Below are 144,179 nucleotides of genomic sequence, written 5' to 3'. Positions count from 1 at the left end.
GTAAGGATTTTTTCTCTGCAAAACTACCCGCTTCCTTCACACTGAATCATCGGAAAGAAGAGCCGGCTGTGTCTCTAAGTTCATCCCTTATTTTAATTAACCCAAAGATGACACGGAGGGCTTGGAGACCTCCAAGTACAGTGCTGTGTGTGTTCAGCAGTAAATATCCACCCATTGAAGTCAGGAGCCAGCATCTTCATCATCCTTTCTTGTTAGAGCAAGCTTGTCCAACCCATGGCCTACGGGCCACATGTGGCCCAGGATGGCTTTGAATGTGGCCCAACACAAATTTGTAAACTTTTTTAAAACATTAGGATAATTTTTTGTGATATATATTTTTTAAGCTGATCAGCTATTGTTAGCGTATTTTATGTGTGGCTCAAGACCATTCTTCTTCCTCCAATTTGGTTCAGAGGAGCCAAAGGATCAGACACCCCTATGTTAGAACACCAACATCTATCACTCTGAAGTTGTTATCCTGGATTACCAATCAGAATTTGTGTTTCCATCATTACTAAGCCTGCTCTTTAATTCTCTCAATGATCTCTGTTCTAAGAGATAAAGAATGGCAGGACTTATTAAGAGTGAGAAGTTCTGAAAACCTGGTTGGTTTATTTTAGAGTTCTATGAAGTATTCATTTCCTCTTCACACCACCCCCCTTTGTTTACAAGTAAGTATCCCTCTGTTGCTCTCCTTCAGCGCAAATATTCAGATGAAAAACATCCACATATAAATGAGCGGTGTCTTTATCTGAAGAAATGTGCTGTGCATCGCATCAGTAGGAGCTCTAATTCCCCTATGGTTCAAGACACTCCAGTGACTCAAATGACCTTTCTGCCAAAGGATCTGCATCACTTCCTCTGTTCCTGTTCTGTACAATATGGAATTACAATAATGTGAATAATTATTCTTTTACAAAAAGCAACACAAAACACAGGAAATCTATCAAAAATAGTTTTGACAATTGGGAAAATCACATTTTAATCTGCTTAATTAAACACAGTAAAATTTCTTTTCTGCCAGCAAAGAATTTTACAAATTTTTCAAAATTGGACTAAAGTCAGTTTAGTAAGCATTCCAAGAACAAGTTTGTTAAACGGAGACAGAAACGTAGCATTTAATTGATAGCTAGATACTACAGGAGGAGGGAGAGAGACAGAAAATTAAGAGTGTGTGCGCCTCGGTAAGGCATCGTACCTCAAACTTCCTAAGAGGCTAAACCTAATAAATACTTTAAAATATAAAGGCACACATTGGTTCTAAGTCCAGTCAGTAAAATGGCCCACTAGCACAAGGCCAGTGACCAGGGATGGTTCCAACTCTGGGCAAAAGGAAGAAGACTCAGAATGGCAGCTGGCATCAGAGGCCCCACAGAAGGGGCCAGGCTGTGGGCACAGCCCAGCATAAGGCAGGCTGGTGTCTGGCCCAATGAATTACCAAGCAGATGTATTACAGGGCTGGCAGTACATGGCACCAACAGGCATAGCAGTATGTTTGAGAGATTCTCTCATACGAGGACTAGAGGTCAGCCTTGGGGTCTTTTGCAGGGAATCTAGGCAGGAAACCAAAAAAAGGGGTCAAGATGTAAACCTAGTTAATGGCACCAAGGCATTACCTGAGCATATGAAAGGAATAAGGGTCCTGTTGGGGCAGGACCATCAGCAGAATGATGAGGCTGACTAACAGACCTATTATTTCTTCTGCTAATAGTAAGAAGGGACCCTTTATTTCTTCTGCTAAAAGCCAGGCTGCTTCCAGGGCTTGGAAGAGGGCCAAGACAGCTAGAGAGAATGATGGATTTAAAGTGCTGACACACAGGAAATACGTGATAAACGATATTGCTGTTGTTGGTTGTGGGTGAAAGGATTAGCTGGGAGAAGGTGGGTAACACTGGAAGGGGCCTATGAACCTGAAAACTGCATGAAGCACAATGGAGACGCATTGTGTGGTGGATGAAAGTCCAAGCAGGTGGGGATGGATCTCTGGAAAGCATGGCAGCAGGAGCACGTGACAGATGAAGTTGGGAGATGAAGAGAGATGTGGTTGTACACTGGTCTCATCTAAAAGCCGATACTCAGGTATTTTGCAGATAAAGTCTCTTATTGACATTTTACAATTTTATGAGACAAGTTGTGTTTTTCCTTTAAGACACTTACTGGTATTTTTAATTACACACATATATTTAAGATTATTTATTTCATGTTTATCTCTCCAGTTAAACTACAGGCTCCATCAGAGCAGGCATCATACTTGTTTACTTTATATTTTGCATGTTGTAAGTACTCAACAATTGCCTGTTAAATAAATAGAAGGAGTAGTGTCACCCTTTCTTACAGATGACAAAACTGTATCAAAAGTTTTTTGGCCAAGTTCACCTTGCTAGTAAGTGGTAGGTCTGAGTCTCTGCGGGTGACTAAAGCTTTCTAAGAGTAGTCTCTTTCTATTAGGATCTCTCTCTAAGGTTGTCAGAGCTCAGTGTCAATGTTATTGTGCAAAGGACATTGGTCAAATCTAGTCAATCCGATATATCATCAAGAATAGGCTAGTTACCTCCAGTCCATATGTAATAACGTTACTATTACCATACGTACAATCCATCACTCATTGTAACATTACCACTGTAATCACTGTTGCATATAGCATTACAGTGTTCAGAAAACTTTGATCTTCAACATCCTTGGGAAGACAGCATAGAGATGTGTGTGTGTGTGTGTGTGTGTGTGTGTGTATGTATTGTTTTTTTTGAGACGTAATTTTGCTGTGTCGCCTAGGCTGGAGTGCAATGGTGCGATCTTGGCTCACTGCAACCTCCACTTCCCGGGTTCAAGTGAGTCTCCTGCCTCAGCCTCCTGAGCAGCTGGGATTACAGGTGCGCACCACCACACCCAGCTAATATTTGTATTTTTAGTAGAGATGGAATTTCACCATGTTGGTCAGGCTGCTCTCGAACTCCTGATCTCATGATCCGACCACCTCAGCCTCCCAAAGTGCTGGGATTACAGGTGTGAGCCACCATGCCCAGCAGAAGGCATAAAGATATTTTATAGGAAACTGAAACTTGTTAGTTGCCCAAGATGACGTAACTGAGAAGTGGAACTGGGACTCAATTCCAGGTGGAATTTCATCTGCAATGTAAGAGGAATTTTTAAAGTACTTAAAATGGAAAATATATTGAATGTGTAAAGATACTTAAAATGTGAATTCAAATCTAAATACCAATATATGACCAGTTCAAGATCAGATGATAAGCTTAGTGGCAGAAATATCTCTAAGTATTCATGCACTTAAAAGATCAGAAGTATGAAAAATTATAGAAAGCATAGTACCTTTTGACTCAGTTGAGTCTGATGACCTACTCCTAAAACCATGAGGTGGAGAGGAGGTCACTATCCACATAGGACCTACATGTAGAGTGGCACAGGTGCTGGGGAACTGGCCTGGCTGTCAGGTGAGGTTCAAGTGCATACCTCAATGGTCTTATCAACCTCCTGGAGTGTTTCAGGTGGAGTCAGCAAAGAGGTCCAAAACACAAGAGCCAAGAGTCCCAACTGCTGGACAGAATCTCAGTCTGGGCAGGCTACAGGCAGTCTGGCCATAGTCCAATGGACGGAGGTTTCCAGTTTCCAGGAAGAGAAGATAGCAAGAGAAAAGCACAGCCTCAATCCTTAGGGGCTTGAATAATAGCGCTTTGGAAAGGCAAAAAGCATATAAAGGCAGAAAGAGGAGGGATTGATCACTGATCAAAGAACGACTCTGTGCATGGTACTTCTTAGTACCTTACCTGTATTACTGCACGCAGTCATCATAACAAAGCTATAGGGTAGTCAAAACCACCCCAACATTATAGAAGATGAAAGTGGTGCTCTGCTTGCTCAAGGCCACACAGTTAAGATGCACTGGGACCACAATCTGAATGTATAGCTTTCCTCTGCCGGTCCTCAGGGCACATGGAAAGGAAGAGAAAGCCACCTCTCAACAAGCGCCCCAGGAGTCAAGCAGTCTCCCTCCCAAGTCAGCTTAGAGGCATGTGTCTCTAGACACCTGGGTGGAGTGAGAGGTATGCACACTAGAGGAGTGATGAAGGCTGAAGTACCTTGTGCTGGTTCTGTATCTCGAGAAATTGTGGGTCTGGGAGGTGGTGGGCAGTTCAGTGAGGAGCAGAGGAAAGCAGAAACAGTGGAAATGAGACTGGAGTCAATAGAATGGAAAAGGTACTAGGCTTTCATATGGCCATTTTAATAAGTGGTATGCTTTGTGAACACCTGCCATCCTGGGCTATAATACCACAACATTGTAATCTGGTTTACAAATGAGTGTACCACTTCTAAGTGTACAGAAATACTCTGTAGCATTAATGTAGGAGATATTTTTGATATTTGAAAACCCTGATTTACTGGGAAAAGCCTGAGACTTTCCACTTCCACTGTTTGCTTTCCTTCTCTTCTTTTCCAACTCCTGCATTTTGCTGCCTTTGGATGAGTGGCTTTATCTTCCTCCTAGGTAATGAAAAACCCAGTGCCCTGAGATCAAACTGCGCATTTGCTCAATGGGAGTCAAGTGCCTTTGACACATGCCAAAATTCTGTTGCTGCAAACAACAAAGAATGGCAGCAAAAGATAAAATGGCAGTATTTATTAAAGGTTTTTTTGGTCTCCTAGATAAGTAGATTTAAAACCTCTTGACAACAAAAACAACAACAAAAATAAATTAAAAAATAATCTCGATAATGACCCACAGTAAGAACTATACTTTATGTTGCAACCTACAGTATATGAGGGAACACGTATATGTGTATAAATGAAACAAAGATACATGAAACATTACCTGGCTAGATTATGGGTTGCGAATACACTGTTATTTTCTATTATATTCCAGTTCCTTTACAAACAAACAAACAAACAAAAACTGGAGTGACCTACTAGAGTAACTTTACGATCCACTTATGAGTTGAACTTAAAATCTGAATATCATCTTCTAGATCTAGAGTATAAGAACAAACTCATAGTGTTATAGGAATTCCCCTAAAAAGTAAGGTAAAGAAGAGTAGGGAAGTTCTAGGAACTGCATATACACATTCTACTCCATAGACAGCACCATAAAAGCCCATCCTAAAGGTGAAATCAAGACAACCAGTATGGAGGTGATCTCAGGCTGAAAGAGCCCAATAAAAAGGCACAATTCATTAAAACAAACCAAAAAGAACAAAAACTTTCTCCTGGCTAAAGGACCACTGAAATGATGTAACTCAAGAATCCCTGTAAACATTTTTGATGATCCACAATCCCACCAAGCATTATTCACAAGGAGGGCATTGTTAGAAAACTGATTTTATCCAAACCTGTGTGTGTGTTTTATAAAAACAGGCCAATGGATAGTAGCTGTTACATTTGCAGAATTTCCAGTCATTAGGTTGACCTCAGGGCAGGCGAGTGTTTCAGGGAGCGTGTTCTGAATCATAACTGAGCCCTCAGCTGTATTGAGGCCAACAAACTATATCTTGTGTTTTTCTCGGCATTTACTTTCAAGAAAATGTTTTAACTTAAATCTCTATTACTCCATCCACTCACCAAGAAACTTCCTTCTGAGGATTGGACAGTTTAGAAACAGTATTAATCCTCAGCTTTCCTGCAAACCACTCAGAGGCTTCAGTTATCCAGCTCAGTGCTCACAAAGAAAAATGCAGACATGGACATGATAACTGCACTCCCTATTTTTTTTCTTGTAATTACAGCTCCGGGTTTCACAATTCCAAGCCCTTTTCCTACAAACACACAATTTCTCCAGTCACAGCCATGTACCGTTTGCCTCTATCATTAATGTCTCTTATCAGAATCTTCAAAGTACTCTTTTGGGGGGCATAGAAGAGCATAGCATGTATAAGGGAATATATTCCACTCTTAGTACTAGGCTGCTCAGCTAGCAAAAAGGGGTCACTACTGAAAACTGGGTGCTCCATTTCCCTGCAATCACAGACTGACCCATTACTAAACATCTATATATACTTTGTCAGAATGAACCCCAATTTATATGCCAGTCCAGATGTCTCATACTTAATAGCACCATCACCAAGAAATATTGCTAAAATGGGTTACTTGGGGAAAAAAACTAAATTTTCTTTGGCATTCTTACATAAGGCAGGATTTCCGCTTATCTAGTGTTGCAGAAGTGTGAAGGAAAGAGGGAGATGCCAGTGATTTCCAAGATCTCTTTTAGGCCTTTAGCCAGTGATCTGAGAATGACATGAACATTATAATTACATTTTAGCACATTCTGTATGTGGATACTTGCTGGAGTTCTCTGAACCAAAATAAGTGTTCTGAGTTTCGGTCCCTACCTCAAGAGTATCTGTGGTCAAATCCTGATGTTGGACCCTGATGCCTCCCAGTGTCTGTGTAGGTCTCAGCCCCCACCTGGATGCTGCTGCTTCCTACTGGGTACAACCCCTGGCAAAGGATTCAGGAAATGCTACTGCCACCAAATCTCCCCCTCCCTGCCTCTGAAAAGTGCAAAAGATGCAAGTTTAGAAGGAAAACTATGCTTTCTTACCTTAATCAACATAACCTTTCCTTAACTGTGTTAAAACTTATCACCAAAGAAGAGGTAGAATCAGCTTCTAGCAAATGGTGAAGTTGATGATCTTCCTCCTCTTCACGTTCCCCAATCACATCTACCAGGCCATACAAAGCTACAGACTCAACACTAGTTTACTGAATGGACAGGGGTCCAAACAGTCATGAAACCATCACTGTAGGGAGTCAGCACAAGTGATAGGAAATCAAACATGACTTGATAGAAGGTAATACTGAGATTTTGGCCATGATTCCCAGGACCCAACTGGCCAACAGGCATGACCCTGCAGAATTTCTATAAAGAGGCTGAATGGCACAATCCTGCTGAAAGGATGTGCAGTGGATTTTTCACATTTATTTTTTACCATGACCTACTGTAAGAAATTCATTTACCTAATCAGTATACACAAACACAATGTGTAAAAATGAAACAAGTTTTATGAAACAATACTTACCTGGATGATGCTATGTTGCAGTAAACTCTGACATTTCCTACTGATTCTATTACAATAAAAATCAAAGATCTGGTCATGACCCACTAAATTGATTTCATGACCCACTAGTGCGTAGAGAGCAGCAACTGGGGGAAAAATGGTACAAAAGCCTTGTCTTGAAGCTGTGCTCTAGTCACAATTGGACTGTTTCTATATTTGGGGTGGTTTGGGGAGGCTGAGAGATTAGGGAGGCCTGAAGCCTTAATAACGTTTAGTTTGAAAGTAACAAAGGACAAAAATGAAAAAATTTAGTGACATTTTTGGTTAGGGCCCTTCTGCCTCCCAACTGTGTATTTTTCAGAGAAAATGGAGCTGGAAAACCAGGGTCCCTGATAGAGAACTAGGATGACATGCAGAAAGTTGGAAAATACCAAAAGCAAGATTTAAAAAATGGTTTGGGTATTTCAAAATAAAGTACTAGATCTAAATCCCTTCACATAAAACTGTTGATCTGGAAAATATGATTATATCATAAATGGCCTAAAATATGACCCAAAGCCAAACTGTAGTTATAATAATCTTTCTTCCTGAAATGATGGTTCCCTTATGACTCAAAAAATAATTAAAAGAATAAAATGGCTATGCTTTTCTAAGATTAATTCATTAATTTCAGCTTTTTAAATCATTTCAGGCTAGAAATGTTTAGGTTTACCATAAGTATATTTCCATATTAAAAAAAATAGCTACACCTATACCTTATTTGGCTAATACGTACACAGCTAACTATAGGAAGATTACTTTTTCATATGGGTATCTTTTTTTTTTTTTTGTCTTTCCTTAGAAAAATAACTTCATGTAGTTTTGGAAGCCAAAAGTTAAATATTAGAAAACTAACAATTCAGTATCAGGAATAGAAACCAGTATATATATAAGGAAGGTTTATAAGAAAGAATTACCATGGGCAAGTCAAGACTTAGTTATAACAGAAAACGCAACTTACAGCACGTACCTCGTCACCATTTGCTCTCCATCTCTTCAGGCCACTGGTTCACAACTACCACCCAAAAACCTCCAATGACAGACACTGAGGAAAGTGATGTGTGATGGCAGAAAATATGTGGGTGTAGGATCCTACACTATTTCAATGATTTTTATTTAAAGTCTTCTATAGAAAAAATTACTTATCAAATGAGCTATAAATGGTTGAGTAAGCAGAGCTTTTGAAATAGATTTAGCAAATTCAACTGCATCTCATAATGGATTATCATTAACAAGGCATGAGTTCATATGATTAGTTAATTAAGTAGAACAAGTATAATGTCTTCGGTTGAATAAAATCCAGTATTTTTTATTTATCAAACTCCAATCCCATTTCATAAATGTAAGTTATCATCAACTCCCCATCCACTTTCCCCTAACTTCTTATCTCTTTCTCACCCTATACTTTCTCCCCCCGGGCTCCAAAAAGAAAAAAAAAAATCCCTCAGCTATTTGATCTGAATATCACTGCAAAAATCAAAACCGTGTCTCCTGCCCCCAGGACAGTGAGTATTCCCCACCTGGCTGCCTCCTGCAGCTCATGCAAAATTCAATCCATAATTATAGATGCATTCTCAGTTTAGGCTGCACTTGAGATTCAATCGTGACTACAGTCAAAATCAAGAGATTTGATTAGTTTTGTCTTATTTGCCATTGACATGGGTAATGTACAGATGGCCCCTAATTTATAATGGTTCAACTTACAATATTTTGACTTTACAATGGCGCAAAAGTGATATAAATTCAGTAGAAACCATACTTTGAGTACTCATACAAGCATTTTGCTTTCACTTTCAGTACAGTATTCAATAAATTACATGAGATATTCAATACTTTATTTTAAAGTAGGCTTTGTGTTTATTTTGTCTAATGATAGGCTAATGTAAGTGTTCTGAGCATGTTTAAGGTAGTGCAGCCTGAGCTATAATGTTCTGCAGGTTACAGGTATTAAGTATATTGTCAATTTATGATATTTCCAACTTAAGATATGTTTATCATGATGTAATTCCATTATAAGTTGAGGAGTGTCTGTATATAACTACATACTACAGGATGACAGGTTTGCCTGATACACCCTAATGTGACAAATTATGGGCCAAGAGGGAAACTCCCCCAGCAAAGAATATACTGATAACTTATAGAACACCCCCCACCCCAGAATCTAAATGGCAAAAAAGTTACCAGAATCTAAATAACAACCTCAGGAAATCTTTCAGTTTCAGACTTAAAATAGAATTTTTTCAGATCCAGAGTGAGTTACATTGTTCCCAAACTGTGCTAGTCAGGAATACAAGAGGTGCCAGACCATTATGGAGCATGCGGGTGTAACAGTAAGAGGAAAGTACACTTAGAAATGAGGTATCCAAGGACTTCATGACAGGACTTCATGACCAAACCACCAAAAGCATCGGCAACACAAGCCAAAATAGACAAATGGGACCTAATCAAACTCCACAGCTTCTGCACGGCAAAAGAAACAATCATTAGAGTGAATCGGCAACCAACAGAATTGAAAAAAATTTTTGCAGTCTACCCATCTGACAAAGGGCTGATATCCAAAACCTACAAAGAACTAAAACAGATTTACAAGAAAAAAACAATCCCATTCTAAAGTGGGTGAAGGATATGAACAGACACTTTACAAAAGAAGACATACATGAAGAAATGCTCATCATCACTGGTCATTAGAGAAATGCAAATCTAAACTACATTGAGATACCATCTCACACCAGTTAGAAGGGCGATCATTAAAAAATCTGGAGACAACAGATGCTGGAGAGGATGTGGAGAAATAGGAACACTTTTACACTGTTGGTGGGAGTGTAAATTAGTTCAACCATTGTGGAAGACAGTGTGGTGATTCCTCAAGGACCTAGAAATAAAAATTCCATTTGACCCAGCAATCCCATTACTGGGTATATATCCAAAGGATTATAAATCGTTCTACTATAAGGACACATGCACATGAATGTTCATTGCAGCACTGTTTACAATAGCAAAGACCTGGAACCAACCCAAATGCCCATCGATGATAGACTGGACAGGGAAAATGTGGCACATATACATCATGGAATACTATGCAGCCATCAAAAATGATGAGTTCGTGTCCTTTGTAGGGACATGGAGGAACCTGGAAACCATCATTCTCAGCAAACTGACACAAGAACAGAAAATCAAACACCGCATGTTCTCACTCATACGTGGGTGTTGAACAATGAGAACACATGGACACAGGGAGGGGAGCATCACACACTGGGGTCTGTCAGGGGGAAATAGGGGAGGGACAGTGAGGGGTGGGGAATTGGGGAGAGAGAGCATGGGGAGAAATGCCAGATATAGGTGATGGGGAGGAAGGCAGCAAATCACGCTGCCATGTGTGTACCTATGCAACAATCTTGCATGTTCTTCACATGTACCCCAAAACCTAAAATGCAATTAAAAAAAAAAAAGAAATTGCCACAAATTGCGTGGCTTAAGAAAAATTATTCTCCCCCTTATAGAGGAAAATTAGAATTAGCCACTAATAATCTGAACTAAGAATGGCATGAAGGGAAAGAGGAAGATATATTCTTCCCAAAAAAAAAAAAAAATGAGGTATCCAAAGTGGCCATATCTCTCTATACCCAAACAAAGAAATACAGTTATGCACATGATTCTTTTGGTGAACTTGGGATTGGTTCTGAAATTTCAAAAGATCTGAGAGGGCACGGGTAGGCTTTTCTCAATTCTGTATCTTCTCAACATTAATAAAATTAATCTTTATTAGACTATTACCTCCATCCTATTTCATCGTGTTCTCTATATCTGGAAGGTTGCCCTTCTCTGCCTTCCCCTGGTTAATTCTCACTTGATAATCACTCCTTCTGGGAAGCCTTGGTGTGGGTGAGACACATCTCCTTGAGCTTCTGTGGGACTGGGCAGAGCTCTGCCATAGAATCTGCCCCCTGTTCTGCAAGTGTCTGTCACTGATCTGCCTCCCTCACTGGACTGTGAGGTCCTCGAGGGCAGTGGAAGTGTCCAGTTCATCTATATCTCCCCAGCACCAAATAGTCAGTCTAGAAGTAACAGACAGTTATTGAATGTACAAACAGATATGAGTAACACAACTATTATCCCTTTACTATCAAAAGCAGAGTCACTTTTCATGCAATCATGGCACTCAAACTTAATGCCACACAAAATATGGAAAACTTCAATATTTCTTAAACAAAATAATGATGAAATAATCAAGGCAAAAGGTCCTTTAATAAAGGCAAAGGTTTATTTACTCACACATAATCAAACAGAGGAAAATGCTTATGTACATATCTTCACTGAAATAACTTACCCCTATCATCCAGCTGCAAAAGCTGGATAATATAGTCCTTTTAATTTGCTAACCTAAACTAAGTCAGGTTCTTGTCCACACTGATTTGTTGGACTAAATTAAACCAACCCTGTATTAGTCTGTACTTTTCTTTGTACTTTGTCATGCTGATTCCTCTTTTCATAGTTGTTTGGATGATTTAGACATTTGGAAACAAAAGTCTAAAGTCTGGTGATTTATTCCTTTCTAAGTGATTCTACTGCTCCTTCAGCAGCATCAGCTTCAGGAAGATGATGTACATTATTAAATTATTTGACAATGACAAAGTGAACTAGATGGCATTACACACACACATTTTTAAATGGGATTTGTTGCTTGCGATTATGCCTGCTTGTCCATTCAGATGAAACGCCCCTGCTTGTGAAATGAGTCTGAGAAGTCTGACAGAGTTAATATCTAATATCAGTTAAGGAAACTGATGGAAGCTAACTCCAAAGGTCGGGTGAATATTTTGATAGAACTTCAGAGGATTCAGTTATGGTAGGTAAATATTTATGGACAACCCAAAATAAATACTGCACTGTGTTCTGTATAAGATATAAATGAAACTTTTTTCTTTTATTAAGGTTTTAGTCATTTTATCTTTAATTATGATACTCCCTTGATAAGGAGGAAGGAACACTACACATATTCAAATTTCTAGTCAAAAAATGAGGGTTTCTGAAATGGTTGCAGATTTTAATAGCAAAAGCCCATAAAATTAATAATAACCAGCACTCATGTTTAAAACATGTACCTCCAAATTTATATTGAGAATCATAAGATGCCACAAATAATTCACTTATGACACAAGGCAGAGGAAGGTAAATCTGTTCAAAAGTCATAAGTAGATTTTTCTGTTTTTGTGGTTTATATTAACAGATGGGTACCTACCATTATTATAATAAAAACTAATTTTGAAGAAATCTGAGCTTAATGAGAATTCAAATACATGCAAAAGCAATTTTCCAGCACATCTGAATTACAAGGGATCCAGTTCTTCCTTCTTAGTCTTATAATGGTTCTCTAATGAGTCTACGAATCTCTGCAGAAAGCTCATTTTCAGCTAATAGTATCTAATAGAAGTCACTCCCTCCTCATTTTGTTTCTTATTTTCAAGGCTTTCAAGATGAACTGTATAGGAGTAGACTATATTATTGGATGCATTCCAGTCTCTGGGACACATCAATTTCCAAACGTTACTGCCAAGGCCATGTAGAAGAGTCAAAAAAATTAAAAAGTCCTGAAAAAGAGCAGTTGTTTTAACTAGTTGGAGGTGATGATTTATCAAGAACTGTTAATCTGCTGCCATGTGAAGAGCTTCAGCACATTCACTTTCCATCTTGGTGAGTGTCAGAATAATTTCTAATTATGGTTTGGGGCAGTTTTCTCACTTGAAGCTAAACAGAAGTTTGAGGAAATGTGTGCATTTAAAAAAGTAATCATCCGCTCTGCTGGTAGATAAGATACAATTATGCACAAACTGTGCCTAGGCAATTTAGGGGGTCATATAAATGACTGAATTATTATTTTTAAACTAAAGTGAAGACAACATATTCTTATTTATGAGAGAAGGGAAGTATAATGATTCATTTAGTTTTCAAGTTAGATTGCATATCATTAATGTGTAAAATGGAATTTAGGTAGTTATTCTACATTGATTTAATGTTTTTTTGGGATTAACCACAACTGGAAAAAAGCACTTCATGCAAAAACAACCTTTAGACTTTCATAAAAACCTCATTTTTACAACTTATTACTGTGTGTAACTTTGGACAAGTTACTTAACCTCAGTTGAGCCTCAGTTTCCTTACTTTTGACTAGGGTTAATAATACCATCTTTTAGGAATCACACATACTCAAAACTTGGCATTTGTTATCTATAGCTATTAGACATTATCTTAATGTTCACTTGCCTTCAGGATGAACATATTTATGCTTTTTCCTAACTAGAGAATAAACCCAAACAAAATATGAAGGTTCTAATAAGCACCCTAATAAAAGGGGAACATCTATCCAAATTATATTGTCCATCCCTTCCATTTATGTCCCCATTCCCCCACATGATGCCTAATTCCACTTTTGGGATTTATTACCTTGTGCTAAGTACTGACTTCTTCCTGAAGAGGCCCCTAAAAATGCAAAAGCTCAAGGAAACAATAATAACTAAGCTCTTATCACTTTGTAAGAGTGAATTTGTGTGGTTTTCTCTGAGACAAATGATCCCACATACTAACACTTGGTACCTGGGAAAGGATAAAATTGCTGTTACAAAGAAGCAATCCTAGTCAACAGTGTAAATGACAAGTAAACTTAAAAAAAGTGGAGGGGCAAAAGGGCACAGGATATATTTCGCAATTTTGCTTAAGTAAGCTTTGTCAGTTAATCATTCATTAGATACTAAGAACCTTTGGAAAGAAACTCAGGAAAATGGCATTAGTAGTTGCCTCTAAGGAGGGGAACTGGTTAGGCAGGTGCAAGAGTGATAGTAGAAGGGCAAGACCCACTTTTACTGCATATCCTTTTGTACCTTTTGAATTTGGCACTGCAGGCATACATTATCTATACAAAAGTTTTAATTAAAAAATTCAATCCTCACAATCTGTCATTTGTCCTTCATCATCTTTTAGATTATTTGTTTACAGTATTTGACATTTAAACATTGACTTTTGGCTGGGCACAGTGGCTCATGCCTGTAATCCCAGCCCCTTGGGAGGCTAAAGAAGGAAGATCGATTGAGCCCAGAAGTTCAAGCCTGCAGTGAGCTATGATCATGCCATGGCACTTCTGTCTAGATGACAGAGTGAGACCGTGTCTCTAAAAACAAACAAACAGATAAGCTGCACTTTTTCCCTAAAATGTAAGTTGGAATCATGTAAAATCTGATAGGCCTCTAAAGGCTGATTTTCCTTAAAGTATTAAACATGAAAAATATTCAAAATCTAAAGATACAACATTATTAGACAATTAACATTATTTACTGACTTTCTGTATATACAGTTTCCTTCACTAAAACTTAAGCTTCCTGCACACAGGGCTTCTACTTTATTAATCTATGAGGCCCCATTGAGAGAAACACTGAACTTTCACAAGAATACTTTCTTGAATTTCAAGAAAGAAAAGTCATTAAATGAAACATGATGTTTTGATTAAGAAGGAACTTCTCAAGATTTTTATAAAAACAAACAAAACAACAATAACAACAGACAGAGGCAGGGACAGGGAAAAAGAGAAGGAGAAACAGCTATAAACCACCTATGCTCACAATAGAACTTTTAGGACCCTACTGATGGGGAATGCTTGTGAAACACCAAATATGTCATAAGAAGGGAGAATTAAGGCTGACCTAAAATCATGAGAACATTTGTTCAACAAAATATTTGCTACATGCCTATTGTGTGCAAGGCCTTGGTGATAAAATGTTGACCAATGCAGACATGATCCTAGCCCTCATAGGTTACATAATGGGAGACACAGAAAGGTAGACAGGCAATTATCATGTGGTATGATAAATATAAAAGGAAGCTGATAAGAGAGTTTTAGGAGCTTATAAAAGGAGAACCAATTCCATGTTTGGAAAAGTGATGTCTAATACCACAGTGGGTGGGACTAGAGCTTTGGAGTTCTCGAAACTCGAGTTCAAACCCTCGTTTTACAGGTTGCACTCTATAACCTTGGTCAATTTATTTACTCTCTCTAGGCCTCAGTTTCACCAACTTTAAAATAGGAATTATGATAGTATTGAGTTCAAAGAGTTGATTGCATGTCATAAATCTGGTATGGTGTGTTGCGAATGGCAAGTACCCAATAAATATTAGTGATAACAGTAAGCTGAGAACTTAAGGCAGGTAAAAGGGAAGAGAGGAGGAAGGAAGAGTACCCAGACAAAGGGAAAATCCACAAAAGCAACAGTCTCATCAGCTTCAGTGAAAGAACCTCACTTGATCCATGGGTCAGGGGGTGCTTGAGGTGGGATCAGAGGTGAAGCTAAAGCTGGAAAGGCAAGCAGAGACCAGGTCAATGGGTTTATCGAAGCTCAGTGGGGGCCCCTCAAGAAGTTTAGTCAGAGAAGGGACAGGATCAGATCTGATTTTTTAAAAGACCAGCTTGGCTACAGTGTGGGAATGGAATGGAAAATGACAAGACTAGAGGCAGAGATCAGTGATGATAATATTAGAATAATTCCTTGGTTATTGCAGATTTTCACAGTTGGGAAGGCAAACATCACAGGAAAAAATATATAGCAATCTAAAGAGGGTCTTGAAGTAACTATCTGCTTGTATTAGTATTTCATTCATTCATTCATTCATTCACTCACTCACTCACTCAACAAGCATTAACACCCACTAAGGCAGTGAGCTGGTGCTGTGAGAGATTTCTACAAGCACTGCCCTACAGGACCCTGCTCTTCAGAAGCATCCCATCCAACACTGACTGCCCATATTTCTCTCCCTGCCTGGGAGGCCTGTTACTCTGGTGACCCAGATCATGTGCAATGCAAAGGCAGGCACCAGCAGGGGATCCAAACCTGCAGGCAGTATCACAGAATAGAGAAATGTCACTGACTACATCAGTGTATAGCTGACTTCTTATTAAAGGAGTAAATCTTCCGTGACCTACTGATAAATGAATAATAATAGTCAACATTCATCAAATGTCCTGTTCTATGAATTTCAGGTAGATTAACAAATTTATTACAACAATTTTGTGAAATACGTATTATTATTACCACTTTATAGATGAGAAAACTGAGGCAAGAGACACTCCCTAAAGGTCACAGAATTAGAAAGCGGTGGAACTGAGACTCAGTCTAATGTTTTTATCCACTATATCATGTGACTTCTGGCAGTGCGCCACCAGGCTGATACCAGAATGAAATGAATTTAAAATGTATGCTTCAAAATCTGGGCAGGGGAAAAGATCACTGCTCACTTAAGTATCAGGGAGAAAAAAGCCTGGAATCTTTTATTATAGAAATAAAATAAAATGGATGAATAAATATGGTGACAGCCTCTTGAGAAGAAATTGGACTACTCTCATCAAAAGAGTGCATTATTGAAAGGGTTTTGAAATCGATTTTGCTCTTTTAAGTTCAAACTATAGCTCTGCTATTTGGCCTATAACACATTAGAAAGTATTCAAACGCGATTACATTCCTTATCAGTTTAAAAGAGTGGGACATCTCACAGACTCAGAGGAGGAGAGGTGTGGCAAAGAGATCAAAGGGCTAAGAGAGAGATCTGTTACTCTTTTGGTTTTCTGCTAATGGAGGGTGGAATAAAAGCTGATTATCTCAGTGAGAAATTAGTGGAATATGCTTATTTTCTCAGACCGTAAAGGATTTCATCAACCAAGTAGTGGAGACGTAAGGAATAAGCATATTTTAATCATAAGCTCTATGAGGCATTTCCAATGTGAAGTGAATAAAGACAAAATAGAAAAAAAAAAAACATTCTTAAATCTCCAGAAATGAAAGAAACCACCAGCTTCTTGCAACGCCACTGGATGCCAATAGCAACGGAGTCTTGAGGCTGGGTTCTTAACTGGCATTGAGAAGAATCCCAGGCCAGATGGCATTTTAAAATCCAATCTTACTCTATTTGTCTCTCCCCACTAACCTACATTGCACTTAAAGCCATCAGCCATTTCACAAGCTGCAGTATTTCAAAGTAGTCACAACCCTTGAGAACAGAAAAGCTCTCTTAATTGCTGTGAGTTTTAAAATATAGAGAATAAAAATTATGGAATTTGTGAAACAACCATCTCTAATTAAACACGCTCGGTAGCACACACACCCAACACAGCACAGAGGGTATAGCTTTTCAAACCTAACCCATTCATGCACGCATTTAGCACAGTTCACCAACACAACACTTTCCTTCCATTCATTCACTTACTAGTCTTGTTCTTTGGGACTTACTCGCCACCACTGAAAACTAACTCGAGAAGCCCCAGATCTATGGGCGCCGACACCCGGTTAATTCATCCAGCCTGCCTTGCTCCAGGCGCCAGGCAGGACTTGGGGGCTTCGGTGTCACAACTGGCGCTGCCCCCTGGAGGGACGCCCAGCCTCCACTCGCCCTCCTGGAGCGGCACCCCTCGCGGGCCCCCGCTCCCTGGGAAACACTCAGCGTTGCATTGTCGTTGCTGCCGTTTAATTTTCACAAATAAAAATGCCCCTGAGGCGGACTCCCCCGCCCACCCACCTGCCCGAGACCGAACCACCACACTGAATCCGACCCTACAGAAGGCTGCCGGAAGCCAGGAGGTGTGAACAATGAACTTCTCTCTGACTCTGACACACATATACACACACACTCGCTACCCGATGGGAAGTTGTGAGCTAGCCCGGGGGCCGCTGCCGCGACTCCACAGGAAACGCGGCTGCCGGCGGCGGGGGAGGGCCCGACGCGCGCCCCGGCCGCGCCCCTAGAGTCGCGGGGCGGGCAGTTACCTCCTTCCTCCGGCTCGGCGCCCCGGGTCGGGTGATGAGGGCCGTCTCCTCGCACACCACGGCCACGTCCTCCACGAACACGCAGTCCGGAAGGCTCTCGTCGGCCGGCAGCTCCACCACCTGCAGCCCCAGCTTGCTGCCCAGGACGCCCACGTACAGCTGGTGCTGCCGCTCCGCGCGGGCGACGTCCACCTCCTCGCCCTTGGCGCTCCTCAGCGCGTGCTGGCCGAGCGACTCGGGCAGCGCCCGCACCACGGCGTGGGTGGCCCGGCCGAAGGCGGCGGGGTGGCCGAGCCCGGCCATGGCTTCGGGAGGCTTAGGGGCGGCGGCGGCGGCGGCGGTGGCCGGGTTCTCCCGCGGGCAGCGCGCGCCGAGCCTGCGAGCGCCCGGCGGCTCCCCTTGGCAGCCGATGAATGTGGTGCAGGAGGAGCCCAGCTCGCGCCCGGAGCCCTGCCCGCGCGACTGAGCATGCCCAGAGCTCCGGGCGCCGGCCCGCGCGCAACCTGCGCGCCCACTCCGGCGCTCACAGGTCTCGCGCCAGCCCAGGCGGGAGTTGTAGCAGCGAGCGCCGCGCGAGGAGTGGGACTGGGAGACGCGGCCGGGGGCGCAGCGAGGGCGGGAGGTCTGCGCAGGCGGGGAGCTCGGCGAAAAGCCTCGCCTACTCGGACCTGGCGGTACCTGTATTCTGTCGCAGGTGCACGCCTCCCATCGTTCCCAGCGCGGACTTGGAGAGCGGGCCTCCGTCTGGACAGAGCGGCTGGAGGGCTTCGTGCTCTTTACTGGAACAGTTTAAACCTCACCTGCTTACAAAGTCTAGCCCACTTTTGAAGAGCTATAATGGCTTACAGATTCTTCATTTTGAGCTTAAATCCCACGAGTCCCAGTTCTGTTTTCTGGCCTTACCTAAAGTGCAAGGTTTTTGTTTTGTTGTTTTGTTTTGTGTATTTGCGTGTGTTTTTCACAAAACGGCATTCGCATATCTGAAAACAGTTCTGATTATCTGTGCTGCCTAACACCATCCTCTAGTCCCCACCCTAACCCCCTCCAGTCCTGGAGCCCAAACCACTGAAAAGTAACTAGTGATTTGGTTTCCAAGTCCCTTCAACATTCTGGTCAGCTTCCTTTTGATACACACCAATTTGCCTGTATCCTTTTAAAATCATAGTATCCGGAAAAGAAACAATTCTTCCTGTGTGGTCTGACCAGCACTGGCTACAGCAGCACCCTTGTTCCAGATGCTGGGCCTCTAAGAACACTGCCTAAGCCTGCCTTCACTTTTCTGGTGGTCTAGGGCCAAGGCCCAGGCTACATCCTTCTTGCCATAACTCTGATCCCAGCTTTTAGGAAATGCGGATTTCTAGGAGCAGGTCTATCTGAGCATCCTAGAATGGTTGCCCCAATTGAGCCCAGAGATATGATCTCCCTCTCTTCCCTTCCACAAGGGTGATGTGAATTTATAAATGAGTTTCAAAATTCTCAGCTTCAAATTTGAGTTTCGTTTTGTTATGTTTTGTTTTTGACGGAGTTTCACTCTTGTTGCCCAGATTGGAGTGCAATGGTGCGATCTCGGGTCACCACAACCTCCACCTCCCAGGTTCAAGCAATTCTACTGCCTCAGCCTCCTAAGTAGCTGGGATTACAGGCATGCGGCACCACACCTGGCTAATTTTGTGTTTTTAGTAGAGACCGGGTTTATCCATATTGGTTAGGCTGGTCTTGAACTCCTGAAATCAGGTGATATGCCCGCTTTAGCCTCCCAAAGTGCTGGGATTACAAGTGTGAGGCACCGTGCATGGCCTATTTATTCTTATTATTTATTGTTTATTTAGCTCCCAGGTTAAATTAAGTATAGGACTTCATTCCACCCTTTACCGCAGACTTTATCAGACATTAAGGCTCCATCTATCTCTAGCTGGCCACCATCTAGCAATCTTCAGTCATGCCTGTGCCTTGTTGGAGCCTGAATACTTCACCTACTGCTTCGTGCTCTGAGCCTAAATATGAACAGGGCTCTGTGTACCACTCTGGGCTCATGTCAGTCTAGCAGCCAATAAAAACCTGATGTTAGCCATGTCTTTCCATACTAAAATTGGGTAGCTGTTCTTTTAAGATCTAATTTTGTAGTTATCCCTATTAAATGTTATTTACTTCTTTCTAACTTGTCTAGTTTTGATTCTGTCATCTCGTGCATTATTTATTGCTTCTAATTTGTGCCATCTGAAATTTGATAAGCATGCCTTCTGTCTTCTCTAAGCAGTTGTCAAAAAGTGTTAGAATGTATGTATTAGTAAAAAAGAATAATAAACATACCAAATCCAGTAGATGATACTTTACAGGCCTTCACGCTTCAGCAATGAAGGACTGTTTTTAGAAAAATGGACTTTATTGAACTTAATACATTGATATGTTCATTTTTCCCATGAATATTTATGGAAAATTCCCAAGGCACACCACCATGTTATGCACTTCAGAGTCACACAAGAAGCAAGCACAAGGACATGATCCTTACCTTGAAGAGCTCACAATCTCACTAGGAAAACAAAACATCCAGAATTGGAGCGTGGTAAGTGCACATGAGAGGTATAGAGGTATATTACAAAGTGCTACAGGAAGATGAGGGAAAGACAGATCTCTATGGCAGGTGGGAGTGGAAGAAAGCTGCCTGAAGGTGACTGGACTTGGTTTAAGCCTTGAATAATTTTTGGATGTGAGTAATTGAAGGAGAGAATGAGAATTCCAAAGGAAAGGCATTTTCAAGGGACAGTAGGTAGATCAATTTACATATCTATAGCTGCTGTAACAAAACAACTCTAACACATATAATGGCACAAAGTTGATAGAAGCTTATCTCTTGTTCACTTAAAGTCTAACTCAGATGTTCCTGATTGGTTCTCTGCTCTTTTTTTCCAAGCAATATCCAGGGATCCAGGCTTCTTCTATTTTGTGGCTCCAACCCTTCAACATGTGGCATCCAAGTTTACTGTGCTCTCTGTGTTAGTCAGTTCTTATGCTGCTAATAAGGACATACCCAAGTTTGGGTAATTTATAAAGAAAAGAGGTTTAATGGACTCACAGTTCCACATGGCTGGGGAGGCCTCACAATCATGGCAGAAGATGAAGGAAGAGCAAAGAGACATCTTACATGGTGGCAGGCAAGACAGCTTGTGTAGAGGAACTCCCCTTTATTAAATCATCAGATCTCATGAGACTTATTCACTACCATGAGAATAGTACAGGAAAGACTTGCAACCATGATTCAATTACCTCCATCCTGGTCCCTTCTACAATACTTGGGAATTATAGGAGCTACAGTTCAAGGTAAGATTTGGGTAGGGACACAGCCAAACAATATCACTCTTCCTCCTCAAACTGAAAGAACAGGAAAGAACATATAGCACCACATGTGAAAGGCTTAATAGGTCAGCCCTGGAAGGGATGCATATAACCTCTGCTCCTATTCTTCTGGCTAAAATTCTGCCACCCAGCTACAATAACCATGAGAAAGGGCTGGAAAGTACAGTCTGCTGTAGGCCCAGAAAGAAAAGAAAACAAGAGGTTGGGAAAACAGCTAGCTGGTGTCTGCCCCCAGAGAAGTAGTGGGGAAAATGGAAAACAAAAGGGAGCCAAGCCTTCATCACATAAGCTGTGGAGAGGCATATTGTGTGGAAATTAAGAGCATAAGCTTCTGGAGCCAGACTGTGGCTCTACTATTTCCTTGTTGCATGATCTTAGGCATGTTACTTAAAATGTTACTTTGCCTCAATTTCATTGTCATCTATAAATGAGGAGTAATGAATGAATTATCATAGAGTTATTATAAACGTTAATATTGCAAAGTGCTTAAAACATGTCTAGAGTAGTAACAAGAGCCTAATAGATGCTCAGTAAATATTATGCATTGAGAGGTTTTGAACAGAAAGCTTTGCGCATGGTTTCCTACTGATGGCCACACCACACATGCACATTCATTGAATTACCAGAGTCATACAGCTACTTGAAGGTATGCTTTCCAATAGAACTAGTGGCCTTCCTAGGTTAACAGGCCAAATCTCATCCACAAGTGTGATCATAGATTCAATAAATATTTATCAAACCCTGGTTATATGCCAGGTATTGTGCTAGGCACTGGGGATGTAATTATGAATGATAATGTATGGCTATGGTCAAGTTGCTCCTTTTGCTCTTCTGGACATTTCAAGACCTTTATAATCAATTTCCTTTAAATTCCCTCTTTTCAACATACCTAAGCTATTTCTGTTCTGGTTGGATGTTGATTAACACAGGGGCAAGTTTCTATTCCATTTTTAATATTGCTGATACGTAGCTTTATTTGAAGTCAGTTTTAGACAGCGAGTATCTGAGGATTAACACCAGCATTCCTGTCTTGATCTTTTCTTCCTCCATTTTAGCAGAGACAAGATTTACTTTCATAGGAGTTAGGTGCTTTGAGGTGGAGGTGTGTATTAGCCTGTTTTCACACTGCTGATAAAGACATACAGAAGACCGAGTAATTTATAAGGAAAAAGAAGTTGAATGGACTCACATTTCCATGTGGCTGGGGAGGCCTTCCAATCATGGCGGAAGGAAAAAGGCACATCTTACGTGGCCACAAGGCAAAAAAGAAAATGAGAGTCAAGTGAAAGGGGTTTCCCCTCATAAAACCATCAGATCTTCTAAGACTTATTCAGTACCACGAGAACAGTAAGAGGGAAACTGCCCTGCATGGTTCAGTTATCTCCTACTGGGTCCCTCCCACAACATATGGGAATTATGGGAGCTACAATTGAAGATGAGATTTGGATGAGGTCACAGCCAAGCCATATCAGAGTGGGAATTCTCAAAGAGAATGAGGGCTCAAGGGTGTTCTTGTCCATCCTAAGTACTAGAAATATTGGATCAAGTAAGTACCATAAATCTGCAATTTGAACTAAGTCCTGAGTGTTTCAACATAATCATTAGATACATGTTTACTGTGAAAGAAACCCATTGCTGCAGATTGCCTTTTATATCCAAAGAGTGAGTGACGTTTGGTTGAATGAGCAGGCAGTGAGTTACAAACCAGGAGATGGTTCCATGGTAACCAGGACTGTTGTTCCTAAAGTCATGATACATAGCTTCCTAATCTCAGTTTCTCCAGCTTTCATTTGGGATTTCGTTCATTAAACAAATATTTACTAAGCATCTGCAGTATGTATGGTAGAGGAATACATCAAAGCAGTGGATAAGCCCCGGGTTTTCGATTCAGACAAACCTGAATTTGATTCCTGGCCCTCCTGCATCCTGGCTGTATCACCTTAGTGTACCCAAGATCTGTGTTTCACCATCTTCTGTCTTGCTTGAAGATGTAGAGGACTGATCTTCATGGACTTCATCACCTGGGATTCCATTTTTGTTGGTTTTGGCCAATGGAACACACCTACAGGAGATTGGAAGACAAGAGGAGACACAGATTGGGGTATTTATTTCTCTGGCTCCCTTCCTACTTTTTAATGGTTGTAGCAACAGTTCCATCCTTCTACAATACATAGCTTCTGCTGGTGGCCCCTCTTCCATGGTTCTAGCTGTCAGCTGGGTTCTGATAAGGCTGTTGCCTTCCACGATGCATAACTTCTGCTGGCGGCCCCTATTCCATGGTTCTAGTTGTCAGCTGGGTTCTGATAATGCTGGTGCTGTCCATTATTCCATCTAGGGGTGGCACTGGCTTCTCGTGTTTTCCTAGTCCTTGGGTGCCTCAGTGTTCCTTGCTGGTTCTCTTTACCATGCCTACACCTCTAAAAACTTTCCTTTTATTAAACATGCTCTTCAGAATTCTTTAAGTATGCCATTTTTTTTTTTTTTTACCAGGGCCCTCACTTAGAACTCACTTGTTATACATATATATGTGTGCACACACAATGTCTTGAATTAATGTGTAAAGTGGGAGTTATAATACCTTGTTCTCAGAGTTGTTGTGAGGCTGAAATGTGACTGCATATACAAAGGATCTGAGCATTGTCTCTAGGACACAGGAAGTACTCAATTATGATAGCCACTGATATTAACAGATACTATGCTCTTGTGCCAGGTATTGTATTCATTATGAAGTATCTGTCTGCCTTTGTATAAAATGCCCATTTTCTCCACTTAAAATACCCAAGTCCTTCAAATGAGATAACATAAAGTGCCCACCGCAATGACAGGCATGCTGCAAGCACTCAGTGCTTTCTGCTCTTCAAAGCTCAGCCCTCTCTGCTCCCCATCTCCTCCTGTGCAAGCAACACATTCCCTTTCTGAATTTCTGTAACTCTTTATTCCTCTGTTGGGGCTCAGAAAACAATGCCCCAAAATGAAGGCCTCAGAAGCAGCCTCAGATGTGTATGTTTGTTCTGTGACCTTCTCCTCTATTCCTGTCTCTCAGTCCCATGCCCTGCTGAGGCTAGCCTCGGAAACTAGAATCCTTCCCCAAGGCGGGTCATAGAAACCAAAATGCCTTTTTCCCCAAAGCCAGACATAAAACCTAAAAATATTACTCTAACTTTCTTTCTGCCCTGTTTCTGTGAAAACTTGCCATAAAGAAATTATCTGACATACCTTGTTTGTAGATCATAAGACCCCCATTCCAGAGAGGGTCCTGTCCTATCCCCAGAAGGAAGGAATGCTGCTCAGAGAGACCAAGAAGAATCTAGACAGACAGGCCTGGTTGGGCTTCTTCGTTCAGTTTATTAGCATTAGATCCTACCCTTTTGGTCCAATCATATTTCTACACAGCTGTCCAAACTTTCTTAAAACTAAGCATAAAAATGGACAATTTCTCCTGTGTCTTTGGGTCTTCATTCTGAAGGCTCCTATGTATACACACTAAATAAATTTATATGCATTTTCTTTTATTAATCTGCCTTTTGAGAGTTTCTTTTTCAGCGAAACTTCAAAGGGCCCTTGGTCTCCACACCACTCTTATGCTGCTTATTACTTTCTCCTAGCACAGTGTAATAACCCACTGATGCCAGAGTCATCTACTTCATTACAACCACATTAGGGGCTAATGAGATAATCAAAATATCCTGCAAAGTACAAAGTACTATATAAGTATGTTGAATTTTAACAAGTTTGTGATGCATTATGATAATAAGCAGAGGCGAATGTTGCCCCAAAGTTCTTTTTTTAGATTCAGCAGGTACATGTGCAGGTTTGTCACATGGATATGTTACATAATGCTGAGGTTTGGGCTTCTATTGAACCCATCATCCACATAGTGAACACAGTACCCAACAGCAAGTTTTTCAGCCCTTCCCACCTTCCCTCCTGCCTCTTTTTGGAGTCCCTAGTGTCTGTTGTTTTCATCTTTATATCCATGTGTATTCACTGTTTAGCTCTCACTTATAAGTGAGAACACGAAGTATTTGATTTTCTGTTTCTGCATTAATTCACTTGGGATAATGACTTCCAGCTGCATCCATGTTGTTGCAGAGGACATGATTTCATTATTTTTATGGCTGTGTAGTATTCCATGGTGTATTTCAGTATACACCAGTATTCCATATACACCGGTATTCCATGGTGTATATGTAACACATTTTCTTTATCTAATACAACACTGATGGGCACCCAGGTTGATTCCATTACTTTTCTGTTGTGAGTAGTGCTGTGATGAATATATGCATAGCAGTGTCTCTTTGGTAGAACGATTTCTTTTCCTTTGTGTAGAAGGGGATTGCTGGGTCAAATGGTAGTTCTCCATACTTTTATATCAGCTACCTTTTTTAGTTTTTCAGAGCTTTTGGCAACATTATTTTTCCAGAAGTATGTTTATGATCATTTGATATTCAATATATATTTATAAGGAAAGAAATAGTTTGAGGGGAAAGACCTTTCAAATTTTAGGAAATCTAAATGTAGAAGAAAAGAAAAACATTTCTCTAGTTAAAACTCTTATATCTGTACATGTATGTATGTGTACACACACACACACACACACACAAAACAGGGCTCTGATAACCCCCTTCATTTACTTGTGAAATGAAGTTGCTTCATTTTCTTATGAAGCACAAAGAAATTGAGTCAGTTTCACAATGCCAGGGAATCACTCCGTTTGCTTTTGTGGCACAATGGTTTTAACATAGCATTGGTATACACATGTCCAAAGAATCCTTTGCTTCAGTGATGCTTCTTTCTCATGGCTTCTTTTTTTCTGCTGGTCTTTCTCCTTCTGCTTCTACTCCATTGCTCTTCCTCATTCTTTCCTTTAAATGTTGGTATTTCCCAGAGTTCCCTAGCCTCCATCTCTCTTCTTCCAACTTTACATGCTCCCTCTTTTGGATGAGCAAATCTAGGCCCATGACTTCAAATATACCCCAGCGCCAACATGGCTCAAACCTTCATTTCTGGTCTTGTCCTGCCCAGCTTCAGAACTGCCTAAAAGTCAGTTTGGCTGCTCCACAGGTACTCCAAAGTCGACATCCCAAAGCACAGCTCATCCTGTCCTGCCCAGGATTGCTCCTTCCAATCCTGATTCCATTCATACTAGTAGTTGCTTAAGCCAGTCATCTGAGTGTTATCCGTTGCCTCACATTCTCCCTTACCTAGACATTACTCAGGCACCATGTTTTGACCAATCAATCCCCTTGAAATGATTCAAATCCACCCGTCTCTCCATCCACTCTGCTACCACTTAGTCCAGAAAATAATTATTGTTTTCTTCCTGCAACAGGCATCTTATCCAAAGCAGTCTTTCTAAACTGCAAATATAACTGTCACTCTCTTGTCTAAATCCTCCAGTAGCTTCCCAGTACCCTCAGAATGAGGTCCACATGTCTTACTATGGCCCACCAGATACTCCACCCCTGTGATGTGGCCTCTGCCTACTTGCATCCTCATTCTGATCTCTTCTCTATTCTCTCTTACTTGAGCTTCTGTGCATGGTTTCCTATTTCTTGGAATGTGTGTGGTCCCATCTCTGCTTGGGTAATTTCTTATCCTCTTTAGACCCATTAAAGCCATCACTCCATTCAAGAAGACTTCCCTGGGTCACCAGTTTGGATGAGATGCACCTGTATCCCTGTTTTGACTCCTAGGACAAAGCACTGTTTTACTCGCTAATCCAAGGAGCTCTTGGCAGACAGGCACATCTTGTTATTACTGGATCTTCAATTCAGGTGTACAGAGAATGGCTTAATTAAAGCAATAGATGGTATTCCTCTCTTCCTACTCTCATCAGCCCACCTTCATGAGAATGGGTTTCAGTTCCTATAAGAAGATTATTCTAGGCCCTCTACCAGCTCAAGAATCTATGATTCTGTTGTTCCCAATGCTTATAAATTACTATGTGAGGGTGGAGAGTTCATGGTCAGGGTTTGGACCCTGGCTTTGTCACAGCTGTGTGATCTTGTACAACTTGGTTGACCTTCTGAGTGTCAGACCCTCACTTGAAAAATGGGAATAGTAATATCGCTCTTACATAGTTATTATGAGGACTAAATGAAATTAACTTAGACAACATATGAAATATGTTCTTCCTCTCCCTTCTGCTGAGGGAGCCCTTTGTTCAAATGCTGGCTCCACTACTTACTATCTGTACAATCCTGGTCAATTAACTTCACATACAGAGCTTCAGTTTTTTTCATTTGTAAAATAAAGATTACACCTATATTATGATGTAATAAAGATTAATGAGATGATCCATGTAAAGCTTTGCAGCATGTATATATAGCAAGTGCTCAACAAATGTTAGCCACCTCTGTGATGATGGAGAGGAGAAGGGGTAGAGAAGGGAAGAAGAAGAAAATATGCAAAGCATAGCAGTAGTTGACTTTTGACAAAAGTTACTCCCTCTCCTCTTTCCTATTCCATTATTGGTTGGGGAAGGCTTCATTTATCATTCTAAGGTCAAATCCCATTACAATAAAATTGTTTCCCAACTTCCCCTGCTGAATGGGAACCTTCTTGTGTTAAATTTTGTTAAGAATTTCCTACATTTTAAATAATTCAGGTTACTTAATTCCATGTGTGACAATGTATAGGCATAACTCTTAGAAACATAGATCATATAAACACTGTCAGATTATTTCCCCACACTTTTTTTTCTTGCCAGCACCATTATAAAATTATAGAGGGGTTCCATATATTGGCACCTGCATCATGCATAAATGGTTGGAGCGGAGTGGGGTAGGGGTTCCAAATTTCTGGTGGTTTTATGGAGAAATCCTCACCATCCCTATTGCCTAAACTCTTACCTCTGAGGTGGTTGGGGGTTTGTTTGTTTTTGTTTTTGCTTTTTTTGGTTGTTTTTTTGAGACATGTTCTCACTCTATAACCCAGGCTGGAGTGCAGTGGCACAATCTCAGCTCACTGCAACCTCCACATCCCAGGCTCAAGCAATTCTCCCACCTTAGCCTCCTGAGTAGCTGGGACTAGAGGTGCACGCCACCACCCCCGGCTAAGTTTTGTTTTTGTTTTTGTTTTTTATAGAGACAAGGTTTCACTATATTGCCCAGTCTGGTCTCAAACTGCTGAACTCAAGCGATCTGCCTGCCTCAACCTCTCAAACTACTGGGATTACAGGTGTGAGCCACCATGTCCAGCCTCAAGGTAATTGTTACAAGTGTCTTTATTTTGCCCTTCACCTACTTTCTCCTCTGAATTCTCTTTCCTCAGCTCCTTCTTATCATGCATTTACTTTTCTTACTCGTTATTTCAGTTATTATTGATGCATAAAAAACTACCCTGAAACCTAGTGACTTAAAACAATCATTTTGTTTCGCCCATGATTTGTGGACTACGAACTGGGGAAAGACTTGTGTCTCTGATCCACATGGAGTCCACTGGGGCAGCTGAAGCTGGAAACCACTTTCCAGCTGATTTTCTCACTCACATCACTGGTGCCTCAGTGTTGCTCAGCCAGACCTTCCCACTCCCCACTCACCCCCTCTGCATAAATCTCTTCTTCCAGAGCTTCTTTATGTGGCTTAGGATTTTCACAGAATGGTGATCTTAGAATAGTCTCATTTCTTGGTGGTTGGCCTCCTACAGGTGAGAAGTGGAAGCTGCCATGCCCTTTAGGGGCTATGTACATAAGTGGCATGGTGTGATTTCTGCTATCCTGTACTGGTCGAAGCAGTCACAGGCCTGCCCATCAAAGGGAGGAGAACAGACACCTTCTCTTCATGGAAGGAGTGTCTATCATTAACCAGTCACACTCTTAGTTTCAAGTTCTGTTATTCTTCCAAGATAGTATTTCAATAATATTTTCAGAGAATTTTTCTTTCATCTTCTGAAGTTTTGCTAACTTTTTCCTAATTAAAATCAGGGTCCATACATAAAAGTTATTTACACAACTAGGAATAGTCACTGACTAGCAGTAGGTGCCAATACTGTCTAGCAGAGAGACAGCTATGAATCAAACCATCACTAAATACTCACAAACTAAATGCTGTAAAGGAAAAGGACTGGGTACCATGACCATGTATAATCATATAAATCCCATACGTCTGGGCAAATAAAGGAAGGTTTCCCTGCAGAGGTGACTTCTGAGCTGAGAAATGAAAGATGAGTACGTATTAATTAGGAATGGAGAGAAATTGCCAAACTGAGCCAAGCATATGAGCAAAGGCACAAGATGGGAAGGAATTTAGCATGTTGGAGGAAGGAGGAGAAAGATCTTTGTGCCACAGCTAGAATGTCAGTGATATTGTTAACCTTGTTTTAAAGCTGAGGGTCAGCTCCTGGCTGACAGTCCAGACACAGCTAAGGGCTCCACAAATATGCACTTCCCCACTGATAGGGAGCCTGTCAATGAAATGCAACCTGCCCTCAGGACACTTCTACAGTCTTTACAACAGAAGAGTGTCCCCTACAACCTCATCACATCTTACATGAGAACCATCCAGATTCAGAGAAGTCAGCATCGAAAACCACCCAAAGAAAACATTACTGAAAATAAAACACATCCTGATGGTTATTATAGTGTGGAGTTAAAATGTAAATCAAGATTAACTCATGCCAAGATTATCCTACTTTTTAGAGATGATATATTACTCATACTACTTTCTCTGCTATACTATATATAGTAGAGATAATATATGCATATACATATATATAGAAATATATATATATAGTATATTTTAATGTGAAAGCCAGAAGAAAATGGTAATTTGTGTTCATACAGGTCACATATGTAGCTACTTACTAAATTTTTCAGGGAATTTATTTAAACATCTCAACCATCAAATTAGCACGTGCATAAATAAAAAAATGCTGTGCAGATTGTCTATAATTTACTGTATAGGATATTTTATGCCTTTATCCCCTAGTATACAGGCTTCTATTCTCTGTTTAGTTATTATTATTTTAATATATCAACCATAATTGGAAAAAAAATGATCTATGCCATCTGCCAACTCAAAGCCTCCTAATCTCAGTTTCTCCAACTTTCTTTCTAAAAAAATTTTTAAGAAAAGCCTTTAAAGAAAGATTTTTTCAAAAATATAGGGAAAAAAGGAAAGGAAATTGCCTTGGAAAGCAAATTTTTCTTCTGTGAAAATGCTGACAGATAAACCATTTTGGAGAGATGTGGGCAAGAATATTATATAGAAAAATCAGAGTTTCACTTTTATGGAAAATATGAGTTCCCACTAAAGACCATATCATAGGATACATCTTTAAAAAGAAAAGAGAGGTTTCCACTCTAACTTGCTTTTTGCTAAGAACTCTTTCTGACATCTTAATTAATTTTAAGAATTACCTGTATTAGTCTGTTCTCACATTGCTAATGAAGATATACCTGAGATGGGTAATTTATAATGGAAAGAGGTTTAATGGACTCACAGTTCCACATGGCTGAGGAGGCCTCACAATCATGGCAGAAGGTGAAGGAAGAGCAAAGTCACGTCTTACATGGTGGCAGGTGAGAGGGCCTGTGTGGGGGAACTCCCATTTATGAAACCATCAGATCTCATGAGACTTATTCACTACCATGAGAAGAGAATAGGAAAAACCCACCCCCATGAATCAATAACTTCCCACCGGGTCCTTCTTACAACATGTGGAGATTATGGGAACTACAGTTCAAGATGAGATTTGGGTAGGGACACAGCCAAACCATATCATTATCCTTTCAGTTGTATCCTTCCTATCGTGACTTAATGTGTCTTGAACTTTACCATATTGTCTGCCTTGTTGCAATAGTGTTCAGATCCTCATTAGAACTGGTTATTGATGGGTAAGTTGGAGATCAGGGCATAGGTTTGGCATTGTCAGGGAAGACTAATGACTATCAATTGATAAAGAATGGGTTGTCAATATTATGGGGGATAGTCTACAGCATATTACCTATGTAATGCTGTATTCTATATAATTGCATATTACTTTACAATATTTATTCTAGAAATATGGTGAAACTAATAAATGCTTTAAAAGAAATTATACTTTTATTGCTTTTTGAAAGTTTAAATTTGATTTTTATTTTACTTTATTTTGCATTTTGCTTTTAAAAGATTCATGATTTGCTATAGCCCAACAGGTAGTAGGTGAAAAGCTTAAAGTAGTTAATAATCTGAGATTATTTTTTCTCCCGCCTGTTTTTTTTTATAAAGACACCAGAAGGAAATTAAATGCTTAATTAAATTAAACAAATTAGGCACTAATGTTACCACAATCAGGGTTTGCACCACTAATTGCTTATTAAGTGTTGCAACAGTGTTCACAGGGTCTGAAAGTAAAGTGGTTTTGGCCACATATCAAAACAGGTAGTGTTATAACAGTTCCAGGTGTTATAGTAACAGGCACTCTGGAGGTGAAGTCCATGTGAGCATTATCAGAACACCAGACAATTAAATATTGCTAGTTTAGTTTGCTGGGCCTTGTCTTGATCCCTTTAGGATGAAAATGGTGCTTCCAGCTTCCATCTGTTTGGCCCTGCTTGGGAGAGAGTCATATTGAGCCAGGCTAATCACATGTTCTGGAAGAGGTCACAAAATTCTGATTTGGGAATTTTTAGAAACCACTATGCCCATCTTACACATACTGAAATCTGAGAAGATAATATTTCCTTGTCACATTGTTCTGAAGCAGACGTTCAATTAAATTCAAAGAGCACATGTCTGCTCTCATAGGAACAACTATGAGCAATTAAAAGAGAAACAGAGCATGTGACAAAACAGCTCGTTCTTCAGAAGAGCGGGAGAACTAACCCACTGTGGATGGTTCAACACTTCTGTCAGAAGGCAAAATTGTGACAGAGTTAACATGCATCTTAGAAATTCTTCTATGTGCCCCTGCTCCATCCCACACACTGTGAACAGTTCTCTATCCCTCTCTTAGTACAGGCTTAAACTGCTCCCTTCCACACCAAAATGTATGTGCTCTGGAGTTCATTTTCTCAGATTCCTCTTAAGCTTCTAATAAAACCCAATAAGCCTATTTGGGCTAGGATCTCAGATAAAAATGACTTTTCAATTCAATACTTTTATATTAAGTGACTGAGTATACTAGATACTGTGGCTAACAATCTGATTAAGAAACTGTTTCTCTATTCATCATTTTAAAAATTAGGGATAGGCAGGTGGTAGTTCACACCTATAATCCCAGCACTTTAGGAGGCTGAAGCTGGGGAATCACCTAAGGATAGGAGTTAGAGGCCAGCCTGACCATCTCTACTAAAAATACAAAAAGTAGCTGGACGTGGTGGTGAGCACCTGTAATCCCAACTACTCATGGGACTAAGGCACGGGAATCACTTGAACCTGGGAGATAAAGGTTGCAGTGACCCAAGATCATGCCACCGCACTCCAACCTGGGCAGCAGAGCAAGACTCTGTCTCGAAATAAATAAATAAATACAATTTTAAAATAGAAAATTAGGAACAATTGGAAAGTCCTACAATAAAAGAGTAGTTAAATAAATCATAGTACATCCATGCCCATGGGAGATTTTGTAGCCATTAAAAATAATGCTTTTGAAAATAATGTTTTAGTATAATCACAGTTTTATTTTATTTTATCTTATTATTTTTTCTCTCAAGACTTGCCATCCAGTAACAACAATTTTATTTTAAAACATACATAGGAGAAAAGGATAAAATATAATAACTTTTGTTATCTTTAAGAAGTGGGATTATGTGTGATTTTTGTTTTCTTTAAAATTTTATGTATTTTCCAATTTTTCTTTAAGAATTATATACTTTATAAAATAATAAAAGTAATTTCTTGTGGTTTTTCTTGAGATGGAGTCTCACTCTGTCACCCAGTCTGCGTGCAGTGGAGTGATCTCTGCTCACTGCAGCCTCTGCCTCCCAGGTTGAAGTGATTCTCCTGCCTCAGCCTCCTGAGTAGCTGGGAAGACAGGTGTGCACCACCATACCCAGCTACTTTTTGTAGTTTTAGTAGAGATGGTTTCACCATGTTGGCCAGGCTGGTCTCAAACTCCTGGCCTCAGGCAATCTGCCCGCCTCGGCATCCCACAGTGTTGGGACTACAGATGTGAGACACCGACCCAGCCTAAAGACAGTTTCTCTATGTTTAGTCCAAATTAAAAGACTGAAAACAAATTATTAATACATTATGATTAGTGTTATAGTTACAGACAAGATGTTAGGAGAACAACTACCCGTATGGATGATATCACTTAATATGATACTACTACCAATGATTTCTCAAAAATATTTTTACACATTATAAACCAGCTAGTTTATTATTTTATAGTAAGATGTAGAACTTTTACCATGCAGACTGAAATACCCATGTCAATATGAACAGTACTTTTCTTCCTAGAGGCAGTTACATGGAAAACCAGGTTATTATCAGTTTATTATGAGTATGGAATTCCAACAAGAGGAGACTTAATTTTAAGACCTGTAACTCATCCATGAAGACTAGGGGCACACTTTCCCACATGGGAACACCTTAGCCTCCATAAAGCTCATTGACTGTTCCCTCCTTGTCTTGGTCTGGCTGAGCACTGCCACTGGTCAGTCACCTCCTGCAGCCATACAGTCCAGCCAGCTTGGCCTAAGAGCTGTGTCTCTGCTCACTGATTTGTGTTGTTACTGCTAGTGAAGGTTCTGAAGGGGGCATGTCAGTTGCTCCCTTCACAATAATCCTGTTTGTTTTCCCAAACCCACTCCACTCAAGTTTATCAGGTAACATGCTCTGTAAGGTTCTTTCCAACCCCATTAGCACACACAGAGATTACCTATAATTCACCTAATACAACCTACTTCCTACTGAGGATTGAGGTTTTAAAGTTTTGTTTTTCCACTTGATCAGTGATTCCCAACCATATAGGAGTTCATGAAACCAATTCTGCATCACCACTGCAACAAAGAGAGAGATACCAAGTGATATGTATTTTTCAAATCAACAGTATTTTGTTCTCTATAATGTAAAAAATGAGATGATGCAGTACTCAACTTAGTACTCAATACTAGGAAGAGTCAAGTTGTCAAAAAATGTCTTTCAATGGTAGAAAAGGTTGTTTTCCAATTAAAAAACAATGCATGTATTGCAATCATGTAATAATTACAAAATTACAGAAAAAAATATATTCATACTGATCCACAGCATGAATGATCACACCACACTAGAATTTTGGCTGCAACAAAACAGTGAATTTTATCCCAAAAAGTAGGTTAGGTCCATGCTGGCCAAAAACTTCAGTACCAGACCCAATTAATGAGAATGAAATACACAGTGCATGCTTAAAAGACATAGCATATACATCAACCATTCTTTAATGCCCCTCACTAGGGTTTTGAGGGATGGAGAGATAAAATGTGGATGTACATGTGCACTCACAAAGGCAGAATTTTATTCCAATTATAAAAAAATCATACATGTGACCCTTTACTATGTCTTGGGCAATAGCTAAGATTTTATCTGTGGGAATCTACCTTTGAAAATCACAACAAAAATCAATAGGACTTAATATAAAGTATATAAATTTCTTAGGATAAGGACTTTCACAGAAAAGGAAGAAGGGGACAACAATAAAAGTAAATTTTTGGCCAGGCATGGTGGCTCACGCCTGTAATCCCAGCACTTTGGGAGGCTGAGGTGGATGGATCATCTGAGGTCAGGAGTTTGAAGCCAGCCTGGCCAATGTGATGAAACTCTGTCTCTACTAAAATACAAAAATTAGCCAGGCATGGTGGCACATGCCTGTAATTCCAGCTACTCCGGAGGCTGAGGCAGGAGAATTGCTTGAACCTTGAAGGCAGAGATTACAGTGAGTGTAGCTCATACCACTGCACTCCAGGCTGGGTGACAGAGCAAGACTCTGTCTCAGAAAAAAAAAAAAAAAAAAGAATTTTCCTAAAAAATAACATTCCCAGGCCAGGCGTAGTGGCTCATGCCTATAATCCCAGCACTTTGAGAGGCCAAGGCAGGCAGATCATGAGGTCAGGAGTTAGAGACCAGCCTGGCCAACATGGTGAAGCCCCGTCTCTACTAAAAATACAAAAATTAGCTGGCATGGTGGTGTGCGCCTGTAATCCCAGCTACTCGGGAGGCTGAGGCAGAAGAATCACTTGACCCGGAAGGTAGAGGTTGTAGTGAGTGGAGATCACGCCACTGCACTCCAGCTTGGGCAACAGAGCGAGATTCTGTCTCAAGAAAAAACAAAACAAACAAACAAAAATTTCCCTTATTTTGTCCCCTTATTTTGACCAACACTCAAAAACAAATCTGTACAAAACTAGGAACACAGAAAAGGACCAGAGAGGATGTTACATAGTAAAGTCTTAGGACCTACCCTAAACTTCTGCCCTCATCAAGACCCTAATCTACAGAGCTGAGGGTTCCCAGGTCTACTGGAGAAAGTGAGTGGTCTCTGATCATCAGCTCTGCATCACCAAAGATGGCCCCGGGTCACTCACTGTCATACTTAATGAAATTGACCTGGACAGAGATTGAGCCTCCCTAATAGCTGCCACATTTATTGGTTTTCTCATACCAGAAGGATTTGCCTTTCATGAGCTTCAAAACCTGATTGGCTCTCTCTCTCCAGTCAAAAATCTTTAGTATTTTAAGGAAAGGTAAAGTTAATAATTCCTTATCCAAAATATTTGATGCCAGATATGAACTATTTTTAGATTTTAGGAAGATAATTTGGTGAGTATATCTGTTTGTGTAACACCCCAAGTGGGTCCTGGGCAGCAACCCATAATCAAACATATTAATATTTCCATTAAGTGAGGTGAATGGGGACTATAAGCCTTCACATCGATTTTGGCCACCAAATTTTGTTACCAAAACTCTTGCTTTTCATAGTCCTTTGGATTTCTGAATTGCAGATCATGGATCGCGAACCTGTGTGAGCAATGTGGGGGCTCAGTGCCACAGACTGTGAAAGATGCATCTTCTGCTATCTAGTCTCAACTCATTAAGCCCAACACTTGCTCTGATTGTAGAAGTCATAAAGCTAATTTCAATTCAGAATAGAGCATGTGGTCATATTTGATCACAAATACACACTCCAAGAGTGAAAATTCTCTAATGCCTTGTCTTAAAGACACAAGTGCCTAAGGGTTTGGGGTTGTTTTGAAGGAGGAAAAAATGTTAGAAACCCAGTTTACAAACATTTAAAGAATGTCAAGAAATATGTGGGTCATCTAGATAGAAGTAATATTAATAGAGCTGGCAAAAATGCACTTCTCAGTACATTTTAAAAGTTGTCTCTATGTCAAACATTTCTTAATCTCTCTTGGAAGGATACTGGTGGCAAGTGACCAAAAGGCTGTGGTTTCAGAACTTAACTGTAAAACTGCTGAGTTTATTGATACATAGCTGGTTCAGGAGAAATCTTATCTATTTACTTATTTATTTATGTTTAGTATATAATATATTTATATGTTTTATATATATATATATATTCAACTTTGCAGTATAATGAATTATGTGTAATATCTGAGCTAATATTACATACCACTGAGGACAAGTAGCAATTTCCACAAAGTGACAGATAAGCAGTTTTAGGTGGAAAAATGCTGCCAAGGATGACTCATTTGAAATCAACCCTGACAGTTTTCCTGCTGATGAAGCTGACAGAAGGAAGGACTAGAACAAAGGTTAAATTATTTACTTCTAGGAAACTGTGCTCTGTGCTTAAGGCTTCCTCCTCTGAGCTCTGCTAGTCCATCAAGACTAGCATGTGGATACAAGATCTATAGTCAGACTAACCATGTAGAACTTTTGATAGAAAAGGAAATTTCTTCACAGTTCTACAAAGAGTGCATTTGATAATGTATGTCGATTTACTGATGCAAACTGACCACCAAAATGTAAATTCCACATTAGTCCCTAAAAATAATGGTTTAATAATCATTATCAGCATCTCTCTCAGTAACCCCATCACCAGAACCACCAAAATGTAGAAGTTGGCTGATTTGACCTCCTGTATGCCTTTTCAGCCTCTTTCTGGAAACATAAAGGCTGAAATATGGCTCTAGAGCAAAAGCACATGAGCAATTTAAGGGACACATGTACTCTGAGTCATTGGAATCTGGCTATTTTGAACATTTCATTGACTGCTTTCACATAATACTAAACCCTTCTTAGGAAATAATACAGGTTACTGTGTACTATGAAAAGCACACCAGAGCTTCAGTAACTATTTTTTGATGTTAAATTCACATTTCGTCAGCATACTATAGATTCCTGTCTTCATCACACTAAAATAATTATTACCTGTTTAATATCATATAATGCTCTGTGGGTGTCACAGAAAATAAGGATACTCAGGTCTTGCCTTTTGGAACCTAACAATTTTCTACAGATAATGACAATGACAACACAGAGAGACACATAAGCCATATGATAAAAAATTGCATGAAGTAGGTAAAGCATCACATTAAGAACAAATAAGAGAGCTAGCTTAGGTAGCTTCTTAATGAGTGAAAAGGCAATTATAGAAGCAAATCACAGGAGAACCACTGGCTTTTAAAAGAGCTTAATTAATTATTTAATTAAGACAATGTTTCCTGGAGGAAGACAGATCCAGAAATTCTGAGGATTTGGTAACTGCAGAATAACTAAAATCCTAGAGTGGGAAAAATATTCCAGGGCCTCCTGTCATTTTTATCCCCAAATTTTACAAGAAATGGCATCAGAACTAAGTCCAGCAAATGTTGTTGGATTTATGTTTTGCCTTCAGCCACATGTCAGTAAGATCAATTGTGCTATTTATATTGAGATTAGGGCCAGGATTGTGCTCAAATGTATACTGAACTCAGGCTTGTGACTATGCTCATTACTACAGAAAATGAGCACTAACACATGAAATATATCAATGGTCACATTTAAACAGCATCCATAGGACAATTAAAGTTAATGGACTCTGAAAACCAACTATTATGAAGCCATATTTATGCAAGCATGTCTAAATAGGTGGGGTTCAAGCATTTATTTTGTCTGTTTTGTTCAGAGTGAACTGAATTAACAAAAGATGGGCCCATCTCTGAAATTTGTCTCTCTAGTGGCCTATTGACACAACTGAAGCCCACGAAAATCAGTCCTTTTAGCTTGGAAAATAAACTATTTTGGCTAGAAACTGTTATATTTTTCTGGAAATTTCACATTTTAAAAGAATATCTTTGAGAAAGACACATGAGAAAGACATCTAACTACAAAGTGGTTGAGTTTGCCCTGCTGTCACTCTTGCTCTCTGGCAAGCAAATGTGGATCTGAGGTTTGAGCTGGAGACTCGCTTTCGTGAGTTGATTTTGATAGATATGGAACTTAATACCACAATACCTAAGAAATGTGGTTTTCAGGAGATAAGGTTGAAAATCCACTGGATTGCAAGCTGTCATCTATGTTTTAGAATGTAAGAAGTAAAATGCTCTTAAACAGAGGAGAGTGTCAAAGAGCTACCTTAGTATGGGGATGCTCACCAGAGTTTTCAAATGACACACACAAATCTGCAAAATTGAAAGCCTTCCAAAAAATCAAAAGACTCAAGGAGAATTGTCCTGACAGCATTCAGCTCTTACAAGTCAATCTGAGGCTGAATTACACTCTTAAAATGCAGAGTTAGAATCCTCCTGCAAGGCACTTTTCCTAAGCCTTGGTTAGGATTTTATTATAGGGTACTACAATGTTCTGTCTTTAAAACTTCAGCCAGACTGTATATTTATTTATTCATTCAACCATCAAATGCTTACTGGATGCCAGCACTGGATATGCAAAACGAATCTGCTATGGCCCCTGAACTTCTGACAGAAAGGATAAGCACATAGAGAATCTCAACGGTGTGCAATAAATATAGGGTGATATAAGAAAAAGAACACTCACTTTAATTTGGAAAAGCATCATCAAAAGGAAGAAATAGAAGGGTAGTACAGGCAATGGAAATGGCATTTAAAAGGGTATGGAGGTCTGAGAAAGAAAAGCACTTTGGGGTCACGGCAAAACAGCTCAAAAGGAACATATGGAGTTAGACAGGCTGAAGTTGGATAACCAGAGTCTTTGAATATCATATTTTAAACTTTGGATTTTATCATGAAACTAATGGATAATAATTCTTTGATAGATATTAAACAGAAATAAAATGATCAGAAATACATAAGGACAATGCTGTAGGGTGTATAATATAGTGTCTGTAAAACAACTGGATGTTTAATTGGCCAAAATAGGTTTAAGAAAAGTTACATTTGTGTTCTTGGAAGAGACATCAACCTACTTCAAACCGATGACTGGATCCTTTTCTCAGCAGTTGCTATCCTTGTTTTTAGGACCTCCAACCAAGGGAAGTTGAAGGAGGTGTTACTCTCAGGCACCATCTGAGCATTTCTGAGAGAGTACTTGAGAACTTGTGGTCATCATTTTTCAATCGAATACATGTCATGTGGGAACTTCCAGCTCTGCTGGAAGTAGCCAATGCAGATCCAAGAAAAGGTCAGTAGGCAATAAGAACTGCCTACACTGTCATGGGGTTTATTAAAGAGCTGACTGAGAAAGCTACTTAATACAATGTGCTCCTATTCCTTCATCTTGCTCAAATTGTGCCTGCATCAAATGTGAACTTCTGCTTTAGTTACTCTGCTACTCAGCCATCTTCTTTCAATATAATCAGTATTTTTCTTCTTTGAATATAACCTTATTTTTCTAAATGCTTTTGTTATTAAATGTTTTTGTTTTATTACTCTAAAAGAGTAAATTTTATTTTTTTAATTTCTCGAACTGGTAGTACATTCACATAGTTCGAGCATCAAAAAACATAAAAAGATACACAGCAATGTCTTCTTTCCTCCCCTATTCTCTATCTGCCAAGTTTGTTACCCCACAAAACAGGTAACCAACATTATCAGTTTCTCATTTATACTTCCCAAGATTTAAAATATATATATACAAGCCAGTACAACTATATTTACTTTTTTTTTCCACTCCCATTGCAGTATACTTTGGCACCCTTTTCTCTCCCACTTAAAAATAAATCTTGAAGGCTGGATGCAGTGGCTTACACCTATAATACCAGCAGTTTGGGAGGCTGAGGCAGGAGGATCACTGGAGGTCAGGAGTTTGAGACCAGCTTGGCCAACATGGTGAAACCCCGTCTCTACTAAAAATACAAAACTTAGCCAGGTGTGGTGCCACACACCTGTAATCCCAGCTACTTAGGAGGTTGAGGCAGGAGAATCACTTGAACCTGGGAGGTAGAGGTTGCAGTGAGTTGATATCGATCACTGGACTCTAGCCTGGGTGACAGAGCAAGACTCCATCTCAAAATAATAATAATAATAAATCTTGGAGATTGTATTAGTCAGCACGGGCTGCCATTAAAATACTATAAATGGTTGGCTTAAACAATGGAAATTAATTTTCTTAAAGTTCTGGAGGATGAAAGTCCAAGATCAGGTTGACAGCATGGTCAGGTTCTGGTGAGGGCTCTCTTCCTGGTTTTCAGGTGGCTGTGTTCTCGCTATGTCCTCATATGGCAGATAGAGAACCAACAAGCTCTCTGACATCCAGTCTTATAAAGGCAGTAATCACATCACAAGAGTCCCACCCTCATAATGTCATCTAACCCCAATTACATACCAAGACCTCATCTCCAAATATCATCATCATATCGAGGGTTAGGACTTAAACACATCAGTTTTGAGAGAGACATGAACATTCAGTTCCCAATAGAGATCTTAGACACATAAAGAGCTTCCCTATTCTTTTTTACAACTGTGGCATCAAATATACTTAATGTCAAAACTGGGAAAACTGAAGCTGTCCTTAATCATGTTTTTGTTAATAGGATCTGTAGAAATAAAGTAAGAGAGCTAGAGTCCTAAAAACTGAAAGGTGATGTTTCTGATGAGGTGAGACATAAACTGGAATTATATTCTGATGACTGGTGAAAAAGTATTAAAACTCAGACAACATGTTCTGTGTATATTCATTAGCATGTCTTTAGATCCTCACAATTTCAGCTTTCTGAATCAAATACAGTTGAATTTGCTAATATGAAGATGCTGACTGTATTTGAAAATGCAAATTAATAAAGACATATAGCTATGAAATGTATTTTTGTCATGCCACTACTTATAAACAATAGTCAACTTGCACCCAGCTGTTACTTACCAGGCACGTTATACAGCCCATTCTGGCCATTCTAAATATGTTCAGTGGAAGTTCTGAGAAAGGTATTAGCATAGAAGATTTAACGCTCTTTGTGAATAAAGTTAAAATGGTTATTCAGCCCAGAAAAGGGAAAGAACTAAGGAATGAAGAAGAGAAAAAGAGTATGACCACAAAATGCATTTGGACAACCCCACTGAAAGCAAAAATAATAGTCTATGTGCTATTCCAGCAGCCTGAACTATCACTACCTGAAGGAAGAGAAGGCAGAGACAGAGTAAATGTCTGCAAAATATGGTTGAAATTAGATTCAGGGATAAGAGGGAGGGAAACATCAATCACGGAACTAGGGTCACCAACTTACCTAGGTGACTTGGTAAAAGAGTAACACTGCTGGCTGAGACATTTGGAATGGGATAAGAAGAATGATAGCGACCACTCACATTTAGAGGTAGAAAAGAAAAGTTGGGCATTGAAGGAAAAAGGAATGGTTAAAGGGAGAGGAGGCAAATCAAGGTAAGGAGGTTACAGAAACCAAGGAAGGAGGATGTAGTTAACTTTGTCAAATATTGGAAGATAAAGTTATGAACCCCCGAAATAGCATTTTAGAAGACAGTCAGATTTTAAGACATTAGGTAATGAGTTGAACAGTGATATAGTAAAATCAAAACTACTTTATATTAACGGTTTTTTGAAATGATCATGGAGGGAAGAAGAAAGACAGGATTATGATATTATTCCGTATTTATTTTCCACTTCAGAATAACAGAGCACTTTCCCATACATGATCTCATTTGATACTATTTCAATAGGTGGGCCTGTGGTGGATAAGTGAAGAAAGGTGCAATTAAGAAAGATAGTTGAAGATGCAGATAGAAGATGAAGTAATGAATGAAATTAGTTTTCTAAGGAGATGGAAGAGGGAAGAATTTAGAGCTGAAAAAGGCTAGGAATACCTCTAATTTTGAGAAACAAAAGAAGAAAAAGTGAATTCAGGAAAAGATAGGAACATTTTGAGGTAAAAATAGTTTAGAAAGATTCATGACTAAAAGGCATGAAAGTTATCAAGGTAACCTTGAATTGAGGGCTGAACTGACAGGAGAAATGTGAAATGAGTGGGAAATAATGGTGTTGGCATAAAAAGTCAAAACACTGACTCTTCACCCAGTCACAAGCTCTCCATATCTCTAATTCAGTATAGTAGTTCTCCCACTAATGTAATGATGAGTGGTCACTGAACCACTGGAGGCAAGGGCAAACAGTTCGATGTCTTAAATAAACCCAGCAAAGCCATTAAGAAAAGTTCATTCACTATACAATCCAATTTATAAGTCTGCTTTGAGTATCACTCCCCCAAGCCCGTGCTACAAGAAGGAAAAGCATTATCTGTTAGAAAAATGCTTTCTACCAGGACAAGACATCCTGTAATTTTTCAACCAACAGGGATGTTAGTCTGTGGTCTAGCCTCAAGTCACTTTCTTTAGAAAGTTTTGCTTTCTCTAAGATAATGCCCAAATGTTTATAACTTCCTTCTTTAAATAGTATGCATATTAAGAAATAAATTTAAGTCTGTAGTCTATGAGATAACACAATTGGGGGACAAAAGTATGACAGGCCTCCCTTCCTGGCTGGGCCATCCTGTGACATGTTCACTCAGGGCTCATGGCATCTCAGCCATACATTCTGAGATTCTGGCCTCTTGGCTCTTTGAACCATGTCTACCATTAAAATATTAATTTCTCACCGGGCATGGTGGCTCACACCTGTAATCCCAGCACTTTGGGAGGCTGAGGTGGGCAGATCACCTGAGGTTCAGAGTTTGAAACCAGCATGACAAATATGGTGAAACCCTGTGTCTAATAAATAGATAAATAAATAAAAAAAATATTAATTTCTCTATTATATCTCATTGAAGGTAAAGGTTATGATTTTTGCTTGCCCAATACACTTCCCTCTATTTTAATGACAATGGTAACATGTTCTTTCTTTCCTTTTTTTTTTTTTTTTTTGATAGCCGTGCTCTGTTGCCCAGGCTGGAGTGCAGTGGTGCAATCTCCACTCACTGCAACTTCTGCCTCCCAGGCTCAAGCAATCCTCCCACCTCAGCCTCCCAAGCAGCTGGGAGTACAGGTGTGTACTATCATGCCCAGCTAGTTTTTTGTGTATTTCTGTAGAGAAGAGGTTTCACCATGTTGCCCAGGCTAGTCTCAAACTCATAACATGTGGTGTGCTCTTAACTGGATCAATTCTATTACCCTGTCTTCCTGGCTTAGTGATTGGTTTAGGGAAGAGTATGTGACCCAAACTGATTCAATGCAAATGATTCTTAGGATTGTTTTCAAACTGTAGACAAAGACAAAGAAATCCTCTTTCTTTGCTGGTGGAACTGCTGTTAGGATGAGATGTGTGATTATAGTTGCTAGGAATCATGTTCCCCATGGCACAAAGAAAGCTCATCTGCAAAGAGAACTGGAAACATATTTCAGAAATAGAGAGGATAAGCCCTAAAACTATACTTGCTACTCAGTCCAGATATCCACAGGATCAGCTGTCCCCATTCTATGTTTGGGTGACATCAGCCAGCAAAGTCTCCTTTTTGTGTGATCACGTTGGAATTCTGTCATTTGCAAAGTAGCCCAACATGTGCACAGAATGTCTTATACTTTTAAGGTGCCCAATAAACATATATTGGTTATCTGGTTGGTTTGATGTCAGTGTTTTTTACTGTATCTTTTGCTTCAATACTTTGCACTCTATAACTTCATTCTCAATAAGGTTTGTTCAAAACAAAGTCTGCAGTTTGCCTGTAATAACTAGGTACCCTAACCCCCTATACTGGCATGATGAATATGTCTGTGTTTCAGTTTCCTAACTTATAAAATATGGCAAATAATAATAGCAGCTACTTATTTAGCATCTGCTAAATTCCAGGTGCTGGTCTAATACTTAACATACATTATCCTAATTCTTATGGCAACTTTATGAGACATGCATAATGATCCTCATTTTATGGTAGAGGAAGCTGAGAGGCAAATGAGGTTAAATGAAGTGACCAAAGTAATACAGCTTGATTGGCAGAATTCAGATTCATACCCAGGCTTGTTTGAGTCTGTGTTCTTTTGAATGTTCTATGTATGATGTCCTACTTCTTCAAAAAGCTTTTTTGTGTGTAATAAGATAATGCAGGTAAAATTGCTCTAAAAATAGAAAATGTTTAGAAATCATTCTCTAATTGACAACCAAAAAACACAAAAATGGGCTCAAATGTTAAGAAGGAGAGATTTAGGTTAAGGGGAACATTGTGACTACCCAAATTATGGCATTAGAAACAGTAATTGAAAAAAATAAATGCTGAATTTCATATAAATGTGAAATTTTATGAAGAGGGAAAGTGCAGCCAGGATTCTGTTGCGTTTCTTAAACCTTGAGAAAACTTGGAAGGACACAGGTAAGTCAGAATTGCTAAGCTAGGGAGAACCAGATCTCACTTCTCATTTTCCTCATTGGACCATTGATACCAGCATGTGGAATTCCTTTGTGGTCCTGTTGATGGACAGTACTTATAAAATAATGAACATTCTGACTTACAGATCTGGATGGCAATATCAGTAATGTTTAAAATGAACAAACATATGTACTTATGCTGTCCACATAGCATGAAAATATATATAAACCTAATTTTTGTGTAAGTTTAACTGAAAGAAACATAAGGCCAAATCAATGTGTTAAATGACATTTTGTAGTAAAATCCTTGTGTTTTTCAGCTTGTAATTACCATTTTAAACAATTTCAAGGGAACCAACCACAGTATGAACTGTCTGTTTTATGTCCATTTTCTTCATTAGACTGTGAGTGCTCTGGGTACAGAAACTGTGCCCCACATATCTTCTTACCCCTAGAATCTAGCACAGATAAAACTTGGCATATGTCATGCAGGGTTGTGCTATCACTTTTATGGGTCCTAGAAACTTTTGCCTTCATGGGCCCCTTCCTCCATTAAAAAATACTTAAAATTATATTTTATGATTATGCTGGTATGAAAATGAATATATTAGTATTATACATAAATACTTTCTTTGACTTTTTTCTTCTGATTTTAAAAGATTGTTTTCAGAGGCGTCTAAAGGTATTGTGGACCCCAGGTCCTGTGCCTACCTTACTTAGGGATAAGTCAGTCAAGTCCTACGTGTTAAACATATTTTTGTTGACTGAATGAAATGAATAAATGACTTAAAGTTAACTTGGTGGTAGTGATTCTTAGAGCTTCTATTTTGGAGTAACTTTCAGCTTAAAAAATGTTTCAAAAGCAACTAATTAATAAAATCACCACGACATACTAATATTCATTTAATCTGAAGCCAACTATGGAAATTCAGTACTGTAAACAAAATTAAAACCCAAGGGCAGTGTAGAAGAAGTCTGTCAAAGTGGCAAAATAAATATTTTAAAATAATAATCAGAGGTTGCTGCAATATTGAACAAACATAGCACACCTCTTAAATAGAGAAATTTAAATATTTTCTTTTTAAAATTCTGACATTCCAAAAGAGTCAGTTCAGAAGGTAGATACTTTAAAAAACATGGGTTTATACTTGGAACCACATAGTTATTGACCAGAATTTAGTTAAGCATGTGCCTGGAACGCTAGACCTGCTGCCTTGAACAACATTGCTTTTGGAACTCAGCATCTCTCCACTGTTGCTTCCAGAGACAGCTTTTTAAAATGGAAAATTGATTGATGAAATCTTAGACATGAATAAATGCTAATGTATCTAATAAATTAAAATACTGTCATTTTATAAGAAAGGTTTATTGGCTAACTGTGCTATTTCTTCTAGTAATTTAAAGTCTAGTGTTTAATTTACAGAATGAAATGCAGAAATCAATTACTTGGTCAGTAGTAAGGTGAAATTGATGTTCAAGAGTATGTTTTGGGACGCAACCAGGCTGACTTATCCACTGACTTAAAATGTAGAACGTCATATCTGAGCAGTTTTCCCCCCTGCTTCTGAATGTATTGAACAATGCTCAAAATATGAGGAAGCATCTTTGCATTGTCTGGATGGGGTTGTGCACAGATTAATATCTGGATAATAATTCAGATTTACCCTTCCAAAAAAAAATCACACATATAAAGTAGTGCTAGTATTTATAGGATGGGCATTTACCAGAACAGCTCTTAAAGGCTATATAATAAAATTGCATTAAGGCTGCCTAAATTAATTAACCATAGATACTGAAATGAATTCAGCTAATGGATTCTGCTTCCCCAAAGAGTATTCTCTTTTAATAATAATTTTAAAAGCAAAAACATGTTTTTCCTCCTCTTTTTCATGATATGTAGCCACCTGACCAAGAGTGGGACTGGGAGGGAGACTGTCCCTACCACCCAGGAGAAAGCTAGAGGGAGAGGTCATCTAGTGATCATGCTCCTGCTTCTCCTCTCCAAGGGCAAAAGGCTGCCTCAGCAGCTGTCACATCCTGCTGCCATTTGAAACAGAAAACCAGTCTAGAGTTTCACACTTATCTCCAGCTTTGCATTACCAAATTGGCAGTCTTGCTACACCCTAGTAAATGCCTTTCATAGATAAATGTGGTGAAGGCTCTAGGGAATGGTGAATGGGGAGGGCATTTGTGTTTAGGAAGGGGCAGTACCTGGCTCAGCTGTCTGCCATCCACCAGATGTTTATGGAGATGAAACAAGCACAGAGGAGGAAGAGAATATACAAGGTCACTTGATCCATCTCATGCAGGCAGGCAGAATTATATCTTTGTGCACAGTCAACCATAGAGTCTTGTGAGGAGGATGCTAGTTATGCAAAGGCACATCATGAAGGACTTCAAAGATCTCCATTGTGGACTCACAAATCACAGTTACTCAACTCCCCTTCTAGTCAGACCAGCCCTGGTTTTCCCATATTTCTCATACAATGTCCTGCTTTGGCCATCTTACTGCTCATTAGCAGTTCCAGCAGAGGGCAGGAGGGGTAAAGGAGAAGAGTCGTATATTATAGCCGAAGATCTCTTCTGATCGTGTTAAGGCAAATTTTCTGGATTACTTACAGCAACAGATGTCTTTCTGTCCATTTTTTTTTTTAACTATCTGTCTGTATAGGTATTTCTAGTTTTCAGAGTCTCCTCTCTCAAGGAATTTAAAATCTGGCTCAGGAAAGCAAAATGAGGACCTATGAAATAATGAGAAAGCCATGCTATAAAGCCACGCTATAAAGCCACCCCTGTTATCCCAAGCAAAGTCATGGGTTTCAAGAGGAGGAAGAGAAGTCTTCATGCACTGAAGTTGGTGATAGCATTTGTACATTAAAAATATAAATTGAAGTCAATAATTAGTGCAGAGAAGTGAGACTCAGCAAATGGGCAGATTGTAATTGTTAAAAATTCTCTAAGCAGGCTTGGGTAACTGTCCCATGGACAGGACTTGTAAGCACCCAGTGAGAATGTGGTTTTTGTAGGGCAAAGGTCTCACTGGATCTCAGTACCAAGACTTTGCGGTGATCAGCTGGAGTGAAGGGGCTGGGACACTGAGGATTGGTTGGCATTCCGGGAGGAAAAATATTTAGTATCTTTCCATATCATTCATTAAGGCCTGTGTGACGATGTCATGAGTAATTCATTACTGGGAGGTCTTCATCAGATAAACAGGGCTGCAAAATTCATGGCCAAGGAATGCGGGCTAGAGAGACACTCCCAGCTACAGCTGCTACCTGAACACCCAGAGCTGGCTGGGAACCAAGGAGACATGCTGAAACCAGGAGCCTCAGCGACCAGTGGCAGCGTTACAGCCGCTTAATCCTGAAATGAAAAGTAATTGCTTCTGGCTTAAAGAATAAAGGAAAAACAAGATCAGCCTGGCTGGATTACATTTTTTTCAAATACAACCATGCTAACAACCAGATTCTTGCTTGGTATTTGAAAATGTGAGGAAATGGATGTTTTCTGTCAATGTAATTTAAATGTATCCAGGAGTATTGACATATAAGAACACTTGAATACAAGTATATTTTGATTAATATAATTAAATAAAATATGTTTACTTTTACTGTAAAGGAGGACATCTAAAATTTAACTTACCTAATATAAATTTAAAAGATATTTCTTAAAAATAGCTCTTGCTTTGTATTTTGAAGCATTTTCTGCTGAAAAGTGTTGACCAAAGCTACCAGAGCTCCTTTTCTGTACAGATGAAACTGCGAATGGAGAAATATGGAAGAAAAGAGAGGGGAAAGGCATTTCAATACTTTTAATATATTTCTGTGATGAAATTGTCTTCTCTAGAGAAAAAAGAGTTCATAAAAATTCATTAAGGAAGAGCTGCAAATTTAAGTTATTGTTAAAATAATAGAAAGATAACTTTAACCCACAACTGAGTAAGCAATATTTGTGTTGTTACTCATTTACCTCTCAAGACCTACAGGATGGCAAATGTCAGGAGATGTTCTGTATATTGAGTCTGTATTTTCCTTGAAAGCAAGAGAGCAATGACACAGAGTAAAAGCAAAGTAGAATAAGAGGAAAACAAATCTTGTTTTTACACTTCCAATGTTTAAATTATATGTACTCATTTAAGATATTTGTAGCAGACTCACAATGATGTACAGAGAATTAATTGAATCATATCTTGTATTCTAGAACTGAAGCTGCTTTGTTTCCTGTTAGGTTGAGTCATATGAAATTGTCTACACAAATAGCAATTTCACATGGTTTAACCTAATACCATAAACCCTCACAGGAATTCTTCAACCAATAATGAGCAGTAAGAAATAAAACCTAGTTTGTTTTCCTGCCATCATTCTACATGAACACTAATATTATAAAACAAATATAACACATACTATCTTCTTGCAGGTGTTAACATTGAGAATATTCTGCATAAAAGAACAAAGCCTATTTACAGACATTGCTCACAGTTTGTGCTTCTGCTTCATTAACTCAAAACAGAAAAAAATAATTCTTATACCAGAAATTTTTTGGATACTACCAGGATGACTTAACCTAACAGAACAGCACCATGACTCTGACAATTGTGTCTGCTTCTTGTGAGCTCAGGCTGATGAACAGTTGGAAGGCCAGCCACAGACCAGATAACCTGACACGCAGTGATCACAAACATGAGGACTTATTTAAATAAAAGGTGTCATATGGCACATGAGGTAAAGAAACAGTCATGAATGGCTCTAAGAATGTAAAAAAATGGCCATGAGTTGTACTGTCTGTTGGTATATAATACACAGCTGGTGAACCAAAAAGCCATGGTATTTCCAAAGGCGAGGGACTATGGTACTTAGTAACACTTTGCAGATTCAAAATAAAAGAAAAGAAAGCAGTCCTTTTTCACACCAGTGCTCTATCAATCTCTGCCAAGAAAGGGCACTAAATGTTAAATTGGCCCTGATTCTCTTTTTCACATTGAACATGATTCAGATGTTAACAAGGTTTCCATTATCATTACAGAAAGGTTTTAGATAATCTTTCTGTTCTTGCAAAATATAATAATGTTCAAAGGAAATACAGATTTAAAGTATAATGTGAACATATATTTTAACTGAGATATACAATGATTGCAAATATTTAAATGATTAGGAAGTATATATTTATGGTATGTTGAATGCAATTTTAGCTCAATCTCTATGATACCTGCAGATTTAAGGCAATCTGTTTTCTACAGAAAAAATGATTATAAAATGTAATATAATTATACTAATGCAAATTCTCAAGTCATAAATAATTAAGTCATCAATGACACATTTTCTTTAAACACCAGATGACCTCAAGAGAAGCTAAGTTCTTTCTTCCCCCAGAGATTTCAAGTAAAGAGTCATCCTTTACTACCTGCATTTTGCTTTCTGGTGATGGAACTAGAATTACTGACAATTAAAATATAATTATCAGCATCTCCCTGGGTGAACTAACTCCCTAGTGTCTTAAAACTTGCCTTCCAAAAGGAAATACATCTCTTCAAATTATACTTCATTAAACGTAAAGCTTAATGAGCCTTTAAAATACAGTCTTAAAGTGGTTTCATTCTCCCCATCCCTTTGCCAGTATTTCCCTTCCTCTCTAAGCATCTTTCCCTTCTCCTTCTCCAGGGTGAATTTTGAAAAGATTCTTTTCAAAATTTCAAAGAAGGATAGCCAACAACACTATAGCGCTGACTTCCCTCAAGGATTTCTTCATCCAACCCAGCAGGTGGGGCCTATAAAAGACCTCACATACAACATTTGAAAAATACAGTAATCAGATTAAACCTACGAAGTTTTCCAGAATTGCTCTAATATCAACCTTTATTTCACTTCTTTTAAAGACAATTGATCATTTAAAGCAAATATAATACAACTTCTTGTGGAGCTTTTAACTTATGTGTAAGTATGACAATAGCACAAAGAACACATTGCAAGACAGAAAATTTGCTTTTGTGTATTTTATATACTACACATGCAGTATGTGATATCACAGTAGATTCTGCTAAGCTAAGAATGCATATTTCAGTCCCTAGGTCACCCAAAATAAAATAACCACATACAGTTTTCGAGCCAATAGAGGAAATATTTAAAAATTATTGAGCTCCCTGTGGTGGCTCACGCCTATAATCCCAGCATTTTCGGAGGCTGAGGTGGGCAGATCATTTGAGGTCAGGAGTTCGAGACCAGCCTGGACAACATGGTGAAACCGCATCTCTATCAAAAAATACAAAAATTAGCTGGGGTTGGTGGCATGTGCCTATAGTCCCAGATACTTGGGAAGCTGAGGTGGGAGAATCACTTGAACCCAGGAGGTGGAGGTTGCAGGGAACAGAGATTGGGCCACTGCCTTCCAGCCTGGGCGACAGAGTGAGACCTTATCTCAAAAAATAAATAAATAAATAAATCTCAAATCCAAAAGAAGGAAGAAAAGGAGAAACAAAGGAAACAAAGGAACAACAACAAAAAAGAGACAAAACAAACAGAGGGGAGAAAACAAATAGCAAAATACTAGATGTAGCTTCAACATCAAAAATTTTATTAAGTGTAAGCAAACAAAACATTCCAATTAACAGGCAGATATTATCAAACTGAATTAAAAAAAGAAGAACCAATGCTATAGAGTTTATAAGAGAGATGCTTTATGTATAAAGTATAAATATAAACAGCAAGTTAGAAGTAAAAGGGATAAAAAAGAATCTATTTTTATTTCATTGATCTACTTGTCTATCTTTTTACTATACCACAATAACTTTATTATTCTATCTTGAATTTAACAAGATTCCTAGGTAATTCATATATACATTAAATTTAAGAACTAATAAGTAGATACCCTTTTGAGGTATTCAGCAATGATAAAAATAAACTTCCTTTTACTTTCTGGTAATGGAACTAGAATTACTGACAATTCAAATATACCAATTATTGCCAATTAGAGAGGAATATCAAGTATTGATTAAGCCACTTACCTAAGGCTACAAAAGTGGACCAGATCCCAGATTTCCTGAGTCCCAGACTATTGCCATGTCTACCAAAAACTCAGCTTCATAATTAAGTTTTACTCATTCAATAATAGTCAAGGAAAAAAGTAATTTCTATTTACCCACATATTTACCACTTCTAGCACTAGTCGTCATTTTTTAAAATGTTGATCTGAGTTTCTATCTGGTGTCATTTCCTTTAGCCTGAAGAACTTCCTTTAATATTTCTTACAGTATATGTGTACCATGGATACATCCAGTTTTTGCTTGGCAGTGTTTTTCTTCCCCTTCTTCTTCCCCTTTCTTTCCTTCCCTCCCTCCCTTCCTTCCTCCCTCCCTCCCTTCCTTCCTCCCTCCCTCCCTTCCTGTCTTCCTTCCTCTCCTTCCTTTCCTTCCTTTTCCTTCCTGTCTCCCTTCTCCCCTCTCCTCCCCTCCTCTCTCCTTCCCTTCTCTTCCCATATTCTCTTTTTTCTTTCATTTTTAAGGGATCTTTATCTTTCACTAAGTTTCTCATTCCAGGTTGACAGGTTTTCTTTCTTTTAGCACCTTAAACGTGTTATTCAATTGTCTTTTGGTCTACTGATAAGTCAGCATTGTTGTTCCCCTGGATCTTGTGTAGAAAGGGTCTTTTTCTCATACTGCTATTAAGACTTTTCTCTTTGATCCTTGGCTTTCATAAATTTGGTTATAATGTGCCCAGGAGTGGTTTTCTTTTTTTTTTATCCTGCATGGGGTTTATTCAGATTCTTAGTTTATGGGTTAATATTTTTCACCAAATTGGGAATTTTTTCAGCTATCACTTCTTCAAATATATTTTCTGCCCCAATTTCTCTTTCATCTTTTTCTGGAACTCCAGTTTCACAAATGTTAGGCCACCTCATACTATTCCACAAGTGAGTGAAGCTCTGTTCATTTTTTTCAGTGCTTTTTTTACTATGTGCTTCAGCTCAGAGTTTATACTGCCCTGTCTTCAGTGTCACTATTTTTTTTTTTCTTCTATGGACTCCATTTTGCTGTGAAGCCCATTTTTTTTTTTTTTCATTTTAGGTATTACATTTTTCAATTCTACAATTTCTAGCTTCTTTTCTTTTATAATTTCCATTTTTCTGGTGAGAATTTCTCTCTATTGATTGGAGTCCATATTTTCTTTAAAATTTTAAACATATTTATAAGAACTGTTTTAAAGCCTTTGCTTGCTAATGTTAACAGATCTGCCATCTCTGAGTATGTTTCTTTTGACTTAAAAAAATCTACTGTTGTCATGCCTCTTCACATATCTAGTAATTTTTAAATTGTATGCTAGATATGAAATGCTACATTATCAGGTCTGGATTTAAAGAGTGTTTAGTTCTGTTATGTTAATTTACGAGTGGATACGCTTAATTTTTAGGAACCTGTTTTTAAGCTTTCTTTGGATGAATTTAGAATAGCCTTGAGTCCAGGGCTAGAGCAGCCCTGCTCCTCCTGCCTGGCCTTTCTGGGGTCTTCACTGAAAACCCGGGGAATCACTGAGAACATCTCCACTCAGAACATCTACATCTCCAGTTTTGTGCACCTTCTAGAATCTCCATCCAGCTTACAGCTCCCCAGTAGTTGTTTTCCACCAGACTTCGTAGAGTCTTACCCTGAAAGTGAGAAGCTTAGCATTCGACCAAAGACTTTACAGTACCCATATGCAGATTTCTGGACCTGTTTCTCTGTGCAGCTTTCTCTTCATTACCTTGACCTATAAATTTCAACCACCTCAGCAGCCCTGAACTGTGATCTCTGCGTCCTGAGAACAGTAAAGCAACTGTTATCAACTTGGGCTCCACTTTCCTGTGCCTCCAGAGAAAAAGACAATGTGACCAAGGGGTTCATTTCATGTACTTCCCTTTTCCCAGGGATCAAAGTTCAACAGTGCCTGAATTCCAATGTCTGAAAACAGTTGCTCCATATATTTTGTCCAGTTTTACAGCTATTTATGGAAAGAGGGCTGTTACTAGAAACTTCATCAAAGCCAGAAGTGGAAGTCCTTCACACTGGATACTTTTTTTTTTTTTTTTTTTTGGAGACAGAGTTTCACTCTTATTGCCCAGGCTGCAGTGCAATGGCACAATCCCGGCTCACTGCAACCTCCGTCTCCCGGGTTCAAGCAGTTCTCCTGCCTCAGCCTCCTGAGAAGCTGGAATTATAGGCACATGCCACCACGCCCAGCTAATTTTTGTATTTTTAGTAGAAACGGGCTTTCACCATGTTGACCAGGATGGTATCAATGTCTTGACTTTGTGATCCACCCGCCTCAGCCTCCCAAAGTGCTGGGATTACAGGCATGAGCTACCGTACCTGGCCCATACTCGACGCTTTTGATCATCATCTCCTGTTTGAAATTCTCCCTTATATTTACTACTCTAATCTTGGTTTTTCTCCTAAATTTCTTATTATTCCTTCACTATCTTCTCCTCCTCTTTACCCTGTACCCATGCTTCCCATGCTTAAATTATATCCATTCTTTAAGACCCAAGGTTTCTCCATAAAGCTTATCCAGCCCCCTATGCTGGAATTTATGCCACCTATATTCACATACTTAACACTTTATTGGCACTGCTTCAGATAGCACTTTGCACTTTGTGCCTTTTGAATGATCATGTCACTTCCATATTGTCAACTCTTTGAAGACATGGACAATGTCTAATTTATCAATGTTTCTTCCATAGAGCTTAACACAGCATTCGTCTATTTGGCTTAATTCTGATATGGTGGTACTGGTGCTTGCCCAATAACGAGAGGAAGCAACATTTGCTGACAACACCCACGCACTCTGCTAGATGCTTTGCACACATTATTTTGCTTAATTCTTGAGAATGATACTGAAAAGTAAATCAACCCAAATGACAACAAAGCCAATGGCTGTGACTGAGATCACACATTCTCAACTGCTGGAATCTCAGGCCTTTGAATCCCTTCCTGTCTCCTGGAAAAGTGTGAGACTTTCAAGGACCTCCTTGCTGCCCCTTACTTGTCTCTGGCATCATTGCCCTCTTCTCAGTTCCCTCTGGCTTGAGGCTGGTGGGAGGCTGCTTCCCATGTTAGTACCTCCCTGAGAAGTTGTTCCTGTGGCACAACTGCTGCTTCCACGTATCCCCGCCGCCACCACCACTGCCATCCTTTCTGCAGTGCTGTAGCCACTGGTACAGGCCTGCTCAAGGCCAGGCATTTTCTTGCCGCAGCCTGGCCTGCATTAAAAAGTCCTCTCTAGCTGCTTGTCTTCTGAGTACTCTAGAGATAGCCCTGCCTCTCCTGCCTCCTATCACCTCTCTCTGCAGAGCCATGGGGAAGCCTTGGAGGAGCCGCACTACCAGAACACTTGATGCTTCTGCCTGCCTTCGTTTCCTGGGGTCAAACCTGCTTCTCCTTCAGCCAGATTTTTTCGCTGTCCAAAGCTATCAGTAAGTGGATTGATTTCCCCCTGGTGGTGGATCTCATTGAACAAGGACTCAGTAAATTGTTAAGTGTTTGCTAAGAACTTTTTATGTATATGGAGTCCTATTAATTGCTAAAAAAGAAGTTAAAGAAAAAAAACCCAAATTAATAATTTAAAAACAAACATTTTGTTTGATAAGAGTTCCTTGCTTTAAAAAAGTTGAAATATATTAGACTATATGGATGTTCTTTATCTTTAAACTTCAATTATCAATTTGATAAATATGTACCAGGTCCATGAAGGTACCAGGTTCTGCTTCCAGTACTTGGAATACAAGATAGACAGGATGCCTGCTGTCATGGAGCTTCCAATAAACACATAAACTAATATCACCTACTGATAAGTGCAGTATTGGACAGTGGTAAGTGATGAGGAAAAAATGAACCAGGAAGATAGGATAGGAAGTAATGGCAGAAAACATGAGATTGGGAAGCGAGGGAAGATCTCTGAGGTGACATCTGGGCTAAGTGTTAGGTGATGATGGAGGGAAAGGACAGTCTAGGCAGGGAGGACTTCAGTGTTGCTGGAATGTAACAATCCAGGAGATGAATCACAAGGGATGAGGTCAGAAAGACAGACAGACTAGCCCAAATCAGGTAAGGCTTACAAGTCCACGGTAAAGAGTTTGGATTTTATTATAAATACAGGAGAAAGCAATGAAAGATTTCAAACAGGACTGGCGTGCTGTGATGATATTGCTCAAAGATCACTTTGGCTGCAGTGTAGAATGCATTGTAGGGAAGCAAGAGGATAAGACATCAAGACCTCAAGACCCATTAGGAGTGGTCCTAACCTAAGTAAGAGATGATGGCTCTATAACTCCATGAAATAAATGTGTGTTTTATTAGGTTGTGCCCTCTGTCGACAGCCCACTGTATAGGATACTGGATCTACTGTATAACAAAACTAGATGACAGGGTCACTGGACTCAAAGACCTTTCTATAGTTCAGTGGAGACGGCAGGTAGAATTAAAGAGAACAAAGGGTGATAACTTATTGAGGCAATAAAAAGTTGGGAGAGATGAGCAGGCTCTCAACAATAGTCTTTGGCTATGGTAAAATCTCCTGGGTCACTCTATCCTGAATCACTCTAGTGCTACACTCTAGAACCAAGGCAACCATCTTTCAGATTTTGAATCACAGTAACATAACCAAGCAAACTACAAGCAAAATATGAATATGATTGTCACATATTTGCTGAGCACTTAGAATGTTCCAGACATTCTAAGTGCTATGCTCTAAGTGAGTCATTTAGTCCCCAGAACAACACTGGGACAGTGATTATCATCCCCATCTTCTAGATGAAGAAAACACAGCTTAGGACGTGGTGACTTGCCCACTATTACATATGCTAAAAAGCATGAGAACCCATTCTCAAACCCTGGCTAGTCTGCTCCCAAACCCAAGCTTATAAGGATGATGGCAGTGTTTCCCAGGGTTGCCTGATGATAAGAACTATCTGTGACCCTCATTAAAAATTAAAATACCTATCCTCATTCTCTACCCCATGCCAGACCCACTGAATCAGAATTTCCAGGGAGGGGTCTGGGAAGCTATTTTTTTTAACAATTGGCCTCAAATGATTCTATTTTTTTTTTTTTTTTTTTTGAGAGGGGGTGGTGTTTCTCTTTTTTTGCCCGGGCTGGAGTGCAATGGCACAATCTCAGCTCACTGCAACCTCCGCCTCCTGGGTTCAAGCAATTCTCCTGCCTCAGCCTCCCAAATAGCTGAGATTACAGGCACATGCCACCATGCCTGGCTAATTTTTTTTATTTTTAATAGAGTCAGGGTTTCACCATGTTGGTCAGGCTTGTCTCGAGCTCCTGACCTCAGGTGATCCACTCGCCTCAGCTTCCCAAAGTCAAATTATCATAATTATTATATGTTCTACACCAGAGTAGGCCATACCTAACAAAAAAGGAACACAGATAAATGGAGAATATGTATCAGACACTTCTAGGAAGTAAGTTTTGAGCTGAATTGTGGAAGGAATGCTAAGAGGACGAAAGCGACACGAATGAGAGAATCAGGTACGTAGGGCACTGATAGAAATTGATGTCCCACGGAGAGAAGGTGATTTGACTCAGCGCACAAGCCACTGCTCAGTTCTTACATAGGTTCAAGCAGGTTTAGAGCATTTGTGCATTATTGAAGCTGTCTATATCCTTGGCCTGATCTTGACCAAGATTGTGCTAGAAGGGGAATCCTTGAAATGATACTCTATTAACATTCTCTGAGATTAAAGGGTCAGAAAGAATCCTGATTTGAGAATTTTTTGTTTTTTAAAACTAAATTATTTACCTGACTTCCTACAATAAACAAAAGGGAACCTTACTTGGGATGTTAGAATAATAGAAAATTCTCTTTAATTGATTTATAGACATTTTTAGTACGTTTTAAACTGGATGTCATATAAACCATGTCCTAAATTCTTCTATTGCATTACCTTTAACAGCCTGCAACTTAACCAACAGATGTTTGTTGAATACTGACTTTATACCAGATACTGTGAGCAGCTCAGGGGAGGCAAAGATGTAGAAAATGTGGCTATTAATCACAAGTATTCAGAATCCAGGAGGAGAAGACAGACAACCAGCTATGTAATTCCATGACAAGTTCCAGAAGGAAGGTTGTACAAATGAATGGCTGGGGTGCACTAAAGAGGGAGCCCTTCAGTCTGCCTGGACCTGACAGGGCCACATGAATGGCCTGGACTGCTGGGTTTTGAAGGATTCACCAGATTTCACTAGGAAAAGGAAGCAGAAAGTATTCCCACCATGGAGAGAGAAGGAAAAATGACAAAGAGGTCAGTGTGAAAGAGTGAGCATTCCGTCCCGTGGGTTATCACAGTCACACTCTACAGTTCAGTTTTTTCATTCTGCAGTTTTTTTTTTTAATTACCTATTAGCATTTAAAATAGGGTAGTATTAGTATTACAAATCTTTATTTCTGACTTAATGGAAACAAAAATTTCACAATACTTGGCCCACATCCTCTCACAGCATCACTCACCTGATCCCAAGTAATAGCTGCCCTAATCAGACAGGGCACCTGATCCCCGGTCCACCCTAGACCACACCCTCAACTCTTTTATTCCAAGCCCTCTATGTGGGCATTTGAGTGTGTGACCTGGGTAGAGTTTAGGCTATGAGGTGGTAGGAGAACACCTTGAAAAAGGGTGTGATGTGATGTCAGAGTAGCTTGAAGCAAAAGTGTGAATGGCCTTACTTGATAAGCTTACTCAGACTTTACCATGTGGGTGATGAAGGGAGTGACTACTGATAGAGTAAAGCAAGGTAGAGAAATGGTAACAACTGAACTGGAAAAAATCACCTTAAACTTCATATGGAACCAAAAGAGAGCCCACATAGCCAGGTCAATTCTAAGCAAACAGAACAAAGCTGGAGACATCACACTACCTGACTTCAAACTATACTACAAATAATATATACTACATATATATAGTATATGTAGTATATATTATTTGTAGTATAGTTTGAATAAATATATTACAAGTAATCAAAACAGCATGGTACTGGTACCAAAACAGAGATATAGACCAATGGAACAGAACAGAGGCCTTGGAGGCAATGCCACACATCTACAACCATCTGATCTTTGACAAACCTGACAAAAACAAGCAATGGGGAAAGGATTCCCTGTTTAATAAATGGTGTTGGGAAAACTGGCTAGCAGTGTGCAGAAAGCAGAAACTGGACCCCTTCCTGACACCTTACACTAAAATTAACTCCAGATGGATTAAAGACTTAAACATAAGACCTAACACCATAAAAACCCTAGAAGAAAACCTAAGCAAAACCATTCAGGACACAGGCATAGGCAAGGACTTCATGACCAAAACACCAAAAGCATTGACAACAAAAGCAAAAATAGACAAATGGGACCTAATTAAACTCCAGAGCTTCTGCACAGCAGAAGAAATAATCATTAGAGTGAATCGGCAACCAACAGAATGGGAAAAAATTGCAATCTACCCATCTGACAAAGGGCTGATATCCAGAATCTACAAAGAACTAAAACATTTACAGGGGAAAAAAAAAAAGCCCATTCTAAAGTGGGTGAAGGATATGAACAGACACTTTACAAAAGAAGTCATATACGAGGCCAACAAACATATGAAAAAATGCTCATCATCACTGGTCATTACAGAAATGCAAATCAAATCTACATTGAGATACCATCTCACACCAGTTAGAATAGCGATCATTAAAAAATCTGGAGACAACAGATGCTGGAGAGGATGTGGAGAAATAGGAACACTTTTACACTGTTGGTGGGAGTGTAAATTAGTTCAACCATTGTGGAAGACAGTGTGGCGATTCCTCAGGGACCTAGAAATAGAAATTCCATTTGACCCAGCAATCCCATTACTGGGTATATATCCAAAGGATTATAAATCATTCTACTATAAGGACACATGCACATGAATGTTCACTGCAGCACTGTTTACAATAGCAAAGACTTGGAACCAACCCAAATGCCCATCGATGATAGCCTGGACAGGGAAAATGTGGCACATATACACCATGGAATACTATGCAGCCATAAAAAATGATGAGTTTGTGTCTTTTGTAGGGACATGGATGAACCTGGAAACCATCATTCTCAGCAAACTGACACAAGAACAGAAAATCAAACACCAAATGTTCTCACTGATAGGCGGGTGTTGAACAATGAGAACACATGGACACAGGGAGGGGAGCATCACACACTGGGGTCTGTTGGGGAGAACTAGGGGTGGGACAGTGGGGGGTGGAGTGTTGGGGAGGGATAACATGGGGAGAAATGCCAGATATAGGTGATGGGAGAAAGGCAGCAAACCACATTGCCATGTATGTACCTATGCAACAATCTTGCATGTTCTTCACATGTACCCCAAAACGTAATAAAATATGTATATATTTTAAAATGGTAACAACTGATTTTTAGGAAGCTGCCTTCGGTAGATGGCTTGGAGGCATGTGGTCTGAAGACAGAAATACAGGAGGCCACCACAAAGGTTCAAGTAAGAGGTGATCAAGAGCAGTAGTTGGAGAGTGACCAGGAGGATAGAAAGGAGTGCCAGAGGCACAAAAGAAGAGTCATAAAATTTTTTTCTAAATTGTTTAATGTGAAACATGTAGAAAATTTGAAAGAACAGTAAAATAAATGTCTCTACCATCTCTTCAATGCATATTCAACAATTGTTACTATTTTGCCATATTTGCTTTATCTTTCCACACACGCACACAAATATATGTATGTGTGTGTATACATATTTTGAAAGTTGTTGAAATCATTACACCTCACACCTAAACATCAACATCTAAATATACATCGTCTATAGGCCAGAGGCAGTGGCACACGCTTGTAATCCCAGCACTTTAGGAGGCTGAGAGAGGCAGATTGCTTCAGCCCAGGAGTTTGAGACCAGTCTAGACAACATAGTGAAACCCTGTCTCTACAAACAAAAAACAAAAATTAGCCAGGTGTGTTGACATGCACCTGTAGTCCCAGCTAAAGTGGAAGGATTGCTTGAGCCCAAGAGATTGAGGCTGCAGTGGGCTGTGTTTGTGCCACTGTACTCCAGCCTGGGTGAAAAAGTAAGACCCTGCCTCACAATAAATAAATAAATATCGTCTCCTAAAAATAAGAATTTTCTTATATGTAACCACAATGTCATTATCATATCTAATAAAATTAATATTAACTCCTTAACATCATATAATATTCATATTATTTAATATATGGCTCATATTCAGATTTTCCCTAAGTGTTTCTTTAAAAAATTTTAGCTGTTTTTATCAAGCTAAGAGTCCTTTGAGGTTCATATATTTGGTTGTTATGGCCTTTTATTCTCTTTTAATGTGGGGCAGCTCCCCAAGTTCTTCTGCCCCCATGAAAATGACTTTTGGAGGAATAATAAAAAAGAACTTTGTTTTGTAGAGTATCTTAAATTCAGATTCTTCTGCAGCTTTCTTTGTAATTTGATTTTTTTTTAATTCCCTATAACTCCTATATATTTGAGTTTAAGCCTGCCTAAAAGCTTACTTGGATTCAGGTTAAGCACTTTTGGCAAGTATACTTTATAAATGATTTCATGAATTTCATCTGTACCCCATGAGGAGGAACATAATACAAACTTGTCCCATATCAGTGACTCTAAGGTTGATCACTTGGTTAAGGTGGTGACTGCCAGATCTCTCCTTTGCACTTTTTACAGTTAGGAAGTGACATGTTCTGTGATACTTTGTGTGAATAACCTGTTGTACAATAATCTTTTACTATTAAAGATCCTTGCCTGAATTATTTTATTGGGAGTTGCAAATTAGTAACTTTCAAATATTGTCACTCCTTTATTGGTATTCTTCTCTAAAGATGAGTTTTCCCTCACCACATAGATGATATAAAATTCCTTTTCAAAAGGCAAGGCAAATGTTTAGTTCTTTCCCTTTACTACCAATGTCAGAGTAAGCATTTATTGAATAATCACTGCCAATGATGGCAATTTTTTTTTTCTTTTTCTTTCACTTTTTTGGGTATTACTAGGGACTAATGAATTTTTATGTATTCAATGTTTTATAATCAATACAGTCATGTTCAAACTGTCCAAAATTTGGCTAGTGGGAGACCTTTCACGCTAGCCCCTGTGTCCTTGTATCATGCTCCCATAAATCACTGAGCACTTCCTTGATACAGCAAAATGTCCTAAACTTAACTTGTGGTTTCCATGCTCAACACCTGGAATCAGCTATTTCTCCAAAGATCTTTTCAGTAAGCAAAGATGAGTACAAACCAAGATCTGGGTTCTAGTTATTGCTCATTGCTAGAGGAATATCATTGCTTTTGTTTTCTTTCAGTGAACAGAACTAGAAAAACACATGCATATATATTTTTAAGTCATGAGTCCATATTATATTGCCAATTCAAATTTAATATGGTTTAAAATTACAAGTGTTGGCTGGGCATGGTGGCTCATGCCTGTAATCCCAGCACGTTGGGAGGCCAAGGCAGGCAGATTATGTGAGTTCAGGACTTCGAGACCAGCCTGGCCAACATGGTGAAATCCTGTCTCTAAAAACAAAAATTAAAAAATTATGTGTTTTTATTAGACATTTTTAAAGAAGCATGAACAGACTTTGAATAATGAGTTAAATGTACGAGGCAAGGACAAAGAAAGAATGAAGAATAAATCCCTGAGTTCCTAGTTTGAGAACCTGAACTTGGGTTGATGGTGCCGCTATTGCCATTTTACCCAAGGTGAGGGGTAAGAGAAAAAGAAAAATTCATAGGGCAGGGGTGGGGGATGAGAAGTCAGTTATACATAATTCAGTGCTTTGTTTTATTTGTTGCTTCACTATAAAATTAAATAATCTATTTGAGAACTGATACACACAGGTGAGCAATAAAAAAAGGAATTTATAGAGGTATAAAAATGTAAGCTATATCCAAAGTACCAGTCAAGATCCACCTTAAGGATTGGACATTCTTCGAATACTGTTAAAATTTGCGGAACCTCCAGTATGTGGATGAAGTCACTGAGTATGACTTCTTAGGGTATAGAAATATAGCTCAAGCAAAGAAGAAAAGAAAAACAAATTTAAAATTAAGGTGAGAAACTTCTGGAAAATAAAGAGAAACTTAAAAAAACAAAAACCACCCTGGATTTAAAACATGGCAGACGAGTTTGCTAGGGCTGCCATAACAAAGTACCACAGGCTAGGTAGTTTAAACAACAGAAATATATTTTCTCACAGTGCTAGAGAATAGAAGGCTAAGATCAAGGTGATGTTGATAGGTTTGTTTTCTTCTGAGATCTTCCTTCTTGACTTGCGGATGTCTCCTTCTTGCTGTGTCCTCATATAGTTGCCCTTTGGTCTCTGTGTTGTTTGTGTCCTAGTCCTCTTTTCTTCTAAGGGCACCAGTCATAGTGAATTAGGGACCATCTGTATGGCCTCATTCTACCTTAATTACCTCTTTACTGAAACAGTTCTGAGATGCTAGGGCTTAGAACTTCAACATATAAATTTGTTGGGGAGAATACAGTTCAGCCCCATAACACATGGGATAGAAAAAAGCTACATGATAGAACAGATACATGCTTGGGAAACTCAGGAAATCTTCTCTATGGCTGGATCTCATTTCTAGCTGGACAAAGTTTGGTGGCATTATTACCCCACAGTAGCTTGAGCAAGTTTGAAATGATGATTAATGGTGAGCCACATGTTTGTCTACATTTCTATGGTCAACAATGAATACACACAGAGAAAATTGAAGACAGAATATATCCACCCTGTTTCCACCAAGATTTTCTAGGCTTTGGATTTGAGTCATTATGCTTAGTTTGCTTTCTGCCCAGGGAGCGGGGGTGGCATTTAATCATTGCATTTTCCCTCTTTTTTCCAGATAAGCAGCCCTAGGCCGATGGCCTCATCTGATACCAGCCTTAGTTGTCATAAATAATATGGGAATGATGGGTTTCATCTACTGTAGTACAGGAAAAACTAAAGAAGAGGAAGTCAAGTTTTGTTAAAGATGCTAGAAGTTTGGCATTTTTACAGATGAGAAAAGCACAGGGTTGGGGCTAGTAAAGTGACTGGTTCAGGGACTTGCTCGGCTAGTTAGACACACAGCTAGGGCTCTGTCTCCTGACTCACATCCCAGTGTTCATTCTGTTATACCCTACTAAGTAGTTCTGTGTTTAGTTTTTCCTGGTTAAAAATGTTTCTGGAAGCATTGCTTATGAATAACTGGAAATGCCAAGGAGCACTATAGTACAGTGGTTAAGAGTGCAGACTGGCCAAACAAGCCTGCGTTTGCATCTCATCTTTATCATTCTACTACTATATAGCCTTGAGCAGGTTGTCTAACTTCCTAAAACTTCAGATTCCTCAACAGTGAAATCAGGATAACAATAGCACCTACCACAAAACAGCCCTGAGGACTTAAATAAGTTAAAGCATTTTGAAAAACTAATAGTAACACTATTATGTACAATGTACCTAATAGTGTTAGGTACATTGTAAGTGTTCAGTAAATAGGTGTTATTATTCATCATAACACTCTAAAATTTAGCAGAATTCAAATTTCCATTCTTGTTTCTTAGGTAAAACGAAGCAAAAATAAAGTAATAATGGGCAAATTTCTTTAATTTTACATCTTCCCAATTCACGATCAAGAGGATGCTTACTACAGCATCCTAGGATCAAGCGGTTGAGCACAAGGACACAAAACAGGCCTAATAATTGAGTCAAAGGGTTTCACAACTCCAGTTATTTAAAATCACAACCGAAGGAGAAAACAAAAACCCCCAAGGCAGTAGAATAAGAGAAAAGGAAGTTCTGAAACAAAGGAAAGAGCATGGAAAAAAATAAAGGATGCTATCAGATCTGCAAGCTCATCAAAATATTGGTGTAAGCCAGGAATGAAAAAAACCACTTTCTAGCTTTTTCCTCAAGACAGCCTCTAAAGCAAAAGGAGCCCTTCCCTCTCCCAAAACAGAAGGCAAAGCAAGGGTTTTAAAGGTCAAGTAGACAGTAGACATGAAGAGGTTTGTTCTGAGGAAGGGTCACATGTGGAATTGGCCATTATATCCTGATTGGGGCCTTCATCAGTGACTCCTGTAAAATGCTGGCTACTCACTAGGCCCTCAGGTTTGAGCTGGCTGCTATGTTAATTTTTTAAAATCAGTGGTTTCTTTCAACAGTTGGGTTCCAGGGCCCTGTTGGACAGTCTATCATTCAAAATTAATGAGATGCTATTCATAAAGTATCTAATTGTGCACATGGGAAACTCTAGCCTCAGTTGAAGAAACATAGCATTTTTAGAACAGATGTGTGGCACAAGTGATACTTAAAAACTATTTATTTTGTCAGTCTTTATTGCTTCAAGGGCCAAAGAGCAAGGCCCAGAAGTAAAAGCACAAAGTAATGAATTTACACAGCATATGAAGAAGACAGAGCCAGAGGGATTCTTACAGAACAGACATCTGCAGGCTTTCCAGCTAAATTGAGGGAGAAAGGGACTTTCAGTTACATGGTCATTTCAGTTCTTTGCTTTGATGAAATGGTCACCAATGAGCCAGACCCATTAATACTCTTTGTTAATTTTATTTCTTCTTATTCTCAAGCTGCATTGGGAAACCTTGTAAGGCGATTTGACAGTATTTATTAAAAAATATTTAAAGTGCATATCCTTTGACCTAATAATTTCACTTTTTAGGAATTTCTCTACAGAAATTCTAATTCTAAAATGTATAAAGAGATAGCTATGAGGAAATCTGTCCCATTGTCTGAAATACTGTAAATTGAAAGCCACCTAATGCCCACCAGTGTGGACTTGCTAAATAAACTCTGATTTAGCCATGTACACACCTTGAGATCAGACTACCTGAGCTCCCATTTCACTACAACTTATTAGTTGTGGCTGCTTGTATTCATTTTTTTGCTGCCTTAACAAATCGCCACAGTTTTACAGGCATTAAACAACACCGATTTATTGTTACAGTTCAGCAGGACAGAAGTCTGGTATGAACTAAAATCAGTGGGTGGGCAGGGTTGCACTCCTTCCTGTACAGTCTAAGAGAAAATCCCTTTCCTTGCTCATTCAGGTGTTGGCAGAATTCAGTTCCATGAGGTTGTAAGATTGAGATCTCTGTTTCCTTGCTGGCTATTGGCTGAGTACTGCCCTTAGCTCCTAGAGGCCCCAAGCTTGTTCCTGCACATAAATCTCAAGATCTCAAAAACAGCAACAGGGTGTTGAATCCTTCTCATGCTGTCGTCTCTCTGACCCTGCTTTCACCATCTTATCTCTCTCTAACTCAGCTGGAAAAGGCTCCCCCTTTAAGGACTCAAGTGATTAGATTGGGTCCACCTAGACAGTCCAGCATAATCTCCCCATTTCACAGTTCTTAGTCTTAATCACATCTGCAAAGTCCCCTTTGCCACATAAAATAACATATTCACAGGTTCCAGGGATTTGGACATAGACATCTTTGGGGGCTATTATTCTATCTGCCACTCCTCTCTAAGCCTCAGGCCCCTCATCTCTAAAATGGGGCTTCTTTTGACATATAATTGTTGTGACTTTTTAGTTGACACAAAGTTCTTAGCATATAATATACCCAGAATATGTTAGCTATCATCATCATTGCTATGTAGCCATTAGAAAGAATGAGATAGAAATGTGTTGGACATAGAAAGATATTCAAAAGTTATAACAGCAAAGTAAGCTATCAAAGAGTACATATAGTGTAACCATTTTTCTGTAAAAGAAGAAAAAAGAAGGAAAGATGGATCATTGTTTTGGCTTAGGAAAAAAACTGGATGATTTTATCAATAGATTGAGATTGAGAAGGTAATACAGACTTGGAGTTTTACAAATAATCCATAAGTTTTATTTTCATAATGTGGCAGCCTCATTAAAAAAGAGAAATAGAATGTTTATTTTTCTAACCAATGTGGAAACAAAAAGGAATTTTAAAATGATTACTTACAAGGACAAAAAAGAAGAAGGAAAGCATGAAAAATTTGAATAAATAAAAAAATTCCAAGAAAAATGTTTAAAAAAATCTCAAACATATCTATAATCACAATAAGTGTAATAGATCACATCTGCTTATTAAAATACAGAGAGTCTCAAGTTGGAGAAAATAACAAAATCCATATGTGTAAAAATATCACTTGGGTAAAAATTTAAAACTCAAACATTAATATATTGATCACAGAAAGATACATACTTAGTAAAATTATAGGAACAGAGATGGGAAACAAACACGCCGATTTTATTCCTATGGTTGCCTCTAGGAATAAAAGGAGGGAAATGCATAGGCAAGACTACAAAAAGGATATCAACTATATCTGTAATGTTTCATTTCTTTTTCTTTTTTTCCCTTTATTTATTTTTTACATGAGTAAGTTCTTCAGTGGTAATTTCTGAGATTTTGATGCACCCATCACCCAAGCAGTACCCAATGTGTAGTCTAATATCTCTACTCTCCTCCCACACTTCCCCAAGTCCCCAAAGTCTATTGTATCATTCTTATGCCTTTGCATTCTCATAGCTTAGCTCCCAATCTTTTAAATAAAACTAAAATATCTGAAACATGGGACAAGATATTTAACTTTTTAAATTCTGCTCTGTTACAATCTGAACTTTTCTGTGCATATAAAATATTTTGAATATTTGCTCAAAGAACTGTACTGAGAAGTCAGAAATAGAGATGCCGACCTAATGGCACATATATTTTGGGTTCTAGAAAAAATTCTGAACTTTTAAAGGTAGACATGGAACTAGGGCAGACAGAGGGAGATGTATTTTCACTTGTCCATTAGTTAAGGTTGTTATCTATTGAAGAGTTACACTAGGTTAAGGATGATACTGTTTCAAAATGCCCAAAATATGTACATGAAATGTTTAGGAAGACTTAAATAGACATGTGTATGCAAAGTTAATGTAGTTCAGAAATGTCAAAAAACAAAGAAGCAATTGGAATAGTGACGAAATTTCTCAGAGAAGTTTAATTTTGAGCCAGAATATGAAGGAGAAGTTCATGGCTTTCTAAGAGGGATTCCTCTGGCAGCCTATGGTGGAGAGAGCATCTGGGAGCTCCCTCAGTGTTGGGGCAAAATGGGATGAGCCCAGATCTGAAACAACACTGGTAGGAATCAGGGCATGGAGGGCAATAAAGAGGCCAAGGCAGTGGGACCTAGTGATGAATCAGGCAGGTCACAGGTGAGAACGATTCAGATAGGAAAATGGACTGTGCCAAGGCACAAAGAAGGGACCTCGTTACCTAATACAGTGAACAGTATGAGTTCAGTGTGATTGGAGCAGATTTCCTTCCTGAAATTCTGAAGAACTATGAAAGCAGATACAGGAATTTATATGAACATAGCACAAGAATATGTCAATGTGCAATTAAACAGAAGACGTAGGCTACCAGAAGAATAGGTCTAATGTCACAGATTTAGATTAACCACGCCAATCAACTTCTTCCTTCTACATTTGCTGGCTCCACAGTACAAATGTAAAGCATAAAGAAGGTATTTATGAACTGCTTTGAAAGAAAAATGGGAAATGCTGATGGATAGCTGCAAGTGAGCCTCAGCTCCTTCCCTGCTGAAAGTGTTAAATTTACCTCACCAGGGCCAGATACAGTCAGTTATTTAACAGACACAGCCAAATAGCCTCCTCTAGAAAGGATCACCTATTTTGAAAACATCCCACTTCATGTCACCATACTTTAATGTCCTGCTATTCATTCTGCCTTCAAGTTAGTTTGAGAGCAGGGCTCAACCTATGTTCTCTTTGGGGTGACGCAGATGGCCACCACCACTGATAGGAAACTTGAGGCCTTCCAGATCTTGTGGCTTACAGCCCAAAGCACCTGTGACCTGCCTGGCTCATCACTGGGTCCCACTGCCTTGGCCTCATTATTGCCCTCCACAACCTGATTCCTTCCAGTGTTGTTTCAGATCTGGGCTCATCCCATTTTGCCCTAGCACTGGAGGCAGCTTCTAGATGCCCTCTCCACCCATACCGCCACCAGCATGTACACACACTGTCTTTAATGACCAATTTGAAAGATCCCAGCTATGCTGAAAACCTTCCAAGAGAGCCTTACAACGGATTGCCTCACACTATGTGTTTCTGTGAGTTGTGAGGTGGGTCACAGGCCATTTGCTGCTAATAATAAAGCCCCAAAGACTCCATAGACTCACTCCTGTATCTAGAGTGCCTTCCCCCATCGCTGAATCACCAGCTGTGCTGCCTGGCAAATTTCTTTTCCTCCCGCAGGTCTCAGCTCAGATGTTCTCTCTGTGAATCCATAATCCTCAGCACCCACTCCCACCCCATCTGGCTCATGTCCTTCTCCTACAGCCTTGCTGTGCTTTGTATAGATTTCCATTTAAGACTTGTCTTGTTTAATTGCAATTATTTATACAAATGTCTCCTGTTTCATTGTAAGCTCCTTAAGGACAGAGACCAAGTCTTAGCTCTTCTTATATCTTTAGTAAACAGCAGTTTCTGGCACATATTAGGCACACAACAAACGTTAATGGATGAATTAGTAAATTAGTACTATCACTCACATGGAGTAGACTCCCCAGTTGATCAGAGCAACAATTTTTTCCCATTCCTAATATATGTGGCAACAAAGAAAAACCTTTCTTCCTAATTATTTCATATATCACAAAATATTTGCATTTTGAGAGTAAAGGCTGAAGGAAGTTATTTTTTCTCTCATAAAATTAAAGACCTTAATTATTGGCAATGAGAAGATACTACATTCATTGAAGGTAGAGTGGTCTAGCGATTCTTTCTGTGTTCCTGCAACTAATTATGGATGAGTAATTTAAAAAAATTGGTACCCATAAAAATTGACCACAAACGAATAAGGACAATGAGTTGAATCATAAAAATTCCATGCTATTTATATTTCTCCACACACACTCAGTACATTTATTCTAAATGGAAAAGTACAAATACTGGGATAAAAACATTTAAATTACAGAAATAAGAAACTCCAAATGCTGATTCTGCCTAAGGGGCAGAATTTAATTCTGTGCTAAGCTACTGTATGCGGAATTAAGAGGCATAGTTAACCAAACCTCTGAGAACAAGTCATGACCACTGCGTCTCTCTATCACATATTTGCCGCACACATAATTTATACAAGTCCACAGAGGGGAAAAGTAAAATGCTGTTTGAAACATTTTTTTTCCAGCTATACATTTTTCAGGCTTACTTTTTTTTCCTCATCAAAGACTACTCATTTCTATGGTCTTATGTTGGATAACAGTGGGATGTTTTCTCTCTGATATATAGGGACAAAGAAATAACATCTCTAACTAGTTATTCTTAGCTGTGTCCTTCCCACCAAATCTTGGGCATCTAAATGTGGAGGCACACAGTCCCTGTAATTGGTTTATGTAATACTTTCAGAGTGGAATGGACTGCAAAGAACACTGTCATTTATTCATTCGACAAACATTATGAGACACTTTCTATGTGCCCAGAATTGTGGTGGGCTCTCAGGATACCCATGAATGAGACAGGATCCCTGCCCTTGATGAGACTGTAGTCTACTATCAGAGACAGTTAAACCAACAATTACAAAATAAAACACTGAGAGTTGTTGGGGATGGGGTGCACGAGGAGTTGCAGGGATACCAACACCTGTCTGAGATGGTCAGAGGCCATTTAAGTGACTTCTCCAATGGCCTGTAGTTGAAGGAGGGTAGGAAGGTGGAAAACTCAAAGCTGAGGGAATACCTGGAAGAGATCAGAGCATGATAGAGAAAGTGGAAGTAGACGAGGTGGGGTGAAGCCTACTGATGCAGCAGAGTAGATATTTACAAACAGAAGTGAGTCTGAGTCTCTAGGTGACCGTTTTCTGTGCTCACAACCAAGTAACACCTTCTACAGCCCTCCTCCCCTTCTCTACCTGGGGCACCTACAATACAGAGAACAGTTGAGAGCTCAAGAATATTTAAGAGGGACATTTAAGCCTCTATGCAGTAGCATCTTGGCTAGATCGACTCTGGTATTTGCTTATTGTGGCATTTTGTATGAAACATGGAGATATGGTATCATCAAACCATAACTTGTCTTCAACTCCAGCCCAGCTCTGGCTACAGTGTGGTATTCAGCAAGAGCCTGGCCTGGAGCAACGGATTTAAGCTTCTTGTACTTCAGTGCCTCCTCTTTAAAATAGATTGCAGCAAGAATTAAGTGAGTGAGTATGTGAAAGTGCACAGAACAGAGCACAGCATAAAGCAAATGCCCAAAAAGTGTTAGCCATAATAATTTTACTCATGTGGGAAGTGTCAGTGAAACTAGTTGCCTAGTTATTTAATAACAAGCAGGTTATTTACAGGAACTGGGTTCAGGGGTAAAGCTGCTATTGTTGGTTGTCTTTGACATTAACATTAAGGATATTAGGAAAGTTAACCCTATGAACACAAAGGCTGAACTTGGGCAGCCTTTCAAAAGGGTTACCAACAGAATGTTTTGCCTATATCCATTCATTGAACATTCGTTATCCCCACAGTTATTGAGTGTCTACTGATGTCAGGCATGAGGGTGCAAAGATACCTGAGAAGGCCAACCATCTATTATTCATTTGACATACATTTACCAAGTACCCAGAAAGAGCAAGTCACTGCTGGGAAAAAAACAAACAAAAGACGATGCATCAGACCCTCCAGTAGCTTACAAGCTAGTGGGGGAGCTAAGCGGTGTGTACACAGTGGAGACACAAGGAGGAAGGTGAAATATGCTACAAAGAGGTAGGAACAATAATAATGAACATTTGCTGAACACCTTTACACCAGGCTCCATGCTCAGTGGCCGACTTGGATTATCCCAGGGTACTGTGGGAGTTGAGAGGATGGAGAAATGGCTCTCAGCTGGGGTGGTCTGGAAAAACTTCCTGGAAGTGGAGGCATTCAAATAGGATCTTGGAAAACACTTTACTTCTAGAGCATTTTGCTCAACGCTGGTTGTATGACAGAATAGGTCCCATGGCTTTCTCTAAAGATGTTTGGTATAACGACTATCTTAAAGGAAATATGATATCTCATAAAATGGGATTATTTCTACTGAAGACTCATCTGACTACAAAACAGAACTACTATCAACCTGAGAAAGAATCCAGCTGTTGCTTAAAAATTAACAACTTCCCATTACATCATCAAGCCTGATAATCATCTTGCCTGCGACTCGAATTCCATCTCTCCCTTAATACTCCTTCTTTCCCTTAGGTCACCAGGAAGCCTGCTTGTGCCGCTCTCTGGGATCCTGTTTCCAATTACTGGTTGTGTAATTTATTGATAAAGCAAAGCCAAATATGAGTAAGAAGAAAAGCCTAATTAGAAATGAAGCACGCAGTGTCCCAACAAGAAAAATGCCAGGGCTTCAAAAATAGGAAACCAGTGATGCAGTTTCTTCTGTCACTGAAGAAATCATCCCAGTACTTAATAAGCCAGAAGATGGATTAAGCAGATGGGGGAAAGTTGTCAGTGGTGAAGAATGGGCACCTACGGAGAAACAGAATTATTTAGAACCAAAATGACTAGCTGGCACACATGAAAGAATATCTGTTTGTGTCTTGAAATGAATGCTACGGAAAATCTATAGTAGGTATGAAAAGAAATGCAAAATCAGCCACCAAGAGAGAACATCACAGGCTATGGGTTGATACAGAAATGCTGGAGATGTTCACTTTTGTTTCTTTATTGAATTGACTATTTGAGTGAAGCAACCAAAATAATAACACTTGGAGTAGAGTGTGGATACAGCTTAATTCTAATAAACCTGTCCTTAATATTGAGAAAACCTTTTTTTCATAACAAAGAACCCACTCCTACAGCATATGTATCTATACATTCTTCTCTCCCTACACACATATCTGAACATGTTTCTAGCAAGTTGACTGCTGACCCTTAGCTCAGTGGATAGGATATGTCCTCTGGCTATAGGAGAAACAGCAAAGGTTCAGTACATTTAAGTCTTTGAAGATTATAGCAACAAAAACTCAGTTTTAAGTAGTTTTATGCTTTATGATCTTTACCACATAACTTCTATGTTTTCTAATTATTATACTGTACAACTGAAAGAATGATACACACACACACACACACACACACACACACACACACACACACCCCATACCCTTGAACACTGAGAGACAATAAACTGATCAGGAGGCTCTTATATCTGCAAGAAACAGAAGAGACCAGAAGGACACATAGCTTCTGAGTGATGGCATAACAAGTTGCTATTTATACCCCATCTTCCATTCACCAGTGTGAACTAGGGGTCTGTCCCTGCAAGAGTGTAATTTTAGGGGATGAGCTTCCTGGTGAGCTCACAGCTTAACACTGCTTGTATCACCATCTTGAGTCAGCAGTGGATAATGCTGTGCAGGATAAACTAATTTTAGTCATCTGTGGGATCCTTGTAAACGCTTCATAGTGACTTTAAAAAGTCAGTGGGAACTTGCTATCTCTGCTTCATTTCCTACTCTGAATCATTTACTAGAGTTATTTTTAGGTGACAGTGTCTTACAGGATTTGTTTAGGTGGGCTCCTCTGTTTCAGAATGGCCACTTGAAAATTCTGCCACAGATTTTGAAGTCAGAAGGCTGTCTGGTTAAATGAATTCAGAAAAATTACTAACACATATGGTGACAAAGCACAAAGGACATATAAGTGTCCTGTATGTGCTACAGGAAAAAGTGCTACCTGTCTTTCTCTTATTTCAGCAAGCCCCTTCACTTTCAGTGAGCCCCAGCTCATGGAGGGAGACATGAGGAGAAAAAAAGCCTTATTCCTGAAGCTTATAGCTTTTCTTCTCTCTCTAATACAGTATGTTTGCAATGAGAAATGATCTCTCAGCTTCTGAATCATCTCCTTATTCTGTGATGTACCACAAGGCTCTGAGTTTTATTTCATTGGCAGTCAGTCACATGCTGAATATAGACTACCTCGAATTTGTTCAGTGTCTCATGGATCACTGAGAAAGAATAGGGCCTTATGACAAACTCCACTGGTCAGAGTGCCCAGACCTAGGTGTGGGATCACACTTGACCAAGAACTCATATTTCATGGAGTGAGAATTGTTAGATCTTGCACTAGGGTTTTGTGGTTTCAAGAAAGAGGCTGGGTTTGGCTGTATTTATCAAAGAATGTGGAAACCAAGAGGAGGGGCTGAGTTGGGAAGACGCGGGTAAAGAGAATTCTAGGCAAATTAAACCTCCCAGTTAGCTACAAATATCCCATAAGCCAGAAAGAGTGTGAAGGGATTCAATCATATTTGAAAAAAGTTCTGTGGTTTTTGTCTTGTCTTTCTTGAAAACCTCTAGCCCTGGAATGCTGGATATGCATTTTCCCTGGCCTATAAAAAGAATTAGAGAATTTCAAATGAAGTGTATGTGACACGAAGTGAGAAGAGAAGGAGGGAGGGAGAAAAGAGAGGCAGAATTGGAAATGTTCACAGGAAAAAGGAAGAAAATGGTGTGTCCTGTAATTATTTTTATAAGAAAGGCTAGCTAATAAGTGTTACAGTGTAGAATTTCTGTTTCTTGAATTTATTAAAAGTAATTTTGGGACTCCTGGATTGGTGGGGGGTTGGGGGAGCAATACTTTGCTAAGGAAAGCTTTGTTTAAATGCCTCTTTCCAAAGTAAACACACATCATACCAAGATATACAACCTATGTGTAGCTTCACTGTGCTGCTGGAAACTCAGCCTCACTATGTGATTCTTTTTTACTGAGGATCCTGCTGTCCTCATCTACCCCTTGAAAAGCAAGTTTGATGGACTCTGAATGAGTAAAGCAAGTCTTTCAGAGGAGAGGAGAGGCAGCACCACTGGCTGGCTGCCAGTGAAAGGCTTGTGCAGCGGTCCGGTCTCTGAACCATGCAGGCAGTGTTGCTGCAGGATCCTAAGAAACCAACTTTTTCAGGAACGTTGTGCAAAGGAATGTCTGGAATGTGTTTAGCCTTGAGAGTTTGCAAGAAGCCTTTATGGTTCATGATGAAGAATGGGCAAAGCAGTATTACAATGTTAGGCAAGACTGGTTCAGATCAGAGAGAGATGGAGGAAGAAATCATTAAAATGAAGGATAGGATTGTCTCTTCTCAACCATTAACCGCAGTTTCAGAATTTCCTTCTGGATTCTGTGCATCACACAGACCATCTACTATCATCCCAGGCTAATGAGAGGGTAGGTACTACATAAATAGATTATAAACATTAAAATAAAAAAGCAACTCCCTGAAATTTTTTTTCCATACTGGTCTTTAGCTTAGATGAATGAATAAACGCTGTGAAAATATCAGCATAATTGCACCTTTTACTTTATATTATTAACAAATGCTATTCATGGAATCAGTTCTATTTCTAATTACATTTTAAAGGTTTTAAATATATTTGAAGGTTTAAAAAATTCTATTTATGGATAGATGTCTATATGCATGTACATATACACATATGGGAGTACATTTTGCCTGCATACCTCTTTTGTTTATTAAACAAATTTGTAAATTTGTTAAAGCTGAAGGCATTGTTTTAACAAAGTTTATTTAGTGTTTAAAATCATATTTATTGTGTAATGTGTTGTTTACTTTTTACCTTTATTTTGAAAGTCTTCATTTTAGGATTTCTCAAATTTTTTGTCTGCATTCCACAGTGAATTAGTACACTCACATGTATATGTTTATATACACATATAAATATGGGTGAATATACATGTGTATATGCATATATGTGTGTGTAAGTGTATATAAAACTAAAACAAAATTTTACAAAACAAAATTGACCCTTACCAAATGTGATGCATTCTGATATTTCTACTCCATTCTATTAGTTCATTTGTATAAAAATTCAATCATGACTCCTTTTATTAATTTCCAGACTCACCAATGGGTCATGACCTGGAGTTTGAGAAACACTGCTTTAGTAAACCCCTTACAAATTTCATAATTGTGTTAAAGAAAATAAAATATTATAGGGCTCTAATATGGGTCTGGTTTTAAATGATTCAAGGAAATAAAAGTGAGCTTATAAAAAGGCTCTATTTTTGACATATTACTTATGATTACTGTTATCATATTCTGAAGAATATTAACTTTTTAAAGAAGATAGACATGTAACTCCTTTTTTTTGCTTTTTAAAGAACATTTTTTGCAACCTTTCAAACTTAAAAATTAAGCTACTTCCTTTCTTTAGGCTTCCCACACCCCACCCAATTTTTTTTTTTAAAGAAAAGGATATGTAATAGAATACAGAATTAAAAGTTTGGGTTTTAGAACAAGTTCACTTGAGACTATTCTAAGAAGGTCATATGCAGCAGGAGGATGAACGCAGATTTAGGCTCTAAGCAATTGGTGGTTCCTTAAAATGGACATGTAAACTTAACTTTTGAAGATAGGGTCAGATATTAACTACCAAAAAAAGGGTAATTATTTAAAGAAACTTTGTGGTGATTACATCTGTGAAAATGAAGAATTGTTTATTAATATGAATCCTGACTCTAATTCAGAGGTCCTTCACTCATTAATAAAACTGATGGCCTGCAGAACCCAGTAGAACCCATGTCTTGAACTTTAAGACATATGGTTTGTAAGTTTCAATTTTTGCATATTGAGCTGGATTAAAATAGGGGCCTATCTGTACCATTTCTTGATGCTGCCTTCAGAGTTTACAAATTGATACTGAGAAGTATGTATTTCAAAATTCCACACATGACAATATAGTGTCCCTGGACAGCAAAACAGACTCTTCTAATAAGAATGACACTTTGAGAATCTCCTTTTTGAACTGAACCCTTCATCAGTGGCAGGTAGGATAGAAACACCACACAAACTTCTCCCCAACCAAGAGAAGGGAATTCTGAGTGTACGATTCTCAATACATCGTTCCATCCCCATTCCCACATGGCTTTCTTCATGGCGCCTCCCCTGACTTGCCCATCATCCTCAGTTGTAAGTGCCTCCTGACTTCTGCCTCCTGTGGTAGATTGTGAGTGGCAGGGGCCAGGCAGGGTGCTATCCTGTCCAATGTTGCGTCCCTACCCTAGCACAGTTACTGGGCACATTTTCTGATTACTCCATGACAATGGCTTGAGGGAGAGAATAGATGAGTAAATGAATGTTAATCACCACTTTAACTAGTAGACCCATCCCAGAGTCAGCTTTCTCCATACACCTGGCCCAGTGTGAAGCAGGTGCCAAGTACTCTTCAGGGAGCTCACTTCCCAGGCCCTCCCACCAGGGCCTAATGACAGCTACAGCTCCGTGGGAAGAACCCTGGGCATCTCGGAGGGGTTGGAAACTGCTGACCCAGACATTTGGAAAACCCAGAAACAGCAGAGCTGGTGGTATGAAAAAAATATTCAGGGTCTGAAAAATATTCAGGGTCAGATGTCATTTTTTGGCTTGTCTGCCTCCAAACCTTTTGCAACAAGTATTTCACTCATAAAATGTGAGAAAGGGAGGTAATATTTTACAGGTAAATTGCTATGGACACCATGGTCTAAAGTATATAATAAGCTTTCCATAAATATTTGCTCAATGGAGGTACAAACTAGGAGAATCCAGTCCGCACACACTAATTGCCCTCCTTCGGGTATTTGGAAGGAGTACCTGAACCAGGTGAACACAGATGGCACTTGCAGTCGAAACTGTCATTTTAATAGGTCAAAAATGGTCAAATATCAGCAATTCCATACAGTTCAAGATGTTACAGGTTGAAATGTGCTGCCTCATCACTAGAAACAAGTCAAGGCTGAATCCTGCTGATAATAAAAAGTCCGAATGGTAAATCAGGCCATTAGCAGCCTTTTGGGAGAACAAAGGACCAAAGCAGACATGAAGGATATACAATTGCCCTTGGTCAGTTCTTTATAAAGTGCATCCTAAGCCATTTTATAAGGAGAAAAGAAAAAGGACTCATTTGGGAAATGCTGCAAACCATGTCCTTTTCCTAGAGTTTCAGAATGTGAATTAAAGGCTGGGCGTGGTGGCTGATGCTTATAACCCCAGTACTTTGGGAGGCTGAGGTTGTCAGATCACCTGAGGTCAGGAGTAAAAGACCCGCCTCGCCAACAAGGAGAAACCCCCCCACAAAAAAAAAAAAAAAAAAAAAAAAAAAAAGCAAAAATTAGCTGTGTGTGGTAGCTCATATCTGTAATCACAGCTGCTCGGGAGGCTCAGGCAGAAGAATTGCTTGAACCTGGGAGGTGGAGGTTGCAGTGAGCTGAGACTGCACCATTACCTCCAGCCTGGGTGACAAAGTGAGACTCTGTCTCAAAAAAACAAAACAAAACAAAAAAGTGAATTAAAGTATACATTAACATATCAAAGAATCTGAGTGTATGTACAATAAAGTCATTTAATGATATTTAATCCAGGACATTCTAAATTTATTTGACTAGTGAAACCTTATTTGAAGGTAATGCCTACTCTCACAGTTAACTGTTTGGGACTAGCAGGACCTACTTTTGCCCCATAATCCAAGTGCCTCTATCCCCTCTCAATCCTGACTCCTTAGGCCTAAATATACTACACATTTAACCCCATCTGAGACATAGAGGCCCTTGACAGAGGTCCATTTCTGCACTTCCTCACTGCTTGCTCATAATGTAAAAAGGGTGGAATCTCAGGATACTCCACATGTCAATACACAAGTTGCATTCTATAGATACAATATTCAGTTTGTGCATATCTCACATGCTGCCAGCCCAGTGTTCATGTGTTTTAGTGAATAATAGCAAGGATAATTTGGGGAATAACAAGACCTACCATTTATTATTATACGTTTACCATGTGCTTTTCACACTATACTATGTCTTACATTTTGAAGATCTCTCATGTGTATTATCTCTCATGTGTATTACATTCCTTAAAATGAGCCAGGGAAGTGGGTATTTTTGTCCCTCTTGTACAGACAATTATTAGTGCCTCTAAGATGTCAAGTTTGTAGCCCAAAGTCCATAGAGGGATTAAATGATACCAGTTCCTATGCTTCCTCCACCACATTAATAAAAGCTGATACGAGTATAATGCTTATTATGAACCAGGCACCAAATTCTAACTCATTTGGCTCATAATAAACCAGTGTAGGTACTATTAGTATTCCCATTTTCAACTGGGAAAACAGGCTGAAAAAATTAACCAATCTGCTTAAAGTCACACACAGCTAGAAAAAGGTAGGGCTAGAATTCAGACTACTACTGAATAGTGAGTGGTTCTACAATAAATTAAGCCATTTAACCATGTTTAAACTCAAACCTCTTTGACTAGTTAATCATCATTTGTAGGTCATGCCTAACACCACAGTTAACAATTTTGGAGAATGCAGTTTGGGAATCAACAAACCAACTTCCTCCCCTTGTTCCAGGCACCTCCAGCTCCCAATCCAGAGTCCATGCCCTTTTATTCTACCGGCTATCTTAGAGATCCCATAGTCTGTTTCCTGCCTGTGCCTGTCTCCTGGTTGCAGAGGCTACATGTCAAAAACTGTCAATCTGCACTCTTGATTCTCTCCAAATGCCTTATAATGTGACCAAATCAATGTAACACATTTGTAAAAGTTAATGTAAAATAAATTATTTCAGAATATACAGTGACTTTTTCCTCTATAAAGAAAAACAATCTTTTGTGCTCTAACTAAAAAACCTAGATGTCTCTAATATTATAAAGCTATGAATTACAATGTGAATACCAAATTCTATGAAGATTTTTCTTAAAAAAATGAGTTCAACACAAATCACCTTCAAGTTTCACCATGTTTGGGATAAATAAAATCTAACATTTATTGTGTGTTTATTATGAATGATGCACTCTGCCACGTGCTTTACATAGATTATCTTAACTCACAACAACTTATGAGTTGGATGCTACTGTTACTCCCATCTTATAGAAGGCACTGGAATTTTAAGTAATTTGCCCAAGACCACACAGCTATCTAGCAAATGGTGGAGCCAGCATATGAAGGGGAGAATCCCTCTTTTAAGTGTCTTTTGCCACTTTAGATGCTAACTCTGGGGTGCACAGAGCAAAGCCAACCAGGAGCCCCCAGGTTCTAGCAAACTGATCATTTGCTTTTTGCAACCATACATTAGAAACTGTATGATAGCTGCCAAATGGGTATCCTTGGGGAACCTTCAAAATCTGTCAACTGGAAATAAGATTCCAGAGGGGGAAACCCTAAAACCTTTAATTGTTCCAAGATGATATGTTGGTTTGGCAGATCTGGCCCATCTTAAAACAAAGTTTTTTTGGAAGGTATAACTGGCATTAAAGAAACATGATGCTTGTTCTTATAAAATCAAAGTTGTCATTTCTAGGTTTGCTGAAGACTTAGTTTTGTCATCTTTTACTAAACTGGAGAAAACTCACTTAGGTATATTCTACACTTTTTGTCCCTTCACCAAAGAACCTCGTAGGGTTTTAAATATTTTTAGTTAAGACACCAAGGATTATTTTTCATTATGTAGATATTAGAGGGAAAATCTCTTTATATTATAAAATAATTTATTTTACATTAACCTTTACAAGTTGCTACAGTGATTTGGTTATATTAAAAGGCTTTAAGAGAAAATCAAAATTGCATTAAGAAAGTATTTGTTCTCTTCTTTTCTTTTTTCAGCTGAGATGGGGTCTCATTATATTGTCCAGGGTATTCTCTAACTCCTGGCATCTAGCTATCCTCCCACCCTGGCCTCCTAAAGTGTGATTACAAGCATGAGCCCCCACACCCAGCCAAGAAAGTATTATAAAATCTAAAGTAACTGGAGCTTTAATTAGTTTACTGTTTTCTTAGAAAAACAAGTACAGATGGATTTTCAAGGAGGTAAAAAAGTTGAAAACAGAAGGTAAAAATGATAATTTAATGAGGCATAGAGGTGAACCTGAGAATCTGCACCAAAAGGAAAGCTTTAAAAAAACATAGAATAAATAATCCCGGGAGGCTGTACAGCATGGGATTAAGAACAAAGTCTTAGAGTCCTACAGCATGTGCTCATTAATTAGACATGTGACCTAGTGCAACATACCTATTCTGCCCTACTTGGCTCCTTCCTATTTAAATGAGCTTGCTAATAAGAGCTACTTCATAAGGTTGCTTGCTGTGAAAATTAAATAAGACAATATGCAAAAAGCCCTTAGGACAATGTCTGGTAAGTGTTCAGTAACTGTTAGCTATTAAAAGCAGAAAATGTCATTATGGCTGCATACTTGGATAGTGGTGGAGAAGGTAAATTAAACAAAGGTAAGTTAAAACAAAACGTGGGCAATGATAGGTCTGCTGAGGCATTCATACCAGAGCTGACACATTGTAGGTGCTTAGTAAATACTGAATGAGTGAATGAATCAGTCAGTCAATCAATCAGTGAATGAATCAATGAAAGAAGTCACAGGAAGAAAATCTTACTCTTAGAAAAACTCAATTCTTTGCATTCTGTAGGCTCTGGATTCTCCCCTAATCTATTCATAAGACAGAAGTTATCCACCACAGTTCAAAATAGCCTTTTCGTGTCTCAAGTAGCATCTCACATCAGTGCAGTAAACGCTTAACTTTTTGCAAAACTAGCCTAAAATATGCACAAAGACATCATGAACCTAACAAGAACTATAACTATAAACAAGAATTCTAACTTGAAGAGACCTCGACATGAGGGCAGGAGAAAAAGATGTTTAAAGATGAAGTTATATTTAACACATCCTTTATTTCTGCCTAAATGGTGTGATTTGAAATGTCTGAGTGTTGTGTGGAAAAAAAGTATATATATATATATATTTGAAAAATATAACTATAAAAGAAAAGGGAGTGTGTTGAGTGAGGAAGTTGAAATGAGAAGCCAGGATATTGGTTATTTTCCTGCCATTAGGAGAGGTATCATTATTCTATGTTCCTTTAATTCAGTATGTACCTTCAGAAATTACTTTTGGCTTCTTTCCAATTCTGAACCATGAGTAAAATCACAAACACATTCAACAACAATATGTTCCTCTTGCATAAATGTCTCTTCTAGGCCACATACATAATTAATTAAAATCCTGTTGACTCAGGAATAACATCTCAGAACTGAATGTCCAAACTCTGTAACTTGCTTCCTTTTCTAACCAGACAGCACAGCTGCCAAGAGCTTCTGGGCCCTCTGCCTCTTTTCTCCACGTATAATTATTATATATTATATAGCATATATTTGATTTGCCAAAGCCTGCCAGTAAAGGTTCCTGTGACTACTTATTTGAACTTTGTTGTGTATACATGTGACCAAAAACAGCGTACCAAATAAAAGAAGAAAAGAAGGTGGGGTGGGAGTGGATGTGCTTAGCGATTCTTTTTTTTTTCCTTGGAAATCAAATGAAAGTCTTAAGGCAAAGCAATATATACTGCTTTGTAAAGCAAAATTCACTTAAGGTGAAAGGATATCTTAAAAATTAGTGATACCATTACATAATTCAAATTCTTGATGTACAACATTTGAAATGAGAAAATCAATTTTAAAAGGTCTTCAAAATATATAATGGGGCATAAAATAAAACACTTTGGCTTTCTTTCACCTTTGGGCAGAGCCAGATTTAAACCAGACATGAAAATCTATCGTATTTTTAAAGATCTCTAGAGAAAGAAGTTGCACAATGTTTCTTAGGAAGTTGTTCCAATATTCCTCCCAGTCATAAAACTCTTACATTCTAACCTAAATCCTTCATGTTCTAGTTTCAGCCCATTTCCCTTTGCTCTGCCTAAGTATGATTGGAGAACAGTTGCTCACTTACCAAACCAACACTATGAGACTATTCCCAGTGCTGTATATATTTTTCAGCAATGGAAATTAAACACATAGCCCGCAGTTACCTGGATCTCTTCTATTTTTTCAAAAATATTTAGATATGATATTGGCTCTTTTTCAGTTTTCTGAAAGTTCTCCATTCTTCTGCAATTTTCAGAGTAATCTGCCCATTTTTTAAAGCATTTCCCCAGGCAACAACAAAAACAAAAGTAGAAAAATGGGATTAAACCAAACCAAAAAGCAAAGCACAGCAACTATTAGTACAGGAAATAGCACAGGAAACCATTAACCAAGTGAAGACACTAACTATAGAAGGGAAGAAAACGTTTGCAAACTGTAGATGTGGCAAGATGTTAATATCCGGAATATGTAAGAACTTAGCTCAACAGCAAAAAAAGTCCAAATAACCCGATTTTTAAGATGGGCAAAAGGCATGAATAGACATTTTTCAAAAGTAGACATACAAATGGACAACAGGTGAATGAAGAAATGCTCGGCATCAAAAATCATCAGGGAAGTGCAAATCAAAATCACAATGAGGCCAGGTGCAGTGGCTCAGGCTTGTGATTCCAGCACTTTGGGAGGCTGAGATGGGCAGATCACCTGAGCTCCAGAGTTCGAGAAGAGCCTAGGCAACATGATAAAACCTTAGCGGGGCGTGGTGGTATGTTTCTGTAATCCCAGCTACTTGGGAGGCTGAGGGATGAGAGTCTCTTGAACCCAGGAGGCAAAAGTTGCAGTGAACCGTGATTACATCACTGTACTCCAGACTGGGCAACAAAGTGAGACTCTGTCTCAAATAAAAATAAAAATAACACAATGAGATACTACCCATTCCAGTTAAAATGGCTATTATCAGAAAGACAAAAGAAAACAGTGTTGGTGAGGATGTAGAGAAAAGGGAGCATTTACACACTTGGTAGGATCCTGAACTAGTACGGTTATTATGGGAAAAAAAATACGGAAGTTCCTCCGAAAATTAAAAATAAAACTACCATAAGATCCAGAAATCCCTGGATATTATTCAAAGGAAATAAAATCAGTTATGATGAAGAGTTATCTGCACTCCCGTGTTTATGGCAACACTATTTACAATAGTCAAGTTATGAAATCAACCTATGTCCAACAACAGATGAATGGATAAAGAAAATGTGGTATATACATACAATGTAATACTATTTAGTAATAAACAAGAATCACCAGGTGAGGTGGCTCAAGCCTGTAATCCCCACACTTTGGGAGGCCAAGGTGGGCAGATTGCTTGAGCTCAGGAGTTTGTGACCAACCTGGTAAAACTTCATCTATACAAAAAATTAGCTGGGCATGGTGACATGCACCTGTAGTCCCAGCTACTCAGGAGGCTGAGGTGGGAGGATCACTTGAGCCTGGGAGGTGGAGGTTGCACTGAGCTGAGATTGCACCACAGCACTCCAGCCTAGGTGACAGAGCAAGACCTTGTCTCAAAAAAAAAAAAAAAAAAGGATAAAATCCTCTAATATGCAACAATGTGAATGAACCTGAAGGACATCATATTAAGTGAAATGAGCCAGACACAGAAAAACAAATGTTGCATGATCTCACTCACATGTGGAATCTGAAAAAATAAAAAAGGTTGCTATCATAGAAGCAGAGAGTAGAACAGTGGTTATCAGAGACTGGGGAAGGGAGATTGGTCAGCAGTCACAAAATTACAATTAGACATGAAAATGTGATTATGACATATACAAGACTACCACTGTCTGCAAGTATATAATGCATTCAACATAAATTATGCAGGAACTTTCTCAAAATTTAAGCTGGTTTCAGAGGACATGAGCTCATTCAAGGACCCTGAATGGTATGGTATGGAAAGAAATAATTACTGCATAAAACAATATGAAAAGAGAAATATCAACATAGTACCAACAGCTGAAGAGTGGGAAGGTTCTATATGAGGGGTGGCAGCATCTTTCCCAAGAAACTTTAAGGTAAATCAGGCTAAGTCTGGGCTCAGATCCTACACCATATGGTATCATTATTATTAGTGTTGGATTGCCCTAAAAGGGGAACACCTGGGGGCCTACCTCAACGATCTGTCCAGGTGGGCTTGGTTTCATTTCTTTCTCTGACATTCTTAAGTGTCAGTGTTGAATTACCCTAAGGGGCTGCCTCAGACTGCCTGTGCTGTGCATTTTCACACAAATACACAGGCAAGAGAGGGGGAAAAAATGAGCAACTCAAAGCTACTAAAGCAACCACAGAAATGCAGGTTAAAATGAAAGGGCTTTGAAATTGCTGAGATAGGAAAGAAGTGAAAGCAGCAAAAAGACGGCATCCAAATGCTCTGATTCAAGGCCACCTCAGGTGTGTAAAGAAAGAGGCATCTGTTCCTACCAATTTGTGTTTTGCTTACAAATGTGTGCCTGTGGGATCAATTAGACTCGACACAGTTGGCCAGCTTTTCTTTTCACTTTGGATTCAGGATCATGACCTTTTTCTAGTTCTTCTCCAAACGTTGAAATCCTTCTTTTTCTGGTTCCCCTACTTTCTTTCCAATGAGTTGTCTACAATATGTTGTTTTCCTCTAGAGTTTCCATGCTTCAACCTCTTGTCTTTTCCCTCACTCTTCCCTTCCTTTAATAACCTTATCTACAGCCAAGGCTTCAATTACCACCTAAATGTAAATGACTCCAAAATTGTATCTTTAGTCCCATTTCTTTCTTAAAATGAAGTTACAGATTTCTTTCTTCTTATTTTTTTAGACAGAATTTCACTCTTATTGCCTTATAAAATAGGTATTATGCTATATCCTTGAAATTGATGTTATAATTATGAAATATTAAAATATTTCCATCAATTATGAATATTCATGAATATTCCATTGATTCAATAATCTCTTTTTAGGTAATAAAGAATTATTATATTAAATATACATACTGAGATTTTTCTTGATTTTTAAAAAACACTAAAATGAGAAAAAATAATGTGAATCTTAGAAACTAGTAAATAGAGTATCATCCGCATTTTAAACAAAGTCAACCATCTTTCCAATATATTATATTCCCTTTTCCTTTGACCTGGGGTTGCACTTTTTGGTCTTATTTCCCTATCTTTCTCTTCATGTTCCTTACATTTACCCAGTCCTGGGCCTTGGTGGTGATTTCCACTGTGCCTGGACTATGAGTTCCTTCTTACTCTACATGTCTAAAGACAACCAGGCTTCAAAGCCTAGCACAACACCCGCTCCTTTCTTAACTCTTTTCTGATTCCCCAAATTAAAAGGGCCTCTTATTCCTCTGAACCACACATTTTGCACTCTCGTATGAAACTACTCTTTATATGTTGTGTAAGGGTTATATATGCCTTTCTCTCCACTAGAGTATGCTTCTTTGAGATGTAGGGTGTAAGTCAAATCTTCGCACAAGTACCTCCAATGCTTTCCTCCTATCCCCACCATAAAGCCCAGCAACTTCCTGAATGTAATAGGCTCTTTAAAAATATGTATCATTTGGCTGGGCGCAATGGCTGAAGTCTATAAACCCAGCACTTTGGGAGGCTGAGGTGGGTGGATCACTTGAGGTCAGGAGGTTGAGACCAGCTTGGCCAACATGGTGAAATCCATCTCTACTAAAAAAATACAAAAATTAGCTGGGCATGGTGGTACGTGCCTATAATCTCAGCTACTTGGGAGGCTGAGGCAGGAGAATGGCTTGAACCTGGGAGGCAGAGGGTGCAGTGAGCTGAGATCATGCCACCACACTCCAACCTGGGTGACAGAGACTCCGTATCTCAAAAAAAAAAAAAAAAAAAAAAAAAAAAAAAAAGAGAGAAGAAAAAGAAAGAAAGAAAAGAAATATTATCATTTGGATGACTATTTAGAACACATTGAGTGATTTTCCTCTATTATTCATTATGACCAAATGAATATCAGTTATTGTGAAGTCACCAAGCATGTTACCACTACTCAGCCAATACTTGAGATGTCATGTTTCAAGACAATTCCATCATTCTTCTGCCATGATCCATTCACAACTGATGGCCTGCATAGTAGCACTTTTCTAAGTGATAGCCTTTATATTTCTCTAGAATCAAAACTTTTTTGAAGGATTCTTTGTAAGCACTTATGCTAAGCACACCTTCCTTTAAAAAATATATAATCCTTTTAAACAACAAATGGAAGAAGTGTCCTGTGTGCTAAAATGGAAACTGTTTGTCATTTTGTTCTTGCTACTGCTCGGAAGAGGGGTTGCTGGAACCCCAAATATGTCTTTGCCCTGGCCCTAGTATTTAATAGGAAACTGTTATTTTTTTAAAAAGTATTTCTCAGGTATTGCAGCTTCAGACATTAGTAAATAATGATGTATTGGGTTTCTGCTTGTTCATGTGTCTGTTTATGTTTTACAACTTATAGCAAAATCCTATGATGATCTATCACTAAAACCCTTCGTTTGGGTGCTGGAGTTCATAAAAGTTTTTAAACACTTTGTTACAGACTGAATATTGTATTCCCCTAGAATTCATCTGTTGAAACCTAATTCCCAATGTGATGATATATGGAGGTGGGATCTTTGGGAGGTGATTAGATCACAAAGTTAGAGCCCTCATAATGAGATTAGGGCCCTTGTAAAAGAGGCTGCAGAGAGCTCCTTTGCTCTTTCAGCCTCGCAAGGACACAGTGAGAAGACAGCCATCCATGAGTCAGGAAGCAGGGCCTCACCATATATTGGAACTTCTGGCATCTTGATCTTGGACTTCCCAGCTTTCAGAACTAAGAAATAAATGTGTGTTGTTAATAGCATCCAGTCTATGATATTTTTGTTATAGCAGCCTGAATGGACTAAAACATAAATTTTCACATTTAGTCCTCAAAACAGCTTCTTGATGTGGATATTACATATGTAAACTTTGCAAATGAATAAACTGAGGCTTAGAATTATTGAAAAATCCTTTCACCTGAGGTCATATAGCTAATAAATGGCAGAGGTTGGATTTTAATACAGATTTTCTTACTTCAGGGCCTGACATTGTCCATAATACAACATGGGAATACATATGGGAAACTGGTGTTTTCAAGTGTGGGGCCATTCATAGAAGAGTCTGACAAACTGCTCTTATGTCATGATCTCTGAAAAGACACCAAGAGTGAATATTGCAGAAAGGCTGCTGCTTGGACATGCATAGAATCTAAGTGATTTTAAAATGTGTTTCCTCAGTCTGTCACTGCTTAGATTCTAAGGAAATCAGTATTTTCTGGACCCTCAAATCTCTTCTCCAACTTCTCCTATTTCCAGATACCTGGCTGGGAATTTCTGTTACAAGGAAACAGGAGGTTTGTATCACCTCATATCTCAATTTTTGAAAATTTCCCAACACAATAAATGGTGATAAATGGTGATAAAATGTGAGAGTTCAAGAGCTACATGGATGGTTTTCCTGTCTTTTTAAGGAAAGAGCCCTCTATTCACACCCTCAGCCAATGTATTGATTTATAAAAAGCTACCCACAAACAGGGAGAAAGTGATGGCACCAATGTGTAGACCCACCTTGTACAACCCAGGAACACTTTCATACGTAGGCCCTGCCACTTTCCATTCCCTTTCCACTATAATTAGTACTGTTATTGGTCAATAATGTCAAAGATGAAAAGGAGAAACACATGTTTTTAAGCCACACCAAGGAAATCTTTGAAATAAACCTATGTTGGTTGGCTAACACTGGGTGATTTCACAAAAGTTTGTACAATATTATGTTTCCTTTTTATAATGACCTGGAGAGATGGGCATCATTATCTCAATTTCATGAATGAACATACTGAGGTTCAGCAAGGTGAAGTAACTCATCCAAGATCACACAGCCAGAAAGTGGGATCCAAACTGTTTTCCTTCAAAGTCAATACTCTTAATGACTCTACTACACTGTTTCTCAGATCTTTTTTTATATGATATTAAGATGTAGATGAAGTCCAATATTATGTATGCCCAGGTTATGTTCACAAGGAGTCAGGAGATACAACAAAAGACAAAAAATAGTCAACCCTTCCATTGGTTTCTGTTTCCTCCCTCATCTCCAGAATTACTGTTAGTTAAATTCTTAGTCACAACTATCTATATACATGTTCAACACATTGAAATTTTTAAAAATTCAAACATTTTGTTGTTTTAAAGAGAACAACAACTACGGTACAACATGCACAGGGAATGCTGGGATCTACCCGGTGGCAGGCTTCACCTGGCCTGGTGAGAGGCAGACTTGCTCACAGTGCACTCAGGAAACAAGAAACTGCCTCCAGCCCTGTTTCCCATCGATTCCTGTGGCTCTGGACCACTGACGAATGACAAAAGTTGATCACTTCAAGGAAACATTCCCACAATGGCATGCAATTTTGATAACTGTTAATTTCTGGAATGGTTTAGACAGGTTAAAGAAAGGAGAACACTTAAAGAAAGGAGAAACATAAGCACTTAAATTGGCCTTGATAACACTGGACAATGGCATAGCTATGCTGTCCAGGGAGCATGGCGCCATCTTTGTATAAGAATATTTGTTTAAGTAATTATTAGGATAACTTGATGGATTTTATCCATATACATCTATAAAAGCGGGGTTGAAAAGAAATGCTGATACTGTTGATAAGAAGGGTTATTCTCATAAACGTAATACAGTTAAGATGAACATGGAAAACAGCAGGCAAGCCAAAAGCAGATAAACTTTTGCCTCAATTGGATGATGGTTGGATGTCAGCCAGTACTTCATGGGTCTAGTGGTGAAAGGAAAGCATTAAAGAACAAACAAAATGCTGGAAATATATGATTAAAGACTACCTCTATAAACATGATGTATTTAGGGATTTAGGGATTTTATAGTATTTTTGGTTCATTGACACTAACTCCATTTACAATTATTTGGTTCTTGCAGATTTGTTCATATTTTCCAGAATGCATTATGCACTGATGTACATAGAAAACTGCCTGTACCTAGTTGTTCTGTCTCTACCCTTATTCATTTAAGCTAAACAAACAAATTGGATGTGAGAGTGATGAACACTGCAGAATAAGCAAAAGAAAAATAAAACCACTTTAGATCCAGGAGCTGGGGCAAACATCCAGATCTCCACACAGGGAAAAGCTGAGGTTCATGCAGCTGCAAAAAACCAGGCACATGCACGTGGCATTGATTGACAGACAGGATGCCTTTCTAGGGTTTCCAACTTCTTTCAGATGCTGTGGGGAATTGTGAAAGGCACTAGATACATGAATTGAATTGCATTTAACTCTGTATTTTAAAGAATGGCTAAATAAAAACTCCCAGAGCACAATGTCTGTTCCCATCCCCAGGAATTTCTTGAGCTGGGAGGAATGCCTGCCAGTGAGTGCCCAATTCTGTCCTCGGTTTGCAGTCACAGTTTTTCTCTTCACTCAGACACCCAGCAGGCTTCTTTTAGGTGTGGTTTCATCCAGCCAGCCCTACCTATCTTAATCAGACTGCCTTCCCCAGTACTGCATAAAGTGGAGAGGAAACTTCTACCTGCCCACTCATCAGGGACTACAAGACCCAGCTCACATCCTGCAAGCCTCAGGATGGAACACAACTCCTTTTAACTACCTGGGCACAGTAGCTGACTATCAGGAAACTGCCTGAGGCCTCCACACATTGCCACACTATTTACACAGCTGATGGAAGTTTGCCCTGCTTGAAGAATTTGGCTCTAGAGGATTCCCCTTAAAATTCCCAAAGGGCCTATTCACCCTGTCACACCCGCACAGATGTCTGTGGAGATAGCAACAGTGGGGTTCATTTTCTAACTCCTTCTGTACACAATTATAACTCTACATGTTTATTTAAAAGTAGGGGGTTGGAGAAGAGCTAGGGGAGCTGCAAAATCTAATATTATATGAGATATTTTCAAGAAATATTTTGAGTAAAGTCAACAACCCCCTTCCCCTGACTCTCAGACATTCCTCAGCTTCATTCAGCAGCCCAAACTCTGCCCTCCACACTCACAGGCAAGAAGCAGAGCCAGGATGTGACTCCCAACAGAAAACCAGCCTTTCTAAGGTAGAGGGAAAGAAGCCGAAAGAGTCAACCAACTCTCAAAGCAGAGGGTCAACATTCTTCTCCGTTAGTAATTTAAAGCCCTGCTATAAGTAGAGGAAAAGAAAATATCAGACACATGATTGTATCATGACTATAAGGCACAGCAGAGGTGATAAGATGAAGGCATTAAGTTCCTGAAGCCTTTCTTGCTTTTTTAAAGATAAAGATCAATTCTTATTCTTTCAACTATTAAAATGTGATAGAAATGGCAGTAAGCTATTAATTTTGTGATTGCAGTGGCAGGCCCATCCTGGCAGTGGTGGGGCCTGCTTTCCCTAGCTGTGAATGACCTCTTTCACTAGGAAAACTATTCAGGAAACAGCTCTCCATTTGGGAAAGAGGTGTATATGAGAGGCAAGTGTATATCCAAAATGTTCCCTTTCTTAATTTCCTTTCCCTCCGCTTTTCTCCTAGCCTAAATAATTAATCTTGTGTTGCTTAAATAAGTTTCATTTCAATCAGTTCACTCTAAAGGAGAAGAAGAGGCTGAGGTGGTGCAGAAGGTGGGAGGAGGAGGAGATGGAGAGGGCAGACGGGGGAGAAGAAGAAACTGATCTTCCCACGTTGCCCACTTCTTTCCTTCTGAGGAGGTAAAAGTCTAGTTTTAAGTTTGTGGGTTTAGATTTTGGTGCCAAACTCCCCAAGTTTGACTTGGTTTCTGCAAAATGACTATGTGACTTTGGATAAATCACTGGCATCTCAACTTTCTTACTTGTATCAACGTTCTTGCTCGTAAAATGGGAACAACAATAGTCCCAAACTTCTGGGTTAGTTGTGAGGATTGAACATAACATACCTTGCTATATCATCTGAGTTTGAATAAAACACTGAGTTTGAATTTATGGCTACTATTAGCTATGGTTTGAATGTGTCTCAAAAAAAAAAAAAAAAAAAAAAAACGTGTTGGAAACATTGCATTGCAGAAGTATTAAGAAGTGGGACCTTTAAGAGGTGGTTAGGCATGCCGGCTCTGCCCTCATGAATGGATTAATGCCATTTTCTCAGGAGTTATCTTGGGAGTGGGTTCTTTAAAAAGGACAAGTGTTCTTTATAAAAGGATAAGCCTCCTTTTGTCTCTATAGCTCTCTTGCCTTCTACCATGGGATGATATAGCAAAAAGGCACTGGCCAGATGTGAGTTCAGTATTGATACTGAAGTTCTCAGCCTCCAGAACTATGAGCGAGGAAGTTTCTGTTCATTAGAAATTCCCCAGCTTGTGGTATTGTTGCAGCAGCACAAAATGAACTAAGACATTATTGTCGACTCCTCCATCTCTAAACCGTCAGATTCAAGGCAGATCATGCAAGAATAGAAGGCAAACAATGCTAATTAGAGATAAAAGTCACTACAGAATAGCCCTAAATCCTTACTGGAACAGAAAAAAATGGAAGTTAATACAGTCATTCTTTTATTAGAAATCTAAATATGATATTAAATTGGTAATTACTTATAAGCTTATGATTTATCAGAGGTGGGGAGAAAATGGTCTTTCTGTATACATGACAATAGGCAGAGCTTTATTTGAGAAATTAAGGAGAACTTAGAAAAAAGCAACTAAAAAACTACCAAAGAATTTAAAAAAGCGGAAGAAATAAATAAACACCTAAAGAAGGAAAGGTTAATGAATAAGCAATAAATCAACTTCATGTTCAGCTGATCTCTATAATAATACTGGTGTTTGGGGACAGAAATAACTTCATATTACAGGCTTTCTGAGATTTAGGGAAGGAGCTGCACTATAAATTACCCTGTACTCTGGAGACTGAGTTAGACCCACAGTGTAACTCAATCTCTGCCCTCATCCCTCTCAGAAAGTTCAGCTCAAACCTTTTCCCATCCTCTCAGAGGAGAAATTTGGCCTTGTGGTTAACAGCAAAGGAGGCCAGAGTTGAGAAAACCCAGGTAGGAGTGCTGGAACCACCACTCAATAACTATTTGTTAGCAGTTTAGCAACCTCTCTGAGCCTCAATGTCCTCATTTCAAAAATAAGGCCACTAATAGTACCTATATCAGAGGGCTGTGTGAGCATTCAGTATGAGAACGCACAATGCAGATAAAAGTTTTTCTACCAGATGTTGGCACCAGGCAGACCCTGATTCAATTATCCATTTTACAGATAAGAAGACTAAGATCTACAGAAGTTTGAGACTATCCCAGGGTCACACAGTGAGTTTGTTTCAAAGTCTGGAAACCTAAATTAGAACCTTAGTCCTGATTCCTCATTCAGTGTTTTTGCACTAAACATGCTTTCACCTCCACAGAGTTTCACAAATATTCTCCCACATTGATTTTGCCTTTCACCAACATCAAGCACATTTTCAACCAGTACCATCAGAATAGTACATGAATACTCTCTAATTATGACTGTATTCCCTCAACTACATTATAAGTTCCTTGAAGTGACAAAAGTGGTTTAACATGTCTTCCATCTATCTAAAGATGTCTATTCAAATACTGGGCACATAATTGATTGACAGTAATTGATAGATAGAGCAGTTTATTTAGGAAGAGCTTTTACTCTGAATAAAATATGACTGTGAGGAAGATGCTGACTGGCCATCCAGATCTGCAGAAGATTAGACTGGGAAAATGGATTTTGAACATGCCCCAAGAAACCTATAAAAAATTAACTGCAAGAGTGTTTAAACACAGGAATAATGGAACAAAGAAGGCTGAGGGATTTCTCCTCAAGTGAATGTTTTAAAAATAGACAGTCTATTTGTAGATAAAATCAGTTGACACAGGCCACTGGTTCTTAACCTATAGTCTGTAAACCCCAAATGTTGCCATTATTGCTAAGGATCTGCAAATTGATTTGCATACCAAACATTGTAGAATGGAAAATGTCTTACACTTATATGGAATACATTTTTTCAAATCCATGTGGAGAAATGTATCTAATTTGACTTAATAAAATACAAATCCTTTAAAAGCATTAGGAATTCTGTTGTAACTTTTAATTATGTAAATTTTAATCAAGCAATAAAAACAGTGGCTAACATTATTGAACATTTATAGAGATTTTGTTTACCTCTCATTAGTACTCAGGAGGTAGGTATAATTGTCATCCACATTTTAGAGATAAGAAACTGATATTTGAAGAGTTTAACTAATTCACCCTTTATTTTTACTGGTATAAATAATGGAGTTGGCATCTAACTCCAAAGCTTGTACTATAATTACCCGGCATTAGGTCACTTTTTAATTGACCAGTGTAAAACATTTTACCTGTTTTCACCCATGTACACATGTGTAAGGGGTGGATGATTATCCATAACATTTATGTTTAAAGAAGATTCTCATTTCTGCAAGGGTTAGTAACAACACAAACTATAGGTAAAGGGTAGCTTCAGAATAATTCACTTTGACTTTCAGTAAGCCAGATACTCAGAAGTAAGGAATTCAACTGGTTGATCCCTAGGGATAGCTCCAAGACAGAAATTCTATCATTCTATAATTTAGATTTGCATTTCCCAAAATGGATTCTGTGGAATTCTGGGCTTAAGAGATGCTCCACAGAAGTTTGAGGAACACCATAAGCTAAAAGAACCACCATACACAAAAGTGAATATCCTCTTTTGGAGATTCATAATTACGTTCACATAGTGTAAGCTCTGAGAAGTCCTTCACAGCACTGGATCACACAAAGTGAAACAGGTCCTTTATTATAAGACTTAGCAAGAAACCCTTTCTCATTTTGTGTAGCCTGGGGTACCCTGAAAATATTTGGGCATGAAACTCCTGTTCTAAGTAAATATTTTAAGTATTTCATGGAACTGGTTCCACAGAAAAGATTTAGGCTAGAACTCAAATTGGGCAGTTGAAACATTTCTATATAGGCTTCAGAAAGCGAACTTTTGAGATTTTTCTTAAAACAGTCACTCTGTAGGGCAGTATGGGTTTTCATAAAGCTCTTTAGTTAAAAGCCACATTATCTAAGCACTCTACAGACTGCTAAGTATTTTTGTCTCTCTTCCAGTATGGAATGAACATTTTATTACACTACATCACTCTAAATGTTCTGTCTTTCTATTCTTCAAAATTCATTCTAGACTAAAGGTTCTCAAACTTCACCATCCTCAGAACCATCTGGAGGGCTTGTTCAAAGAAGAGTTGCTGAGCCCCTCTCCCATAGTTTCTCATTCAGTAAATCTGGAAAGAAGCCTGGGAATTGACATTACTTATGGTTCCCAGGGAATACTAATGCTGCTGGTCAGGAGCCATACCACTCATCTAGGCCTCTTGTGTTAGATGCAGACCATCAGGTGGACATGAAAGACACTGGTCCAACTCTGCTTCTATCATCAAGGGCTGTTATCTTTTCTCTTGCTTTCTGTAAGCCTGGCTCTTGGATATCCAGCCAAATATTTATGGTCCTTGTGCTTTATATTTTTTAATTACAAACGTTTTTAAACTTCAATCAGTGATGAAGAAAGGAGTTAAGAGAAAAGAGAACGTCTTTGAGCTTTAAGAGGAGATATTCTGAAAATATTCGGTAATAATTTATGTGAGTTAATCTCTTATTTCTCATTCAATGATATAAATTAAATTTCAGTAGAATGAGTTTATTCCTCTTACCTTGGAAGAGTGATTAAGTAATCATTTGTAAATATAAGTGGACAAGTTTTATATCACTGACACTTTGGCTGAGGATCCATTCACTGGAACCCAGAGCTCTTCTAGACCTTTAATTTCTATAATAGAATATTCTTTGATGCCAGACAATCTATACTGCCAAGGGGCTCTTAAAAGTGGTGACTAAATGTAGCTACAGAGTCATAAAATCTTCAGCATGTCTGGTATAATAGATGTGTTTCCAGGAAATTGCAAGTGAAATTACCGTCAATTGGATTCTATTTACATATTTATGTATTCTAATTTTAGATATGCCCAACTACCACTGCTTCCCAACTCTTTAAAGTTTCTGCTCCTTTTGCCCCTCCCCAGACCTACTGACCTGTCTAGGAAACAAGGACAGAAATTAACCTTTGCTGAGAATCTTCTAAGGGCTACACCATTCAGTCTACACCAAATCTATGCTGAGGGTTTCATCTAAAGAAAACCTGAGGCCCGGAGAGGTTCTGGTCAATGGAGCATGGTAGCATGAGGCTGCCAGGCGTGCCCACTCCAAAGACCACTCTCCCTTCACCCCACCTCATGAACTACACTGCTCTAAGTTCTGGGTGATCCTTAAATAAAATAGGAAGTTCCCTCCTTAAAGGACAGCTACAAGAGAGAGAAATTTGGTGTTGTGATGAATTGCCTATAATCTGTATGTTTTAAAAATTGTCATTTTCATAAATGTGTCACCTTAGAGGTAGAAACATCTGAAACTGAAATTAAATGAGAGAGGCAGCATAGATGCTCATGGGTAAAATTAAGTCAAACATTTTAGCCAGGGAGATGCAAAATGTTACACTTTTACAGACCATTGTTTCATAAGCCCAGTGAATAACCCAAGCAAGTAATTTAAAAAACACAATTTAGAGGCTCTCCCTTAGTGCATATGTATTAACTTGAGGCTTAAGAAGGCAGATGTGGCCAGGCACGGTGGTTCATGCCTGTAATCCTAGCATTTGGGAGGCCGAGGTGGGTGGATCAAAAGGTCAGGAGCTCGAGACCAGCCTGGCCAACATGGTGAAACCCCGTCTCTACCAAAATACAAAAAAATTAGCCAGGTGTGGTGGTGCATGACTGTAGTCCCTGCTACTCAGGAGGCTGAGGCAGGGGAATCACTTGAACCTGAGAGGCGGAGGTTGCCGTGAGCCAAGATCGCACCATTGCACTCTAGTCTGGCATCAGAGCAAGACTCCATCTCAAATAATAATAATAATAATAAAAGGCAGACATGTTATCTATCTGCTCTAGCCATATTGAAAGCAGCAACAACTTGCCAGCACTGACTGGATTATATAAAGCTGTTCATGGCAGAGTTCTCGGTAAAAAGGAAAACATCTTCTCTACCCAAGTTCTGAAACCTTGTGCAAACAAAGTTCTCTCAAGTAAGTTGAGCTCTGCCCACGGAGCATTCTTCAGGGTTTAGTATATGTACAAGCTGAGTTACCTGCTACTATTCACACAATGTCAGGAAGGATTTATGAATGTATGACCTTAGCTTTTAAAAGGTGACCACAGAAGTTGACAATGACCTAAACTACTCATGAATGTCCGGCTTTCAGAAAAGGGAATGTTACTGACAATCCAGGGGACTACACAGGGCTGCTCCACGCTCTGAAACCAGGCAAGGAATTGCTGGTTTTAATAGTTGCTGGGGTGTGAGAGACATGGCAATTGGACTGCTCATGATACCTCTGGGAAATATTTGTTAGAAATAAACAAGGTTGGCCAGGCATGGCGGCTCACGCCTGTAATTCCAGCACTTTGGGAGGCAGAGACTGTCAGATCACCTGACGCTGAGAGTTCAAGACTAGCCTGACCAACATGGAGAAACCTAAAAATACAAAATTATCTGGGTGTGGTGGTGCATGCCTGTAACTCCAGCTACTTGGGGGGCTGCAGCAGGAGAATCACTTGAACCCAGGAGGCAGAGTGAGCCAAGATCATGCCATTGCACTCCAGCCTGGCCAACCAGAGGGAAACTCTGTCTCAAAAGAAAAAAAAAAAAAAAAAGAAAAAGAAATAAACAAAGTTTGTGAATAGAGTTCTACTCCTCTGGAATCTGCTGGTTTTCACTGGCTAATTTCCCAGATTACTTCGGTAACCATATGTCAACAGAAACCCAGTTTCTTCTGAGCACATTTAACCACCACTGTTTACACAGAATAGAACCAACCCCTTGCTCATTCAGAGTGTTAGGATTTCTAATCAGAAACCCAGACCAATATGAATTAAATGAAGTTCCAATTTTCATTCCTTCACATAACATTTACTGATCACCTACTCTGTCGCAGGTCTTATGAGAGACACTAGTGACACAAAGATAATAAGGAGTGCTCTGCTCCTTTAAGGGGCTCAGTCTAATCCATAAAATAAATGAAATACACATGATGCTGCAATGGGACAGATGTTACAGTAGAAGAGAGAACATCTTGGGAGATCAGAAGGCAGTAGCCTATGCATCATGCTTCACAGAGGTGGCATTTCAATTGGGTGCTAACTAATGGCTAGGAAGGCAGAGAGACAATCATAGGCAAACACGTGGCAGTGAGACAGAGCATAGCACACTCAGGGAATGGCTATGTGGTGGCAGCAAAGAGAGTTCAGAGGATTGTGGAAGAAACAGCTGAGGGTCTGGGCCCTCTAAGCTAGGAAAAGAGTTTGAAGTGGACTTGAGATATTGAAGATTTCCGGGGAAGGTGAGGCACAGATTCAGTGGGAAAGGGGTGTGAGGGGTGGGATGAAATCCCAGTGGGATAACTAGCCCTACCCAGTATCCAATCTGAATACATTTGGACAAATCTTCGCTGAAAGAAGGCCCTAGCCTAGTGATGAATAGTACTAGTTTCAGCCATCATCTCTGGAAACAGTCACGGCTACTGTTTCTCTTGTAGACCAGAAAAGAAAGCAAGCCCTTTCCATTCACCTGGATACACTAGCCACCTACATACACTGGTCATCTTTTTTTCTCTACGATCTCACTTCTCCAATGCATCTTCCACACTGCTGTCAGAGTTGTCTTCTTAAAATGCAACTTAAAAATCTGGTTTCTCAGTGGCTATAGAATCTGAATCCCCAATTCTTCAGTACTCTTAGCTTTTCCTCATATAATATACCTTTCCTTTCTACATTGCTGTGTCTTTGCTCATGTAGGAATGACTTGCCTTTCTCCCCTATTCTCAATGTATCAAATTCTACTTGTCCATCAAAGTCCAGCATAATGGCCACTTCCTCAAGGAGCTCCTTTAATTCTTCTCATGATGATTACATCTTCCTCTGACCCATATCATCTTGCTGGTTCCTAAGCCCTGTGAACTCTACCTTGTCTTTTAGATGGTCTGTGGGAAGCCTCTTAGAAGCAGGCGTCTTAATTAGGTAGAAAGGAAAGAAGGGAGACTGGAAGGGACGAAGAAGCTTGGCTTTTGAACAGACAAAATAACTGACTCTTGGACAAGAATCAGGTATTCAGAGGCAGTTGAATAGCAAATGAGTAAAACAGGGTTAAAGGCCAAAGTAGATTATATTTTACAAAGATGACCTCAACAAAATTTCCTAAGCTCTTCTATAAGCGGTCTCACATCAAGAAATGGAGCCTAACTTCCCTCCCCTTGAATCTGGGATGGCCTTATGACTGCTTGAAACCAACAGAATGCAGCAGGACTTTTGAGGTTAGATTAGAAAAAAAGGGAGCTTCCTCCTTGTTCTTTTGAAATTCTTGCTCTGAGGGGAGGCAGCTGCCATGTAAGATATCTAATCACCCTGAGACTAAGGTGCTGGAGAGACCACATTATGTATCCTAATAGACAGTCCTAGGTGAGCTCATACTTCCAGCCACCCATACCAAGGTACCAGATGTGTGAGTAAAATCACCTTGGAACCTTTCAGCCAGCCCAGCTGGGTAGCACTGAGTGACCTTAGTCATCTCCAGGAGGAATAGTAGAATCACTCAGAGGAGGCTTGCCAAATTGCTGACCCACAAAATCCATGTTTTAAGTTACTAAGTTTGGGGTAGTTTATTACACAGCAGTAAATACTGGAAAAGCCAGGGAGTGAATTTTTGACCCTGCTTTTTATTCCTAAAGCTAACCAGTCTTCTGAAAGAGTCAAAATCATTGTTCAATTCAAGATAAAAACTTTTGGGATCTCTTGAAAACACGTAGTTGTAGTTGCTCGGTGAGAACCAGGGAATGACTTGGATCCTAACTGTGAACATGAGGCCAGAAGAAACTAGGAGCCCAGAGGTTACCAGCACAGGGCAGTATTGCTGACCTAACTGTAGACAGCAGGCAGACAGGCATAGGCCTGCAGACACTCACTGTACTTTGTAGAGGCACAAATTGGAGGTCAGAGGCATGAACAGATTCTTCATTTCTGATAGACAGTACAGCCTAGAGATGTGATATTTGTTGTACGAATCCACTGAATCTGGGGACTGTCAGCAATATTGGTGGTAGTGTTTACTGCGAGGCAATGGGCCACTAAGGGGTCACAGGTGCCACATAACTGGTTATGTGGTCTGGACTCTCCTCCCTTCTGAAACATTTTAGTGAGAGAGCTCAAAGGCTGGAGAGTTGAAGCCAGTCTGCCAGGCTCTCCATGGAGGGAATTTCTGGGGATTTGGGCTGGGAGTTGTCTGTCCTGGTTCATAAGGGAGCCCAGGCCTCTGTGCCTGCCCTGGACATCTTGGCTTGAAGATTATACTTGCTGCTCAGACAGTGTTTACATCTCACTTCCCACTATCCCATGGAACTCATTTGTTAAATGTTAGCACCCACATGTCCTTCACTGGTTTTCAACTGTTCTTCTGAGCACTAAATGGAACATTCCTCTTTTCTGAGTTCACAAGTAGCTTCTATTTTTTTTAAAGGGCCATCTTTAAGATCTCTCATACTGATTTAGATCTATTAATGCCTGAAAGAGGCCAGCTCAAGACCAATGTGCAGGCCCTCGTAGTTTTCCTAAAAAGGAAATTGTAAGATTTTTTTTTTTTTTTTTAACCTCTCAAGCAGCTTTCTTTTACTGGGAGAAGGGATCAGTATCATGTCCTATACTTTCAAAAGACCTTTAATATTCCTATTCAAGGAATATTTTTAAAGCCAGAATTCTGACTATGCGCTTTAAGCTAGATTTTCACAAGAATAAGATTTTGTGGTGATTTTCAAATGACTGGAAATTGTATAATTTTCAGGATTACAACTGTGCATATTTCCCTCATGTAAATATTAAAATTCCTCAGTCTCCTGGAGAAGTCTTAACTTTGTCTCTAGTTTTAGAATAAAGTCAAAGATTTATTAACTATACTGCAACTAAAATATTAAACAAAAGGGCCTTTCACACATGGATTCAGCCTTAAAAAGCCTCAAATCAAAACAAATGGGGAAATTGGCTTTAAAGCCAGAAAGAATCAATTGTTTTTGGGTCAATTTTGGTTTGGGGAGCCTAATGAAGACTGATCACTCAACAAGGGCTGGGATTAGTGAACTGTCAGTCATTGCTAATCACTCCAGTATCTCACATTGCCTGTCCTGAATCAAGACACCTTTGCCTGTAAACACTTTCAGAGTTTACATCCCCCTAAATCTTCAAACCATGTATAATAAAAATGCATAGGCATTTCTCAGTATTCTTGACTACTAGCATACATGCTAATAAGTCTATTAATAGGCGAATGTACACTAATTAACACGTACATTGTTAATTAAATATTTAAGAGGGACTGCTAAATTCATTGTTAAACATCATATTATGCTCAGTTATGCCATCATTTGAAGCTAAATTAGAGAAACCAAGCAGTGAAGTTTTCAGTGGTTTAGCTGCCTCCTGGTACCCTAAATTCTTTGAGGGCAGGACCTGGGTATGATTCATCTTTAAATGCTTCTTGGCACCTGGCATAGTGCCTTGCACACTGGAGTGGCACAGTAAACAGTTTTGGAATGAATGAAAAGAAAGAAACCTCCTTGAATAGGAGAGAGTAGATTCAGCTTGAACATATAGACTGGTTTTCTGACAACCACATGATTTAAGGAACATTTGTACAGCACTGTTTAGTTGGCAAGCACTTCCATACATTTATGGTCTGTCAGCCAAGTGTCAATAAGTTTATTTTACTATGGAGGAAATTGACCTTTAGGAAAGTTATGGGATTCATCACAAATTTTTTCATTCCCCAGTATATGGAATTAGAAAATGAAACCATACATGAACACAAACACATACACATAATCATCTGCCAAACATTCCTTCAAGGGGCCTATGTTTTTAACATGTCCTCATCTTCCTGCCTCATTATTGTCAAAGCTATATTTGCAGGCAAAGGATTGAACAGCATGTCTAAGATAAAAATTACTTCACCTACAGCCAGATTTGCCCATACCCATGCTTACAGAATATACAAAGTGGCTGATCGACCCAATTTCTCATGAATGCACAAAAACTCAGTGCTTGGCACTCACAATTAATCATCAGGTATGGTTTAGGGAGATAACAAAATGTCAGTTTGAACTGGTAAAACCTAAAGGTCTGGTCCAGAAGAAAGCTGAAGTTAAGGATTCTTGATTTCTTGATTCAAAATGTTTAGGTCTTCCTTGCAATATGGCAATAAGGTAAAATTCTCCATGTTTCTTATTTTGATATGTTTTTAAGCATTATAAAAATACACTTTCCATCAAAATGATTTAAAGGCAGTCAGCATCCAGGACAGGAAAATGTGCTAACCATCCTCCCAACCCTGCATTTCCACAACATGGGTATGAGTGGCAGGTAGAACAGAAGGCATGAGCAGGTTGGGGGTGTTTCCTCCTCCTCCTTCTCCTCCTTCCCTCCCCTTCCTTCCCTCTCCTCCTCCTCCAAACCAAAGCCAAAAAAGGTTCTTCATTAGAGGAACCAAAGCCAAAAAAGGTTCCTCATTACTGCTGGTTCTTTGATCTCTTACCCTCTATTTTTAGAACTCTTCTGTCCAACATCCTCTGCCCCATTGCCATGACCTTTCATGACATGCTTCTCTTCTCCTGGTGGTTATTTTTGGATCATATTCCTTTCCCAAAGTATTACTACAGCTAGAATTAATGTATGAGGTAGATCAGCACAAGTCCTTGCTTGAAAATGTACCCAAAGCACATGTTCTTACATGCGGGTGAGACAGCGCGTGTACAAAGGACACATCATCTGTATTTTTAGTCATCAAAGCATTCTAGAAGGACTGCTTAATGAGGTAGATACCACATGTCACAAGACAACATTATCTAGATGCAGAATTTGGGCACGTGGAATTAGATAATGTGTCCAGCACAGCTAAAGTGGTGTGTGTGTTGTTTAAGGGGTGGAGAAAGAGACATCATCATAAAGGAGATACAGGATTTATTACTTTCAAGTTTCTTTCAGAGTTTACATCCCCCTAAATCTTCAAACCATGTATCATAAGAATCAGTGCTTTCAATGAAGGAAAGTCAGAGAGATCAAACATGCTTTGACTATTCAGTACTCCTTAGTCAGGTATTCCTACACAGAATTTTTAAAAAGTAGAATAAAAGCGGCTGAGTGGGGTGGCTCATACTTGTAATCTGAGTACTTTGGGAGGCCGAGGTGGGTGGATCACGAGGTCAGGAGTTCAAGGCCAGCCTGGCCAACATGGTGAAACCCCATTTCTACTAAAAATACAAAAATTAGCTGAGTGTGGTGGTGGCTGCCTGTAATCCCAGCTAGTTAGGAGGCTGAGGCAGGAGAATCACTTGAACCCAGGAGTTGAAGGCTATAGTGAACCGAGATCATGCCACTGCACTCCAGCCTGGATGACAGAGCAAAACTCTGTCTCAGAAAAATAAAAAATAAAAGCTTCCTCATGAGAAATAAGACCAACATCTAGGTCCAGGGGAAAATCTCTCTTTGGTGAAGTCAGGAATTATCATTTGCGTTTACCACTATATTTCCATGTTAAGTACAGTATTAAGTAGCTACATCGATGAGATAATTTAATATAACAGCTAATCTTTATTGAGCACTTAGTGAATGGCTATGTGACATGTACTATTCTGTGAGCTCTGCATCAATTAAATAATTGAATGCTTACAATAATGTTATGAGATAGGTGCTTGTGTCATCCCCATTTGAGAGATGAGGATACTGAAGTGTAGAAAGGCCAGATACCTTATTCAAAGTCAGACAGCTCTTAAGTGAGAGAGCCAAAATTCAACATCGGACCCTTTGGATTCAAAACCTATGCTTGGAAAGTAAAGAAATTAGCTTTCTTTCACTGTAACATCCATGAAAAATTTAAAGAGAATAACTGAACTTAGTGTTATGGGCTAAATTGTATCTTCCCGACCCCAAATTCACGTATTAGAGTCCTAAACCCCAGTATCTCAGAATGTGATTGTTTTTGGAGATGGGGTCTTTAAAGAGGAAATTAGGTTAAGTGAGGTCATTAGGGTGGCCCTATTCCAACATGACTGGCATTCTTATAGGAAGAGGAAATTGGGACACAAGCATGTATAGTAGGAAGAGTATCTGAAGACACAGAGAGAAGGTGGTCATCTGCAAGCCAAGGAGAGAGGACTCAGAAGAAACCAACTCTGCTGACACCTTGATCTCAGACTTCTAGCTTCCAGAATCATGAGAAAATTAGTTTGTGCTGTTTAAGCTACCCAATCTGTGACACTCTGTTATGGCAGTCCTAGCAATTGAATACATTCAGTGTTAAGGTGTAAAACAGGAGCCAAAGAAAATGCACTTGGTCCAAACTAGTAAAAACAAAGTCTATCTGGTTGGGTGCAGTGGCTCATGCCTGTAATCCCAGCACTTTAGGAGGCTAAAGGTCACTTCACTTGAGGTCACGATCACTTGAGGTCAGGAGTTCGAGACTGGCCAACATGGTGAAACCTTGTCTCTACTAAAAACACAAAAATTAGCTGGGCCTGGTGGCAGGTGCCTGTAGTCCCAGCTACTCAGGAGGCTGAGGCAGGAGAATTGCTTGAACCCGGGAGGCAGAGGTTGCAGTGAGCCAAGATCGCATAGCTGCACTCCAGCCTGGGCGACGGAGCAAGACTCTGTCTCAAAACAAACAAACAAACAAAACCAAAGTCAGTTTATGCTATATAGCTCTTTCCATTCCATGGATATAAATTGACCAGTTATATGACTTTTGCAAGTTCCATTAGGTGGGATGCTTATTCCTTTTGATGGCCCAGACAGCTCCATTGTCACAAGATGAATACAGAGGCAAAAAAGTGACTCCAGTTCAAGTTTGTGATGGGTCTCTATGTTTTTGTATTTTCTTGCCCTCAGGTATTTTCATGTTCTGAGTAAAGTCTTTTTCTTTTCTATATACTCATTTATCAGGTGCCTCATATTTTAAAATAAAAGTTTTAAAAGTAACAATACTAAAAGTAGTATAAAAGTTATACTAAAATAAAATAATAAGAATACTAATAATCTTATCATCTGGAGATAAATGCTATTAACAAAGAATACATGTGATCTTTATGTAAAAATGAGATCTTGATGTACATAGAATTTTTGCCCTGCTTTTGTTTAATTAACATTGATTTGAGAGCTTTTTCCCAAGTCATTAAATAGTCTTCAAAAATCATGCTTCTTAATGGCTACATAATTCCTCCCAAAGGATATACTATAAATTATTAAACTCAATACTAACAAGGTTATTGTGAAGCAGGCATTTTTCTAAACTGGTAGTGGAAGTATAAACTGGAAAGCAGTTTGACATTATATATCATCATTAAAAGAATTCATATCCTCTGACTCAGTAATGAAAGTTGCAAGCAAAATATTAATATGCAAGCCATCACCTTCTCAGTGAAGTCATCTCTGACCATTGTATTTGAAATTGCATACCTGACTTTTCTCTTTGACGAGTAGAGAGCCCTCAGTGGCATCCTAGGTCATTCAGCAGGGACACTACCAGTAGAGTTACATCTTAGGAGTAGGACTGAACTATCTCTTGAGTGAAAGTTATTCTAGACCTGCCTTCAGAAATGCATTAAATTAGGCCTTTATTGGGTCAAACTGGTCTACATGTAACTTAACTACTTACCAAGACAAAGCTCAACACTATTTAAAGAATGACGACAAATCTCCAATTCAACAACGTAATAGCCATGACACTCAGCTTTCAGTTAAAAGTTACTGGACATACAAAGAAGCAAGAAAATGCAATCCAAAACAGGAGAAAAAAATCAATCAATAGAAGGAAATTTAGAAATGACAGAGATAATGAAGTTAGAATTTAATAACATTAAAACAACTGTTATAGCTAAGTACAAGTATTTAAAGTAAAACATAATGTGATGAGAAGTGAAAATCTTTTTTTTAAAAGAATCAAATAAAACTTCTAGGGTTGAAGAGTATAATATCTAAAAAAAAAGATTTCATTGTATGAGTGTAGAAGCAGATAAGACTCTGCTGAAGAAAAGATCAGTGAACATGAGGGCATAGCAAATTAGAATATATCCAAAATGAAACACACAGAAAAAGACTGAAAAAAAAAATGAACAGAGATTTTGTCTTGTGGAATAGCAGCAAGCAGTCTAACACATGCAAAATTGAATTCCCAGATAGAGAGATGTAGGAGAACAGAAAAAGTATAAATTATGGTGAGAAATTTTCTCAATTTGATAAAAATAATAAACCTACAGATGCAGGAATCTCAATAAATCCCATGCAGGATAAAAATGAATGACACCAAGACAAATTATTGAAAATTAGTGCTAAGGAGAAAACATCAAAGCAGCCAGAGAAAAAAAGATTAATTAACTACAGAGTAATCAACATGAAATAAACAACAGACTTTTTATCAGAAATGTGCAAGCCAAAAGACAATGGAGCAACATCTTTAACATGCTAAAAGAGGCAGGGGAGGGAAAAGCCTGTCAATCTACAATTCCAAATCCAGCAAAAATATTCTTCATAAATGAAGGCAAAATAAAAACTGTTTTAGGAAAATAAAAGCAGACAGAACTTATTGTTGGCAGACCTGAACTATAAGAAATATTCAAGGGCTGGGCACTGTGGCTCATGCCTGTAATCCCAGCTCTTAAGGAGGTAGAGGCAGGAGGATAGCTTGAGCCCAGGAGTTCGAGACCTGCCTGGGCAATATAGTGAGACCCTGTTCTCCACACAAAAAGGCAAAATGATTCAGGACATAGGTGTAGGCAAGGACTTCATGACCAAAACACCAAAAGCATTGGCAACAAAAGCCAAAATAGACAAATGGGACCTAATCAAACTCCAGAACTTCTACACAGAAAAAGAAACAGTCATTAGAGTGAATTGGCAACCAACAGAATGGGAAAACATTTTTACAATCTACCCATCTGACAAAGGGCTAATATCCAGAATCTACAAAGAACTAAAACAGATTTACAAGAAAAAAAACAAACAAGCCCATTCAAAAGTGGGCGAAGGATATGAACAGACACTTTTCAAAAGAAGATATATATGAGGCCAACAAACATATGAAAAAATGTTCATCATCACTGGTCATTAGAGAAATGCAAATCAAAACTACATTGAGATACCATCTCATGCCAGTTAGAATGGTGATCATTAAAAAATCTGGAGACAACAGATGCTAAAGAGGATGTGGAGAAATAGGAACACTATTACACTGTTGGTGGGAGTGTAAATTAGTTCAACCATTGTGGAAGACAGTGTGGCAATTCCTCAAGGCCCTAGAAATAGAAATTCCATTTGACCCAGCAATCCCATTACTGGGTATATATCCAAAGGATTATAAATCATTCTGCTATAAGGACACATGCACACTAATGTTCATTGCGGCACTGTTTACAATACCAAAGACTTGGAAACAACCCAAATGCCCATTGATGATAGACTGGACAGGGAAAATGTGGCACATATACACCATGGAATACTATGCAGCCATAAAAAACAATGAGTTTGTGTCCTTTGTAGAGACATGGATGAACCTGGAAGCCATCATTCTCAACAAACTGACACAAGAATCGAAAATCAGACACTGCACGTTCTCACTCATAGGCGGGTATTGAACAATGAGAACACATGGACACAGGGAGGGGAGCATCACACACTGGGGTCAGTTGGGGGGAAATAGGGGAGGGATGGGGGGTGGGGAGTTGGGGAGAGATAGCATGGGGAGAAATGCCAGATATAGGTGATGGGGAGGAAGGCAGCAAATCACACTGCCATGAGTGTACTTATGCAACAATCTTGCATGTTCTTCACATGTACCCCAAAACCTAAAATGCAACTTAAAAGTAAATGGAAAAAAAAAGAAATATTCAAGGAAGCTCTTCTAGTAAAAGAAAAATCATGAGAGAAATTTCAATATATACAAAGGAATAATGAATGTCAGAAATGATAAATATGTGACTAAATATGAAATACTTTTCTTCTAATTTTAAAATTTCTTTAAAGATAATTGAAGCAAAAATATTTACAATGAAGTATGGAGTTTGTAACATATGTAGAAGTATAATGTATAATGCAGTAGCCCAAAGAATCTTAGGGGGAAATGAAAATATATTATTGTAAGGTTCTACATTATATATAAAGTAGTCTAGTACTATTTGAAGAAAGACCAATAAGTCTAACAATGCATATTGCAAATCCCAAAGCAATTAATTAAAAAAATAAGTAGCATTAGAATGATTTTTACATTATAACAGTATGAAAAATGATAAAAAGAATAAGGCTTAAATCCTTTGGAAAAATGAAATATCAATTCTAACTGAATTGATTATTGCTTATAAGAAAGCTGTCAACCTATTTTGAAAAAGTATATGTTACCTAAAGAATATCTTTAGTTTGTTTCTAACTAATATTAGTGTATAAACATTAAGGATTTTTTTCCTATTGATTCAACATTTTTTGATGGAAAGTAAATTAATGAGCATCTTTAACACAAAATTAACTGAAATTTTAAAAAATTTTGTTTTTTGTGTAATAAAATCTATATTACATTATTCTACATCATTAAATATTTGTTTACTTTTCCTTATACAATTTTAACAAAAAGATAAGGTCATTCCATTTCTGGGAGCATATCATAGTAGTTTACAGATAGACTCTTAGTGACTGACTATCTGATTTCCAATATCAGCTTGACCATTTACCAGACATTTGACTGTGAGTATGTTACTTAATATCTTCATATTGTAGTTTCCTGTAATGTAGGGAAAATAGTACCTACCTCATAGAATTATCAGGATCAAATGAATTAATACATTGAAAGAACTTAAAAACATACCAGGAAAATAGCAAGTACTGTAAGAGTGTTAACTATAATTTATAAAAATTAGCATACTACAGCTAGAGAACTGAGATTCAAAGAGATAATAAGTACAGATGTTGTAAAAAGAAAAAACTATTTGAGAACTATTAGTTTGGTGTAAAAATAATTGCAGGATATCCCACAGAGGATAAAAATGAATGACATCAAGACAAATCATTGACAGGCAGTGATAAGGAGGAAATATCAAAAGCAGCCTGAGAAAAAAAGATTAATTACCTGCAGAGTAGGTAGGTACAAAAGTAATTGCACCAATCTAATAGAAGAGCTCCTTTAGTTCTACCCTATCACTAACTAGTTGTGTGGCCATAGGCATGATTGTAAATTTCTCTGGGCCATATTCACTCATTTGTTCTCTCTTCCCTCACTTCCTACTGTCATTTCTTGTGCAGATATTAAGAATCTAGCATATTGCATTATGTTAAGTACCAAGATATTCCCTCAAGGTTCTTACTGGGGAGAAACTTACATTTAAAACTAAGGTCATGTTTACAATTAAAATTAAAGTCGCAATTAAAATGGTACAACATGTTAAGTGTAGTGATGGAGATCAGAGAGCTGCCTGCCACTGCAGAAAGCCAGTGAATTCAGGGGCATTATTAAACACTGTCACCCAAATGAGGGTCAACTTAGAATGTAGACTTTTATGGCTCCTGTTCTAATTTTTATCATGCTTCTGTCATTGATGATATTAGCTCATGAAACTAAACTTTATTGGATGTTGGATTAGTAGGTGAATGATTCCTTTTGCAGTTTTTTTTCTAAGAAGAAATTATAAATGGCATCAAGGGTCAGCCTATTTGACAGAGTTGCTTTTAATCTCTCCAAATAATGAAGCCATAATTGACTATACATTTTTATTCTTAGGCAAGAAGCTACTTTTAAGATAGCATCACAGCAGCTAATTATCACAATTTCAAGTTTGAACCCCTTCCAATCCCTAATAATCCTTAAGGTCCAAGATAGAACAAAAGGCCAAAAAAATATGCAATGGTATTTAAAAAAAAAAACAGAAAAGAAATTTTAATGCAACAATCTCACAGTATTAACAAATCACATTCAACAAAAGATAGATATGAAGTTGATTTAGAAATTATTATGACTATCACAAATGCTTGAGGCTATTTAGAGATTAATAATGCAGGGCATTTTTAATAGTTTACCACAAAGACCAATCACATTTGTTCTCTTTAAAATATGATTTAGTCAAAAAGAAGAATAAAAGTTTCTGTTATGGGTTGAGTTGTGTCCCCCAGAAAGATGGGTTGAAATCCTAATGCCTAGTACTTGGGAATGTGGCCTTATTTGGAAATAGGCTGTTTACAGACATAACTAAGATAAGACAAGGTTATACTGAATTGCGATGGATATAATTCAGTGACTGGTACCCTTCCAGAAAAAGAGGAAATTTAATCACAGAGACACAGGCACATGGAAGAGAAAGCCATGGAAAGATAGAAGCAGACATTGGAGTGACGCATACACAAACCAAGGAATGCTGAGAACTGCTGGGAGCCACCAGAAGCTAGAAGAAAGATTTCTTTTCCATAACCATTGAAGGTAGCATGGCCCTGCCAACACCTTGATTTCAGACTCCTAGCCTCCAGAACTGTGAAATAATACATTTCTGTTGTTTTAAACCACCTAGTTTATAGTACTTTGGTACAGCAGCCTTCGGGATCTAATACAGTTTCTTCAGCAAAATTCCAACGGCAGGACTTCTAGTTTCAAGCCAAAATGGAAAAACAATGATTTTCCTGCCTGAAACAAATAATAAAGCTGGACAAATTATATAAAACAACATTTTTCAGACATAGGACATCAAACGGCACAGCATAGTGACTGCTCACAGTGGGGAAACGAGACAAGTCCTACAATCACCCAGCTTACTGCTTGAAAAAGAAGATCTAGGCTGTGGCACAGGCAGGGGGAAGCCAGGCAGTCTAGCAGTCTTCCTGAGTTCATGAGAACTAGGTGTTTGGTGAAGAGAGTATGTCTAGAGATAATGGGCAGAGTGCTGGACAGGAAACAGCTACACAAAGAGAGCTCCAGGGATCTGAAAAGGGCACCCCTCATGTCTTCAACTAAGTTCTGTTCAGTACATTCAGATGAAGAAATTATCCCAGGCTGGGGAAAGAACTGTCTAAAAGGAGCAGAAAAAACTATTCTTGTGATACACAAAGAGCTGGGAATGTTTTGTGTTCCCAGCAGCCAGAGTGGAAAACTTCACAAATTATGGGGCATCAAATAGGATACTCAGGAAGGTTTTGCCTCAGTCCTGGGGACAAATTAGCCCAAAACTAAGTGCCATTCTGGTCTCTACAAAGCTTAAAAGTAAGCTTGAAAGCATTAAACAGTTTCCAAGTAACAGTGTTCCAGAACAAAATCCAAGAATATTTTAAGGAATATAATATCTAACACCCAACAAGGTAGAATTCATAATGTATGACACCCACTCAAAACTTACCAGGCTTGCAAATAAGAAGAAAAACAAGAAGAAAAGTTAATCAATATAAACAGACTCAGAAATGACACACATGATAGAATTAGCAGATAAGGAGATTAAGAGTTATTATTTTAACTATTTCCATATATTGAAAAAGGTCAAGGAAAGATTAAGCATGCTCAGTAGCAACATGGAAGATATTTTAAAAGACCCAAGTCAAGCTTCTAGAGTTAAAACTGCAATATCTGAGATAAAAAAGTATATAATAAATGTGATTAATAGCAGATTACATACCTCCCATAAAAGATAATGAACTTGAGATATAGCATCAGAAATCTTTCACAATGAAACACAGGGAAAAAGAGAAGACTAAGAGTAAAAAACAAAGAGAGTTCCAAAGAGTTGGTGAAAACTTCGAATGACCTAATACATATGTAACTGTAGTCTGAATTGAAGAGAGGGTTACATTTGAAAAAATAATAGCTGAAATTTTTGTTTAATTTTATGAAAAATTTAAACTCACAGATTCAAGAACACCAAGTGTAAGAAACATGAAGAAAATACACCAAGGCACATCACAAATTGCTTAAAAATGGTAATAAAGCTGGATATAGTGGTTCATGCATGTAATCCTAGCACTTTGGGGGGCCAAGGCAGACTACTTGAGGTCAGGATTTTGAAATCTGGTGAAATACTGTGGGAGAAACCCCGTATCTACTAAAAATATAAACAAATTAGAAAGATGTGGTGGTAGGCGCCTGTAATGCCAGCTACTCAGGAGGCTGAGGCACGAGAATTGCTTGAACCAGGAGGTGGAGGTTGCAGTGAGCAGAGGCTGTAGTGAGCCAAGATTGCACCACTGCACTCCACCCTGGGCAACAGAGCAAGACTATGTCTCAAAATAATAATAATAATAAAGAGAAAATTCTTAAAAGCAGCCACAGAAAAGATACATTGTGGCCAGGCACGGTGGCTCACACTTGTAATCCCAGCACTTTAGAAGGCCAAGGTGGGCGGATCATGAGGTCAGAAGTTGGAGACCAACCTGGCCAACATGGTGAAACCCCGTCTCTACTAAAAATACAAAAAAAAAAAAAAAAAGCTACTTGAGAGTCTGAGGCAAAAGAATTGCTTGTACCTGGGAGGCGGAGGTTGCAGTGAGCCAAGATCGTGCCACTGCACTCCAGAAAAGAAAAAGGCACATTGCATAGAGAAGAACAAAATTTTGAATGTCAGCTGATTTCTAATCAGAAATAACATAAGCCAGAAGCAGCAGAGTTACAAAGCAATAAAAGAAAACACTGCCAACCTAGAAGTCCAATATCCAGTAAAAATATCTTTAAAAATTAAGGTGCATATACAAATGAGTACCTAAAAGAACTGGTTAAAAACTTATTAAAGTCTGTAGTCTAGTTAACAGTATTTCACTCATGTCGATTTCCTGGTTTGATATTGTACTAGTGATAAGATGCTACTCTTGAAGGAAGCTGGGTGAAGGGCTTATGAGATTGACTCTATTAACTATTTTTGTGACTTCTATGAGCCTATATTATTTCAAAATAAAAAGTTGAAAAAAAGAAAATGAAATAAAAACTTTTTCAGATATGTAAAATAAAAGAATTCATCACCAGCACACCTGCTCAAGAAACATTAAAATAAATGCTTTGGGCAGAAGCGAAAATAATACCTAAACAAAGGAATAAGGAGCACCAGAAATGGTAAATATGTGAGTTAATATAAAAGACTTTTGTCCCATTTTGTATATCCTTCTAAAGATAATTGGATGTTTAAGGCCAAAATATTGGCCAGGTGTGGTGGCTCACACCTGTAATCCCAGCACTTTGGGAGGCTGAGGAGGGTGGATCACTTGAGGTCAGGAGTTTGAGACCAGCCTGGCTAACATGGTGAAACCCTGTCTCTACTAAAAATACAAAAATTATCCAGGCGTGGTGGCACATGCCTGTTACCCCAGCTACTCAGGAGGCTGAGGTAGGAGAACTGCTTGAACCTGGCAGGCAGAGGTTGCAGTGAGCTAAGGTCGCACCATTGCACTCCAGGCTGGGCAACAGAGTGAGACTCTGTCTCAAAAAAAAGAAACCCAAAAAACCAAAATATTAACAATGTGTCATGGGCTTTATAGCATATGCAGAAATAAAATGTATGGCAAAAATTGCACAAAGGCAGAAAAATAAGAAATAGAAGCACACTATGTAAGGTTCTTATACTATATGTGAAACAGTATAATATCATTTGAAGGTAAGTTATAAATTTAAAATGTGAACTATAGATCCTAAAGCAACCAGTAAAATGGAACAACAAACAGTTATAGTTCATAAGCCAATAAAGGAAATACAACAGAATAATAAAACAATTAAATCCCCCAAAGGAAGAAAAGGTAGACATTGTTAAAAAGTAGAGAATGGGCCAGGTGAGGTGGCACATGCCTGTAATCCTAGCACTTTGGGAGGTCAGGGTGGGTGGATTGCTCCAGCCCAGAAATTCAGTCTGCACAATATAGTGAGAGCTCATTTCTACAAAAAATTATCTGGGCACGGCAGCATATACCTGTAGTCCCAGCTACTCAGGAGGCTGACATGGGAGGATGGTTTGAACCTGGGTGGTGAAGGTTGCAGGGAGCCAAGATCATGCCACTGCACTCCAGTCTGGGTGACAGAGTGAGACCCTATAAGCAAGCGAGGTGGGGGGGAGGGAGGGAGGGAGGAAGGAAGGGAGTAGAGAATGTTAACATTGAGTAAGAAGGCAACACCAAATTATAAGAAACCTAATTTAAATATAAAGACACAAGTAGGTTAAAAGCAAAGGGATTTTTCAAATAGCATATAAATACTAATCAAAAGAAAACTAGAATAAGGATTGGATTTCAGAACAAAGAATATTACTAGGGATAAAGAAGTTGTGTTAGATTAGATATGGTTCTCCAAGAAAACAGAACCAGAAAAATGTATGTATGTATATATGTGTGTATGTATATATATGTGTATGTGTATATGCGTGTGCATGTGTGTACATGTGTGTATGTGGAGAGAGGTTTATTATAAGGAATTGGCTCATGTGAGTATGGAGGCTGACAAGCCCCAAGATCTGCAGTTGGCATGCTGAAGACCTAGAAGAGCTGATGGTGTAGTTCCAGTCCAACGACCAGCAGGCTTGAGACCCAGGAAGAATCAATATGTCAGATTGAGTCTGAAGGCAGAAAAAAACCCTCACATCCCAGTTCAAAGGTAATTAGGCAGGAAGAACTACCTCATACACAAGAGTCAGTCTTCACTCTTGTCAGTTCTATCAGGCCTTCAGCTGATTGGATGAGTCCCACCCACATTGGAGAAGGCCGTCTGCTTTACTCAGTCTACTGATACAAATGCTAACCTCATCCAGACACTGACACAGATACGCTCAGAATGTTGGACCAAATATCTGGGACCCTGTGGCCATCAAATTCAACGCATAAAATTAAGCATCACTGATACGGTTTGTCTTTGTGTCCCCACCCAAATCTCATCTTGTAGCTTCCATAATTCCCCCACGTTGTGGGAGGGACCTGATGGAAGATGACTGAATCACGGGGGCAGGTCTTTCCTGTGCTGTTCTTGTGATAGTGAATAGGTCTAACAAGATCTGATGGTTTTAAAAACTAGAGTTTCTCTGCACAAGCTCTCTTTTTGCCTGCTGCCATCCACGTAACATATGACTTGCTCCTTTTTGCCTTCCACCATGATTCTGAGGTTTCCCCAGCCATGTGGAGATGTAAGCCCAATAAATTTCTTTCTTTTGTAAATTGCCCAGTCTCAGGTATGTCTTTATCTGCAGCATTAAAACAGACTAATTATGAAATGAAAGAGTGTTTTCATAATTACAGATGAGTCAATTTATCCAGAGGATATGACAATTCTAAATGTTTATCCATTTAACAAGAGAAGTTCAAAAAAAATCAAGCAAAATCTAATAGAACTAAAAGCGAAAATAGACAAATTCATAATTGTAGTTGGAGATTTCAACACTCCTCTCTCAATTATTCAAAGAATAGGTAGACAAAAAAATCAACACTATGAAACAATTTTGCATAACTGACAATGTATGGATCACTCCAGCCACAACAGCGGAATAGACATTCTTTTCAAGATGGACTATATTCTGGGCTATAAAACCAGGCTCAAAAAGTATAAAAAAATTTAGGTCATACACGTTTGTTTTCTGACCACAATAAAATTAAGCTAGAAAAAAATAACAGAATCATACTGGAAAAGATCCAAATATCCTAAATAGCACACTTTTAAATAACCTGAGTCAAAAAGAAAGAAATCAAAAAGGATATTAGAAAGTCCTTTAAACAGATTGAAAATAAAAACATAACATATCAAAATTTGTGGGATGCAGCTAAAGCGGGAGTAGAGGGAAATTTATAGCATTAAGTGCTTATAATAGAAAATGTTTTCAGCCGGTGACCTCAGCTTCCATATTAAGAAACTAGACAAATAAGAGCAAAGGAAACCCAAAGCAAACAATGGAAAGGATACAAAGACAAATGGCACATTGTGAACAATAGTGGAATCAAATAAAACAATACTACAAAATGTCACTAAATGTAATGGAATCCTGGAGTACTGTCTTTTTACCCAATATGCTCTCCCTTCTTATCCACTGTGGCCCACTGCCTAAGGAAAAGGTTCAAATAATCAGGTTCACCTTCAACACCATACAACAGAAACCTTGCACTGTTTCAAGTAAGGCCAAGAATATAATTCACATATCCACTAGCTATCATTAGAACACCAGAAAACACAAAACACAAGTTTACCCAAAAGGTTATGCACACTAAACCTAGATTGCTTACCAAAGGGAAGCACAAAGACATTTAAAATAAAAATATGCAACTCCCTATGAATGAGAGTTCATAATTAAAGGATCCTTATTAAAGGATCCTCAAGTCTTTGCTGATACTATGTCCAAATCATAATAAATTATATCCAAGCTGAGAAAAACAGCTTGCGTTTCCAAGCTTTATGGAGGAAGCACTGGAAGTCTCAAGAATTCAATTAGATACTTTTTTTTTTTGAGATAGTCTCGCTCTGCCACTCAGGCTGGAGTGCAGTGGCACAATCTTGGCTTACTGCAACCTCCGCCTCCCAGGTTCAAGCGATTCTTCTGCTTCAGCCTCCTGAGTAGCTACTCGACTACAGGCATGTGCCACCATGCCTGGCTAATTTTTGTATTTTTAGTAGAGATAAAATTTCACCATATTGGCCAGGCTGGTCTTGAACTCCTGACCTTGTGATCTGTTCACCTCAGCCTCCCAAAGTGCTGGGATTACAGGGATGAGCCACTGCACCTGGATTAACTGGATTTTTAAAACATTTTTTTTAAGTGGATTTGTTTTGTTTCTGGCCTTCAGTGAGAGTTTGAGTGGGTCCAGGTTTTATCTGAAGCAGTCTGCCCATCCTCTTCCCATGATGTTCTGGAAGAAAGCAGACTGCTGAGATTCACAACTAATCACACTTCTTAGTTCCCATGTACTGACACCAAATTGTGTTCCAAAAGAGAACACAATTCTCTTTTGTGGCCCTAGGATGGGGTTCATGTTCTTTTTAAAATTATTATTATTATATTTTTGGAGATGGAGTCTTGCTCCGTCACACAGGCTGGAGTGCAGTGGTGCAATCTCGGCTCACTGCAACCTCCTCCTCCCGGGTTCAAGCGATTCTCCTGCCTCAGCATCCCAAGTAGCCGGGACTACAGGTGCACACCAGCACGCCCGACTAATTTTTTGTATTTTGTAATCAGACTTTCACCATGTTGTCCAGGCTGGTCTCAAACTCCTGAGCTCAGGCAATCCACCCGCCTCGGCCTCCCAAAGTGCTGGGATTACCGGCATGAGCCACTTCGCCCGGGCCCGGATGTGGTTCATGTTCTAAGCTTTCCAACATGGTGCTAAATTAACTGCACTTGGTTCCAGGTGGGTTAATGACTAATAGCTGGAGAGGTGCTTTCCGGCAGAAATTGTCTCAATTCTCACTTTCTGCTACTTCAGAAGTTTTCCCTGAGTTTGTTCCCAACCCCATCTTCATCTTCTACCTCTTTCTCTGACCCCAGCTTTCAGGGTTACAGCTCTTGGAAAAAGCACATGCAGGATGACCCAGCTATAAAAGCTGGCCCTTTCTGGTTGCTTTTCCTGAACCGAGACTCAAGGACTTCTCCTCTACTCAAAATAGCAGAGCAATGAACAGAAAGCTCAGAGGAAAGAAAGGTGGAAGGAGTCTGAGTTAGTGGTGGTAACAAGAAATGAATCCGTCAGAAAGTCCTAATTCACGGCTGCTCTTCAGCTTCCCTTGATTTCCACAACCTAGTCTTGCTAAGTCAGTTCTTCTTCATCACTTGCCATACCTCATGCTCACAGTGACTGCTGATTTTCTCTATTTACCATGGAATGTGACCCTCCCCTGCCAAACGCTTTCCAGGAGCTTCAAATTTAAACCAAGCTGATGCTGATCACAAACATTTGTAGGGCACATCTCAGTTTCTGGAGAGCTGAAACAAGACGTTATTCAATTCTCCCAACAATTCTGTGAGATATTGTTGCTGTTTTACCACCAATGAGACTGAGGCCCCATGAGATTAGGCGGTTAAGCTGAGTCGCACCATTGCAAGTGTACGCTCTGACCCTGGCATTCTTTCTTCCTACCACGTGGCCTCAAAGCCTCTACAAAGAGTTCAGCCTTTTTTCTCCTAACGCCTGATACTTTCTATTTTTGTTCCTGAGACTTCTCTCCCTTGCTTATTCCACATCTCCAATCCTTAACCTCCCCCCTCCAACACACACGCTGTCACACACACACATATCACAGTGCACTGGTCTAATACCTTCTTCATATAGTCATCTAACTTCCTTCTCAAAGCAGTTTTCCAGGTTACAGAATTGTACTCTAGTGCAGCCTCAGACTGCCCATGGCACCTCTCATCCATTTTGCAAACACAAAATATGAAAATCATACTTCGTTAGTTATTTTTAATTATGCTGCACCACATCCTCTGGAATCTGTCATCTGTCCCTGGAAAACAGAGATCCCATATGTCTAAGTCATCCTACACAGTGCCTACCAAAGGAGCAAAGATAAGTGCAGGCTATCACCACACCTGCTCTCTGACCATAATGATGCTGACAGGAGTGTCCACTTGATGGCAGTGATCCCATTCACTTTAATCTGCATCTCCTTTTAAAAGCTAGAGTTACCAGTGGCTCAAATACTTCAAATCAGTGCATCTGAAAGTGCTAAGGAAAGTGTAAAGGGCTGGCTCTTTAAGGGCAAAGTGGTGGTAACAATAAAATAAAAGAGAAAAAGGCAAACACTCATAAAGGGAGTGAAAACTCAAGGAGTCAGGACTGTGTAGCTGAAATGTAGAAAGGGGACAGAACTTGGAGCCTCAGGCAGGCCTGGGTTAGAATGCTTGTTTGGTCACATTCTAACTGTTTGATCCTGGGCAAGCTGCTTAACTTCTCTGAGCCTTCATTCCCTAAACTTAGAAAGATGTCAAAAAGTTCGTCTCAGAGGGCTCTCATGAACATGAACCTGTAAAGCATTTGGCCCATGGCAGGTGCCCTGTAAATGTCACTTCCCTTCTTTTCCCCTCCTCTGAAAGAAGGATCCATAATGATGAGAATTTTCAATGGCACCTAAAGGGTTGGTCTCATCTGTAATCAATGCATTTTAAGAGGCTCACCTGAAAGTTCTCACTTCTCACTTTTAGATGTTTTCTAATATCTTGGAAATGTCCACATTCCTTGCAGTCCCCAGCTTCAAAGGGAACGTGTATGTTAGGGAATAACTGTGCCCAATCCCTTTCATCCATAAAAATATATACACTAACAAGATCTCACATCTTTAAAGGGTGAGACTCACAGTCAGACATCCCTTGTCTGTACTCCCAAAGCTGCACTGCTTCTGGAGCTTTAATCCACAGTATTGTATTATCTGTTTAAGCATCTGGGTCTCCTCTAGGCAGCTAGAGCCATGAAGCAAAGCCCAGATATTATTCCTCTTTGCATTGTTGCCTAGCATGAAGCATGTCATGAATGTCACGTTTATTAGAATGAACTAAACCATCTATCTTCTGGGTCTACAATGCTTTAGCATATGGTCTACCCTTTCTAATTATCCCAAAGACATTTCCCAGAGCCTGGGAAATGTTAAGCATGGAATACATATTGTCTTTGTTCTTTTAGAATGAACTGCTTACAAGGTTTTTTTTTTTTCTTTTGAAAGCTAAAACCTAACTACAAAAGAAAGGGTAAACGATTTCAGAGAAGCAACTGGCACTATGCTTTTTCTTTATTGCCATAATCTTGGGCACCCCCCAACACACCCAACATTCAAGGCTCAGGGACACCTTGTGTAAGGCACACGTGGGGTGTGCTTGGCGGGGTCCTGGAGGGCTCCGTGCTTAGTAATTCTGTTGTGAGGATAACCGCAGGCTGTGGGAGGTGGCGGCTCTGCCTGCCTCAGGTAACAAAATTGATGGCAATGACTAAGTTACAGTAGACTTATCTCTCAATCTCTGAGAAGTTCCACCTCTGTTCTGACACATACCTCTCTTTTTTCCTCCCAGAGGAAATAAAAACAAGCTCAGGCAAGGGCCCTAAGGAGTGAACCCTTTTTCATTGTTTAACTTATTTATTACCAGATTCTCATTAAGAAACTGTGGGCCCCAGTTACTGAGAACACAAGCTAAAGACACATTTAGAACAGTGTTTAAGTGACAGATTCACAGTCAGGTGTTAAGGGAAAGTCAAGAAGTTGCAGGCAAGTTCCTGAACTTGAAGGCAGATTTCATGAGCAATTATCATGCTCTCACTGAAAGGAATGATCTTTGCAACAGGTATTCTGCTCTACCTTAACAACCCTGCGCCCTTGTACTGATTTCTGACATCTAGCAAAGCTTCATTTTTTGAATTTTTTTAATGGAAATAAAATACTCACCCTACAGGGTTGTTTATAAAGATCAGATGAGATTGTGTATACTAACTACTTAGCCCACGGTAGGCAAAGCCCAGTCCCCACAGATAATTCCAACCATCCCTATGTCTCCTCAGTGCTAAGGTCAAGTGTCAGCCGGCACTAATGCTCAGGGAATTTTTTTTACCTCTCTGATTCCTGGGGCACTTGAGTGCACCACTCCTGAACTGGTACAATCCTATCGCCTTATAAGTGAGGAAACCAAAGCAAAACCTCACAGGACTCACCACGGCCTGTAAGCAAAGTCCCAATGCCATGAGAGGTAAGGCCATTTGAGTGTTTTTTCAGACGGTCACTGGTGTCTCAGTGCAGCCAGAATAGCAGGTTGGATGGATTCTTTTAATCACATCATCTACATACCATATATTAAAGAATTTTATTGATTTTATAACTAGAGTTCTTAAGCATAGAAAGTATTCTTTAGAGAATAAGACTAGCTCATTCTATGTTAATTGTAGTGAAAGTAAAGATAATGGTGGTGCTTGGCAGTAGAAAAAATTGTAATTTATTAAGCACTTACTATGTGACAGCATCATGCTGAGCAGTAAATATGTCTTATTTCGCATAATAAGTCCTACTGCTCTAATACTCCCTTAAGCTCAATCCCCAGGACTTGCAAAAATTTGGCACAAATAAATCGCCTCAATCTCTCTGTAGAATCTGTGTGCTCATCTACTGTGCCCAGAGCAAATCCTTTCTAAATTCTAGATATGCTATGTGTGATGTTAAGTGGTCAGTTAAGAGACAGGCATCTCCAGAAATAAAACATGAAAGGCAGAGGTTAATTGCTGATTCTCTCAATCTGGAGCCAACCCATTTGATAATGACTTACAATTATTATATTTCATATTGCTCAATCATATCTAGAAGAGGGATTGCAGTGTGTGGTGGGAGAGGTTCCTTCTAGTCCTTTCCATTGAAATGTTTCTGTGTTATCACAAAACAAGAAGTTCTGTAAGGTAAGGGAGTTAGGAATGCTGGCTTCCTGTGGATAGATGCCAGGTGGAGGAAATAAACAGAGTTCCCATGGGATACGGATGCCCTAAAAAATGTTTCCTATCATAGTGCCAAGGCAATGCCAGCTTCTTACAACATCAATTCAGGGGGACAGGAAGGAGGGAGACAGAGTAGTGATTGGAGAGTGGATAAAGTAAAAAGCCACCAATTCCAATTTTGTTAATAGGATATAAATTCCTACAATGAAGAGTTAAGAAGCAGCCCTGATTCTTAAACAAATGAAAGTCTAGTTAACTTTACAATTAAATGGAGCTCAGAGTGCTGTTTCCTACAATTCCACGGGTGGTTGGTAGTTACAGAATGCTGGAGCAGGGCAGATTCTTAGAGATATTCAGTCTGAAGATTACAACTGGCACCCACAGTCATTGTCTTGTTAGGTTTTCTAAGGGGTAGCCTAGATGGCATTTTAACATTGTAATTAATTCCCAACATTTAAAAATTGTGAAGACTTCATAAAAAATCCAGATCTCTGGTATCTCTTTTTAAAATGAGAAAATAGGTAAATATTGAACCTACAATTTCATCTAGTAACCATTCAGCCCCTCAGAGTTGGTCCCAGTGTCTCCACAGTTCCCAAGGCTGAGGCCAAATGTCAGCCGGTACTAATTCTGAGGCATGGTACCTGGGTAGCACTTGAGTGTGTGTCCTCTTAGCTGGGAGAATCCTATGATCCTATAGACAAGGAAATCTAGGGAAAAAGCACACATGGCTCACTCTGAAAAGTTAAAATGTCATGACAGTAAGGCCATTTGCAGATGGTCCCAACTGACCTCTCTTGCCAGTTTCCAAAGGAATCCTATGGTTCAGTTGTGTAAGACTGATTGTTATGCCCGGTCAAGGCCCTGTTCCTTTCCTCTCAAATGTCCTTCCCTGCTATCAAACTCTTGCTCATCCTTTCAGCCCCAGATTAGTTGTTCCACCTAACTCTTCTCAGGCAGTGAAGTGTCCACACAGCATTTATGTACCCACTTCTGCAATACGCCTTAAAGTCTTCCAGGGGACTTTCAATATTAAAGTCCTCTTTAATGTCACCAGTACCTAGCACTATAAATCTGGGATTCAGAGAAGGGTAAACAAATTGTCCTCAAAGATATGGGTAATTAGGCTGGGTGTTGTGGCTCGTACCTGTAATCCCAGCACTTTGGGAGGCCGAGGCAGACGGATCACTTGAGGCCAGAAATTTGAGACCAGCCTGGCCAACATGGTGAAACCCCATCTCTCTCTCTCTCTCTCTCTCTCTCTATATATATATATATATATATATATATATATATATATATATATATATATTTATAACATAGTTGGGGAGAAAACAGGTTAAAAACAGACTGGGAGCCTGTGGCTCACACCTGCAATCCCAGCACTTGGGGAGGCCAAGACAGGTGGATCACTTGAGCCCAGGACTTTAAAACCAGCCTGAGCAACATGGGGAGACCCCATCTCTACAAAAATACAAAAATTAGCTGGGTGTGGTGTGTGCACCTGGAGTCCTAGCTACACAGGAGGCTGAGGTGGGTGGATGGCTTGAGCCCAGGAGGCTGAGGCTATGGCAAGCCTAAATTGTGCCACTGTACTCTAGCCTGGGTGACAGAACTAGACCATGTTTCAAAAATAACCAACAACAAAAACAGACTGGGTGCACAGCAAACACCCAGACTGATGAACCATCAAGTAAGTGATGCTGAAACCTTTATCTCAGTGACAAATGCAATTCCTACCAGGCCAAAGCCTTACTCCAGAAGTAGGGACTGACTGAACAATGTGGCTTATGAGGCATCAAAAGAGCCCCAGAGGTCCTAAATATCTTCCCCATCAGCCCTCAAAGGTGCTTAAAGACCACTCTATAAATGTATCTGCATTAAGAACTTTTCTGTTAGACTATAACACCACTTTCCTCCCTCCTTCCTAAAAGTCAGTACATTAGGCAATTCTCAGGGTTTAGCACAGCTTCAGTTAATTTATCAACTATTTTTATATCTGATGCATTTCTCCTAGAGTTTCTGGGTAAGCTGTGATAGAGTTAAATAAAGGTAAATTTCCAGAAAAGGGGGATGGGCCTGAATGTCTGTGGTAAGAGATGGCGGGTAGGCAGTATAGCACAGTGGTTAAGTGTGAGACTTTATGATCTGGGTCCAAATCCAGTTTCACTGCCGACTAGGTAGTGACATTTGGCTAGTCACTTACCTTCCCTCCATTTCTTCATTTAGACAGAAAATGGTGTTACCAAGAGGACCTGCTTCAATGGGGCATTTGAGATTTAAATGAGTCAATATATAGGAGGCATTTAAAGAGGTGCCCAACCTATGTGAACCCTATATAATGTGTTAATTTCTGTCAGTATTAGAGGGGATGACATGAGATTTGGCTCTGAAAGGAGCTGCTCTGGCTTTACAACTTGCTGCCTCCTTTCCCAGTTTACTGAGAAACAGGCAAGGTCCCGAGAGGATAAGCAGTACCTCTAAGGCCACCGGCTACTGATGGCAGAGCCAGGGCTTCCTATTCAGGGCTCCTCACACGCGGAACTTCTCGAGGAGGAAGAGGGGAAGCGGTCGTGGGAGGCCAGGAGACTCCTAGAGCCAGCTCTAGCATGTGTCCCTTCTGGGGATAATGGAATCCAGGCCCTTCAGGGCTTTTCCCCAGAGTCGGCTCCACCTTCCCCTCTCGGATGCGCTCCGTGGCCACGCAAAGGCCATCCTCCGACCCCCACCCCCAACACACACACAGCCCCACACCCCCGCGCCCGGCACACCCTCTAAGTCTGGCACATCGCGGCAACTGGCTGCCCCGCTGGGAGGACGAGTCAACAGGGGGGTGGACGGCAAAAGTGACACAATAGGGCCGCGGCGCCCTCCGCGCCAGCCTCCCACGCAGCGCAGGGCCGACTTCGGCCCTCAGAGGGGTGAGGACCCGGGGCCCAACCGCCCGGGTCTCCCCCGCCGCCCGCAAGGCTTGGGATCCCGCGCGGTGGGAGGCCTGGGCTCGGGCGGGCGCGGTGCACTTTTCAGATTGCGGCCGCCCCAAGGCTGTCCGGCCGGGTCGCAGGGCCGCCGCCGCCGCCACCGTCCCCTAAAGCTAGATGACGGAGTCTTGAAAGACTTTCACCAAATATGGGCCGGGGCTGGAAACGTCCTGCGCCGCGCGCCGCCGGAAACCTCGAGTCCTGGCAACCGCGGTGACTGAGGGCGCGCGCGTGGGGTGGCCGGCAGGGGGCGGCGGCGGCGGCTAGGCAGGCGCGTCCGGATGCCTCGCGTCTCGCTCCCTCCCGCCGTGAGGACCCTGCCCGCTGCCTCCGCAGGGGTGCCGGGGCCCGCCCTCTCCGCGCGTCGGCCACCCAGTTCTTGCCGCCGCCACCAGGATAGGATCCTGGCTTCCTCTGGGAATTGGGGCGGAGAAAAGGTGGAGGAGAGAAATGGGATGGTGCGGGGGGCGCCACCTGAAAGCTGGTCTTTTGCAGACACCGTAAGTTGTTCCGTTCATTAAGGTGGCTATAAAGAGTGGAGTTGTGACCTTGGGTGTGCGGCCGAGTACCTTTGAGACGCACACACACACCCCTACTACACCCACTCCAGTCGTCCACCGCAGTGGTTCTCAGGGCGTGATCTCCGGACTAGCAGCATCACCACCACCTGGGGACTTGTTAGAAAAGTAATCAGAAACTCTGGGGTGGGACCCAGGAATCATTAACTAGCTCTCCAGGTGATTCTGATGCACGCTAGTCTGAGAACCTTCCTAGGGCTAGGAAACCAGAGTCGCCAGATTTACCGTTATAATTCTCGGTTGCAGCCAGACAGTGAGCCCTTCATTAGGTAACCTAAAATTCCCTGGCAGCAGCGGGTGAGAAACGTCCCCATCGCTCAGCCCGAAGCCAGGAGCTGCAGAAGACAAGTAGCCCCTTTTCCGTGGATTGCAACCCAAGGCAGCCCAAGGAAACAAGGCAGCCCGTTATTTCCTGCCTGGGCACCCGTATGGGGTGGGTGAGGGAGAAACTAGCAAAAGAGCCATACAGAATTAGTACCCGAAGCAACACTTACCCATAAACATTTGCACATTTCGCCTCCTGTCCGTCAACTTGGACTGATCTGCAGCTCCCATCGGAGGCGGTGAGAAGACCACCGGAGGCTGGGGTTTCTGGACGGTCCTCGGGCAGGACTTGAGGAGCCGCTGTTTTTCTTGCCTAATGTCGTCGACTACTAGCAGGCGCACCAGCACATGGTATACGGAGAGGCTGTGCACATAGGTTACTCTGGTGTCTCCTGCTTCCACACCTCCTGGCCCTGTAGCTCCAGCTTCCCACCCCCCTCCCACAACACACCCCCTGCTTTAAATGGGCAGCTGACGGTAAAGTTCTCTAAATTTCTCCTCTGGGGCAAACTCATCCTCAAGATTCCCCAGTTGAAATCCAGAAACAAACCCACACACCCTTGTTAGAAAACTTTAATGTGATTTTAAAGGAATCTCTGGAATGGCTGTGTTTGAACGCAGTGCGGCAGACTGGATCTCTGCCGTCCCCCATCCCCAACCTCCAATTGAGGTATATACGGCCAGTTGGATGATCCACTGTGCTTTGATTTTAAATCATGATAGACAGATTGCATGAAAAACAAGGAATTCCAAAGAATTTCCTGCTCTGGGAAGAGAAGTTAAATCTATATTTAACAACATTTGAAGCTGTCAAGAATGCTTTGTGGTTGGATAACAGAGGCAGAAAAATGTTAAAAACGCAGGCTACTGCTATACCCAAATATGGAAATATTGTTACGTCTGGTGTCTGATTCACCATCTGGAAATACTTACAACCATGAAGTCAAATAGAAAAGACGCCACAACAGAAGCCAGGAACCGTCCTCTCCATTCTCTCTCTACCATCTCCCTCTGTTCACCCCTTACTGTGGCTACACCCCTCCTCCCCCGCCTCACCCCAGGCACTTCATTAAGAAGGAAATGAAAATGAAATGCTAAGGCAGGAAAAGCAATGCTTTGTAAATAATAATTGATGTATTAACCTGTGTTCGTGTTGGGCCCAGACTTTCCTCACTTGATTTGCATGACACCTGACAATCCATTGTCTTGAAAAGTCTCTCACCCCTAACCCTCCAATAGAGCTTCCCACTCCTTCTAGCAAATGCTGCTTTCAGTTATGAAAGGGCACTTTTGAATGAAAAAAACTGAACTCTTTCCTGCAAAAGTTCTCTTCATTGGAGTGTGTTTTCATCATGATAGCTTCTCATTGTGCTTATCAGAAAAGTCCGCTTGGCACTAAGGGCCCTTTTAAGCAAGACTGCTAAATGAAGAAGTGTGAACAACCCTAAACATTAAAAAGGATAAGTAGTTATCCTAGAGCATATGAGTCTCACATGATAATTTTTATTAAAAGTACAATTTATTAAAATTAAAGATAGTTTTTGAAACCTGTAGGGAAAATTTATCAATCACACTAATGGGATTGGTAATGTTCAAGTGCATTGTACTGTGGTGGGGGCTTCTCCTGAGTGTGTTGCAGGTAAAACAGGATCTTATAATCTGCTGACATTTTTACTACAGAGTATTACATCCTACATCTCATTGCAATTCATTTAAAATGGGAGGCTTCCAGTGGTCCCTAGGAAAGGAGTTAAAAACCCCACAAAACTTCCAGCTTGAAGGCATCTGCTTTTCCTAGAGATTCATAGGGCATAATGGTACTGGAATCTGGTTTGGCCTTGCAGTCTTTGCAGGTGATGATTTCAGGTCAAAGCACTCCACGGTGGTCCCCTGCACTTCTGGCTGGCTGCTTGGTTAGCACAGCCTCCGGCCCGCGGAGGGAGGTTGGAAGGGCTTACCCTGTCTCCTGCATCCGTAAGGAAGTATAAGACAGCCTCCCGGAGAACTCCCCGAGTTCGTTTCCTTTCGAACTTCCAACCCAGGCAGTGGGCTGGAACTACAGTGGGAACCTCAAAAAACAAACAAGTACAACATACCCAAAAGAGGAGGACTGGAGAGGTGGGGGAGACCTCTGCCTGGGAATTTGCCAGATGGTGGAGAAGTCCCCCGCTCCCCCCACTCCCCGCTTTTCATTCATAAATGCCACTGTGGGTATTAATTTGCAATTCACTGAACTTTGCTAATAAACATCATGCCAAAGCTTTGGGACCTGATCCGAAACCGCCTCTGTGAAGTCCACAAATATTCCTGGGTCGGAAACACATTCCTCTTTCTCGTTTACTCTTTCAACAGATAACTTGTCTCTCACCTTCGCTGTAAACAAGCAAACAGCTCGCTGCCTTCCTGGGTGAGGGCTTCCGTGGCTGCCGGGTCAACTCGCATCAACCAAACAAAACGACTTTTGTTCCTTCCTCTCAGGTCCTCCCACCCACCCAGTCCAGGCAAAGTTCTGAACTGGGCCCTCTCGCCCCTCACGACCCTCCAACCACCATCACCACTATCACGCCCCAAAGAACCCTCCCCAATAGAAGTCGTAATTTAAGGTGGAAAAAACGAACTGTTTTCTTGAAGGATCCGGGACGGACACGCACAGACACACACGGACACACACACACACACAAAGGTGCAATGGAGCCAGGGGAGGCGCTTGGCAGCAGCCCGCGCCAACCAGCATTCCTGAGATGTTTGAGAATTCTGGAACGCGGAGACAGAGCCGACGTCACTGCAACACGCGGCGCCTCCACCGGCCGTATAAAAGGCGGGCTTCGGGGCGCCTGGGCAGACCGCGAGCGAGAGCGCCCCCGAGCAGCGCCCGCGCCCTCCGCGCTTTCTCCGCCCGGACTTCGATCGAAAGACTCCCGCCCGCCGCCCGGCCCTCGTCTCCCTACCCACCGGGCCCACCGCGCCGCCACCCAGAGCCCACTACGCCCGGCCTGTCCGCTGCGCACCAGCTTGTTGGCGTCTTCGCCGCCGCGCTCGCCCCGGGCTACTCCTGCGCGCCACAATGAGCTCCCGCATCGCCAAGGCGCTCGCCGTCGCCGTCACCCTTCTCCACTTGACCAGGCTGGTGAGTTGGACTCTTCTTTTGCCACCGCTTCCCCGTCCACTCCCCAGTTCTTCCCTTGGTCCCAGATTGCCCATGGCAGGAAAAGCTAAACTAAAAAGTTCGTGGCCGTTTGCGGGTAGCCGTTTCTTTAAGCACCCCCCCTCCCCCGAAGACGTGTCGGGGACCTCTTGGTGGGCGCAGCCTCCCGGGGTGGCCAGGCTGGACGAGATCTGAGGCTCCCCGTCGGCAGGGTCAGAGACCCTCGTCTCTTCCCGCGGCAGCCGCAGCGCCCCTCCTGCGCACCGCGCTGAGTCTCACGCGTTTCTTCTCCCGGTTCCAGGCGCTCTCCACCTGCCCCGCCGCCTGCCACTGCCCCCTGGAGGCGCCCAAGTGCGCGCCGGGAGTCGGGCTGGTCCGGGACGGCTGCGGCTGCTGTAAGGTCTGCGCCAAGCAGCTCAACGAGGACTGCAGCAAAACGCAGCCCTGTGACCACACCAAGGGGCTGGAATGCAACTTCGGCGCCAGCTCCACCGCTCTGAAGGGGATCTGCAGAGGTAAGATGCTTGTGGTTTGGCCCCTTTAAAAAAAAATACTAGTCCCCATAGTCCAGAAGTTTAGTAATTTTGAGACCATGTATGGTGATGCTTTGTTGTTGGTAGCTTGGCAGAAAGGCACATGATTTCAGCAGTCTGGAATGCAATTCAGTGTGTCTGGGCCCAACGAAAGCGCATACGGAAAAGTGATTCCTGACTAACTTATTGTTCTGGTCTGGAGTCTCCGGGGAATTGTAGGGAACTTTACCATAAATTGAATTTAACAGCAGAAAATATGTATGAAGTTCAGGCGGTGGTTTGGAATCTTAACTTTATCCCCTTCTACCTTTCTCTTTTGTTGATGTTTGCAGCTCAGTCAGAGGGCAGACCCTGTGAATATAACTCCAGAATCTACCAGAACGGGGAAAGTTTCCAGCCCAACTGTAAACATCAGTGCACATGTATTGATGGCGCCGTGGGCTGCATTCCTCTGTGTCCTCAAGAACTGTCTCTCCCCAACTTGGGCTGTCCCAATCCCCGGCTGGTCAAAGTTACCGGGCAGTGCTGCGAGGAGTGGGTCTGTGACGAGGATGGTGTCAAGGACCCCATGGACGACCAGGACAGCCTCCTTGGCAAGGAGCTGGGATTTGATGCGTCCGAGGTGGAGTTGACGAGAAACAATGAATTGATTGCAGTTGGAAAAGGCAACTCACTGAAGCGGCTCCCTGGTAAGTGGAGACTGAGCCCTGAGATACTGCACTGAGATGCATTTCTGGTCTGAAGTTTTATAGAAATGAGTACTTGAACCTGTTTGTGTCAGTGTGCCTCTGAGAAGTCTTCCCTCTTGTTTATTTCTTTAGTTTTTGGAATGGAGCCTCGCATCCTATACAACCCTTTACATGGCCAGAAATGTATCGTTCAAACAACTTCATGGTCCCAGTGCTCAAAGACCTGTGGAACTGGTATCTCCACACGAGTTACCAATGACAACCCGGAATGCCGCCTGGTGAAAGAAACCCGGATTTGCGAGGTGCGGCCTTGTGGACAGCCAGTGTACAGCAGCCTGAAAGTAAGTTCCTTCAGGGACAAGTAGTCTGTTCCCTGGCAGGTGGGTGGGATGTGAATCTGTTTTTGAGGAAAGAGAAATATCACCCCTTACTTTCCTTCTCTCCTCTATCTTACAGAAGGGCAAGAAATGTAGCAAGACCAAGAAATCCCCCGAAGCAGTCAGGTTTACTTACGCTGGATGTTCGAGTGTGAAGAAACACCGGCCCAAGTACTGCGGTTCCTGCGTGGACGGCCGATGCTGCACGCCCCAGATGACCAGGACTGTGAAGATGCGGTTCCGCTGTGAAGATGGGGAGACATTTTCCAAGAACGTCATGATGATCCAGTCCTGCAAATGCAACTACAACTGCCCGCATGCCAATGAAGCCGTGTTTCCCTTCTACAGGCTGTTCAATGACATTCATAAATTTAGGGACTAAATGCTATTTGGGTTTCCAGTGTGCACCTAGACAAACAAGGGAGAAGAGTGTCAGAATCAGAATCATGGAGATAATGGGTGGGGGCGGTGTGGGTGATGGGACACATTGTAGAAGGGATGCCTTGCTTATTCTTGAGGAGCATTAAGGTATTTCGAAACTGCCAAGGGTGCTGGTGCAGATGGACACTAATGCAGCCACGATTGGAGAATACTTTGCTTCATAGTATTGGAGCACATGTTACTGCTTCATTTTGGAGCTTGTGGTGTTGATGACTTTCTGTTTTCTGTTTGTAAATTATTTGCTAAGCATATTTTCTCTAGGCCTTTTTCCTTTTGGGGTTCTACAGTCGTAAAAGAGATAAGATTAGTTGGACAGTTTAAAGCTTTTATTCGTCCTTTGACAAATGTAAATGGGAGGGCATTCCATCCCTTCCTGAAGGGGACACTCCATGAGTGTCTGTGAGAGGCAGCTAACTGCACTCTAAACTGCAAACAGAAATCAGGTGTTTCAAAACTGAATGTTTTTATTTATCAAAATGTAGCTTTTGGGGAGGGAGGGGAAATGTAATACTGGAATAATTTGTAAATAATTTTAATTTTATATTCAGTGAAAAGATTTTATTTATGGAATTAACCATTTAATAAAGAAATATTTACCTAATATCTGACTGTATGCCTTTCAGTATTTTTAGAGATGTTCAAAATGTACTCAAACAGGACATATTGGGATATAGCAGTAAATTAAGCTATTAAAATAAGACAATGATTGCTTATATATCTTCAGTACAGAAAAGTCTTTGCATATAAAGTAATGCTTAAAAAACATGTATTGAACACAAGACATTGTATGAAGCATGAGAAGGATTCTGAAGCTAAATGTGTGATTTAAGAAAACAGCGCTTTATTTTCATCAGAATTTGAAGTCTATGAGTCTCCATTACTCTGTAAGACAGCTATAGTAATTTAATATTTTAATTACCAGGTTAGTGGGCATGTCACTTTAGTAGAGAAACCCTTTAATAAGAGGGGTAGTCCATAACTCAGGCTGCCCACATCCAGATCCATGGGCAAGACTGAATATGGCTAATGTATTCTAAAGGCTTGCTTGTTTATAACTTTATATTTTCCCAATATTTTTCCAAAAAATTAAGAGAACTACTTAGAAATTTACCCTTGGCTGTTATCAGGAAAAATCTGAGTCTATAGGAATCAGTTTGTTTTCACTAAATGAGCTTGAAGCATGACTTGTGTTAATCCTAATAAGCCAGTGATTAGGTAAACATGCTGTTAAATGCAAAGGAATGCAAGGAATTTCAAGTACTTTTCCAATAGCGTGAGGACCAAGCTACCCCATCCCCCTTTCCTTTTTATAATATACATTATATTGATGGGGGAGGGAGCAGTTAGATAGAGTTGGCTATTCAGAAGGTCAAAGGTCCAGAGCATTCCTAAAAGAAAGGGACCCAAATCATAGGTCTAGGAGAGGTTAAGAAAGCTGTGTCAACATTTGTGAAAATGTTGGTAGCCTGTTTCAGAGGCATCTCCATCTTTAGAAAGTGCTGACAATAAACCTTTTATAGGGAGAAGTTTTCCTTTTATTATGAATGTTGGCTCCTGTTCAAATCCATAGTGAAATATTTCAGTCCGCACTTAAGAGAGTACTTGAATTTTTAGGTAGAAGAGAAAGTGCTTTTAAAAGGAATTGAGGAGGACAGCTCTTGGGATCCTGAAGGGATTTTTCCACATAGATTAAATAATATCTATACTTTAATGAAGACCCACAGAAAAATACTGCCTAAGCAATGGTTTTAAAGCCTAATGGAATTGAATAAAGGTTAATATAAATGCACTAGTAAAATCTATGGCCAAAAGCCTTCACTCTTCTGATTTTGACTTGCCTGAAATATTACAGCTTGCTCCTTCTGAATAGTCAGTTTTTCTTGCCTGAAGCATTCAAATGTTAAGGTATTTGAGAATTTAAACACCACCTGGCCCAGTCATAGATGCAGTTAAACTTGTTAGTGCAATGTAACATGTGAAACATAATAAAGGTGTGAGGTTTTTGCGGTGCAATCTTGTTGAATAGACATCTAAATCCATAGGCAAGATTTACACATTCCCAAGCATCAACCCTGGAGTGTTGCCCTCCAACACTGGAGCTCAACAAATTGCTTTTTATGCAGAGATCAAGGAGTAATATTTTACAGATCCTTTCAGCGTGCAGGGAGGTAGTATTTGTCCAAATAAGCTCAAAGGTGAAACAGAACCTAGTATGGGAAAACATTGAATCTTTGGGTTATGAATTTCATCCTAGTAAATATAATGAGGGTGATTGAAAGTGTCAATTCCATTAAGTGTGTTCAATTAATAAAGATGAATATAGAAGCAAAGTATGTCTATTTAGCTATAGACAACACTGAAGAAATTAAAAGTAGTAGAGAATAAAATTATGATATTTAGAACATATAAGTTTTACTTACATCCAGAGTGGAGTTCTGCCCACTTTAAATACTGAGAAAACAAAACCAATTATGCATCTGCATATATGAAATAGAAGTTACATATAGAAATGTTCATTATAATATATATGTACGTTCCCACGCACAGTAAAGACCTTGGGTTGTTCTTGCTTTTCAATCCAAAAGATCCTGGTGGTCTTAAGCTGTGTTTTGGTACAGATTTTAGAACTGAGAGCTAGAGTGATTTCAGAATCTTAGGCATTCCATGAATTTTAAGAAATATTCTATGAGACATTTAGCAGTACAGTAAGTAGTCTCACTAGGACAATTTTTTCATATGAACATATGTGTTGTCTGCTCCACAAAGAAATGCAACTGTGTCAAAATTAGCAAAGCATATTTTAGAGTTATGTTTTCCAACAGAGGGTACAGACTTGGTTTGTTCACAACCTCTTCTTGCAGCCTTCTGGCACTATTGGAAAGTCAGTTGAGCAATAGCAATAGTTCAGTATGACCACAGTACAGAGCAAAGCTGTGCTCCGGGCAGAATGGCAGGTGATACAGTGGAAAGAATCCCAGGGAATCAGGAGACATGTCTTTTGGCACCAGCTCTGCCAGGAATTCACTAGGTGACTCTAAGCAGGTTTCTGTTTCACTCCCTCATGTTAAAGTAGGAAAATAGCTTTCAGCATTTTTGTCACCCCAAAAACCCTTTCTCATATATCCTCTTTGGTACATTGGCTCTCATACCTTAAAACCTTTGTCTCCTCAAGTAAGCAAATGTATGAACTGAAAACTGCTAAAGCCTTTCTGTCATCAAATCCACTTGTTTCCATGAAGCCTTTGAAAATGTGTTGTTGCTAGACCATCTTTACCTTCTAAAGCTCCCTTGGTTACAGGATGCAGCAATCTCTGGATCTCATAGTCTACAGGTCCATACTTTAATCTCACCGTATAGCCCTATCAAGGCCTCATTAACTCCCTGCCTCCTAAACAACTGATGCTTTAAAACAAAGCATATTCTGAAACATGACAATGATGCATTTGTCCTACAAATAGATTAGATATATTCGTGACTTACTTCATTGGTGGTGGTCAATATTCTTCCACGTAATCTTAAAAACTGCAATTCAATTAACAAATACTCAGATGCATTTGTTACTGCTTTGCTGTTTCCATATATTCTGCTTATATATTCTGAAAGGGTTCTCATCTCCAGAGCAAACCTCTAGATGAGGCCACCATCATCTCTTGCCTGAATTACCAAAATGGCCTCCTCATTTATAGCATATTATATTTTCCAAAGGTGGCTGCAACAGTATCTCCCACCCCATGTGCCCTTCTGCAATGTGACCCTGTTGCTCTCCCATTAATAGGTGGGGTCTATTTCTCCACCCTCTTGGATCTAGGTGAGCTCTTTGACTACTTTGATCTGTGAATGTGCAGGAAACAATGCAATGTGGTGCCAGTTCCAAGTGCAGCACTGGCCAGGAGTTACTGCCTCCTTTCCCTTTGAGATGAGCTTCCATTTAAGAAGTACAACTACTCTGAGATCAGCAGACTGTGAGAAGTTGAAGCCACATGAATAGGCATTACAGAATGAGTTGCCATGTGGAGAAAGTGAAAGTTCCAGAAGCACTTGGGCATTACACCTGTGCATGAAGAAACCATCTTGGAAGTGAATCCTCCAGCCTCAGCTGCCCCAGCTGATATCTTGTGAACCAGAGATGAGCTGCCAGTTGAGTCCTTTCCATAGTTCCTGACCCACAAAATAGTGAGCAAACCAATATGGTAATTTTAAAGAACTAAGTTTTGGTTTTGTTTGTTATATCGTAATAGATAACCAAAGTATCACTGATTTCAGTTTAAAGGCTCCAGTGGTGTCCCACTGCTGTCAAAGTAAAGATTCAGCTGCTTACTTGGCACCCAGCTCCCGGACCCTGCCTACTTCTTACCATTCACCCACATTCACTATACTTCCACTTGACTTTTCTTCTTTGAAAAAGCCAAACAAGTTTTCCTGCAGGGCCTTCACACTAGCTGTACCTCTGCCTCAAATGCTCCCTCCCCTGACCTAGGCTTCTTCTTGGCATGTAGGTCTCAGCATAAATGCTACCTTCTTAGAGACCTTTCCTCACCACTCAAATTATTAATAGTTCCTTACATCAAGAAGTATTTTAGGGGGCAGAGCAAGACGGTGGAATAAAAATCCCCAACAATCATCCCCCATGCAGGAACACTGAATTTAGCAATTATCTACCCAAAAAAGAACCTTTACAAGAACCAGAATTCAGGTGAGCACTCTGGGTATCAGTTTCTAACTTCATATCATTGAAAGAGGCACTGAAGAGGGTAGGAAAGACAGTCTTGAATCACTGCCACCACCTCTCCCCATTCCCTGGCAGCAGCCACATGGTGCAGAGAATCTGTGCATTGAGAGAGGGAGAGTGCAGCAACTAGGAGACTGCCTGGAATGCAGTGCTGCCCTATCACAGCAGAGATGCCCACCCATGGAGGGAGCATTCAGACCAGTCCTAGCCAGAGGAGAATCACCCATCCCAACTGTCAGAGCTTGAGTTCTGGCAAGACTTACCACCATGGGCTGAAGTGCTTTGGGCTGTAAATAAACTTAAAAGGCAGTCTCAGCAGCAAGGACTGCAAGTCCTAGGCTGAGCTGGGCTCAGAGGTGGTGGATTTTAAGGGCATGTGACTTACTAAGATACCAGCTAGGGCAGCTAAGGGAGAGCTTGCATCACCGTTTCTCCAAACCCAGGCAGTATGGAGTATGGCTCCAAAAGAGCCACTTGAGGAAAAGAGAGGGAAAAATAAGGAGGGCTTTGTCTTGCTTCTTGGATACTAGCTCAGCCACAGTGGGATAGGGCACACGTCAGGGTTGTGAGGCCCCTATTCCATGTCCTAGCTCATCAACCACATTTCTAGACATACCTTGAGGCAGAAGGGAACCTGCTACCTTCAAGGACCCAGTCTTTGCAGGACCGGTCACCTGCTGACTAAAGAGCCCTTGTGACCTGAATAACCAGCAGTGATACCCAGATAGTCTGCTGAGGGCCTTCGATGAGACTTTGAGATGTGATGGCTTCAGGTGGGACTCAGCACATTTCCAGCTATTGTGGCTATAATGAGAGACTCCTTCTGCTTGACAAAAGCAGATGGAAAAGCAAAGGAGACTTTGTCTTGCATCATAGGTACCAGCTCAGCCACAGTGGAGTATAGAACCAAGAGGGCTCTTGGGGCCCCAATTCCAGGCCTTGGCTCTTAAATGGCATTTCTGGACCTGCCCTAGGCCAGAGGAGAGTGCACTGCCCTGAAGGGTGAATCCCAGGCCTGGCAGCATTCACCACAAGCTGACTGAAGAGCTCTTGGGCCTGAGAAGAATAGTAGTGGTAGCCTGGCAGTACTCCTCGTGGGTCTATGGTGGTGGTGTTGGCTACAGGGTGAGACTCGTCTCCTCTGGAAAGGGGATGAAAGAGTGGGAAGGTCTGTGTCTCATGGCTTGAGTGCTAACTTAGCCACAGTAATATAGAGCACCAGATAGACTTCTAAAGTTGTTGACTCTAGTCCCTAGATCCTGGATGACATCTCTGGACCTTCCCAGGGCCTGAGGTAACTTGCTGTCCTGAAGGGAAGGATACAACCTGGCTGCTTCACCACCTGCTGATTGTAGAGCACGAGGGCTTTGAGTCAACACAGGTGGTAGCTAGGTAGTGGTTACAGGGTACCTTGGGTGAGACCCAGTGCTATGCTGTCTTCAAGTCTGACCTGGCACAGCTCCAGAGATGGTGGCTGCAGTGGTGTTTGTGTCACCCTGTTCCCCAGCCCCAGGTGGCTCAGCACAGAGAGAGAGAGACTCCATTTGTTTGGGAGAAAGTAAGGGAAGAGAACAAAAGTCTCTGCCTAGTAACCCAGAGAATTCTTTGGATCTTATCCAAGACCAACAAGGTGGTACCTCTATAAGTCTACAAGAACCACAGCATTCCTCGGTTTGGGGTGGTGTCTAATAAAGATATGGCTTAGATCATAACCCCAAGTCCTTCTGAATACCTGAAAAGCCTCCCCAAAAAGGATAGGTGCAAACAATCATAGATTGTGAAGAGAACAACAAATACCTAACTCTTCAATGCTCAGACACAGCTGAATGTATGCAAGCATCAAGACCATCCAGGAAAATATGACCTCACCAAACAAACTAAATAAGTCACCAGGGACCAATGCTGGATAAACAGAGATATGTGGTCTTTCAGACAGAAAATTCAAAAAGGTTGTTTTGAGGAAATTGAAGATAACACAAAGAAGAAATTCAGAATTCTATTAGATAAATTTAGCAAAGAGATTAAAATAATTAAAAAGAGTCGAGCAGAAATTCTGGAGTTGAAAAATGCAATTGGTATACTAAAGAATGTGTCAGAGAGTCTTAAAAGCAGAATTCATCACGCAGAAGAAAGAATTAGTTAGTTTGAAGATATGTGAGATGGTTTGGCTCTGTGCCCCCATCCAAATCTCATCTTGTAGCTCCCATAATTCCCACATGTTGTGGGAGGGAGCTGGTGGGCAATAACAGAATTGTGGGGGTGGGTCTTTCCCATGCTGTGCTTATGATAGTGAATAAGTCTCATGAGATCTGAGATCTGATCGTTTTAAAGATGGGAGTTTCCCAGCACAAACTCTCTTCTCTTGTCTGCCACCATGTGAGACATGACTTTCACCTTCCACCATGATTGAGGCCTCCCCAGCCAGGTGGAACTGTAAGTCCATTGAAACTCTTTCTTTTGTAAATTACCCAGTCTTGGGTATGTCTTTATCAGCAGCATGAAAATGGACTAATACAATATGCTATTTGAAACTACACAGTCAGAGAAGACAAAGAAAAAAGAATAAAAAGAATAAAGCATGCTTACAAGATCTAGAAAATAGCATCGAAAGGGAAAACCTAAGACTTATCAGCCTTAAAGAGGAAATAAAGAAAGAGATGGGGTAGAAAGTTTATTCAAAGGGATAATAACAGAGAACTTCCTAATCCTAGAGAAAGATATCAATGTCCAACTACAAGAAGGTTATAGAACAACAAGCAGATTTAACCCAAAGATTACCTAAAGGCATTTAAGAATCAAATTCTCAAAAGTCAAGGATAAAGAAAAGAGCCTAAAGACAGCAAGAGAAAAGAAACCAATAACATAAAATGGAGCTCCAATATGCCTGGCAACAGACTTTTCAGTGGAAATCTTACAGGTCAGGGGAGAGGGGCATGAAATATTTGAAGTGCTGAAGGGAAAATACTTTTACCCTAGAATAGTATATCTGGTGAAAATATTCTTCAAACACGAAGGAACAATAAAGACTTTCCCAGACAAACAAAAACTGAGGGATTTCATCAACACCAGACCTGTCCTACAAGAAATGTTAAAGGGAGTACTTCAATCAGAAAGAAAAGAATGTTAATAAGTAATAAGACAATATCTGAAGGTAGAAAACTCACTGGGAATAGTAAATACACAGAAAAACACAGACTAATATAACAGTTTAACTGTGGTGTGTAAACTACTCTTATGTTAAGTAGAAAGACTAAAAGATGAACCAATCAAATATAATAACTAGTCCAGGTGCATTGGCTCACACCTGTAATCCCAGCACTTTGGGAGGCTGAGGCAGGTGGATCACCTGAGGCCAGTAGTTTGAGACCAGCCTGGCCAACATGGTGAAATCCCATCTCTACTAAAATATGCAAAAATTAGCTGGGTGGGGTGATTCATGCCTGTAGTCCCAGCTACTGAGGGAAATTGAGGCAGGAGAATTGCTTAAACCTGGGAGGTGGAGGTTGCAGTGAGCTGAAATCATACCATTATACTCCAGCCTGGGTGACAGAGTGAGACTCCATCTCAAAATAAATAAAAAATTAAATAAATAAAATAACTACAATAATTTTCAAGACACAGTACAATAAAATATAAATGGAAACAACAAAAAGCCTTGAAGTTAATGCATAGAGTTTTTATTAGTGTTCTTTTTGCTTGTTTGTTTATGTAAGCAGTGTTAAGTTGTTATCAGCTTAAAATAATGAGTTATATGATAGTATTTGCAGATCTGATGGTAATCGCAGGTCAAAAACCATACAATGGATACACATAAAATAAGAAGTAAGAAATGAAATCATAACACCAGAGAAAATTATCTTCACTAAAAGGAAAACAAGGAAGGAATGAAGGAAGAGAAGATGACAAAACAACCAGAAAACAAATAACAAAATAACAAGAGTAAGACCTTACTTATCAGTAATAACGGTGAATGTAAATAAACTAAACTCTCCAATAAAAAGACATAAAGTAACTCAATGAATTAAAAAAACCAAGACCCAAGGACCTGTTACCTACAAGAAACACACTTTATCTATAAAGATATAAGTACACTGAAAATAAAGGAATGGAAAAAGACATTCCATGCCAATGGAAACCAAAAAAGACTAGCCATACCTGTATCAGATAAAATAGATGTCAAGACAAAAACTATAAGAAGAGACAAAGAAAACAAAGCTGGGGCATCACGCTACCTGATTTCAAACTATACTACAAGGCTACAGTAATCAAAACAGCATGATACTTGTACCAAAACAGAGATATAGACCAATGGAACAGAACAGAGGCCTCAGAGGCAACACCATCTACAACCATCTGATCTTTAACAAACCTGACAAAAACAAGTAATGGGGAAAGGATTCCCTGTTTAATAAATGATGTTGGGAAAACTGGCTAGCAGTGTGCAGAAAGCAGAAACTGGACCCCTTCCTGATGCCTTACACTAAAATTAACTCCAGATGGATTAAAAACTTAAACGTAAGACCTAACACCATAAAAACCCTAGAATAAAACCTAGGCAAAACCATTCAGGACATAGGCATAGGCAAGGACTTCACGACTAAAACACCAAAAGCATTGGCAACAAAAGCCAAAATAGACAAATGGGACCAAATTAAACTCCAGAACTTCTGCACAGCAAAAGAAACAATCATTAGAGTGAACAGGCAACCAACAGAATGGGAAAAAATTTTTGTAATCTACCCATCTGACAAAGGGCTAATATCCAGAATCTACAAAGAACTAAAACAGATTTATAAGAAAAAAAAACAAACAAACCCATCCAAAAGTGGGAGAAGGATATGAACAGACACTTTTCAAAAGAAGACATACATGAGGCTAACAAACATATGAAAAAATACTCATCATCACTGATTATTAGAGAAATGCAAATCAAAGCCACATTGAGATACCACCTCACACCAGTTAGAATGGCGATCATTAAAAAATCTGGAGACAACAGATTCTGGAGAGGATATGGAGAAATTGGAACACTTTTACACTGTTGGTGGGAGTGTAAATTAGTTCAACCATTGTAGAAGACAGTGTGATGCTTCATCAAGGACCTAGAAACAGAAATTCCATTTGACCCAGCAATCCTACTATTGGGTATATACTCAAAGGATTATAAATCATTCTATTATAGAGACACATGCACATGTATGTTTATAGCAGCACTGTTTACAATAGCAAAGACCTGGAGCCAACCCAAATGCCCATTGACGATAGACTGGACAAGGAAAATGTGGCACATATACATCATGGAATAGTATGCAGCCATAAAAAATGATGCATTTTTGTTCTTTGTAGGGACATAGATGAATCTGGAAACCATAATTCTCAGCAAACTGACACAAGAACAGAAAATCAAACACCGCATGTTCTCACTCATAGGCAGGTGTTGAACAATGAGAACACATGGACACAGGGAGGGGAGCATCACACATTGGGGTCTGTTACGGGTGGCAAGGAAAGGATAGCAGGGGGTGGAGAGGTCAGGGAGGGATAACATGGGGAGAAATGTCAGATGTAGGTGACAGAGGAATGGAGGCAGCAAACCACATTGCCATGTGTGTACCTATGCAACAATCCTGCATGATCTGCACATGTACCCCAGAACCTAAAATACAATTAAAAAAAAAAAAAAGAAGAGACAAAGAAGATAGTTCATTAATAATAAAGAGGTCAATTCAGCAAGAGAATATACTACAACAATTGCCAACATATATGCACCCAACACTGGACCACCCAAACATATAAAGCCAATATTATTAGGGCTAAAGAATGAAATAGACCTCAATACAATAAAAGCTAGAGACTTCAACACTCCACTTTCAGCATTGAACAGATCTTCCAGACAGAAAATCAACAAAGTAACATTGAACTTAATCTGTACTATAGACCAAACAGATATTTATACCCTGAAGAAAGGAAATCATATATTCACTCCCATGTTTATTGCAGCACTGTTCACAATAGCCAAGATTTGGAAGCAACCTAAGTATTCATCAACAGATGAACAGATCAAGGAAAAAGTCGTACATATACACAATGAAGTACTGTTCAGTCTTGAAAAAATGAGATTCTGTCATTTGCAACAACATGGATGGAACTGAAGATTATTATGTTAAGCAAAATAAGCCAGGAACAGGAAGTCCAACTTTGCATGTTCTCACTTATTTGTGGAAGCTAAAAATTAAAACAATTGAACTCATGGAGTTAGAGAGTAGAAAGATGGTTACCAGAGGCTGGGAAGGGTATTGGAGGGTTGAGGAGGACATGGGGATGGTTAACAGGTACAAAAAATAGAACAAATAATACCTAGTATTTGCTAGCACAACAGGGTGACTACAGTAAAAATAATTTAATTATACATTTTAAAATAACTTAAAGACTATAATTGTATTATTTGTAACACAAAGGATAATTGCCTGAGGTAATGAATACTTCATTTACCCTGATGTGATTATTATGCATTGCCTGCCTATATCAAAATATCTCATGTAATCCGTAAGTATATATACCTTCTGTATACCCACAAAAATTGATAATAAATTTTAAAAGTTTTATGTTTCTCATAGCACCTAGCACTATCTGACGTTTTCTTGAGTATAAGAATGAGAGCAGAAGTTTTAATCTTTTTTTACCACTATAAAAATATCACTTTACACTGTGCCCAGCATAAAGTAGACGTTAATTAATTTATAGAACACATGTTGTCTTATGCTGAAGTTAAATAGAAGGTACCTACTCAGGGGCACAATGTCTTCCTTCTACTTCACCTTGGACTTTTTCCTAGCCGACTGCTAACCAGTCTTTCATTTGTTTCTTACATTCATACATCCAGTCACTAGACACTTATCTGGCACCTCCATATTCCAGGCATAGTGCTATGCAGTAGTTAAAGAAACATTACTTTGTGGTAAAGGAGGCATATGTGTAAGCGAAATTGAGTTAAGATTAGGTTCAGCTGCAAGTAACAGAAAACCCTAAATAATAATGGCTTAAGAGGTTGGGCATGATGGCTTATAACTGTAATCCCAACAATTTAGGAGGCTGAGGCAGAAGGATTGTTTGAGGCCAAGACAGCCTCTGCTATTTTGTTGCTTCACTATGCCTGGCCTCTGTTCTCTAGTGTGCCTCATGGCACATGGCCTTGCTTAGTTGCAGGGAGGGCTAGGAAATGTAGTTTTTACTGTGGGGTGCTATGTACTCAGGTGAAAATTTGAGATCCTGCTACTAGAGAAGGGAGAACAGGTATTAGGGGACACTCAGCAGTCTATACCACATAGCCAAAAATATGCTGTAACAAGTCTAATAGGCACAGAGGAGGCTGGAGGAGAGTTAACCAACTGCCTGGTTCTAGGATCAGAGACAACTCCTGGAGGAGTTGTCAGTTCAGCTGTGTTTTTTAAAGATACATAAATTGGAAACTATTCAAAAGCCTTGGTTAACAGGTTGAAAATTTCTGAAATAAGCAGTGATACTTTCCCATTTCAGTCATAAAGAGAAATCAAAGACAGCTGAACCACCTGGGTTTGGAGTCTGAAAGGCCATTTGTATTTGAAATAGTTTGTGTTTTTGCTTTGGGTTTAGAAATAGCATTAAAAGTGTACCTGTATTAGGGTTTTCTGGAGAAACAGGAGAGAGAGAGATCTTTTAAGGAATTGGCTTATGCAATTGTAGGGGCTGGCAAGTCCAAAATCCTTGGGGTAAGCCAGCAGGCTGGAATTCAGGTTGGAATTAAATCTGCAGTTCAGGCCAGGTGGGCTGGAAACTCAGGGATGGTTTCTATGGTGTAATCTTGAAGTCAGATTCCTTCTTCTTTTGGAAAACCTCAGCCTTTGCTTTTAATGCCTTCAATTGAATGGCCATCATCTGATGGCCACCCTATTATGGGAGAGTGATTTGCTTTACTCAAAGTCTACTGATTCAAATGTTAATTATATGTGAAAAATACCATCACAGTAATACCTAGACTGGTGTTTGGCCAAACAAATAGGTACCACAGCCTAGTCAAGTTGGCATATAAAACTAACCATCACAGTACCCATTTAGTAGAACATTTTCAGAGAAAGAAATTCTTGCCTACTCACTAAATTAGAATGAATTTGAGCAGAGTCAGAAAAGCAAAAGCTTTGCTGAATTATACCTAGGTTTCCCCATGCTTGTCACTGTGCCTACAGATGTGTGGGGAAGGGCTCCAGCATATATTTTGCATTGACTAGGTTTAGGGGATACCTCAAGAAGGCTCCCGGGCCACTGACCTCAAGCTTCATGCAGAACAGCAGTATCTACACACTCCCCAGTCAGGATGGCTATGGGATGGGAAACTATAGGGAGAGCCTCCTAAGAGTTCTAGAGAAGGGCCCTCTCCAGATCTGCTCAGACATGGCAGGCCACAGCCCAGCACTTGCACAATTAGTGATCCTTCCTCTGGCCTTTCATACAAATCTCCAGTGTAGCAATGATATCGCCCCACTGTCACTGTCTGTTTCCCCACCGATCTTTAACTCCCTGAAGTTTTGTCAGTGAGTGAGTACCAACTAAGAATAGATTGAAAGGAATCTGAGGGCTATTTTACAGCACCTCCAGATCTCCTTGGGAGAAGAGAGAACAAGCTTGTTCTACATTGCCCCAGGGCAAAGGTCCAAGGCTAGTGGTCCCACTAGAATCTGACAAATAGACATGTTTTGTTCAGCCTACATGGCTGAACGTTTATATACTGGTTTGGGCTGGGCACAGTGGCTCATGCATGTACTGTAATCCCAGCACTTTGGGAGGCCAAGGTGGGAGGATCTCTTGAGCCCAGGAGTTCAAGAGCAGCCTGGGAAACAAAGTGAGACCTGTCTCTACAAAAAAATTTAAAAAATAGCCAGGAATTGTGGTGAATGCCTGTGGTCCCAGCTACATGGGAGGCTGAGGCAGGAGAATGCCTTGAGCCCAGAAGGTTGAGTCTATAGTGAAACAGGTTCACGCTAGTACCCTCCAGCTTGGGTGACAGAGTGAGACCCTGTTACACACACACGCGCGTGCACACACACACACACACACACACACACACACACGCAAACTGGCTTGTTGCCAAAGTTTGAAAAATGGTAGTTTTTTTTTTTTTTTTAGTAAAATGTATGGCCTCCTTTGAAAAATGTATACATATGGGCAATTTCTACATGGTGGGAGCTGAGTTGCAGCTCTATTCTGAGAGTGGGTGCTCTGCAATTCACCAGCATAGAGACTGATGGAGAACAGACCAGACGTGGTGGCTCATGCCTGTAATCCTAGCACTTTGAGAGGCCGAGGCAGG

At 39.8% G+C, this 144,179-nt stretch overlaps 2 protein-coding genes and 1 long non-coding RNA gene across 4 annotated transcripts in view; 1 reads left to right on the top strand and 2 right to left on the bottom strand.

Annotated features, from left to right (window-relative positions):
• The window catches only part of DDAH1 (dimethylarginine dimethylaminohydrolase 1), a 174,323-nt gene extending 156,022 nt beyond the window's left edge, over positions 1-18,301 (bottom strand). Inside the window, exon 1 of one of the 2 annotated variants that reach the window (XM_032296386.1) lies at positions 17,843-18,301. In XM_032296386.1, the coding sequence (XP_032152277.1) occupies positions 17,843-18,145 (303 nt within the window). In that variant the 5' untranslated portion in view covers positions 18,146-18,301. Of the gene's footprint in view, positions 1-17,285; positions 17,679-17,842 lie in introns of those variants that run through there. The other variant, XM_032296389.1, reaches the window with a different exon arrangement.
• Positions 18,302-45,710: 27,409 nt separating this feature from the next.
• Positions 45,711-125,936, bottom strand: LOC116563744. Its single transcript, XR_004274547.1, has 3 exons — positions 125,093-125,936; positions 48,466-48,581; positions 45,711-47,185 (listed from the first exon to the last, which is right to left on the bottom strand). It is a non-coding gene; the product is annotated as an uncharacterized LOC116563744 (long non-coding RNA).
• Positions 125,937-127,745: 1,809 nt separating this feature from the next.
• Positions 127,746-130,710, top strand: CCN1 (cellular communication network factor 1). The gene is made up of 5 exons (XM_032296385.1): positions 127,746-128,049; positions 128,369-128,582; positions 128,933-129,289; positions 129,422-129,630; positions 129,746-130,710. The coding sequence occupies exons 1-5, from the start codon at positions 127,987-127,989 to the stop codon at positions 130,046-130,048; spliced, it is 1,146 nt and encodes a 381-aa protein (XP_032152276.1). The 5' UTR covers positions 127,746-127,986; the 3' UTR covers positions 130,049-130,710.
• The last annotated feature ends 13,469 nt before the right edge of the window (positions 130,711-144,179 follow it).

The sequence above is a fragment of the Sapajus apella genome, unplaced genomic scaffold (assembly GCF_009761245.1).
Source record: "Sapajus apella isolate SASKATOON/1434 unplaced genomic scaffold, GSC_monkey_1.0 scaffold36, whole genome shotgun sequence".
NCBI classification, from domain to species: domain Eukaryota; kingdom Metazoa; phylum Chordata; class Mammalia; order Primates; family Cebidae; genus Sapajus; species Sapajus apella.
This window is presented reverse-complemented; position numbering and strand designations above follow the sequence as displayed.

Bases quoted from the DNA above. Each gene is read 5' to 3' on its own strand.
- CCN1 (XM_032296385.1), top strand. From the start codon at position 127,987: ATGAGCTCCCGCATCGCCAAGGCGCTCGCCGTCGCCGTCACCCTTCTC. The intron at 128,583-128,932 runs GTAAGATGCTTG...TGATGTTTGCAG, and splicing joins TCTGAAGGGGATCTGCAGAG to CTCAGTCAGAGGGCAGACCC. The intron at 129,631-129,745 runs GTAAGTTCCTTC...TCTATCTTACAG, and splicing joins CAGTGTACAGCAGCCTGAAA to AAGGGCAAGAAATGTAGCAA.